At 29.8% G+C, this 144179-nt stretch overlaps 13 protein-coding genes, 3 long non-coding RNA genes and 1 pseudogene across 25 annotated transcripts in view; 9 read left to right on the plus strand and 8 right to left on the minus strand.

The window, feature by feature from the left end:
- The first annotated feature begins 12530 nt into the window (after positions 1-12530).
- On the plus strand, positions 12531-16346 carry LOC112760613 (auxin response factor 18-like). Of its 2 annotated transcripts, XM_025808131.3 has the most exons (5): positions 12531-13429; positions 13540-13575; positions 13705-14848; positions 15028-15944; positions 16029-16346. In XM_025808131.3, the coding sequence occupies exons 3-5, from the start codon at positions 13724-13726 to the stop codon at positions 16096-16098; spliced, it is 2112 nt and encodes a 703-aa protein (XP_025663916.1). In that variant the 5' UTR covers positions 12531-13429; positions 13540-13575; positions 13705-13723; the 3' UTR covers positions 16099-16346. The 2 variants fall into 2 exon arrangements, with proteins under 2 accessions (XP_025663916.1, XP_072063671.1); XM_072207570.1 differs by lacking the exons at positions 12531-13429; positions 13540-13575 and having other exon boundaries at positions 13582-14848.
- Positions 16347-24294: 7948 nt separating this feature from the next.
- On the minus strand, positions 24295-25514 carry LOC112760639 (uncharacterized). The gene is made up of 4 exons (XM_025808133.3): positions 25239-25514; positions 24994-25105; positions 24862-24900; positions 24295-24753 (listed from the first exon to the last, which is right to left on the minus strand). The coding sequence occupies exons 1-4, from the start codon at positions 25370-25372 to the stop codon at positions 24664-24666; spliced, it is 375 nt and encodes a 124-aa protein (XP_025663918.1). The 5' UTR covers positions 25373-25514; the 3' UTR covers positions 24295-24663.
- A 4565-nt stretch (positions 25515-30079) lies between these two features.
- LOC112730146 (protein S40-4-like) lies at positions 30080-30503 on the minus strand. Its single transcript, XM_025780250.1, has 2 exons — positions 30498-30503; positions 30080-30400 (listed from the first exon to the last, which is right to left on the minus strand). The coding sequence occupies exons 1-2, from the start codon at positions 30501-30503 to the stop codon at positions 30080-30082; spliced, it is 327 nt and encodes a 108-aa protein (XP_025636035.1).
- A 14381-nt stretch (positions 30504-44884) lies between these two features.
- LOC112730151 (putative protein TIC 214 N-terminal part) lies at positions 44885-45605 on the plus strand (annotated as a pseudogene).
- A 5947-nt stretch (positions 45606-51552) lies between these two features.
- Positions 51553-53435, plus strand: LOC112760786 (uncharacterized). The gene is made up of 3 exons (XM_025808145.2): positions 51553-51850; positions 51975-52011; positions 52560-53435. The coding sequence occupies exon 3, from the start codon at positions 52561-52563 to the stop codon at positions 53047-53049; it is 489 nt and encodes a 162-aa protein (XP_025663930.1). The 5' UTR covers positions 51553-51850; positions 51975-52011; position 52560; the 3' UTR covers positions 53050-53435.
- A 4365-nt stretch (positions 53436-57800) lies between these two features.
- LOC112760707 (uncharacterized) lies at positions 57801-78979 on the plus strand. 3 transcript variants are annotated; one of them, XM_025808139.3, is made up of 8 exons: positions 57801-57922; positions 58113-58278; positions 58355-58417; positions 58529-58668; positions 59195-59232; positions 59315-59360; positions 60181-60345; positions 60649-61488. In XM_025808139.3, exons 2-8 carry the CDS (start codon positions 58187-58189, stop codon positions 60810-60812), a joined length of 708 nt encoding a protein of 235 aa, XP_025663924.1. In that variant the 5' UTR covers positions 57801-57922; positions 58113-58186; the 3' UTR covers positions 60813-61488. The 3 variants fall into 3 exon arrangements, with proteins under 3 accessions (XP_025663924.1, XP_025663925.1, XP_025663923.1); XM_025808140.3 differs by lacking the exons at positions 57801-57922; positions 60649-61488 and adding an exon at positions 78760-78979 and having other exon boundaries at positions 58047-58278; XM_025808138.3 differs by lacking the exon at positions 57801-57922 and having other exon boundaries at positions 58047-58278.
- On the minus strand, positions 60748-62667 carry LOC112760681 (F-box/kelch-repeat protein At3g23880-like). The gene is made up of 2 exons (XM_025808136.3): positions 62473-62667; positions 60748-62340 (listed from the first exon to the last, which is right to left on the minus strand). The coding sequence occupies exon 2, from the start codon at positions 62325-62327 to the stop codon at positions 61041-61043; it is 1287 nt and encodes a 428-aa protein (XP_025663921.1). The 5' UTR covers positions 62328-62340; positions 62473-62667; the 3' UTR covers positions 60748-61040.
- Positions 64395-64989, minus strand: LOC140176428 (uncharacterized). The gene is made up of 2 exons (XR_011867957.1): positions 64717-64989; positions 64395-64632 (listed from the first exon to the last, which is right to left on the minus strand). It is a non-coding gene; the product is annotated as an uncharacterized lncRNA (long non-coding RNA).
- LOC112760770 (uncharacterized) lies at positions 72574-74201 on the plus strand. The gene is made up of 2 exons (XM_025808144.3): positions 72574-72782; positions 73352-74201. Exons 1-2 carry the CDS (start codon positions 72643-72645, stop codon positions 73863-73865), a joined length of 654 nt encoding a protein of 217 aa, XP_025663929.2. The 5' UTR covers positions 72574-72642; the 3' UTR covers positions 73866-74201.
- LOC112760802 (thymidine kinase a-like) lies at positions 73351-76775 on the plus strand. Of its 4 annotated transcripts, none has more exons than XM_029293934.2 (5): positions 73351-73885; positions 75400-75715; positions 75841-75938; positions 76104-76198; positions 76316-76775. In XM_029293934.2, the coding sequence occupies exons 3-5, from the start codon at positions 75903-75905 to the stop codon at positions 76563-76565; spliced, it is 381 nt and encodes a 126-aa protein (XP_029149767.1). In that variant the 5' UTR covers positions 73351-73885; positions 75400-75715; positions 75841-75902; the 3' UTR covers positions 76566-76775. The 4 variants fall into 4 exon arrangements, with proteins under 4 accessions (XP_029149767.1, XP_072063695.1, XP_072063692.1 ...); XM_072207594.1 differs by having other exon boundaries at positions 75400-75555; XM_072207591.1 differs by having other exon boundaries at positions 73385-74421; positions 75400-75938.
- LOC112760818 (uncharacterized) lies at positions 77464-78281 on the minus strand. Its single transcript, XR_003181243.3, has 2 exons — positions 78142-78281; positions 77464-77758 (listed from the first exon to the last, which is right to left on the minus strand). It is a non-coding gene; the product is annotated as an uncharacterized lncRNA (long non-coding RNA).
- A 2897-nt stretch (positions 78980-81876) lies between the features above and the next one.
- LOC112760655 (F-box/kelch-repeat protein At3g23880-like) lies at positions 81877-83756 on the minus strand. Of its 2 annotated transcripts, XM_025808135.3 has the most exons (3): positions 83573-83749; positions 82693-83440; positions 81877-82579 (listed from the first exon to the last, which is right to left on the minus strand). In XM_025808135.3, exons 2-3 carry the CDS (start codon positions 83425-83427, stop codon positions 82568-82570), a joined length of 747 nt encoding a protein of 248 aa, XP_025663920.1. In that variant the 5' UTR covers positions 83428-83440; positions 83573-83749; the 3' UTR covers positions 81877-82567. The 2 variants fall into 2 exon arrangements, with proteins under 2 accessions (XP_025663920.1, XP_025663919.1); XM_025808134.3 differs by having other exon boundaries at positions 81877-83440; positions 83573-83756.
- Positions 83757-111710: 27954 nt separating this feature from the next.
- LOC112760829 (uncharacterized) lies at positions 111711-113773 on the plus strand. Of its 2 annotated transcripts, none has more exons than XR_011867962.1 (2): positions 111711-112019; positions 113411-113773. It is a non-coding gene; the product is annotated as an uncharacterized lncRNA (long non-coding RNA). The 2 variants fall into 2 exon arrangements; XR_003181254.3 differs by having other exon boundaries at positions 111718-112019; positions 113320-113773.
- Positions 113774-122338: 8565 nt separating this feature from the next.
- LOC112760840 (V-type proton ATPase subunit G-like) lies at positions 122339-124790 on the plus strand. The gene is made up of 4 exons (XM_025808147.3): positions 122339-122705; positions 123770-123858; positions 124183-124283; positions 124382-124790. The coding sequence occupies exons 2-4, from the start codon at positions 123771-123773 to the stop codon at positions 124523-124525; spliced, it is 333 nt and encodes a 110-aa protein (XP_025663932.1). The 5' UTR covers positions 122339-122705; position 123770; the 3' UTR covers positions 124526-124790.
- Positions 124791-130030: 5240 nt separating this feature from the next.
- Positions 130031-133235, plus strand: LOC112760856 (serine/threonine-protein kinase-like protein CCR1). Its single transcript, XM_025808148.2, has one exon. It carries the CDS (start codon positions 130536-130538, stop codon positions 132945-132947), a length of 2412 nt encoding a protein of 803 aa, XP_025663933.2. The 5' UTR covers positions 130031-130535; the 3' UTR covers positions 132948-133235.
- A 626-nt stretch (positions 133236-133861) lies between these two features.
- On the minus strand, positions 133862-137096 carry LOC112760872 (putative serine/threonine-protein kinase). The gene is made up of 6 exons (XM_072210879.1): positions 136877-137096; positions 136634-136770; positions 136276-136542; positions 134940-135118; positions 134704-134851; positions 133862-134555 (listed from the first exon to the last, which is right to left on the minus strand). Exons 1-6 carry the CDS (start codon positions 137070-137072, stop codon positions 134199-134201), a joined length of 1284 nt encoding a protein of 427 aa, XP_072066980.1. The 5' UTR covers positions 137073-137096; the 3' UTR covers positions 133862-134198.
- Positions 137097-140827: 3731 nt separating this feature from the next.
- Positions 140828-144179, minus strand: part of LOC112760889 (uncharacterized) — a 3834-nt gene continuing 482 nt past the window's right edge. Inside the window, exons 1-5 of one of the 2 annotated variants that reach the window (XM_072207620.1) lie at positions 143381-144179; positions 143121-143165; positions 141756-141998; positions 141517-141681; positions 140828-141440 (exon numbers count right to left, since the gene is read on the minus strand). The exon at positions 143381-144179 is cut by the window's right edge and continues 482 nt beyond it. In XM_072207620.1, coding sequence (XP_072063721.1) covers positions 141336-141440; positions 141517-141681; positions 141756-141848 — 363 coding nt within the window. In that variant the 5' untranslated portion in view covers positions 141849-141998; positions 143121-143165; positions 143381-144179 and the 3' untranslated portion in view covers positions 140828-141335. Of the gene's footprint in view, positions 141441-141516; positions 141682-141755; positions 142146-143120; positions 143166-143380 lie in introns of both variants that reach the window. The other variant, XM_029293942.2, reaches the window with a different exon arrangement.

The following is a 144179-nucleotide window of genomic DNA, read 5'->3' on the forward strand; positions in this document are numbered from 1 at the left end:
GATCAGTTACATGAGTGTAGATTGAAAATAGGTGAAATTAGATGTATTATGTATGGGTTTAATTTGTTAGCATTTCTTGGTGGGATTATAATTGCAAGCTTGTTAAGAGCAACTGTATAGAATTTCGATAGTTAAATTTTGTTATTTTCTAGAGTTGAGTTGTGAACAATACTTTTGATAATGAATGAAATAAGAATTATCGTGGTGAATTTGTAAAATAAGATTTATTGTGGTAAATTTGTAAAGTTTTGGTTTCTAAAGCGGGACAGATCGACCCGTGTCCATTCCCTAATGGAACATGGATTGAAACCCAAAAATGACGTAGTTTTATGTTTCTAAAGTGGGACAGATCGACCCATGTCCATTCTTAATGGAACATGGATTCAAACCCAAAAACGACGTAATTTTATGTTTCTAAAGCGGGACATATGGATCCTTATCCATTTTTTAATGTCCAATGTGAAACTTAACAGAGTGTTAACTTCTACATCAACAACGTTAATTGACATGTAGACAATTTTCATCTGCTTTAGTCAGGGAAGATAAAAAAAAGACCGCGACGTTTTATAAAAGTATGAGACAGAAATCGATTTGTTATTTTTTTAGATAAAAATCGCAATGTCCATAAAAAAAACAAGAATTGAATTAGGTGTTTACTCATAAAAAAAACTTCACAGATATCATCCATATCCAAATAATTTCTTGAATTTTGAATGCATCAATTTTGTTTAAACGATGAGTTTTTCTTATGTTGATTGCTTTTAAATTCAATAGTAATTTTTATTATGGGGATGGAACAAGTTATTCCATTATACTATATATTTATGGCCATTTATTCCGAGACACGCATTTAAAGTATGTTGTGAAGATGTTTGTTTTGTTCAGTGGGATTTTAGGGCATGTGATATATAGTACTGCCTTAATTGGTCTGACTCCTCTCACCGTATATATACAGTTAGTTATACGCAGGATATATACACGTACACTGAAAAAGAAAATAGACGCTTCTGTTCCGTATTGTTGTTGCCTTGGGCCCCTCTTCCACAGACCCTGTGATGCCTACCTCTACTACCCTAACTATCATTTTTTAATATCTAAATAAATATTTATCAGATATTAAATAATAAAATTTCACAATAAAAATATGGAATTTAAATATTAGATTAAGAATTATATTAAAATGTAATAATACTATTAATAGTACCAATATAAAATTTGAAAAAGAATAAAATTATGAAATAACACATCACATAGGCTCTCTAACTCTAGACTCTGCCTACCTAATTAACTTTGATGAATTTCATCCCCCTTGGCGGTGCGGCGCTGCTTGCATTTGATTGATACTTTTAGTTACTTCTTCTTCTTCAAGAGTCGACCATAAATGGAAAGAAAAATGTTGAGTAATAATCATGTATAAGCTCTTCCAATGTATTAGTATATAAAATATATTATGTGTATATTAAAATTAATTATTAAAATTAATTATTAATATAATTATATATTAAAATATAAATATATAATTAAAATAAACTAATAAATTATATATATTTTTATATATAAATACTAACTAGTAATTAATTCTAATGTATAAATAATATTTTTGTTAGTATATATATACTAATATGATATTTTGAAATTAATTACTATGAAATTTTGAATCCAACTAGCATTATAATAATCTAATTATAAAGCATTAATGCTAATAAAAATTATAAATATTATATTTGTATATTAAAATTAACTATTAAAATTAGTTATTATTATATATTATTTATATATAAATACTTATTATTTAATTTATTTTTAATGTATATTTTATAATTTAATATATATTTTATACTAGTGATTAATTTTAATTTACACGTAATATAACCATAAAAATTATATTATAGTGAACAAACCTAACTTAAACTATATTATTTAAAATTCAATAGACATAAAATTATTAGTTAAAACAAAACGAAAAAAGTGATAAATATATATTGATATACTACAATAGTGTACTACGAATCAACTTTATGCAGTAAAAGTTTGCTGTTCAAACAGAACAAAAAACGAGAGTAAATAAAAGTGTATATTATTAATGATTGATTTTAGTTTTCTCAAACTATTACTAGTATTGCTGTATATGTATCAATATCTAGCCAACTCATTCAGGTTAAATGTATGTTCTAATAATGCCGTTGTTATTAACTACATCTGGCATTATTATTCCATATATATATGATTTGACTATTTATGTTTCAAGAAAGCAAATTAAAGGGTCAATACAAATCGGAAATGGGGGACAAAAACACAGTTGAGCTTGAATGTTTTTGTACCGTGCATGAAATGTAACCTCATGGGTCTATTAAATGAAAAAGATCAGACAAATGTCATTTAAACCTTAGAAGATAAATATGTATTTGACACCAACAAGATTTAATTTAGGAAAAGTACAGGGTATTAATATATTATTTGTGAATTTACTGTTAATTATAATTAATTATTATATTTTAAATATATGTATAAAAAAATATATTTAAAAAATATATATAAAAGATATTTTTATTAGACACAGCTATAAAAAATATTTTTTTATTAGACACATTTACAAAGATACTTTCATTAAATACAGTCATAAACAAGAGTTAGCAAAAATTGACATAAATACTATTAGTAACGTAACAGGATTATTATTTAATTTATTAGCGAATAAGGACAATTTGTGTATGTAAGTATGTTATAATAAAATGTTACACTAAAATCAAAAGATGATGTTTAAAATGATATATAGAGTTTGTTTTGGTGAATTTTTACGAAAAGATTTTTTTTGAATTATTTTTTTAAGAGATTTTATGGAAAAGTAAAAGTAATTTTATGTTTTGATATCTCATGCAAAAATATCTTTTTATTTATCAATTATATTTGGATATAACAATATAAAAGTATTTTTTTGTTTATTTATTACATAAAAACATCTTTTTTTAAAGAAAAAAAGATCTTTTAAAAAAAGATGAAAATTACAGCTTTTCAAAAAAGATACTTTTTTATTTTTTTACTGTTTTTACTTTTACTACTAAAAATTTGCTAAACACGTTAAAAAAATAAAAAAGATCTTTTTTCATTAAAAAAAGATCTTTTTTATCAAAATAATGACACCTAAACAAGCACATAGTAGACATAAAATAAGATGAATTGAATTAAAAGAAAACTGATTTGAATAAATAATTAAGAGAATATGTATATGTGGTTATGTTGGTTTATATATTAATATAATCATATTAGATGTATACTAAAATCAATTATCAATTATTAATATAAAAATATATATTAAAAATAAACTATATATATATAATATTTGATTTTAATAATAACAAATTTTAGCATGTAAATTGATATTAATATTAGGTTGTGTCGAAATTGAAAAGTCAAAGTCATAGTCATAAATCAAAATCCGAGATTGATAGAAATTGGAAATGTGTGAAGTGGGACACAACATTCCAACGCGTGGAAGATTGTTTTGTCACTCACTCACTCTCACTCCCCAAAACATATCCCATCCAACAATAAAAATACAATTACATACATAACACACGAAAGCAACACAATAATTATTATGATATGAAGAAAAAAAGAAAAATGTGAATGAAACGTAGCATCTCTGCGTCCACACACTGCCTCCCTTTGTTGTCTTGTAGTTGTCAAAATTAACTCAACCTTGTCACACTCGCATTTGCCATTTCTTCCATCATCTTAATTATAATCTTTAATTTATATATATAAATATTAAATTGTCTTCTATTATGTATAATTTTTTAACTATTTAATACAAAAATAAAAAATAAGGTTCATTATTATTTCTCTCACTTTTTAAATAAATTATATATTAATATTTTAGACATCATAGAACTTTTCATATATTAATTATATTAACACTAATGCCTTGTTAAGTGTTATCAATTATTGGTGTAAGGATAGATATGGTATGAGTTGAATCCAAAATTCTAGTTTCTAATATGAGAGACGCTAGGTAACTAATAATTTTTTTGAATAATATAAATAATCACTAATCAAATATAACAATACATTACACTACTAAATTATCTACCTAAATTTTAATATTAGAATAACCATCCACACACCTAGTGAAATGAATATCCGATATATTCATTATCCACACTGTTTAGTATTTTCATTGTCTATTTATATTTTTGCTTCTAATATAAATTATAATTTGTTCATTACAAATTCCTATTTAATTTTAAGAGTCTTATATATTTAGGACACACTTATTATATAAAGAAGTATTAAAAGAAAAAATTTCACAAAAATTCAAGGTTTTGATATTTTAAAAATTTTATAAGTTAGTTATTATTCATATCTCTCCTTCATAAATTGTTAGCTAAATTCCTAATTTTAATATGCTCCTAATACTCACTACTAATATTTTTAATTATATCATATATATTAACCATTGAGAGATATAACTAAATACGAATACTCAAAGAATTCAGCTAAAATTGCTATAAGAGTATTGGCCAAGAGAATAAAAATAAAATAAGATCGTGCTAGGAGCCAATACTTTTAGGGTAGAAAAAAGAAAGAAAATTAGTTAGTATTAGTTCAAATTGAAACAAAATTAAAGAAAAATATTAGCTCCCTAAAATTTTTAATACTAAAAAAAATTATTGTATTTAACTTAACGTTCATAATTTTATATATAATACATCTATAATTATACTACATTTAAAATTTACCTATTTATTTTAGTAATAATTAAAAAAACAAATTTAAAAGTCAACTATTTTAATTTATATTAGCTAACACTTTTAATTAGCAGTCTAATATCTTTAGCTCAGCAAATTAACACCATATAGTACTTTTAATCAATATTTTTAATATTATTGACTACTGTTTATTGAAAATAATAAATTGTATTCATCCTGCAACATGATTCATTAGAGAATACAAAGTAAAAAATTGAAATTTCTCTAGGCTGATTTTTAATTTATTGTCTTCCAATTTTTTAAAGTGTTTATCTCAAGATATGTTTTAATGTTTTATCATGACAAATTGTGTGGAGAATTAAAGGTGACCGAATTTTAATATCCATCTCGACGAGGCCATTAATTAATAGTAGATAGGTTATAGGAAGGCAGTTCATAAGTAACAGTTTATTGTTTATTATTTGTTGTAATGTTAGGAAAAAGTCAAATCCATGTTTCATCAATTAAGATACAAACATTGCTTCTCTCCAACTTGTCTCATGACACCAAATTTGAGTGTCTCGACATTAAAATAAATTAAACATGCCTAATTATTTTTAATAATTTAAACATCTCTTGCAATTTAAGTTCATTATTATATATGATCTTTAAATATATAAATAATATATCTACTCTACTTTAATAGCTAGCAATAGTAGCTCTAAATTTCATTTATCCTAAAAATTTTAACTAATAAAAAATATATAAATAATTATATTTTTAACATATTTTTATTTATTTAAAAATCTTTTTTAGATTTGTATAAATTTTGTATAACTACTTTTTTTCTATTTTATTTGTTTTATGTGATATTATGTATGTCATTATATTATTTATATAAAAAAATTAACCGATAATATATATATATATATATATATATATATATATATATATATATATATATATATATATATATAATCTCTAATAAAATTAAATATATTAGCTTAGTCTATAGAAGAATCACACATATAATCATAATCACAATTAGGACACATAAATCAAAGGTGAGGAAATGATTTAGAGAGATATGAACATATATATATTGACTCAATTAGCTAATTAATCACTCAATTTTATGGATATGGAAGGCTTGGATGTGCTATTTCTAGATGTGGAGTTATGATGTATAAGATAAAAATGTGGGACAGATTTTCCTGAGCCAAAGGTATAACAACCCGGATAATGTGAGTTCTATGGAAATGAAATTTTGCTTCACAAATCGCATGGTCCGATTTGCAGGTAATGGAATTTGAAATCTAAAACACACCACTCGGACCTCCCGTTTTATTTGTTCTGGCTAAATTTGTTGAGCAAAATGCAACTTGGATCGTCCGTTTTCAGGAACACAATTCGCAGAGTCTGAATTCTAGTTCCTCTGATCTCACAACGAAGTGAAGCATCTCTCCTCTCTATATGCGAGTTTAACACCTTCTTTCCTTCCATATTTAAAATAAAAAACGCATAAATATCAGTGTAAGAAAATTTAAATAAAAATGAGAAAAAAAATATGAATGAGAGTTTGGGGTGATTGGGACAGATGCATTGTAGAACTACAAAGACAAATTCATTGCAAAGAAGGTGAGAGAGAGAGAGAAATAGAGAGGGGACAGAGATTCACTTCAACGTCCACCTCTTATGCGCTCATGCCTCTAAAATTCAATTTCAGATATTAATTATAATATTAGGAAATGAATGAACATTATTAATCAATGAAGCATGCATCCACATCACATGCACATACATACATGACAACTTCCCTTTGCGGTTTCCCCCTCAATTTATGAATCACTGCTTTTAATTGCTTTCATATCAACATATGTTTGCATTGCTGTCCTCTTTAATTCCTCATCTCGTTCCTTCACATCAACAACACACAAATTATAGATACAACTCAACAACATATGACTTCTTATTAATTTCTTCTAAAAAACTCTTTGTGCTTAGCTTTTAACTTAATTAGCTGTAATAATCTATAAGAGAGAATCACTAAAAAAAATAACTATTATGATGGAAGAGCCTAAAGTCTTATAATATAGTTGTTTAAGTATTTGTACGTCTAGTTTAACTTTGCGATGTTTCACTTGATTTTTTATGGGCTAAAACTTTTCGCTAATCTGAATTCTCTACAAAAAAAAATTTAATTTTAAGAAAGTTATTCTGATAAAGACGTTTAAACATTTTTTTATAAAGATATTTTTAAATAATTAAAATTTAATACATATAATTGATTGAATTATGTTATTTTTATTAAAATTAAATAAACCAAAACATTTGACTGAAAAATTGGTAAATTATACTTTGAACCTGTTTGAACTAATATTTTTTTAATAAAAAATAATTTCAATATTCTTCTTCTTATTATTATTATATAAAAATTTTGAGAATCCTAAATTCTAACCGTTTTATTTTCTTCGTTATAGAGTTAAGATTGAAGGTTTTCAAAATTAAAACGTATATATATAACAAGAATGTTTTAGTTATTTTCTATAATAGAATTATGTAGTCATTTTCTACAAAAAAAATATTAATTTAGATCGGTTCAAGATTTGGTTTATCGATTTTTCGACAAAGTCAATTTGTCTGATCTAATTTTGAAAAAAATAACACAATTTAATCGATTATATGTATTCAATTTTAATTACTAAAAAATATTTTTAGAAAAAGACGCTTTAAGCATCTTTATCAAAGTGACTCCCTTTTATTTTTGACTGGCCAACTCTAAACAAAAAGTACTAATATAATAAATCACAAGGCCTTAACACAAAAAAACTAAAGCTGTTAAAATGGGTTAAATTCATCGGTTAGTTTATTTACCCATTTTTTTTTATTGAAAAGTGATATTTTTGTCAAAATATTTTTTAAAAAAATAAAATAAAAGGATAAACAGACCAACTTGTTTAACCTATTGAGTTGGCCATAAATAGTTCAAAAAATTATGATCCATAAATAAGACAGATTTAAACGGACTAACCTGTTTAACCCATATATTTAAATGAGTCGAATCTAAATAAGTCAAGTTGACCTGTTTGTCAATACTAAAAAAAAATAATCACCACTATAATAATAAAAATATCTAACATCTTATTATAAGACTTTTTTTTTTCTTTAGATGATATCCTCTTCATAAGAAATTATTTTTCAAATTTTGGTCCAAAATAGATTCATACCATTAACTTGATTATTATTAATTTATTATTATGAGAATCAAGTTCGTTCTATTTAACCTTGCCTTATTACTCTTTCATGCTCAATTAAGTATACTAATTTAATAATTTCGTTCAGTTATCTGTCCAAAGCAATATTTAAATTCTTTTATCTGGTCATTTGAAATAATTAATTATTTTATTGAGACAAATTTAAAAGTTGTATTAGAGTTTGAATAATGATCCTTACATACGTAATCTAATTAATCAAAAGAACACCTCACATGTTGAGTTGAAATCCTAATAAAACCAAGTATGATAAGATCGGATAATTATTGCAGACACTGTTCCTTCAATATATATAGTCATCATGGCATGGCTCTTCACCAAGAACAAGATTGAATAAGAAAAACAAAAACAAACATAGAGCCACGACAACCATAATAATGATATATTGATGTATTAATAGCTATACCAGTTGTGCGGATATAGACCCAGACCAAGGCAATAACTTAATTAGTAGAAGAAAACTGGTATATATATAATAACAGAGAAAGAGAAATTAAAGAAGGAAAACTAGGGGCAACAACTTTATCGAATTCTGGCCAGTATATAATCAGTAAAGAAGAGTGAACTATTAGATAAAATTTTACACTAATCTCACATCATTAAAAATTTTATTGATAGCTATAAATTTCAAAAGTTGCTGGCTCCTAGCATTCCTCATTAAAAAAATAAGATAATTTAGAGAGTATATATACTTAAATAGATTTCTAAAAAATTTACGTCAAATATTTTTGTGTTAAAAAAATGGTATTACATTAAGATTTTTAAATTTTACAAAAATAATTTAATTTTATTATTAACGACGATGAAATCAAAATGTTAGTAATAAGATAAAAATTCAAGTGCAGTTGACTTTATGTAAAGTTGATAGTTGAGAACCGTTAGATTAAAATTTAGTCAAATCAGGCAAACTATCTAATAACTCTCAGTTATCAACTTCACGTGAAGTCGACTGCACCTGAGTTTCTACCTGGTGATAATCTGTAAGTGATAACTAACGGGGTAATCACTAATAATCAAATAGAAACTAATATCTAACTATGTACTTAACTGAATGATATCTCGCTCCAATATAATTATTGGGGAGAGGGGAAGAAAATTAAGAAGAAACTATTTTGAAATTTGTTTGATTTGGATGCATGGGTAGCAAGAAGACACATCCTCAAAGAAGATGGAAGAATTAAAATAGAAGATGAGACAAGTGATGAAGGGTGTATTTAAGTGTTGGTGGGATGGTTGCAATGCTTGCCATATAGTAGTAATACATTGAGGGTACAAATTTGCACACAAAACGGGTCATGCAAAGGTTCCAATTCAATATGGGATCGACAACTGCCTAAATTTGACGTCTGCCTCCATGTGTTTTCAATGTTACATCTTCAATTCAATGATGCCAACATCCATCTAAACCTATCTAGGTAAATCGTCTAGTTTCCATGACATCACCTTATTAACTAACTAATCCCGGGATATACATGCTTATATATACTTAACTTACACATAATTATTTAATTAACCTATTCATTATTTGTAAATTTGCAATTAAATGGGAACGAGGATCTTTCATGTATCTAGCTTTACCAAAAACTTATGTTTTTTTTATAAATATTATTCTTGATGACACAAATATCATGTTAGAGCTTCTATATAATCAAGATGTCTAGATTTTAGTCTTTGTTGTCTCCCAATTTATTTTATCATAATTTTTAATTTTTTTTAAAAATAAATAATTTGATGTAAAAACATTGTTGGTGTTCTTTCTATATATCTCTCTCTTTCCGGGATCCCCACCACCACTCATATTTCATTTATCAATTAGGGCAGTGCATGGCTGGGCCTTACTAAGCTAATGGTGTATGTCTTTATTTTGTTTTTTATTTTTGGTGGTTATAAGGTCTCTTTCTTGCTTATAATTATATCATCTTATGCTTCTTATTTTTATGTTTCATTTTAGCGCCGAGTCTTAGCTAGGCTTGCGTGGGCTAAGATTTTTCTTAGCTTCTCTCCGGGAATAACAAATTATTTCTCTCAATAAGAGAAATAAATCTGAAGCTTATAAAATAAATTAGAATACCTCTTATCACTGCTCTTAAAAATTTATTTATATTTTTACCAAAAAAATAATTATTTATAAAAAAACACATTAATAATTATTTTTAATATGCATATTTAGTTTTTATGTAATAGTTTTTTTTTATAAGTTTATGTATATTTTTTTAATATCTTATATTAAAATTCTTTTTTTAAAAGTTTAACAAAAATTGAATTTTAATTTTTTTAATTATAAAAAATTTAATATTATATTATAAAATTATTATTTCTAAAAATTTAAGTTGACATAATGAGTTACATGATGAATATATCTTCAACAATAGGTAAAAATATATATAATAAAATTAAGAAAATAATGAATTCAAGTCATAATGATAAATGCTATATGTGGAATGGTTAAATTTGGCCTACCCATAATAATTAATAACACACCACTTTTAATTTCGTTGTTGTAGCAATGACCTCAAAATTAGGGGAAAAAGTTTAGTGCCGCTCCATTTGGCAACAGTCTAGTGCTTGTTTTTAACTTCAATAGGTATGATTGGACCGTGCTATGCACCCATTAATAGATATTATCCAGCCTATAGTATAGCTTAAATGATTATATTTGCAAGATGATTCGTTTTATTTATTTGTTATTTTTTTCCTATTTAATTGAAAGCCAATGGCTTAATGGCTTTGCACATATCTCTCATAGGCTCATAGATTAACCTATATATGTAATATAATAATTGACATTTTTATTAATCGTCTTGAGGTTATTGTGATAATATTTTGAGAGAAAAAAAATTACCTAATTCTTCTTGGACGTATTCTTTAAAGAAAAAGTCTACTGGTCAATCATTTTTGTGTTTTCTAACCAACACTTAATCATCAAAATAAAAGTGAGTAATTTTTTATAATTAAATATAATTTTATACCATTAAAAATATTATTAATAGCTAATTAATAATTACAAAACACTAAAATTACTGGCCTCCTAACATTCTTCTTTTTTAAAAGTATTAGTTCAATAATTTCTTGATATTAATTGAACCATATAATAATGTATCTCACTATACATAATCTGGAAAACAAAATGAAGTAGCTACCGATATGCATTTAAGAGAAATAGCTTAAAATTCTATCTCAATGTTGGGACTTGGGAGGTCTAATAAGCGTCCAATATTAGAAATATTTTAATGCACTCAAAATTCTAATAAGCGTCCAAAATTCTACCACTCAAAATATAAATTTCTTAGTTTTTAATGCACTAAAATATATTGAACAAAAATCAAAATTCTCATTTTTTCTCTCTCTTATCTAATATATTTAATCAAAGAACTCTTAATTACTTCCTTAAAGAAAAAGTCAATATTTATAATACTAGAACAAAATATTTTTAAGAAATATTTATACATATTTAAAAATTGGTATATTGATCATTTCTCTTACTATTATCATTGTTTCTTTTTAATAACACGTTAATTAGGAAACAAAAATACTTTAATATAATACGAAAAATCAGCTATAATATATATATATATATATATATATATATATATATATTGTTTCATATAATTTAATGCATATTTTTATATTTAAATATATATATATATATATTATTATATTGATAACAGATTAATAATTAGTTTTTTTTATACAAGTAATGTAATATGTTAGATATCAATAAATTTGTATATTAACGAGACCATAACACAAAACTTTGACTCACTATCTACACGGAAAGCGTGGACCCATTACCAACAACCGAAACATCATTTATATGTGATGTGTGGAAAAAAATTAATAATAATAATAATAAGGAAATGTTTGACAAAATATATCAATATTCAATATATAAATTATTTTACCTTGTTATATGGAGTATACAATTTTTATTTAATATTATTTGAAAATTATTTGCTTTATTATTATAATAATAAATTATTGCTGAAGAAAAATGAACTTTGTCATAAACTTGTTGGATCCAAACTAGTTTAGTTAATTAGTTTATCCCAAAAAATATATATTAAAATATCAAAATTTCTTTTATTCTAAAAAAAGAAAATATATTAACACATATATGAATTTTGTGAGGAATAGTAAATGTTAGCGTAAACCTCGTACCTAAAAATATTAAAAGGCGAGAGAATCTGATAGTTTGAGAACCTAGGAATCTTGAAACTTGAAAGTACTTACCAGATTTACCCAACACTGTTGTGAGAGTTACTGTTACTGTACATAGGTAATTTGAATTGCGTGGAGAATCATAAGCCATGTTTGTGGAAACATTTTCGGTCCTCCCCTCAAATGGAAAAATATTCATAAATCAAAATAAGAAGGATTAATTACAACATTATTATAATATTATTAAGATTTGATTATAAAAGTATTAAAATATTACTATTTATTAATAATTTACTTATATTAATATTTATATCAAAATACTACTTGTGGTATACTAATGTTTAAGACTGAGCTAAAATTTTTAATAATACAGATTTTGAAACTATAAAATGGGTTGCTTAGTAATCCTAGCTGGTACAGAGATGAATTATTATTATCTAAAATGTAATGTAATACAAAAATGTGAAAAGATTAGAAATTGAATTAAGTTTAAGATGAAATGAAATATTGGTAACAAAAAAAACATAGACAGAGAAAAGAAAAGGCCCCCTCTGCTGTCTCCTCTGCTGCGTTAAGAAGTGTGGGTCTCTCACTTTGGCCTTTTTATCATCTCTCTCTCTCTCTCTCTCTCTCTCTCTCTCTCTCTCTCTGCTTCCAACCATCCATGTCTGCCATACACTTCGTCATCACCTTCTTCCATCCCTTTCAATCCTTCAACACCAACTACTCTCTTTTCTAAACACACAATAAATAACAATTCTGTCTTCTTTTTTTTATTATTTTTTTCTTAATTCTCTTTTTCTCTTTTCTTCTCTTCCTTTTCTTCTGGGGTGAGCTTTTTTGTGCTTAAATTTTGGAGCTTTGAAGAGATCTTGTTGGGGAGATTCTTCTGCAATTCAGTTACAGATTCTTTTGTTGCTTCTCTTATATTCTCTTTCCTCTTCACTGTCTACCTCACAGACAGGACACACTATGTTTTTCCCTGGATCTTGAGCTTCTTTCTTTTTTACGCTTTTGGCAATGTTTCAATTGTAAACTTAAACACTGCCTCTTCCAATTTCAACTCTTCCTTCAAAATTCTCCTTTTCAAGCATCCTCCACAGAGAAAAGAAGAAAAAAATTGTGTGTCTCAAGTGCTGTTTCTCTTCCATGGACTTTCACATGGCTCTCGTTCTTCCATGAAAGCTACCCTTTTCGGCTCCCCCAATTGTTTCAAAGTTGTGGATAGACAAAAGAAGTCTGGTTTAATTGACAGCAAAATAGGGAAGGAAGCTTCTGGAGTCTGAATTCTTCGGTCAGCAAAATTGGATGGTATTCATAGTTTGCATCCACTTTCTGAGGTTTTCCTGATTTTGTAATTGGCACTGATTTTTATTTTACTTTATTTATTAATTTATTTTTTGCTTTTCTTCTGGTTTCAGCTTTGCTGTGAACTGTGATCCTATATGCTTTTTCAGGTAATTAATTTTTCTCTTCTTCTTTTTTTCATTAAAAAAATTGGCTACACCCGATAATTGCTTGTCATGAATATTGAATAGTGTGGGTGAATTAAGGAAAATTGATGAAAGTGTGAGGATTTGATGCAGTGAAAAAGCTAATCTGAGGATGATAACGTTTATGGAGTCAAAGGAGAAAACAAGAGAAGCAGTGGAGAAGTGTCTGGACCCTCAGCTATGGCATGCGTGTGCAGGTGGCATGGTGCAGATGCCACAGGTGAACACAAAGGTCTATTACTTCCCTCAGGGCCATGCTGAGCATGCATGTGGTCCTGTGAACTTTAGGACCTGCCCCAAAGTGGTTCCACCTATGGTTCCATGCAGGGTTGCTGCTGTGAAGTACATGGCTGATCCTGAGACTGATGAGGTCTATGCCAAGCTTAGGCTTCTTCCTCTCAGTGGCAATGATGCTGATTATGGAAATGATGCTGGTGTTGTTGGAGGAGGTGGAATCCATGAACCTGAGGCTCAGGATAAGCCTGCTTCATTTGCAAAGACCTTGACTCAATCTGATGCCAACAATGGTGGGGGGTTTTCGGTTCCTAGGTATTGTGCCGAGACCATTTTCCCGCGGCTGGACTACTCGGCCGACCCTCCGGTACAGAGCATACTTGCAAAAGATGTTCACGGCGAGACGTGGAAGTTTAGGCACATTTATAGGGGCACGCCGAGGCGGCACCTCCTAACTACCGGTTGGAGTACTTTTGTGAATCACAAGAAGCTTGTGGCTGGGGACTCAATTGTGTTTTTGAGGGCGGACAATGGGGAACTGTGTGTTGGGATTCGGAGAGCAAAGAAGGGTCTAGGAGGTGGGCCTGAGGCTTCTTCAGGTTGGAATCCAGCCGGTGGAAATTGTCCAATGCCTTATGGTGGATTTCCAGGGTTTCTGAAGGAGGATGATATGAGGCTCTTGAGAAATGGATTGGACACTGGCACAAGAATGATGGGGAAGGGAAAAGTGCGGCCTGAAGCAGTCATTGAAGCTGCTACTCTTGCTGCCAACAAGCAACCTTTTGAGGTCGTTTACTACCCTCGCGCGAGTACGCCCGAGTTCTGTGTGAAGGCCTCACTGGTTGAAGCTGCACTGCAGATTAGGTGGTGCTCTGGAATAAGGTTCAAGATGGCCTTTGAAACCGAGGACTCGTCGCGAATTAGCTGGTTTATGGGTACCATATCTTCAGTTCAGGTTGCTGATCCCCTTGGATGGCCTAACTCACCTTGGAGGCTTCTTCAGGTAACAAACATATTAAACTAGAACAGAACATTACATAGTTCTGAAATATGCTGAATTTGGTAGAAACTATAAATATATATTTGCACATTGCGCTCAATAATGTTAAGAAGCAATTCAACCATACAATGCATGATTCCTAATCAATGAAGTTTGTAACTCTCTTAAGAATATGTTGATAGGTTACATGGGACGAACCAGATTTACTTCAAAATGTGAGAAGAGTGAGTCCATGGCTTGTTGAATTGGTATCAAGCATGCCTGCCCTTCATCTTTCACCTTTCTCACCGCCGCGGAAGAAATTAAGATTGCCCCAACACCCGGATTTTCCCCTTGATGGCCAAATTCATGTGCCAACATTTTCCAGCAACCTTCTAGGTCCGAGTAACCCCTATGGTTGTCTACCCGAAACTACTCCTGCTGGCATGCAGGGAGCCAGGCATGCTCATTATGGTATATCCTTATCAGATCTCCACCTCAGTAAACTGCAGTCAGGTCTATATTCGGCTGGTTTCCCGTCTCTTGATCACGCTGCTACACCAATCAGGGTCCCCAATAACTTACTATTGCAAAAACCCAGCACCAGTGAAAGTGTCTCTTGCTTGTTATCTATGGCGAGTTCTGTGCAATCCTCAAAGAAACCAGATGAAGGGAAGACACCACAGCTTGTGCTTTTTGGCCAAAAGATTCTCACAGAGCAGCAGCTCTCTCTCAGCAGCTCTGGTGATGCTGTCTCCCCTGTTCTTACCGGAAATAGTTCATCCGATGGAAATGCTGATAAACTCAATAATTTTTCTGATGGTTCTGGTTCTGCTCTGCATCAGCAAGGTATACCAGAACGCTCCTCTTGTGAGAGGTTCCCGTGGTATAGGGATCACCGTCAAGAAACCGAGGCCGGTTTGGAGACCGGTCACTGCAAAGTTTTTATGGAATCGGAAGATGTAGGTCGGACATTGGACCTCTCGTTGCTTGCTTCGTACGATGAACTGCACAGAAAGCTAGCAGACATGTTTGGCATCGAAAAATCCGAGATGCTAAGTCATGTGCTCTACCGAGACATAAATGGTGCAGTCAAACACCTTGGAGATGAACCATTCAGGTAAGACCCCCTTGAAATGCAAAATTGAAATCCAACTTAAGGCTTGACATGTTTATCTCATTGTCCTTTATGTTATTGTTGCAGTGATTTCTCAAGAACAACAAAGAGATTGACTATTCTAATGGATTCCAGCAGTGACAATGTAGGAGTGTAGTTGAAGAAAAAATAAAACCAATTCTTTTTTACCCTTTTCAATTGTATAGTTGGTTTATCAAATCCTCTATATTCCCATTTATGACCCCTTTTACCCCTTCCTTAAGAATTGGAAGGAAGGATCTGATTTTTGAATATCATACTCTCCAAGATAATTCTTTCTCGATCTATGATCTATCTTGGAGACATATTTTGTATTTTGGATTTTGAGATTTTATTGCAGTGATCATAACTCTTGATCCTTTATTCCTTCTTGCTTCTCAATTTTGACTTGGCACATCTTTGTTGTTCTAAATTTTGTTGAAAGGGTAGAGAACCTGATATAAATAGATTGGTCTGTATTATTGTATTGTGTATCAATTGCAAACACTTAAATTGAAAAAAGAGAAAGTGACTCTGTTGTTGTTCTGCAATTAACCTCAAGATATTTTTACATTTTTGTCTTGTTGCTGCCATCACATACATATAAAACAGTTTCATGTTGCATTAAATTTGGCCCTTAGCCCCAAAATGTATGTAAACATAATAACTCTTGTCAACAGAATAATCAATTGGGGGGTCTTTCTGTTCTGGTTTGGTTGGTGGAAAATTGGTGCATGGTTTTGTTAGGAACTTCACTTTCAAGTCAAATTCAAATATTAATGAGTGGCAATATGGTAGGTTTAATAATATGTATTTATTTTGCTCCTTGTTAAAAATGCAAAAACTAGAAGCAAGGTCTTTCAACCTTCTTATGCATTTATTAATTAATTGCATATTAAACGATATAGTAGCTTAGCACATAAGTAAACCCAAGAAAAATGAGGTGAACAAATGTGAACAAGTTTCAGTTCATGAGACACACAGAGATTAATAATCTTCCCAAAATAATAATGTTAGCTTGGTTGACCCGGAAAATTAAAGCACAAATTGAAGGAAAATATTTAGTTAGTTGAAGGGGCCGGGTGTGTAATCACGGGTTAGAGAAACATATGTACATAGGTAGAGTTGACTTAATGAGAAGTTTTATCACAGGGATCATGATCCATCATTCTCATCAACTAATCACTTGCCACATGGAAAATAATCAATCACAGATAATTAAATTAAACGTGCATGCCTCCACCCAAGTTTCCTAACATTAACATCTAAATTGAGATTTTTGTTGGAATACAAACCTAACACCATTTAAATTTATTTGAAAAACTATGCTTACAACTGTCATTCTATGGGGTAAAATTATCATAATTATTCAAACAATTTCTTTCTCTATTTTTTAAATCATGGTATTGTCCTCTCTTTTTCATCTAAAGAATCACTCATGGAAATTTGAGTTAGGAACGTTAAACGTTGCGTTTGTTTATAGAGATAGGACACTAAGACAAAAATACTGAAACACAAAATTGTATTTAGCAGATGAGACATGGACAGAGATAATATTTCTAGAGACATTGATTTAATATATTATGTGTCTATCCTGACAGGAAGGACACGGAGACACTAACAAGGGACACAACTTATTTTTTATTTTTTCTTTTATTATTCTTATTAATTTTTTATAATTATATTTTTTATTGTTATATTTTTCATCTCAAATTTTTTAAATAAAAAAATAAAAATAAATTAAATTTTTATAATTTGTTCTAATTTATCACTAAATAGAATAAAAAAACACAAAATTTTATGTCTCTGCATCAGTATCTTATTCTTTCTTGTTTTCATTGTTTTGTTCTTAGAAACAAACACAATAAACATCTTTTTACCAAATTAGTAATACTTTACAAATAGATTATTAGCTAATATTACTGATAATTTGTAACCAACAATAATAGATACAAATCTAGAAGAAAATTCAACGAAACACAGGTCCCATGGTGATGCCGCAAAGTATGGATGGATTATATAATTAATAGTTTTAATGAAAGAAATAAGAAAAGGAAAAAAAGCACATATGATAGCAAAGCATGGGTGGTGATATCGGGATTGTAAAAGGCAGAGGGAGTTGTCAAACACAAAGTCAATAATAGGTTAGATTCCGAGCGTGACAAGCATAAAATAATGCTATTTGGTAACTAATATAAGAAACAGAAAGATTATTAATTAATTATATGGACTAACAAGAAGAAGCAGAAGAGAAGGGAGACACATTATTCCAGTTTGACTCACTACACAATGACACAAGACACAACAAAACAAATGAAATAAGATAAGATAATATTTAACAAGGCACACGTGAGAACGTGGGGCCATGCATGGTAAAGTAAAGGTAAAGTTAAAGACTTGTTTGGTAATACCTAATAATAATAAAAAATAAAAAAAGTGGGTTGCTTCACGTGCGGCTGACATCATCGACGGTGCCCTTACGCATGTGTTGCGGCGGGTTGGCTGCCGGGCTGTTTTCTTCTCTCACTACATTCAAATTCATAACATCATTACAAAATAATTTATAAAAATTAATTAATCAGTTAATATTTATAAAATTTAAAAAATTACAATTTAAAATAAATAAATTAATTCTCTAGCATTATTTATATTAGAAAATATACTTTACATGAGGGTTTTTTTGAGTGACGTTAATTAACAAAAATTAATCTAAAAGAGTTAATATTAAAAAATAAGGAGTTCCATTACCACATCTCTAATGCAACTTATTATTAATAGAAGTTAATGCACATTTTACTTTTTCAATGCGTAAAAGAGTTTATTCTAGCAATTCTGTTATCTTATCAATAATATTTCTACTAATTTCTGCTAATTTTTATTTATAATTGTATTTAATAGAAGTATCATTATAGATGTATCTAATAAAAATATTTTTTTTATGAATATGTTTAATAAAAATATTTTTATAAATATATTTTTTAGATATATTTCTTTATATATGTGTTTAAAATATAATAATTAATTATTGTTGACAATAAATTAGTAGATAATATATTGATATACTTTTCCTTATTCTAGTTATACATTATTAAAATTTATTGCTTGCACGTGATTTTTTTTTCATTTATGCGTATAGAAGGAAAGTAATGAATGACTAGTTGTGTGCGTTTTTTTTTATTTTATTATATATAAATTTAGATAAAAGCATCAAAACCCAGTTTGTACATTTTTCTAAATTTTAGTTGGAGCTTAGCTAGAAGCATACATGAGTAGAAGTGGGGATGTTTGGACATGTCCAACCTTGTTTGTCATCGTATTTATTCATCATCACATGTCACCCAAAAAAGAAAAGAAAATTCCATGGAACCAAGCTAAGCTAGCTAGGTTGAAGCTTCCATGTTCAAAGCATTAAGTGTATACAATACAACTCTAGGAAACTGAGAAGACAGAATCCGAAACACAAGGATCCCTACAAAACAAATAGATCTTGAGTTGGATCATGTGACACAGCTTATGAAGAAACCGTATCATCAACGACATCTCTTCGTTAATTGCCTCAATAATTATTATATGAATGTGCCTACAACATCACACACTCATACATATAGAGAAAAAAAAAAGGAAAAAGAAATGACTGCATATAAATTATATATACTTTGATATCGAAGTGAAGATATTTAGAATAAATTATTAGTGTATGAAAAGTGATTTGTGTAGAAGAAGAATAGAGATCGATGGATGGAGGAAATTAAACAAGAGGAAAGGTGACAATAAGAGTTTCCTCTTCAGTATTAATAGTATTTCTTCATTCATTCAGGTTGGACTAGTCTTGTTTTCAGGACCCACCATTTTGCCACCAAATATGGCATGCTTTTCTATCCATGCATGATATTAAACAAACATAAATAACTCACACTCTATCTCCATGGCCTGGTTATAACCTGAACTTAACATGGCTTTACGATCTCGTCAAGGAAACGTCAATTTCCAAATGAAATAAATAAGAATATTAAGAAGATAAAAGTAAAAAAAGAAAAAAAAGGAAATATTAAAAGGAAGTAATTAAGTGGGCCCGCCCTAGTTGTTTTGAATTTGATGGATCCAAGTATATATGTGCCTCATTTGCATTCAATGTACAGTTGCTTCCATTCTGTCCTCTCCTTCATGTGTATGGCTACTATTATCTTTACCATCTTAACATTGTTGTTGACACTTACACATACCTCTTTGATTTCTTGTAGGCATTCTAACTTTTTATTGATATGGGAGAGGAGGAGAAGTGGACATAAATTGATTAAATCAAATAATTAATAAAAATCATTTATATTCAATATTTTTTTTATAAAATTAAAAAAAGTTGAGTTTTTATGATAGTTGTTACGGACCGAATCCTCAGATCCCGCACTCAGAACGACCTCCGACTCGGATACTTGGAGTTGGCACCACTCTTTCTTTTTAAAAGGCTTAAACTGGCCTCTACATCTTTTAACCACTATTTAAATTCAAATATTTCGTTTATCTTAGCTAAATAAGATAAGACGATGAGATAACTTCCATCAAGCTAAATATAGGAGAGCCAAAGCCCCTTCAAGTACGTCATTCATTCCACACACTTTATACCTTTTAGATCCATACTGACTTAAATATCGGAGTGTCTTTACAGGTACTACCCCTCATTGCTCCAATCAGACGATTTGACAACTGTCTCGACCTGCAAGTTCCCGATCCATCTCACAATCCGTATCAGAGACTTTCAAAACATTGACACCGTCTGTAGAAACTGAAACATTGTGACGGCATGACTGATAATCCCAAAAAAAATTCCCAAGCCACCACCATAACTCACACACACGAAGCCTAACTCCTGAATACCGGGAGACCATCCTTCCCACCCATGGAAAGATAACAGGCATTGTACATCGCCAACCAATCCCGTCCCAGCAACAACTAAAAGAAGACAACCGCCCACCCTACAAAACCTGGGCCCCCGACGGCTAGGGAGAAAAAGTAGTCCAAATAATTCAAGAACTATGCCTCCGGGTGCAAGACCTCGAAGGTCGGGTTACGACCAAGGAATGGTATCACGCGGAACACGGAAGCCATGCGACTTCCAGAACCCGATCTCATCGTGAAACCAGAAACAACAGGTCACCCGAATAACGACACAGCAAGAGACACGACTGCAGCATTTTCTGGGACCCGAAACGCCGACGTGAAGAAGACGACCACGGCTCCACCGGAAAACCAAGCGAGCAAGAAGCGAACATGTCGTAGTGGGAGCCACCCCTTTCACCGAAAGAATTCTAAGAGCCAAGCTTCCAAAGGGCTTTGACAAGAATAAAACCTAAAATACAACGGGACCAAAAATTTTCAGGAACACCTAACGGCCTTTGAGGCCAGGATGAACTTGGAAGGAGCTACCAACGCGGTCCAGTGCATGGCTTTTCCAGTAACCCTGGCCGTCCTCGCAATCAAATGGTTCAACGTCCTCTCAAATGGCTCCAGAACCAGCTTTCATGATATCTCCACAGTGACCGACGACATGGCTACATACTTCGTCCATGAAGGATGTTGTGGCCACCACGTAGGAGGGAAACGCTGGCCCAAAAAATCGTCCGATCAGGCTACTTCTGGCCTTCCATCATAAAGGACTCCCTATAATTAGTCAAAAGTTGCGACAAGTGCCAAATCCATTTCGATTTTTACCAAGCCGCCCCACAAAAGCTCAGCACCATAATGGCAGATCGGCTCTTCGGAACATGGGAATTGACCTCGTCGGCCCTTTTCCACAGCTCCCAGGCAACTCTGACACCTCGTCATTGTAATCTTAAACAACAGAACCCAAGTCGCGGGACACACCACGGTAGAGGAAAATGCGAAATCAGTAGATTGAGAAAATGCGAAGCAATGTGAAGAAAGAAAACTAGGGAAAATAAAAGAAAATAAAAAACTGTTACAGAAGCAAAAGACCAAAAACACCCCAAAGAAGATAAAAAGGTGAAAGGCAAAAGCAGAAAAACAACCCAAACATCCCTTCACATTAAGTGTCATTATGACACCTGGGAAAGCGTAACTGACGAAACCTCTCCCGATAAAAACGACGAGCGCATGTCAAAGCGACCAAAACCACGAAACGGTTATCCACCCCCAACAGATGACGCACCCTACTCCCAACCACGGGATGGCCCAAAATTTTCCGAGTTCCGAAACTCGACTCAAAAAACCAAACATAAATTACAAGCCTCTCTAAACACAGCAATGGAAAGTGACGACATCAAACTCACTAAACTCGCCTACGGACCTAATTTTCGGGTTTCATATCAGAACGGCCTCCAGACCAGCCACACAAACTCGGGCTCTCTTCCAGCAGTCCAAATAAAATTACAAACTGTCTCAACTCGCAAGTTTTTTATTCATGTCACAATCTATACCGGAAACTTTGAGTACAATAGTACATATCAGTCTGTTGACTTTGTTCTTCAAACAATATATAATAATGGAAGAGTTTTAAGTGTACTGAAAACACTAGTATTCTAGTTGTTTTAACCGTTGATCTGAATTATAAAAAATATATATAATATATATATTAATTAAAATCAACGGTTAAAACAATTGGAACACCAATATTTTCGATACACTTGAAATTTTTTCTATAATAATACATCACTCGTTTTTCCGTAAGAGAATGGAGAAAAAGGAAAATTTTATAGTTTTAAGGACTATACCAAATAGACCACACACTTATGTTGAGTTGTTCCATCTTTTGCCATGAAGGTCACTGGTAAGCACTATTGTCACCCTTTATGATACAAAATGAAAATTGAATTTAAGTATAATATATTAAAAGAATTTCAAGTATACTAAGTACATTGGTATTTTTATAATTTTAACTGTTAAATTTAATTATAAAAAATATATAATATATATTAATTAAAATCAACATTAAAATATTGAAATATCAGTATTTTAATACATTTAAAAACTTTTCTAATATATTATTAGCTGTTTTATAAACGGACATATTTGAACAACACAATTATCAATTTTCTGCTGATTAACCACTACCACTCGTTGGATATATTTTAGATATTGAATTATCTGGTGCCACCCTTGTGTCTATATGTCATGATGGATAAGATATACTTCATCATATATGCAGCCTATTATTCAATTAAAATAATGTTCATCATGTGTGTTCACAAGATGCATGTATAAACATGTTACTTCCACTATCTTACACAAATTGTCAATAACGATTTCATTGAATCTTTTTATTCTAACAAGTGTGTTTAAAGGTATTTGTTTGTATAAAGTTTTTGAAAAGAAACTTTAACAAGTAGCTTTATAAATTTAAAAGAGAGATGATGGGTTAGTTTTTCTAATTTTCTTTTCTTCCTTTTACTTTTTTAATTTTAAAGTGGGGCCCATGGAAGCAAGAGGCACAGGAGGAAGAAGTCATTATCTGGGAAAACCGTGTGAGAAGGTTATACAAGTTTTTAGCCAAAGTAAAAGGGCTTGAAGGGGTCATCCAAACACGACATAGATTCTGATGACGTGTCTCCATCACAGCCTCGTGCGGGTGGGTCCCATTTCCAATCACTCACAAGCTACACTTGATAGAGACTTTACCACTATAACTCTATTCCACTTGTGTTCCATTTTTCTTCTTTTTTCAAGGGAACCCCAACAATCACTCAGCCTATTGGGCTTTTTTTAATCAATTCTTGAAGGTTTTATTGGGGACATGAATCTCTGGAAACTTAAGATATCTACAGAAAAAAAAAAATGTTGTCTAATACATTATTTGAAAGATTATTTGCTATGTCTAGGATTGGGGCTGTCCAATCCACTTGACAAAAAAAAAAAGATTATTTGCTGAATTACACAAGATAATGAGAGTTCTGTTTTTTTTTTCAACTTGTGGCAGTGTCAAACAAGGACCTAATAAGTGGCCCATTAGATTGACAACTGGATGCCTAATTATTGATTTGGAATCAATGTAAGGCCCTACATGATGTCCAGAAATAAAAGGCCCCTACACCATGTCCTTTTAGAGAGAAGAAGAAGTCCCTACACTTAACAAAATCGAAGATACCCCCTCCCCTCCCCCCGGAAAAAATAAATAGTACATCATATATCCCAGATGGTTGGTTTATACATAAAATTGAGATTCTCTCCATGGTAAATTTCACTTAACAAAATCAATTGTGAATTTGCACCATTGGTTGAACATTCTTGTGATACATATGTTAATAATACTTAATAGTAAAATATCACTTTATTTTCTCTTATTCAGAAATACTAAAAGGTTAATCATTTCTGCTCATAAGTCGACTAACACATCAAATTTTTAACATTCTATCAATTTCGAAACACATGCATTACATCATTTGTGTCAATTTTCTTGTTATGCTTTCGCTCGTTTCCTAACACATATGAGGCATACAAAATGTTGCTATTTCTTCTCTGAGGTAAATAAAACAATGTAAAACTATAAGGCATAATCCAGAGGAGAATGACCTGATGATAACAAAGTGTGAAGATTAGTATATGGTTCATGTATATTTTTCATTTGGTGGATTCTTGTTTGGTGACTCTGAGGTGAAAACGTTAGACCAGAAATCCTCTATAAGTCTATATAGCAGTGGTTGAAAATAAACAACTTGAGGTGAGGAGAAGTTGATAATAAGAAGTCTACTTGACATCATGAATGCTTTCTTGAATTGCACTTGAGCTTTTGGTCTTCAACCTCACGTTTCAATGTTTCCAGCCTTTCAAGCAAGATTGCATTCTCCTGATAGGTTGAATGTCAATGTTAGAGCACTCAAGTACAACAAACTTGATATCACAACAACAACTAAGCCTTATAATGAAACTTGATTCATACTTTCTAAAGGCATACCTTTTGCAGGATCTTGAATTTATTATTAGTACCCTTAATCTGCCACATACACAAGTAGAGAATGATTACAAAGAGATGCATAGATGGTTGAAAATGTTAATGTGGAATGAAGTGAAGAGGAAGATAGCATACCCCTTGAAGCTCCTGCAAACACTTGCTTTCCCTATCTACAGCCTGGTCATACCTTAGCCTCCACTCCGCAGATTCGTCCATTGCTTCCCTGTTAGCAATGTCAAACTGTCGCCTGCAAACATCATCAATTGGCAACAAAAACAAGGGGATATTATGATCACAAACTTGCTTTGTCAAACTAGAACCACAAATTACAATCAAAGTGGCAGGAATCTTAAATTATGAGAAAAGGATTGGAAGGTAACCTTAGGAGCTCAGAGTCATCAGAGGAGATGCTGTAGTGAATGGCCCAAAGCCTGAAATAGACAGCAACGCCCATTAACATTAGAAAACCCAAGCTTGCTATGATTCTCCTTCTCTTCATTCTTACCACAACCATATCACACACTCTTTCTTGTGAAAAAGAGTGCAGAGAGTGAGTGAGTGAGTGAGAGAGAGAGAGAGGGTTTCTTATTGATTTCACATTTTGAGGTCCCAACTCCTCCTAACAAGAACCAACCTTGTCAGACACACCACACCACTCACTCACCTACATTTTCTTTCATTTTCTATTGGGCCTTATTGGGCCCATTCTAGGAAGCCCAATCAAATCACGCCTCCTAACCAAAAACTCACTGTCCAAAAAAAACCTAACTACAAACTTAACTAACCAAAGAGATGGAGGTAAGTAAGGTTGCGTTTGTTTTTAAGAATAAAACAGAATAAGATATTGAGAATAGGATAAGATAAGACACTGATGGATAGAGACACAACATTTTGTGTTCTTGTATTCTGTTGGTGATAAACTAGAACAAATTATAAAAATTTAATTTATTCTCATTTTTTTTATTAAAAAATTTGATATGAAAAATATAACAATAAAAAATATAATTATGAAAAATTAACAAGAATAATGAAAGAAAAAAAATAAGTTGTATCTCTTGGTAGTGTCCTTGTCAGGATGGACACAAAATACACTAATTCAATGTCTTTTGAGACATTGTCTCTATTCATATCTCCTCTGCCAAACATAATTTTATATCTCAGTGTCCTGTTTCTATAAACAAACGTAGCCTAATAGATAATAATAATAATAATAATAATAATAATAATAATAATAATAATAATAATAATAATAATAATAAATATGAAGTACGTAAAGTCAAAATGTAGCGCCAAGTAATTAATGTTATATATGTAGAGCATAGCATAGGGAGATGCCCAGGTTTAGCTCCTTAATTTGCCATTTACTAATGAATGTTACTATCATCATGTATATATATATATATATATATATATACTTACTTTTTGTTCACGAATCTTATCCAAAACTAGATATTCAAATAGAAAACCAAAATATACCAACACTAAGAATTTTCTGTTGGTTAATAATACAAAAGATATATTCTGTGCCCACCCAAAAAGAAAAATAATGGCTAAATAAAAGGTATATTCTCTTATTCTGTCCAACGAGCCATGCATGAACAGGGAAAGTTGTAATTAGGGATAATGCCGAAAACTAGAGGATATAATTGATGTGATCTAACTCTCAACATGAATTAATTAATTATTAATTATAATACCGAATGGAAACGAAGACGAGGTGAACAATCATTGCATGAATATAAGTTTGGGAGAACCCATTCTAGGCAACACGTTACACACACTTAGCTTGACCGAAATTAGATTTTATTAATTAATTAGCTTCCTTTTCCATAGCTTTAATTTGCTTATGCCTAATTCTTGGTCCATTGTTGTCAACGTGGATAATCATGCTATACATAGATAGACGATAGTTTAAATACATTTCTATTAACAATGTTTTCTATGTTGTTTGTTTGCATGGGAGTTCAAACAAGACTCTCAAATGCCAGCTTTTAGTGCAAAGGATCGTTCATTTTCAAAGCAGCAAAGAAACATTATAGTAAAATCACATTATATTATTGTGTTACTAAATTAAAACAAACAAGTTAAACCCTCTGATAATTACACAAACTAACAAAGTTTACTACTGTTCAACTATAGTAATTGATAACTCAAGACAAAAAAAATCATTAAGCAGAATGATATATATTTTAGGAGACTAGCTACTTATATAAAATTAGTAATTAAAAATATAAAATAATTTAGCCATTAATACATTTTTGTGTCTAATCACTTATATTTAATTCACTCGACCAAAGTTGGTGGACCAAGGAGTAGCTAATTAATTAAGGGGAATGTTAGAGGAATAATGATTATTTTAAATAATATGAATAACCATCAATCAAATAAAAATACACTTCACTTTAATTTAATACTACTAATTTAAATTTACTTTTTTAATCTTATTAATTCATATTATTCACACATTATTTAAAAATGTTGTTGATTACCTACACGTATCCATTAATTAATTAAGCCATATCAACGTATCCATAAGAAACACGCATATGACATATCTATCAAATCAAGCGACTGCGCCTCTTGTTTGGTTTGTAGTGGTGGTCTAGGAATTTGGAATAATCCTCTATAAGATGATTATTTATTTATTTATTTATTTGATGATTATTTATTATTTAAGAAGAATATTTACATTACATTTTATATTTTTTGTATTTTTAATTAAAATTAAAATTATTTTTCATTATTTAATTCCTTCTCAATAAAGTTTTTTTTTTAAGTTTCATTTCTTATTTTATAAATACATATTTATTTAGTAAATTAATGTAATCTTATTAACTTTTAAATATTCCTCTAACAAATTTGAAATAAATAAGTGATAAAAATAATAAATTAAGTAAATAAATAGAAAATTATTATTGTAGTAGTCTAAAAAGTAATTTATAATTTATTTTTACCTTTTATAATTCTAGTAAATTTTGAATTATTTTTGGATAAAAATAAAAGAATACTTATTTAAAAACAGAAAAGAATAATATTATGGATAATAATGTTCAATTGCGATTCCTTTAAATGCTGCTAAATAATCTTTCCTCACTTGTCTAATTTCCATTCGCCCATTCGGTACAGTACAGAACTTTCTAGTCCTTCGTCTTTAATTTTTCAACATTGTCCTCTTTTATTTACTTCCAGTCCTGCATCATTATCCTTCAGCATTAACTTAAGTACTAGAATATATTAATAGTTTGCATATATGTTACGAAAATTTTCAAGTATACTAGTATATTAGTGTTTCAGCCATTTTTAGCAGTTGATTTTAGTTATAAAATATATATAATATATATAATTAAGATTAATTATATACTAATATACTAACTTTTTTTAATAATTTAAAAATTTTAACTAACTGTTGGTGCTTTTTTACGTATCACCTAATTTAATAGAATAAGAATAAATTTGTTGGTAATTAAAATTTTATCTAAGAATTTGTTATTATCTATAAATTGTAGTATATATAAAATGAAATTGCGAACATCCATATTTATTTAAGTGTATTAAAAGATAATCATTAGAAGACCAACTCAAGTAAGAATAAATTAATCGATTATAAGTTTTTTTTATTATCTTTTTTTGGTTTCAACAACATCGCACTACCTTGTTTAATTTTTAATTTTTTTTCCTTTTGCACTAATATGTAACATAAAAATTTAATTATTTGTTAAGATATGGTGATATGATGGTACGTTTAGCTAGGAAAGCGATTGAAACATATATTTATATAGTTTCCCAATAAAATATCGACGATTGATATATCGTTATATGGTGGAGTCTAACCCAACTAATACTAATAGTCTGACCCTCTTAATTTATGAAAGGTTTTATAGTTACGCGGTCCAAATTAAATCTCACGTCGACATTTCCAATACAATTCATTATAGTATGAGACTTGCGGGTTAAAAAAAAAAAAGATCTATTAGTATATCACCATCCCGAATAAATTTCATTTCTCTTTCAATTCGACTGAATTATAAAATAATATAATAAATATTGTTGCTACATGGAAATTGAGTTTAGTGTATGTTTTTGGTCTTATCCTTTTATCTGAATGTATGACTCCTCATTTTGAAGGGAATTTTCTTTAATTTTAGATAAAAGACATTCACTACAATAATGTATTATTATTCAAGCTAAGTTATCGAGTTTCATCTAGGACTTTGAAAAAGGGCGTGCAAGTGTCAGTAACTTGGCAATAATGTGAATGTGAATGTGACCGATGAAAATATGAGAGAAATTAGAGGAAATAACGTGAGTGGTTTTTTATGTGATTATGTAAGGTACTTTATTAGCAAAGAGAAAAATAAGATAGAATAAAGTAAGTGGTGTCCTTTATGGGTATGGGAAAAAGTTGAGTATAGTGTTATTGATATGTAGATGAATAATGTTACTCAAAAGTCAGTGATGTTTGTTGTAGCTAAGCAATACCTTTCTCACCAAACTGGTACATACAATTTTAATTCAAAAACTCACACACAGCCGTAGATTTCAGATTTCAGATTTCACACCCACCGATCTGCCTCCACCATTCTTTATTTAATTTCCTCTTATATTATTTCCATTATTCAACCAACCTATCCTAACTCATCATAAACCACCATTACATATGCCTTGTCCTCTTCTTGCTTTTAATTGCTTTCTCGTCTTCCATTTTAATCATTAAATAAGTGACTGCATCGTACACAAATTTATCTCTTTTCAATTCAATTTTTTCATAATGATAATACAATAATAAGCACATAATTAAAGTTGCATTATTAAAATAGTGGATTACAAGCAAGAGGGTCCTTAAAAACTGTAAGACGTACACCCAAATGAATTAAGGAGAAGGGATTATTCTCCTTAATTAATCGTAATCAATACTTAACATTACAATGCAAGCCAACAATAGAAAATTCCCCATACAATTAACAATAATGACACACATGGATCCATCTTTGTAGAACATGATGGAACAAGAAGTATAGTTAATTAATTAGCTGGCCGATAACAGAGGCTAATTAAGTAATAATTAAATGAAACTAATAATAATATAACCTTATCCAAAATTTTCCCCCAAAATACAAAATTCTGGAATCGGATCTATCCAAGTCTCTTCTATACTCTGATCTCTGATTAATTAGAAGAAGAAGATGTAATTAATGAGACTATAATAATGATTAGAAGTTAATTAATCTTCAAAGCCAACTTTCTTCCAAATAGCATTCCTGACACTACGCAAGTCTCTACCTTTGAGGGTCCTTCCAATGCCTTCATGAACAGACAGAGAGGCCCCTCTTGTCTTTGCCAGATACTCGTGTGGGGGAACCCTAACTCCTCCTCCTTCTCCGTTATAATCATCGTCCTCATCATCATCTTCATAATCATCATCATCATCGCTCTCCCATTTCCTATGATCCTTGTATTCCTGCTTTAGAATCTTTGACCAGTCAGGTATGTTCACCGGCAACGAGGTAGCTGCAGCTACATCATGATCATAAGTTGGCTGCAGCTACATCGTCTCAGGAGTTCATAAGAGCTGGAGCATGTGGAGCTACATGACGAGAAAAAAATCTGCTAATAATTTAGGAGGGGTATATTTTTCATACAATCATGACTTTGATATGGCTAAAGTTCGCTCTATAGAAGTAGAATTACAAGAGAATAAAGCAACAATTTTCTTATTACAAGCCCAGGTGACATATTTTATTAATCATTGTATGGGTGAAAAAGTGCCACATGACTTTTCTACAGCTACAAATAATGAGGTAAATATTATATTTTGTTCTTTTTTCCTGAATCTTTCATTGTGAATGATTTAATAAAACGATGATTTAGTTATTGTTGGTCATTATCCTTATTTGTTCGTATGGTTTATGCCTATTAATGTTATACTTAAATTATATAATGGTCTTTGTTTTTATTCTAATGTATTTTTATTTATTTTTAATTCTAGGTTGCAGACTCACCAATGGAGACAAGGGCCACCTTCTACTATTTCGTGACTTGATTATAGAATTTTATGATTGAATTGACCCAAGACTTTTGTTATCAAAGTGACTATTTATTTTAGACTTTTAGCATAGTTAAATAATAGAAGCAAAACTCTTTTCTAATTCAATTTTAGGATTGCGTTATTTGAATTTACTTTGATATGTAAATATAGTTTTTAATAAACACTGGTGGTATTTGATTTATGATTATGTAAGACTTATTAAATATATATTATATTTTGAAATACAATGTTCATATTATTTTGGTACCTTTTTCTATTTTATTTTGAGTTGTAGATTTTAATATTGTAGTGGTAATTTTTTTATTAGGATTGAAGGATTAAAAAGTAGTTTATATACTTAATAAAAAAAAATATGTTGCAGGTATCGCGGCAGTTTAAAACCGTCACAAAAATCATTTTCGATTTAATTTTTACGGCGGTTCAAAACTGCCGCAAAAGTTCAACGTTAATTTCAAATTGAAAGTTTGCGGCGGTTACCAAACCGCTGCCATACACCTGTTCTGCCTGACTCGAGAACACAGTGGCGGTTTCAAACCGCCGCTAGTTGCCGAGTGACTCTCGCGACGATTATTCTAGTGGTTCTTCAAAATCGCCGTTGCTGCTGTGCCGACAGTTGACCTGGTCACGCTTTGTTCACCGCCGGAAACAAAAAATAGCGGCAATTATAACCGCTGCCACACTCTCAAATAACCGCCGCCGCTTTAAATAAAACTATTAGTCAACAATAAATTTTTAAATAAAACTTAAATTTTAAATTAATTTTTAGTGTACTCAATTAAAAAATACCTAAAAAAATATCTTTCTGCTAATAATTAAACACTTACCTTCAAGTGCTTTAAAAGGAAAATTATTTTAAGATAATAGTATATTTTACTGTCTCTTTGTACAAATAAAGTAATGTCTATCTTTTATATTATTATTGTTTTATTCTCAAACCTCAATTCTTAATTTGGATTATGTTTGATCATTGTTTTCTTTCTTTCTTATTAGAGACAGGAAGGACAACAATACGTGGTGTGGGTGAATAAATGGATTTGGCATAGCCAGTAGTCCACCAAATAACACGTAGGCAAATCAGTAATCCACCCTTACTTATTTAAACTTGTTCAACGATTTCATCTCTTAAGAGTTTGAGAGAAAATTGAATAAACTAAAGAACGGATAAGGGCAAAGTTATCCAATTATGAAAACACACATACACGTGGACCAATGTGGGTGTTCCTCTGTTCGACCATAGAAAGTAGTAATAGAAGTAGAGATTCTTAAATGCTGTTAGTTTGAGCTTTGAGCAAAGACATAAGACAAAATACCTCTGCTTGCATTTATGTATGATTATTGTTATTAAATATGATGTCTTCTCATATTCAGTACTACTATATCTATTGTCAAAAATTCATTTGAAATTCATTTCTTAATATAATGGGTTAGCTTAGCTAGATGCAATTTATTTTTTAATTTTGCTAACATGGATTCTAAGACAATATTTCAAGAATATTAAACAAGTATTTTATTAAAAATTATTAATTTTTTTATATTTAAATTTATTAAATATATAAAAACTTAAAAAATTATTATATTTTTAAAATATAACTTTAATATATAGCTAATTTTTTATTTATTTTTATGTCTAATCCCTTACTATATAACTATCACATATTATGTAATAACTGGTCTACTATAATGTTGATTAAATTGAATTTTTGTTACAAGTAATGATTAAGGATCGATAAAGATGATTTTAATTTCTTGATAAATATTTTTTTAAAAGAAACTAAAAATAGTTTTTTCGTTTTTATTTTAATGTCATCAAATTATTTTTTTAAAATTTAAACTCATAAAAAGAGATATATAAATTAACTCTCTAATACATTCTTTTATGTAAATAGATCTTTTAATTTGTCTTATGCTAAAATTTCTTTTGGAGTAAATAAAAATTGAAACTCTAAATCTTTTAAAAATAAATATTTTAATATTATATCATAAAATTATTTTTTTAAAATTAAACTAATAAAAAACATATATATATATATATATATATATATATATATATATATATATTTCACCATACTGAAATGCAACATCTTCTTCTATAATAATCTTTTTTAGTACGTACCTACTATCACTTAATAATAATACAGACTAACAAGTAACTAAAAAAATGCTGAAATAATGGAGATAAATTATTTTTATGCAAAAGTTTACATGTATGAACGTGAATCGGATCGAATCGAGCATTAAAATTATCAGATTGGATCGGATTTAATATCTATAATTTTTAAATTTGGATTTGATCCGATCAAATTCGCACATTTGTAAATCGGATATTGGTTATATTCGCAAAACACAAAAATATTTTTAAAAGTTTATTTTTTTAAAAAAATATCAATAAATTTCATTTTTTCTATTATTTTTAAATATGTTTACTTTTAAAATAATATTAAATATTCTTTTCTTAAATAATAAATTAAAATAACACAATATAAATGATAATTAATAATTAAAATAAAAATATAAAAAATATTTATTTTTTTATTTTTTTATTTTTGCAAATATGCGAATCTCAACATAAAATTCGCAATTCGATTCTATTAGTATGCGAATTAAATCCGGTCTGATTCAAGAACCTTGTGGATGGAATATATATCTATAGTTTTTGAATTAGATTCAAATAAATAATGTAAATATGATCGAATCCGATGTATAAAACACCCCTAGCACACTATAAAGGACAAAAGCTTATAGGTATTCATTATTTTCTACGGAGAGAAAAAAAAAAGGAAAAGGAAAACTAGAACTATAGATTTGAAGGACATCCAATAATAATGTTGCGTTTCAGATTTGGATAATGCAAGTTATTATTGAGGGGTTAACCAGGACAAGCTGTGGGTTCCACCAATAACACTTCAATGATCATCAAATTAAAACGTTCCACATCTTTGACACGTCACCAAAGACTTTTGCAGCTTACATGAACTTGACCAATTATGCTATTGACATTACCTTGATATTAGTGTGAAATAAACCTCCAAAAGTTAGGTATTCAGAGAAAATAATGACCGGTTACTAGATACTATCAGTATAGTAATCAAAATAATATCTCAAGAGAAATATTTTGATACGGAATTAATATTGGTAAATTTCAAATACACGGGATAAGAGGATATTTTTTTTTGCCATCGTATAGAAAATTATTTTTGACATCATGTATAAAATTTACATTATATCTCGTGAAGTGCAAGAAGAAAGTGCATTATATTAATAGTGTCTTATCGTTAAATGTGTCTAAATCTATTCTCTTATCTAATCTCATTTTTTCTTTAATTTCTATATATAAAAATTTCACACTTCTTCTCACAATATATATTCACTGTTTTTATTTATTTTTCTCTATCTAAAATATAAATTTTCATTTTTCTCTCTACTCTTTTATCTTTATAGCTCATAGATAAAAAAAACCTCCATAATTACCACTTTTAATTGTTACACAGTAGCCGATGAAATTCAAAATAGAAGAAAAAGAAAAATCTAAGAAGAATAGTGGGGATGAAGACGAGATTTAGAGCATTTGAAAGGTGATTTGGATTTTAAAACACTTGTGTACAAGATTTATGAATTTTTCTTTTTATATATTTTTTATTTGATTTTTTTTGTTTTTATTTTATGTTGTTGCTAGCAAATAATAACTAGATCTTTTTACTCTTATTTGTTGATAAGATTTTTTTAATTTTTTTTGTGTGTAAAATGTTAAAAATTTTAGTTTATAATTATGTTATGAATTTTTTTTATTTAATAAATATATTTAAATGTTTTTTATATTTTTTGTTACTATTTGTTTCTTTAGGAGGAAATTATCAAGCAATTTTGATGGAAAATTAAAATAAAGGCAAAGAGGTTGATGGATTAGTTGAAAATGGAGAAGAGGTAGAATGATGAAGGGCACAATAATAAGGTATATATCATATGTTGGACTTCGTTCACCGCCACCGGTTGTTTCTTCCCTAACTACTTATCCCATTAAATTAATACTTGAAAAAAATAATAATAAATTATAAATAAGAGCCTAATAATGTATGATCATATCATTTCCATCTTTCTCGATATATACGGAGACACGAATCCAGAAATATTATTATGGGACAATAATATATATAATATTAAAAAATTATGTAAAAAATTATATAATATAAAATATATTAGAAAAATATATCAATAAAAAATATATTTTAAAGTGCAAATTAAAAAATATGTGTATATGTTTTATTAATGAAGTAGTCGATTCTTGGCATTATAAAATTCATCGGTAATAGAATTTGTGTCAAATTTTTTAGCAATTTTTTTAAATATAATTAAAAGACAATTAACAAAAAATTTATTTTTTGTTTTATTTCGGAGTCATTCTTCACAATATTCATAACTAAAAAAGATCTTTCAATTGTAGTAGTTGAAACAGAGAGAATTAATACCAAATGATAAAAAAGACGATTACAAGAAAAAAATATACTTTGTGGGATTTAAAAAATTTTAATTATTAGTAATAATATCTTTTTCATATTTTTTAATGTTGTTACTTATTTTTTAGATATTAAAAATCATTAATATTTAGGTTGGACTAAATTATTATTTATAGGATAAAGTATACTTTTTGTTCCTAAAGTTTGACAAAAAAGTTTCAAAAATACTCCTAAGTTTTATTTTGTTTTAATTTTGTCCCAAAAATTTTCAATTTGCATCAAATATATCTTCGACGGCTAAATTTTTAAAAAATTTAAGACCAATCTAATAATAATTCATGAAAATTATGTTTGATTTGCTTGAGTTGAGGGGTTATTTTTATGAAATTGTTGTTGAATCGGTCTTAAATTTTTTAAAAAATTAGCCGTTAGAGAGATATTTTTGATGCAAATCAAAAATTTTTGGGACAAAATAAAAACAAAATAAAACTTAGAGATATTTTTAAAATTTTTGTTAAACTTCAGGAACAAAAAATAGACTTTACCCTTATTTATATTAGACTAAATATTAAATAAAATTTTTAAATAATTAAATCATACTTAATAATTTACTATTATTAATTTTAAAAAAAAAAAGTTGGAGCCGAGGTCTCCACTCGCCCCCACCTGGATATATATCGAGAAATCAAACATGTAAAACATGTGTTTCAAAAGTAAGGCCTTATATACATGCATAGTTAATTATTACAGCGGGTGCAAGAAAATAAGCTTCTAGATAACCAATGTCACTTTACGAACTAGCTAGTATTAAATATAATATTATGGTTTCTAATAATTATGATACAAAATAATTATATTTAAGTTTTAAGGTAAGATTCACTCGCCAAAATATAACTTACGAACATTATTTCTATTTTTATTTATCTATCTATTAGTTATAAACAATGAGTGAAAGTAGAGGAAAGCAAATCATTCCTTCTCAATAGTTAAAAAGAAGAAGAGAGACGAGCCTGATATGATTACAAATTTTGTAAAATATTAGTAGCTAGAAACTATTTGCAAAAGAGGAAGAATAGAAGTGAATAAATTAGATAAAAGGCATGCATGCGCACATGCATATCTCCTAGCAACATATCGAATTAGGCAAGAATAAAAGGATATTGATCATATATCATAGATTTTTGTCTCTCCAAAGAAGAAGATTACTACCACACAAACCCCTTCTTAGATTTTGTTGTTTAGTTCGGAAAGAGGAGGAACAATTTGTTGATGCAGGACCATGCGTCTCACTCGGAAGTTGCCAAATTAAACAATAATGCATTGCACCTAGACTCAATCTCACCACCAATACTAATTAATTAGTTCCATTGTTTCAAGAAACATGAGAGTTTTGTGCTATAAATTTCATTGAGTTCAATGTATTGTTGCACAAACTATATATAAATATGTGGAAAGTTTGTAAGTATATGGTATACTGGTATTTAGTGTTTTTTAATTATTGATTTTAATTATATATTATATATTATATTTTTTATAAATTACTGAATTACAGAATATATTTAAAAAAATTTTAAAATATATACTTAAATTAGTTGAGTTATGAATGTACTTGAAATTTTAAATTCACAGAAAGAGTATTATTGTGGTAGGAAAGGAAAAGTATGAGGAGTTAATGGAATATTTGTACAATGTGTATAATGAAGGTTTATGGAGTATTAGAGATATAGCCATTAGTGTTACCTTTTTCCATCAGCTGAAATTTTTTGGATGAATGGTATCATGACATGGTATTAGAGCCTTAGATCCGAAAGGTTAAGAGTTCAATTCTTGGTGAACCTCAAAATTAGTTTAAATTTTTGGGAAGATATTTATTATCCCTAGTACTCGGATGGTTATTCTAGATAATATAGGAGATGCTCATTTTGTAATTTAATAACTCATTATACACATTGTACAAATAGACTATTGTCTCCCTAGTGGGATCTGGTACGAAAAAAGAGAAAAAATATTTTAAAACAATTGGAATCTTGTAAAATTTAATTATCCATTCAGATATTGTAGCATTATTATTTTGCATTTGAGTATAAAATACGTAAGTCGTATATATCATTTTGTTTTATCTAAGATAGCAACAAGAAAAACTCCAAGAAATGGTTGTTGCCATTATTTCTCTTTTGTCTATTGTCATTTCTATATAATAAAATAATAATAATCTTATTTAACAATTTCTCTTAGAAAAATACTCACCGACAAAAATGTCAACTTCGTAATTATTCTTTTATATACAAGTTAAGTTGAATATTTTGAGAGAGAATTAAGGAAAAGAGGGGGTGGGGATATGTGAACTATTTTCACAATCGACAAAAATGAGGGAGAACAGTTACGTTGAGAATTCGGATTTATTTTTTTCAACTCGTAGTTTGTACAGATGATTTTGTATTTGTTTTCCTTAAGATTTTGGGTTCGAGTTTTGTATGTGAGGGAAAGGATAGAAGCTAGAAAATATTAAAGGAATAGTTTTTATTAAACAAATAAAGAAATCAACACTTTTAATTTAATAGGTGCATTATTAGTGACTTTAAAAAGAAGAAGTTAATATATAGTGGTACTAACTAGACACTCAATAATAAGTAACACCTACAATATACTAATAAGTTTAATTAAGTTTTAGAATAACAAATGCATTTAATTATTAGCTTTGAAGCTAAGTTTGACGGAGAAATTCATTGTATGATGTGCATGAATGGCTTAAGAGATTTTTGGAACAGAACCAGGCTAGATAACCCTTAAGCAAAACAAGCTAGACCAAACTTCTGTCAACCTCTCTTTTTGTTTTTCAGGTGCAACATGTTTTAGTGATCACTAGGGTCAGTAGTGTCAATATAACCAGAGTTTTCCGTTTAAAATAATTATAATTTACACATAACTCTCTACTTCATGTTCAAAATTAAACGAGGATGCAGTTCACATAGAAAAGTAGTGACTCAATTGCAAACCATGTCAGATCAATGAAAATACGGTGTAAACTTAATGTAGGAAAATACGTGTAAGAACAGTATTCAGGAAATTAAAAAAATTTAGCTCAAATAGAAACTACCTATTTAAAACCTCTTAAGGGAGAATTCTATGGGATAATTAATAAGTATCAATTAATAACTAATGATTATAACCTGTTTTGACTTCTTTGTTTTTGGTCTTAACCTGTTTTGAGTTTTGACAGCATAAAATAATTAATACTATGTACAGTAAAAAATTGATATTATTAAAGAATAAAATTAAAATTTATTTCTATGTATCGTTTTTGTCCTCAACGTTTTAGTCTTATTTACGTCCCTAACGTTTAAAAATCGTCTCAATTTTGTCCCGCCGTTAATTTTATTAACGGATCCCTAACGGCAGGACAACATTGAGTCAATTTAAAAACGTTAGGGACGTAAATAGGACGATTGAAGCGTTAGGGACAATTTTGATATTTACCCCAAAAGTTGGGGACAAAAACAATACTTTACTCAATACTATATATAGCCTTTAGTGGTACAAAAATAATTATAATAATTAATTATTGCAATATCAATTCACCACTTAATTTCATATTTATGACAATTAGAATTATAAATTTATGTTTAATTTTTTATATAATTATAATTAAGATATTTTTCTAAATTAGTATAATTATACATTATTCATTAAATGCTAATAGTAATATAATTCTAATAAAGATATTTTTTAAAAAATAAATTTAGAAAAAAAATAGTACTTTTATTTAAAAAAAATGAATTCATGAGGAATTGATACCGTATTTTCATTAGTTGGGAAAAAAAATCTAATTTTACTATATTAAGTAGATTATTTTATATAATTATAATAAAAATATTTTTTTAAATTAATATAATCAGATATTATTCATTAAATGTTAATTATAATATAATTATAATAAAGATATTTTTTTAAAATTAAATTTAGAAGAGAGAATAGTGCTTTCTAAAAATAAAGATATTTTTTAAATTAGTATAGTTATGCATTATTACTTAAATGCTAATTATAATAAAGATATTTTTTTAAAATAAACTTAAAAAAGAAAATCGTACATTCATTTTGGCAAAAAAATGGATTCATGAGAAATTGACACCTCACTTTTATTAGTTTGGAGAAAATCCAATTTTAATATATTAAGTAGATATATAAAATTTTTATAATAATACACAGGTAACTGAAATAGTTTATATACGGATTTTTCAAGTTATTATTATTATTATTATTATTATTATTATTATTATTATTATTATTATTATTATTATTGGATAATGAATAAGAATTAGAATTATATCAATATTTTTAAAATTAATATAATTAAAATGACTAAAAATATTTAAAATCAATAATGTGCATTATTAATATCATAAGATTTGATCATTTTATGATTAGAATCAAATATTCTTATCATGATTACCACCACCGGTGCCATTATTATTATTATTATTATTATTATTATTATTATTATTATTATTATTATTATTATTATTATTATTATTATTATTATTATTATTATTATTATTATTATTATTTTTAATTGATAATTGATAAGTATTTTAATAATGCATTAAATATTGATTTGATATAATTATAATGAAGATATGTTCCTAAATCAGTATAATTATATACTATTCATTAAATATTAATTATAATATAATTATAATAAATATATTTTTTATAAAATAATTTAGAATAGAGAAAAGTGTATTTATTTTGGAGAGAAAACGGAGTCACGAGAAATCGACATCTCACCTTTATTAATTGGAGAAAAATCAAATTTTAGTATATTAAATAGATTAGTATATGTATCTATGTACAAAAAAATTTATAAAAGTACAAAAAGTATTTATATTTTTAAATATTTTAAGAAAAAATACACGAAATAATTACTATCCTAAAAAAATTATAAATTACTATCAAAATCAAAATTTAACTTGAGAATAGTGAATAATCATTATTTTACGTTCTTTTGAAGTGAAATAATTATTCATTGATTTCAATACACAATTTAAAATAAAAATTAAAATATTTATATTAGGAATATATTTTTTCAAAGATTTTTCTATAAATAACATTGATAGTTGAATTTGTAGACATTTTTATGTAATTCATGAGCAAAACTTTTAAACTTATTTTTAACTTTTGAAAGTGCCACATATAATTGGTCGTCTAAAAACTGGTTTGGATAAGTACAATTCAATATGAGATAAAGTTTGTCCATGAAACTTATTAATTGTCATAACAAATAATACTATTATGGAAACTATCTTTGTTGAAATCTAACTCGGACGGTTTCATTTGTTGGTACTATATTCATTATTGAAATCAAAGCAACATGACCCGTTAAAACTTCACATCCTAATGATTTCTAAACTTCCTAACTTATAACCTTTTACCTTTAGAAAAACTATTGAATTGGTCAATATTCTTAAGTAAAATCACCAGAATACCAACCTTGAGCATTAATTTATGTGGAGATAAATCAGAATAATTTACGTTATTCAATAATTTAAGACTATAGAGATTTAGTTGACTCTCCATATTCCCTTCATTCATACAAAATGAATTCGAATTAAGATATATTTTTTCTCCTCTAGAATAATAGTCATTAAATGGTTGTTGACATCTTTAATAATGTCCAATGTAAGAGCCAGTATAGTTCTAGTTTTAAAAAAATATTTTGAATTCATGTTTTTTAAAATATTTGGATAAAAAAAATGAACCAACTCATAAAATGTCTAGTTCAAAAAGGAATAACAATATCTTCCGAAAAACATATCCCATGTAACTTGGCCTGAGAGTTGTGGTTGAGGTGCATTAAAAGACGGCAAATTGCGTAGTAATGGCCAGGAGATGTCAGATTCTATTTCAACTCATCATGGCTGGAGGCTCTTAGTGTTAGAGAAGAAAAGAAGGTTAAGGTTACATGTTCTTAACAACTATTTGATATATTTAGAAGGTGAGAAATGAAAAAGTCTTCAATGGAAAGAATATGAATCTAAATGCAATAGAATGAGAGATATAGCGTTAGTGTAGAATGTGGATGAAGGGCCAAGCCATGTGTGCAACAGAATGAGACACGGATAATACATGAGAGACCTGAACTGAGAGTCTTCCATATTGATTCGGAGTCATATTGATGCTTGATTGAGTATTGATTAGTTATGTTATTTGGTCATTTTGTGGGTTGTTGTTTTTCTTTGCTTGTCTTATATGCTCTTATATACGTTGGTTCGAACTTTATCCCATTGTGGGATCTTACTGGAACTATCAAAAAACGAAAATCTCAGATTCACCATCTATATTGTCACCTATTAGACCATTACCAATTTTCAATAACCACCCATCAAATTATTTTTCCTCATCTTAATCTAAAGTAGTTGTCCCTATAGAGAGTTTATATTTTTTGTTAATTTGAGCACCAGACCAAACTTCCAAAAGTAAGACGAATTTACAATTGAATGAATAGTATCTTGTCTCGACCCTTATGGAATGACAGGAAGAATTTGTCTAAAGACTCCACCTAGTACAACCACTTTTTTTTCAAAGGACAAATTTTTGTTATATGTTAGAGAAAATCTCATAATATCACTCAAGCATTTATCAAGTACTTCGTAGCAATACCTACTAACCATTGGAGCCTCATCCCAAATTATAAGTTTAGTTTTCAGCAACAACATTATTTGAGAAAAACCAGGTTTAATGTTGCATGTAGAATCCTCAGTTATATTCAGTGGTATTTTAAAATTTTAGTACGAACTCATTGAATACAATTATTAATTTATTGATATATGCAAACATCCCCAAATTGCAATTTGTAGGTTGCAATAAAATCCCTCCATCCAAAAAAAACTTAAACTTAATTTGCCTACCAAAACTATTAAAATACTTAAAGTAGAATCTTCTATCAGAAGAAGAATCGGGACCAATTATAATACAAAAATGCTAAATATAAACATACATGCTATGACACCTACTTAATTGAATGACTTAATATGAACAACTTCGTATATTTAATTAGGTCACACTTATAAAAACCACAAAAATTATCACAAAATAGATATAATAAAATGTGTGAGATTTAGATAAATTAAATTAATTTATTGATATATTTATTTAGTTATAATTGATTTGATTTAATGAGTTAAAGTAAATATATCAGAAAACACTTTTAGAAGCATGTCACGTTAGCTCCATCATTAAGTGAAAAAATTTGAATTTTATATAATAGATTATGAAAACGTGTACTAATATATGCCAACAAAGTATTATCCAGATCACCTTATAATTTTGAAAGGGAATTTTTTCTCCTGTTTAATTCAAAGGTGTTAGGCGTATTTTTCTATTGTATAAGTAGTAAAAATAAATTAAGAATATAACATGTTTTGTTTGCGTTAGTGACCAACAACTTAATTTAACCAATTTGATTTAATCTAGTGGTTTGTTTATTATGTTGAAAATTTTTTAATCCTTTAATTTTAAGATCATCTATGTTAAAATTATTAAAAAAGAGAGTTAAAAATATAAAAGCGTATCTAAATTCGTGATCACCATCTTAATTTATTGTTTGTGATTCTAATGTGTGATTTTTTGATATTTTTCAACCAAAATCTATCAAATTCTTATTTTAGACTGAATAGTAATTTTTTTTATAAAGTTCATAATCCTAATGTACGCTTTTTTAATCTTCTTCGACCAAATTCTATTAAATCCTTATTTTAGACTGAATATTATTTTTTTGATAAGACAAGGATTGCATAGTAATTTTGGTGTATTGAAAAACTAAAACCCTAGAGTTATATTTATACTAGGTTATTGGTTTCATTAAGACCATCTCCAATAGAAAACTCATCTCAATTTTTATTTATGGTCCACCTATCATAAAAAGTAACTCTACATTAGTTTTTACATCATAAATTGTGATCCCACTTAATTAATTAATTAAAATTATTAAAATTAATATAGTTATTATTTTTTTCAATAATATTATTTAAAATTATAAATTCAAAAATAATTCACTATTAAAAAATATTAATAATCAAGAAAGAAATTTATAACATCTAATTTTACAATAGTTACTTTCATAAACAAGTAATAAGACCTCTCTTATTACTTTTTCATAATAAGAATTTAAAATGAAAAAAGTCGTCTTATTCAAAACCCCAATCATGAAATCCCTTCTCGCCCACTTCACACCTCGAAACACACCATTCTTATAGAGAGAGAGAGAGGCGCTTTCACATCTTCTTAAACCGAAATGAAATGGATGGGGAGAGAGAAGGTTCCTTTTTTTAGTTTTAGGGTACTCCGGGAACAGATCCAGTGGAGACGGAATGGGGCCTGTAGCTCAGAGGATTAGAGCACGTGGCTACGAACCACGGTGTTGGGCTTCGAATCCCTCCTCGCCCACAACCGGCCAAAAAGGTAAGGACCCTTACCTCTGGGGGTAAGAAAATCATGATCGGACTAGCGGATCCAAAGCTATGGAACTTGGATGTGGGTATTTTAATTTGTCGAAATGGAATGGCCTTACCTTACTATTTTCTTAAAAAATAAACAAAATTTTCGTAAATGGTGGATATTTCTAAATAAAAAATTTATGTCCTAAGCTTTAACTTTTAATTCGCATATTTTTATCCTTCGTAATTCTTCCTCAGCCAGACTTGTGCGAAATAGCAGAACAAGTAAAGTATTTGTAGCATAGCAAAACTGCCTTCCTCGTCATTAATATGTTTGCTCGCGGTAATTGTAGCCTCTCGGGAGAATTGATGACTACATCAAAGATTCACTTGCTATTGCTAATACTAGTACATCGGAGAATTCTGAATTTGTTAGTTTAAATAGCCCTGGACTGTGGAACAAGGGAGTATCCCGAACCTACACCGAGGTATTGACGACGATTCTCAAATATCGCAGAACCGAATGGGATACGATGAGATAGAATGCAATAGAGACAAACAAAAGACAGGAGAAATGGGTTACCTACTTTTAACGGTCAAAGCGAACCCAACCCTTTCATTTTGAATTCAAGAATTCGGAATGAACCAAACCTCCCCAAGTAGGATTCGAACCTACGACTAGTCAATTAACAGCCGACCACTCTACCATTGAGCTAATAAGGAACAACGGAAAATTTGATCTCATAGAGTTCAATTCCCGTTCTCAACTCATGACCAATATGAGCTTGAAGTTTCCTTCGTAACTCATGGAACTTCTTCGCAATGGCTCCATTCATATGCCTTATTTGAAAGGAAACCTCAAAGTGGCTCTATTTCATTATATTCCACCCGTATCAAAATTTTACTCATTTTAGATCCCTCTCTTTGGTGTCAGTGAGATAAGAGATGTCATTTCTAGTCTATCTCTTTCTATTTTTATATAGAAATTTGGAAGGTTGAAAAATCATTATATAAATATATGGATTGAAAATTAGATAATAATCCAGAGATTGCAATAGATAATAAAAATAGAAGATAATAAAAAATAGAGATTTGCGATGATTTTTCAATCTTTTATACTGGATTATCTAGTATACTTATGCATAAAGATAATGAATCCGGTCGTTGTGGTCGAACTCTATTATGAGTTTCTGAGCACATTCTCCATAGGGCTCTCTTATCTCTTCCTTCTTCGAGCTCAGATTATGCAAGAAGGGACTGAGAAGAAACTATCAGCAACAGGTGGGTTTATTACGGGACAACTCATCAGTTCATATAGATCTATTATGCACCTTTGCATCTAGCATTGGGTAGACCTCATATAATAACTGTTATACCTCTACGCTATCTTTTATTTCATTTCTTCGGCAATAATAAAAAAAACTTTTTGAATTATGGGGAGAAGAAAAAGAATTCAATACTTAAATTTAGCATTCAAAGAATATTCTTTACTAATCTTATTTTTCAGTTATTTAACCTCCTTGTCTTACCAAGTTCCATATTAGTCAGATTAGTAAACATCTATATGTTTGGATGCAACAATAAATTGTTTTCAACAAGTGGTTTTGGAGGTTGGTTAATTGATCACATTTTTTTTATAAAATGGATTGAATTTGTCTGGATACAATAAAATAATGTTATTAAATCTAATGTACGCATTCGCTCTAAAAAGTCCATTTTATCAGAATTTTAAACTTCTATGGCTTAACTCTTTAGTGTTTTTTTATTTCTTACGTGTTTATACTATTTAGGCCGAACACCCTTACCCTTTGTTTTTAAAAAGAAACGTTCAAAAAGTAAAGAAAACGGTGAAATTGAAAAAAACAATTTTGATGTTGAAAGAATTTAAAAAACAACAAGAAGTTACTTTCATAAACAATAACGACATAATAATATTGACTAATTTTAAAAGTTATATCACAAACGAATAAAACATACTACATCACAATGGTTAATTTTATAATGTGGTTAACATTTTAAATCTTTTAAATAAAAATAAGCAATCCAACCAAAAATTATTTTGTAAAGTGTAAAAATATTAATTTATTTTTTTATATAAATAAAAATAATTAATTATAATTTAATATAATAATATATTATTTTGTAAGGTGTAACAACATGAAGAGCAGGCCTTTAAATTTGTGCAATTAAAGAAAAGATTGAATTGAATTGTGTAACACCTTAACTTCTAGCACGTCATGATCGTATTAAGAATAAGGCGTTACGACTCTATTATCCTTTTATTAGCTATTTAATGTTGACCTTCTACACGTTAACTGGTCGATAATTTTTAAGAAAAACGAAATTTCTTTTAGTTTGGTATATACTTCAAACTCAACTATGTCAGATAAACATATACTCACATAATTAATATTAATACATAATAATAGTTCATACAAGACTTAAATACAAACCTACCCCTCTGTAAAAATACAACACTTTACAACATCAAGGGTGAGGGGAAATAAACTCAAAAGCAACTAGCCAAACAAGCCTTCTATTCGTCCGTAGCTTTTCAATTAGTCATCCTGTCTATACCTCTGAAAGGGTTCTTTTAAAAACTTTGGGGTGAGAACAAAGCCACACATTCTCAGTAGGGAACGTGAACGCCACAATAAACAGAGTAAATACAAATAGCTACTTCATATCATAAAAACAATTTCACTTAAATCAGTTTTAAATTCCTTTCTTTAAATCACGTTACTTAAACAAAATCCTAATCACATTAACAATTCCTTATCCATAAACAACATTCCTAAATATATTATTAAGACCACAATATAAGTAAAATATCCATCAAGCTAGCACACAAGTAAATCACCAAAACAACAGCACAATCACAAATAAACAAAATAAAGCAAACACAATCAAATGTAAATGCGCAAACAAGATGATGCATGCCTGTTCCTAGCACAGGCCATGAGCTCATGCGTCGGTTGCTACCCGCAACCCAACGTTACTCGGAGTGAACCCCGAATATGGTTCCTTTACTGTGTCAGTTAGACACCTTAACATCACGGTTACCCGTGTCAATTAGGCCTCATTATAATAACATTCTAATGTGTATCGCAGTAAAAAACAGTGCTATCAGTTAGGCGAACATTCCCGCATTAGCAATCTCAAGCTATCAATTAGGCGGGCACTTTCGCATTAGCAGTTTGGCACAGGACCCGTTTAACATACAATTCTCATTTATTTATTTCATTCATTACTTTCCTTTTCTTTCTCTCTAAGTATCGTTTCCATTATTCCTCCACTTAGCTAAGCATACCTCCGCATCACCAAGAAGCTAAAAGTACCTCCGCATTACTGTGAAACTAGGCGTACCTCCGCATCACCTTTTAACTTTAAATGTATCTTAGGGATAACTTACACACCTTTGTTTAACTAAGTTCATACATTCTGCCAAATTCGGACATATCCTTTGGGTCTAAGCCAAGTTTTACCACGTTTAGATTAGAATTGAATTAGATAGCTAACTTAATAAAATTTGCTGCTACACTAAAGAGAATTCAGAAAAAATACAACAAGCAGTCCTGTTTTTGATAAATCTGTAATAAATTCAATTTTAATCCATTACTTCTAAATTTTGGTGAGGATATACTTAAAACTAATAAGTTTTAGTACAAATAAATTCTAAATCCATAGCACCTCGTTTGGTTAATTAAAAGTCAGTTGGAAGTGTTGCCCTGTTACTTTAAATTAGTTCTTCATTTTCTGTGAACAACCCAACTTTCAAGGGACATAACTAACTCTACAAAATAGTAATGGATATGAAATTTGTACTCACTTAAAATAGACTGATAGATCTTTAAAATACGTTTAAAAGCAACTCAAAATTTCAAAAAAATCAAAAGTTATAGGGTCTGAAAGTTGGTAATGTAGAACCAGAAAACCAAAAAATTTTACAGCAACCACTAAACTTCAAAAATTCATATCTTCCAAACCACTTGGTCAAATTCCCTAAAATTTTTTGGAGTAATATGGACTTATTAAAATTTGATAAAACAAATGAGTTGGTTCGAAAATAATGTCTTGATTACTCCCAGTTTTTATTTTAAATTGCTGCCCAAACTGTTTAGTAATTTCTGCAGCAAGACTTCTTAATTTTCACTAAACAAATTTAGTCCTCTAGGTTATGTGGTTATACAACATATAACAAACAGGGTGGCTATGCATCGTTTAAGGTGCTGGCACGTGCCGAATTTATTTAATTTCAGTTGTCTTTGGTATTTGCAGTTAAACATCCGTACCCTTTCAACGATCAACTTGTTATATATATCCGTCATATAGGTCCAGGGGTTTGTATAGGGCAAGCATGGCAAGAGGGAACAAGGATAGAGCAAGTGCCGAGAAAATTATGCAGCGAAATTTTAATGGTGAAGGATTACAGATCATTGTGAGATCATTGAATGAATTATTTGTTATACAGTTTGTGTATTTGCCAAGTGATAGTAACGTGCAAATGTCTCAAAGGCATGCATGAAGGAAATATGATTGCATTGCATCTAATGTTTTCTGTTTTAGTTAGAGATGGAATAGAGTGTATAGCTTGTCAAGAGAATAGCATGCTGTTAGAGGTTACTTTATTGAGAAGTGACTGCCAGTGTTTCGATCATAGCTTTGTAGACATTGATTATTCTGGTTGAAAAATGAATACTAGTAGTTGTATTAGTCGTTTATTTCAAATTCAAAATGTAATGATTTTATTAGGAGTGTACTTACCTATTCACTTTAACTAATATTTTTGTCTGTAATAACATTACCGAAATATACATTTTTAAAAATTACAATCTACTTTGTTCTGACAGTATAGATTATGCATGGCACAAAAGATTTATAAAATCAAACTACTTTTATAAAAAATATCGTAGATTGACAAAAGTCTCTGACTAAAAAGACCAAGGTTTCTATAGATAAAAATTCAAATAATAAGATTTTTAGTTATTATTTTTATATGAAAATGTCTAATTTTTTATTAACAATTAATTTTAATATTCGTTATCTAAAATTTGAAACAATTTAACGTGTATACTTTTATATTTAATTAGGTGTTAAGTCTGTTGCACAAATTGAAATAATTAATTTTATATTTGTTATTTAAAAATAATATTTTTTCTCTCTATGTATATAAAAATATAATTAAATATTAGCATAAAAAATTTATATTGATAGTTATAAAATTAATTCAAAATTAATTTTTTTAAAACAATTGAATTTTTATTCTAATTTTTAATTATAACATTAGTATTATCTTCAAATTATATATAATAAATATTTGAAAGAAGAGAAATAAAAATATAGATTAGAAAGATAAGTGGTGAATATTTAAAACTAAAAAAATGTATATAATAATAATAATAATAAATTTTTATTTGAATTATATTATTTTGTTAATTTTGTTTTCTGTAGAACAGAAAGGTAGAAAAAATAGAGAATGAAAGAAAAGAGATAGAAAGATAAAGATGAAGAATGACAGTGATAGTTTGTTAGTTTTGGAAGAAATAATTTTATTTTAATTGTAATAAAAAAATATCGGATTACATATTTTGATTTGTCAAAATTACTAATATAAAATATAAATTATATATAGAGTAAAAATGGTAGAGAAAAATAGAAAAATAGAGAGAGGTGGATAAGAGAATTTAGGAAGGGAGTTTATTGATTTTGGAAAAAAATATTTTCGCTCAATTTTAATAAGAGAGTGTCATGTGAGATATTTGATTATTAAATTAAATAGTAATATATGATACATAATATAGGTATATTTCAGTTTTAATATTTTAATTTAAATTTTAATATAATTAAAGAATGTCATGTTGCATATTTTGATTGTCAAATTAGTAATTAGTCATTGATATTAATAATGATATATAAAATAGATAGAGTGGTTGAAGGAATAAGAGATATAAAGAAAGGAAGAGGGAGGAGGGGAGAACTCTTTAATTTTGGAGGGAAAGATTTGATTTCAATTGCAATGAGAGAGTGACATGTGGCACGTTTTGGTTGTAAAATTAGTATGAAAAAGGGGAGAACTCTTTAATTTTGAAAGGAAAGATTTAATTTCAACTGCAATAAGAGAGTGACATGTGACACATTTTTGTTGTAAAATTAATTTGGAGGAGGCAAGAATTTCTTAATTTTGAAGAAAAAAATTTAATTCTAATTACAATGAGGAAGTAACATGTGACACATTTTGTTTGTAAAATTAAAAATATATAATAGATCCATATCAGCATGCAATAAACAAAATTACTGTAGTTACAATTTATAAACCACAGTCTGAATTACACGCTTCTTCTTCACATGAAAAATAGTACAAAAATTTTTAACTGTGAGACATAAATTTCTTAACTTTAACATAAAAAATTTTCAAGGTTTTTGGACTTGATGTTACAGTTTTTTTAATGTTTTTTATTCTTTTTCAATCTTCTTCGTATATAATTTTTATGTTTTTATTGTAAATTAAAAGATAAAATAAAAAGTTGCATAATTACTTCTTTTTTATTTATTTTTTTCTTTGTTTGATATTTTTTATTTATTTATTTTATTCTTTTTAAAAGGTGAAATAAAAAAATTTATGAGTGTGAAACAAAAAGATTATGATACGAAGAAGAAGGTAGGAGAGAAAGAAAAAGAGTTTGAAAAAAATACGAAACAAAAAAATATTATTGAAATTTCTTTTGGAACACATAAATTTTTTAATTTTTACAGTAAAATTTTATTAACCGTGACACATCAAATAAAATGCTTCTTCTTCTTTCTTTTTTTCGTTACTCTTTTTTTTGTCATGTATTTTCTTTTTTTGTTCTCTTTTTGTTTTCTAAAAAAAAGAAAAAATAATAAAAAGAAAAAAGAAGAAGAAAAAAGAAGAGAAGAAAGAGAAAGATACTATGATAATGATAATGAAGGAATATGAGGAAAAAGAAGAAGAACACAAAAAAAGTGCGCCTAAGTAAATTTGATTTAGTTTAACTTAGTTAAAAAAAAAAACTTAATTATTTAACATTTCTTTTTCAATCCCAAATGAATACTTATACTCTAACTCTCCAAGAAATAATAGATCGACCAAGTAACACCTGTTATGTTAGATAAGAGTTATTTAAACTAATTAATTTAAATATATTTTGATAAGTTTTATAAGAATAAAATTTAATTCTTTTGTAGTTGTAATAGGATTTTTAATTAAAAAATTTAAAAATTTTCATACTAGAACTTAATGAGTTATAATGAGTTAAAATAATTGTGAAAATATTTTTAGTTTAGATATCTATGAGTTATGTTATTTTTAATTGTTTTACATTTTTATTGAAAAATAAAAAAATATATTAAAAAATATATAACGAAAAATTTGAAAGATATTTTATTTTTGCTGTTATAATGTGTTACTAAAATGTCTAAATATAATAATTATTTTAGTGCATGAATTAATTTTATTTCGGACCGAGAAAAGCATTATACGTTTTTTCTATATATATATTTTTTCTAGTTTAACAGCCTACAAAGTACAAATAATTACTAACTAGCTAATGGTATAAAGTAACAGAGTTTAGGTATATAAAAAAAAGTAGTATAAAGTTTATACTTAATTAGCACATAGACCGAAAAATTTGTTAACTCCTATAATAATACTACTTTTTTTTGTGTCAAATATAATAATACTACTTAATTAAACAAAAGAATGATAGGGTTCACGATAAATCTGAGTTTATTATGTTTTTTTTTTGGGGACTACCGGAGTTTATTTTGTTTAATATTTTTGTGTTGCATCCATTCTTTATTAGTAGAAATTATAAATATTGAAAAATAATAGTACACAAATATAACTTTATATTATACGATTTAACATAAAAAGTGAAAAACATTGTCCCAGATAGAATATATTGGACCTTTATGTAATATATTGGGCTTTTATTTCGTTTCTTCCAATAAGATTAGACTTAAACTTAAACACTCTTAAGGATTACACTCAAATTTGAAATCGCAGAGACTCACGCGAAATTCTTCTCCATCCCTGTTTCTTCGTAAGTTTCTCTTCTTCTCTTCGTTTTTAGTGCTCTGAATTTGGATTTTCTTCGCGATTTACGTTCTCCTTCAAATCATTATCACATTATTTACTAACGATTACACTCAAATTTGAAATCGCAGAGACTCGCGCGAAATTCTTCTCCATCTCTGTTTCTTCGTAAGTTTCTCTTCTTCTCTTCGTTTTTAGTGCTCTGAATTTGGATTTTCTTCGCAATTTAGGTTCTCCTTCAAATCATTATCACATTATTTACAATTGCAACAGCTCAATCCTGAATGCTAATTCGTTTTTTTCTATTGTTAGTGCTCTGAATTTGGATTTTCTTCGCGATTTATGTTCTCCTTCAAATCATTATCACATTATTTACAATTGCAACAGCTCAATCCTGAATTCTGATTCGTTTTTTTCTATTGTGTAGTTCTAGTTTTGGAAAATTCGGTTTCACGTTCTATGCTAGGGTTTCACACTAGTTACAGTTCAGTATTATGTGTGCCTTGTTTTTAAGGAAAGAAAGATTATTAGATGAATTTTGAATTTTCTAATGTTTTTGGTTCATATTCATAAAGTTGGATCTAGATTTAGAACGAAAATATCTTTTATGTGTGAATTTTGGGTTGAATGTTTGCTGATTTTGAAGAGGGTTAACTTATGCTTGTCAAGTGAGGATTCTTGTTAACTTTGCTGATTTAATTCTCGTTTTGTTCTAGGATGGCTGATGACGATGTCCTAGGTCTGGGAAATAAGGCTGGGAGCGGCACCAAAAGGAAGTCTCCCGGTGACTCCTCAGAAGAAGAAAAGGAGAAGGAGGACAAGGGATTCCAAGTAGAATCTCCAGATAACAATAACAAAAGAGCAAGGACAGAAGAAGAGGAGCAGAATGTTGAAGAATTAGGTTGCAACCCTGATGTTGCAAACCAAATGATGAACCATTCTCGCTTCTTTTTGTTACTCAAAATGACTCCTCTTGAGGCCAGGGATTACTCCCTCATGAATGAAGCAAGGAATCTGATTGGTCAACTTCAGTTTCTTGCTATGAATCTCAATGAATATCCTGATTTTCTGACGCAATTCAGGGAATTGCGGGGGAGGATTCCTTGTGTGACACTCTTTCACGGATTCGAAGTGATTGATAGCTGTGCAATCAATGACGGTACTACTGCAGAGCATGTTGCTGCCTTGGGAGCTCCAGACAATTGAGGCCAATGCTTTTGTGCAGAGTATGTCCAATGATAGTGATATATAGAAATAAGTGAAAATTAGGAGTTTATGCATATGTGAGATTGATGTTGTTTGGTGTTATGTAATAATAGTTTGTCATCATCATCTTGGTGATATGATAAGCTAAGTAGAAATTTATGTACTGAACCTTTATCACTCTGTGTTACTCATGTAGGCTGTGCATTATAATAGAAATTTCTGTACTGAACCTTTATCACTCTATTGTATCACAGTTGTGCTTCACAGCTTCATAGTCTATTCCATGAATATCAGTTGTGATTATGTAATGTCAGTGTGCTGGTGTGAGGCAATACATTGCAACTAGATTTTTGGTTCAATAATGTCACCTTCATTTTCAGGAAAAAGACTCTCTCCTTTATGGAAATACTTATATTCAGCAACTTAAAATTGTATTCCAAATTGATCTTTACTAAGTATGAGAGTGTACATCTTTGGGAGATTTTTGCAGACTTGTATCAATCGCTTGGCAGATAGCAGGTTCGCGATATGAGGATTCCAAGCTTGTAAAGAGAAGTGCATCACACTTTTTCTCCAATTCCAACAAAGACGATGTGATGCTTGAAGAGGAGAACGAATGCATTCTGTTCCCCATTACTCCATGCTGTTCTTGGAGAGGAGCAAAATGGAAATGAATTATAATATACAGTCCCCATGAAAAGGCCTATGGACTTTTTTCTTTTTCCTAGTATCATGTAAACATAAATCAGAGTGATTAAAAAATGTCTTTCCCTATTTAGCTCCTCAACTATGATACCAAAAATTTTCTAATTTGACATAACTTGAATTTAGAATCCCTTAAGTTGAATTAGGAACTGTTTCTTTCTCTGCTTTTTAATAGCTTCTGCTTGCAAAACTCTTCTGCTATTTACTTGAATGTATATTTTTTGGTTGAAAAGAAAAGAAAACAAAGAAATTCTAAGAGAGAGAGAGTGTTTGTCCTTCCATATTTAGCCCCTCTTAATCTTTAAAAGCTAAGGTTATCAATTTTGAACATTTGTGTCATAGGACCGATGCCACTTTCCTGGATAAATTCCTACAGAAAGGTAAACTCACAATTCCTTTTTGCTCTTTGCTCTTGTAAAATTTATTTGAAGGCTCTGGTTGATTCCTCTGCTACTTTTAAAGGCTATATTTTCTTGCACTGATGGGAACGCCTATGGACGACCCGTTGGTAAGTTTACTACTTTTTGGCTGAGAAATGCATGGATGCCTTTGCTCAGTTACTGATTCAAGTGACATATGGCGATGAACTTACTTACCATTTCTTTTTCTTATATATCTCTAGTTTGCAGTGTTCCGACTATGTATATCACTTTTATCTCGAATCACTTGCAGCAGCAAGTAGGCTAAACAAAAGATAGAAAAAAGTAACATTATAGTTTTTTTAATTGATTTATACCTCGAGTCTTTGTATATTCACACAATATTGTAATTGATGAGATGAACACTCGCTTTTAATTGATTTCTTAATGTTTTGAGCATAGAACTATAGTTGGAGATTGAAGGTTTCAAATGTTAGTCTGATCTTTGAGGAATGTATTTGAGTTGATCGACCTTTTTTTATTATTTTGTTCTTTGGGGGTGCCCTTATGGGTTGTGGGTGCATCATGGTTACAATGTTATACTTGATTGTCCTTACTATTAACATCTTTTTCTGAATTTCACAACAACCCAGGTGGATCAATTTTGGCCCCATTTGCTGACTCTTTCGCTCCTTTGTATTTTGCACCGAGAGACATTAAGGAAGTTATGCCAACTGAGCAGCCTTGTGATTTAGCATATGAATTTGGGGATGGACTTTTTGATGTGAAAGAACTCCCACAAGGCTTTCCAAAACCTGGTAAGCACCATTTGTTTCTTTCATACAATGTGTTTATGACTGTACGTTCATATTGCATCTTCATACCATTAACTGAATTCTAAACTTGCCATATTTTTACTCTAAACATCTCTATGATAGATTTCAGCATGGTCTACTACTGTATCATTGTTTTCTTGGTGACCCTTTTACCACTTCATAGGTTTCTTATTCTGTTATGTGATTATACAACATATAACAAATAGGGTGGCTAAGTAGAAATTTCTGTACTGAACCTTTATCACTGTGTTACTCATGTAGGCTGTGCATTATAATAGAATGGCAGAATTAGCTTTCTCAGCACAAAGAATAGAAATATTAGCTTTGCTTTCTTCCAAAATGCATTAAAAAACTAATATAGCATTTCATGATAAATACATATTCTAACTAAAGCAAACGAATATCGATATTTATAAGGAACCTAATTAAATGTTCATCCTTAAGACACTAACATAACTAGACTTTTCCCTTCTAGAAAGCTCATAGACTTTCAATGAGGAAATAAAGATTTGTTCATTATAATTGATGTGCAGATTTTGTCAAAATCTCTTTTTAGTTTTTAATGTTAGGATGGATTTAGGAGTATCTTTGTTAGGATGGATTTAGGAGTCAAAGTCCTTCACATGGCTTGGTTGAGGGTATGCAATTCTTGTGCTCTACCATTAATGGAACAGCAACTGGCATATGCCTATGATATACTCTCAAGTAATCTTTGCTTATTTGTTTAACGGTTGAATTAAAAGCAAATGGGGATCAACTGAATATGTGTCCATAAACAGAACGAAAAATTAAAAGAAAATAAGAAACATGTAAATATTTGAAGTCTTTCCATAATGTTTGGAGCATAGAACTATAGTTGAAGATTGAAGAGGTGAATCAATTTTGGCTCCATTTTGTGATTTAGCATATGAATTTCCAAAACCCGGTAAGCGCCATTTGTTTTGTTAATCTTAGTATTATGCCTGCACGCTCATTGTGAGATCATTGAAGAAATTCATTCAGTTGAATGGATGATTTGTTTAACAGTTTGTGTCTGAAAGGCATGCGTGAGGGAAATATTATTATATCCCATGTTTGCTGTTTTAGTTGGAGAAAGAACAGAGTGTATAGCTTGTTAAATGAATAGCATGCTCTGTTAGAGGCTTGTTACTTTATTCAGAAGTGACTGCCTCAGTGTTTTTATCATAGCAATGTATTTAGTATTTACATTATTTATTCGAAATTCAATCATATATATTACCATTTTGTTAGAAATGTACTTAAATATTCACATCAGCATGCAATAAACAGAAATCCTCTAGTTACAACTATTTATCATCATGATATAAGCATGTGTGCATTAGAATTAACGAGTGCGCTTTACAAATTGGTAACAATAATATTATTAGTGTGATACGTGATTCACATGAATGTGCCACAGATTCGTGATTCATGATATAACATGTTTAGTTTGTGTTAGAGACCAACAATGTGTTAGGTCATTGTTTCTATGACCCTACTTAATTTTGTACGGTATCCCTTTAACTCGTGCATTTATTAGAGTTTCAGCCTTGCAATATGCAAATAATTAGTTGAATAATTCACGGCTTTAACTAATATCACTTTGCAGAAAATATTATGAGCCATTCTTAAAAAAAATATATAAAAAAAGGGAAAAAGAAGAAAATATATGTAAGATATTGTGTTGACTTCTACATTCAATTATTCTATGGAATGCGAATTTTGATTATACTATGTTCATATTCCATTTAATAAGAAAAAATTGCATGACAAATACTACTCTTCTAGCTTTCTCTCTGTCTCAAAATAAGTGTATGATTTCAAGAATAACGTTGGTTTCACGCGAGAAAGGTGAGGGAAATGAACAATAGAGAGTAGAAAGATAAAAGCAGTGCAGTTATAGATAAATGTCGTGTCAAGTAGTATCATTCTCTAAGGTTCAGTAAGTTCAAAAGCAATAAATTACAGAAGATAATAAAGGCTTTATCTGACAGCTGGATCCTTTTCTCACTTTAATTTCAGGCTTACACCTTCACCTGATACTCATACTTATATTTCTACCTTCAAAAATGATGTAGAAGTACATAGATATTAACTTAACAAGTGTCTAGACGTAGCTGTTGTAAAATAATGAGAAATCCTTAAACTCTTGCAAATTTTCAACAGCTTCCAACTTTGGACAAGGATGTATGTTTTACTTGAACAAAAAATGAGGTGGTCATGTAAACCCACGTGACAATTTAAGATTAAGAAAAAATAAAGATTTGTTCATTATAATTGATGTGGAGATTTTGTCATAATCTATTTGTTCATTCTATTCTAATTGATGTAGAGATTTTATCATGATCTCTTACTAATGTTGATTATAAAAGGAGTATCTTTGTTATGATGGATTTAGGAGTCAAAGTCCTTCAAAAGCAGAAAAAGAGAACTATTTGTTGAGGAAGCAAAGGGCCCACACACAAGACTTGAGGTTATGCAATTCATTTGCTCTGCCATTAATGGAACAGCAACTGGCATATGCCTACTATATACTCTCAAATAATCTTTACTTGTATGTTTAACCGTTGAATTAAAAACAAATGGGGTCCAAATGTGGGGCACTTACATGATTTTGGTCCCTTTGCAAAATCCATGGCCTAAAACCCACATTTATGTGTTCCTTGGATGCAATATAAAATCTAATTCTTCTCTCTTTTTCTCTCAATCTCCACTTCCTGCCGACACTTGTTATATTTACCATTAACTGTTTTTGACATGAGATTAATTATCATGAACTACTACTCTTTTCATCCAATCAGATATTTCTGTTTGTGGCAATATATAATTAGAAATTTATGACACTTATGTTGCATATATATCATGTAAGTGAAATTTGGAACAACAAACGTATAAATCTTCAAATGCGCTTGTAACATATCGATGTCATTCATTTCATCAGTAATTAGTTACATTACATATGAAGTTTCAAATGTTAGTCTTCCTTTAAATATGTTGATGACATTGTGGTTTAATGAAGGATCTTTGAGGGATGCATTTGAGTTGATCGACCTCTTTTTATTATTTTGTTCTTTGGGGGTGGCCCTTATGGCCATGGGTTGTGGGTGCATCACTTGATTGTCCTTACTATTAACATCTTTTTCTGAATTTCACAACCACCCAGGTGGATCAATTTTGGCACCGTTTGCCGACTCTTTCGCTCCTTTGTATTTTGCACTGAGAGACGTTAAGGAAGTTATGCCAACTGAGCAGCCTTGTGATTTAGCATATGAATTTGGGGATGGGCTTTTCGATGTGAAAGAATTCCCACAAGGATCATTTGTGATTATGTAATGTCGGTGTGCTGCTGTGAGGGAATACATTGCAACTAGATTTTTGGTTCAATAATGTCACCTTCATTTTCAGGAAAAAGATTGAAGATATTCCTGAGGAAAGACGTCATCGGCTGCTGCTTCTGTTAAAACCTAGGTATGTTCCTCTCTCCTTTATGGAAATACTTATATTCAGTAACTTAAATTTGTATTCCAAATTGATCTTTACTAAGTATGAGAATGTATATCTTTGGGAGATTTTTTGCAGACTTGTATCAATCGCTTGGCAGATAGCAGGTTCGCGATATGAGGATTCCAAGCTTGTAAAGAAAAGTGCATCGCAGTTGTTCGCCAACTCCAACAAAGATGATGTTATGCTTGAATATTATAACTGCCGAACAACCGGAGGTTAGTCAGGTGAATCGGTTCATTGTTATTGTAGGTACTGGTCATACATTAATATAATGAATGCATTCTGTTCCCCATCACTCCATGCTTTTCTTGGAGAGGAGCGAAATGGAAATGAATTAAAAAATACAGTCCCCATGAAAAGGCCTATGGACTTTTTTCTTTTTCCTAGTTTCATGTAAACATAAATCAGAGTGATTAAAAAATGTCTTTCCCTATTTAGCTCCTCAACTATGATACCAAAAATTTTCTAATTTGAATAATTATTTTAGAATCCCTTAAGTTGAATTAGGAACTGTTTCTTTCTCTGCGATTTCATCCTGCACTTTTTAATAGCTTCTGCTTGCAAAATTCTTCTACTATTGTGCTTGAATGTATCTTTTTTGGTTGAAAAGAAAAGAAAAGAAAAAAGAAATTCTCTGTATGTGTGAAAGAGAGAGAGAGTGTGTGTGTATAATTCTCCTTCCATATTTAGCCCGTCTTAATCTTTAAAAGCTAAGGTTGATTTTGAACATTTGTGTCATAGGACCGATGCCACTTTCCTGGATAAATTCCTACAGAAAGGTAAACTCACAATTCCTTTTTGCTCTTTGCTCTTGTAAAATTTATTTGAAGGCTCTGGTTGATTCCTCTGCTACTTTTAAAGGCTATATTTTCTTGCACTGATGGGAAGGCCTATGGACGTCTCATTGGTAAGTTTATTACTTTTTGGCTGAGAAATGCATGGATGCCTTTGCTCAGTTACTGATTCAAGTGACATATGGCGATGAACTTACGTACCATTTCTTTTTCTTATATATCTCTAGTTTGCAGTGTTCCAACTGTGTATATCACTTTTATCTCAAATCACTTGCAGCAGCAAGTAGGCTAAACAAAAGAAAGAAAAAAAAGTAACATTATAGTATTTTTAATTGATTTATACCTTGAATCTTTGTATATTCATGCAATATTGTAATTGATGAGATGAACATTCAATTTTACTTGTCAATTTTCTCTGCTAGAGAGGAAGTAAAAAAGAAATGGTGACAAGTGACAACTTTTATGAGGAACTTTTATGATTGATTTGGTGTGTTTGATTGTTCATATTGATCAAATAAAATAGCTATTATTAGAACAGATCAACAGAATATGTGCCCATACACACAGAAGGAAAAATTAAAAGAAAATAAGAAACATCTAAATTTTCTAATTACAATATTTGAAATCTCTCCATAATGATGTCAACCTTGTATAGTATCACTCTTCACTTTTTTAGATTGTGATTTCTTAATGTCGAGCATAGAACTATAGTTGGAGATTGAAGAGGTTTCAAATGTTAGTCTTCCTTTAAATATGCTGATGTCATTGTGGTTTAATGAAGGATCTTTGAGGAATGCATTCGAGTTGATCAACCTTTTTTCATTATTTTGTTCTTTGGGGTGCCCTTATGGGTTGTGGGTGCATCATGGTTACAAGGTTATACTTGATTGTCCTTGCTATTAACATCTTTTTCTGAATTTCACAACCACCCAGGTGGATCAATTTTGGCCCCATTTGCTGACTCTTTCGCTCCTTTGTATTTTGCACTGAGAGACATTAAGGAAGTTATGCCAACTGAGCAGCCTTGTGATTTAGCATATGAATTTGGGGATGGGCTTTTCGATGTGAAAGAATTCCCACAAGGCTTTCCAAAACCTGGTAAGCACCATTTGTTTCTTTCATACAATTTGTTTATGACTGTCCGTTCATATTGCATCTTCATACTATTATCATACCATTACCTGAATTCTAAACTCGCCATAATTTTACTCTAAACTTCTCTAGATTTCAGCATGGTCTACTACTATGTCATTGTTTTCTTGGTGACCCTTTTACCACTTCATATGTTTCTTATTCTGTTAAGTGATTATACAACAAATAACAAACAGGGTGGCTATGCATTGCTTAAGGTGCTGCCACGTGCCGACTTTATTTAATTTCGGTTGTCTCTGGTATTTGCAGTTAAACATCCTTACCCTTTCAACGATCAACTTGTTATATATATCCGTCTTATAGGTCCAGGGGTTTGTATAGGTCAAGCATGGCAAGAAGGAACAAAGATAGAGCAAGTGCCACGAAAATTATGCAGCGAAATTTTAATGGTGAAGGATTATAGATCATTGTGAGATCATTGAATACAGCATTTCATGATAAATACATATCTAACTAAAGCAAACGAATCTATTCATAAGGAACCTAATTAAAAAACATTAAACATAAAGACAGTTAGACAGAGTCTATAAAACACAAAAAAACAAGGCACTACATAATGATAATAAAGTTATGGATTCAAGAGATAGTGTAGGAAATCCTTCACCAAAAAGGTACCCAAAATGCAAACCATCTTTAAGTGATTATAGGCTTGGCTTAATTAACCGCATTTCAGATGAGCAACTTGGAAGACCAAAGTGGAACGGTGAAACTAAGCTTTCATGATAGAGTTCAAAGATCCTTCCAGATGAGTGCTGAGTTAAAGGACAAAGTTTGGGCATGCCATCACTGGAGCTGTCAATATTAGGAATATCTATGCTGCCATCATTTAAATTACATAAAACAAACTTGCCACTCGGAGCAATAGCAAGAAGAACATCTTTCAACATGTATATAGGCTGTAGGCTTAAAGGACGACGACCGAGTAGCGGGTGGTGGGGGATTATGGCCAATTTAGTCCAAGACTGAGGAACTCCATACTCCTTCATCAACCAGACAGTCCAATGAGTTTTCTTAGTCTCATAACAAACAGCAAGACAATCCCTCAAGATACCCAATTGGGGAGTCACCCTGTGATCATCATCTGAATCCCTGTTGGGAAGGGAAAACTGATTAAAAGTCTCTTTGACCAAGTCAAGGGAAAGAACCCACACAAAACTAAGATAGCGGTGAAAAAGCCAATTCAGAGTGCCAGTGCCACTTACAAAAAGCCCTACACGATCCACCAGATAACCCCTGTAATTGCAACGGGGGAAATCCTGGATTGTTCTCCAGGTAGATTTTGGGCCGAATGTAAACATGCGTGATTTCTTATCCAGAATCGCGAAAAGCTTATACTTGTCATTCACATGATCATAACCGAATCCGCAAGTGGAGAGGAGACCTCCAATTTCAAGCGGCTGAGAGGTGAATCCAGTGCAGGGGTTCCACAGCATGGCACGATGGCTTATTACGAATCCATCCTGGCGCTCTTCATCGTGCAAGCACAGCAATCCATTGCAAGAGCCAATGATGAGGCGGAAGCGTCGTCCCTCATAGGGAACTACTTTAGTGGGTTCATGGGGAGCGTTCTCCATCACAGATCGTACGGAGAACACTCCGATTATGGGGTATCTGTAGGTTTGGCTATAATAGGCCATGAGTGGGTGGCTCAAGCCTGGATCCACCGCCATTGAACGCCGAAGGTGGTCCTTGGCAAATTGGGAACTGGAAATTAGGGTTCTCCATGAACTGCAGACGCTGTTCCTTAATGGAACGAGAGACCTCGCCGGTATCCTCAGCAGGATTTCCGCTATGAGCTCGTCCAGAAGGATAGGCGGTGGTTTTGTCGTGGTACAGCGGAGCAGTTCCGGCCACCCCCCGGTGGTTGTGACAACCTTCCCCTTCTTCGGAACAGCATCATCATCAACAGGAATGGGACCCCTCCTCATACGTACGAGGAAACTACACAATATAGGAGGAATAAGAAATCAAAAACAATATAATTACTAAAATTCAAATCTCATCTGTATTGCCATTTAATTTACAAAAGAAAACATACATGGAGATTCTATAAGAAGTAAAACAGAGGTTTACCTAAAGGAAGACGGCGCCGGCGATGGTGAGAGGAAGTGAATGATCTGCGCTTGAGTTGGAGCTCCAGATCTATCCAATGTTCAACAAGAGGGTTTCGAATTCTCGGCATCAGGAATTGATTCTTAATCTAATCTGTCTGGGCCCACAGCCAATTCAAATCTCAGCAGTTAACTAGTTTATCTTGCGTTTGTTTCCGGAACAACATAAAACAAGATAAGATACATAAAAAATAGAGACATAATATTTTATGTATTTATATTTTATTTAATAATAAATTATAATAAATTATACAAATTTAATTTATTTTTATTTTTTTATTTAAAAATTTTGAGATGAAAAATATAATAATAAAAAATATAATTATAAAAAATTAATAAGTTATATCTTTTATTAGTGTTTCTATGTCTTTTCTGTCAGAATGAATACTAAATTTACTAATTCAGTATTTTGGGATACAATATCTCTCTATATCTTCTATGTCAAACACTATCTTGTGTCTGTATATCTTTGTCTTAATGTCTTGTCTCTGTAAACAAATACATTCTTATATACTCATTTTAAATCTAATATATTCAAATTCGATTTAATTTAAAATTACCAATCTCGTTATATATTTAAATATTTTTATCAACTAAGTCTAATTAAATTAATTTAAATTTAATAAAAATTACTCACATATATGTATGTTAATTACTTTTTTATAAAAAATAATATTATAATATTTTTACAATAACATAAAAAATATTTTATTTTAACACCAAAAATGCTTAATTTTTTATATTAATTTTTTTTTAGGTCTTTTTCATACATAATTTGTGTGTCTTAATTTAAACACAATCATTACTAAATATTTAACCACTTTCCAGAACAACGATTATTTTAGAATAAAAAATTCTACCTGGCATAATTATGAATAAATAATTAATCATTAATTAGTCATTAAAAAATAATTATTAATTAGATATTTTTGTTAATATTTAACTTCTTTTTTTATATTAATTAGTGTATGTATCTATGCATGAAAAAATTCATAAAAATACAAAAAATATTATATGCGAGATAGGTAAACTTATTTTCTAGAAATATGCGAGATCTCAGGTGCGAGGGATTCGATAGTGTTATTAGTAAGCAGAGATCCCGACTACTGAGTTGGTGATAGTAGTGCCAAGAGAGGAAGATGGTAGAAAGGGTAATTTAGTAATTATTGAAAATATATTGAATGAATGGAGTAATAATAAATCAGTTCAAATTCAAATCCCAATGAAAACGGAAGGCATTAATGGAGTAAAAATCGCTAAACTGAAGGGATGTTGTGATCAGGTCAACGATATGTAATCAGAAAGAGCGGTCAGTTAGGGGTACGGTGATGGGCTGAACAAAGGATGCTGTTATAGAAAAAAATATGTCCAAAAACGGTTTAATGGTTGGACCAAAAATAAGGAGGGATACACCTGTGTGGAAGGAAAGAATATGGGCTGTTCATTTGTCAACGAAGGTCCAGTCCAGGCTGAGCAAAAATAAAGGAGGGATACACCTGTGTGGTTGTGATTAGGGGTGGAAATAGGCCAGACGGCCTGCCAGGAGCTTGCAGCCTGACCTGTGTTTGATCTGACTTAGCCTGGCCTGATAGAAAATAGGTCCAGGCTCAAGCTATTAAAAAAGTCTATATTCTTTAAAAGGCCAGGTCTAGACTTTTGAAATAGTCTGTTAGGCCTGTCAGGCCGGTTTGAGCCTGCAAATATATATAGAGAGTTTTATTATTCTAGTAAAAATGCTATTAGAATGATTTAAACTTGAGTCTTCTATTTTATAATAATACCTTTATTCACTTAGCTATTTGTCTTTTTAATTATATATGTATATTTTGTATCAATATTATTCATAAATTTATTATTTTATATTTTATAATTTTAAAAATTAAATTATATCTTAAATTTAATTATTATTAAAAAAATAGACCTATTGACAGAACTTTAGGCTAGGTCAAATTTAACAACAGGTCAAACTCAGTACTTATTAAAAAGTCTATACCAAATTACATGTCAAATTAAGCCTGTTAAGAATAAAACCTGGTCTGACTTGGCCTATTTTCACCCCTAGTTGTGACAACCTTCTCCTTCCTCGGAACAGCATCATCATTATCCCTCCTCATATCCTTCTCTGCAACAAAGCAGGAATAAGAAATAAAAAACAATTTAATTACTCTCAGCGGTATTGCCATTTTAATTACGAAATAAAACATACATTGAGAGGCTCAACTACAGGAAGATGGCGCCGCCGAATGATCTGTGCTGGCGTTGGAGCTCTAGACCTATCCAAGTTTTTCGATGGTCACTAGGACACAACTGGCATAAACAAGTGTGTATGTTGTGGATGAGAAGGCAGGGAATGTTAATATTTATCAACAAATATTATACTCTACTATTACTATATCAATTCATCACATAATCTTATTACTAAAATGTGATGTCACTTGGATATGTTCCTAGCTAAATTATTTAGTTAGATCATTTCTGCGCAGAATTAAGTAAGCACAATAATTTTATTCAGAAAAATATTAAATGGTTAATAGTTTTGTGACATGACATAATATAGTTTCCGAGATAAATTTGAATTCTTTCAACCATGAGGGGACCAAGTAATTAAGTAAGTCATGATGATTGAACCACGTGACGAAGCTAAGAGTTAGTATACTACAGTTTTACTTGAAAAGAAATACATGCCTGATTTCACTAAATTTGTTTAATTTGGTAATATTGCTTATAATAAATTACATCAATTATAACATTATATTTAAATTTTGGGTATGTCTACCAAAATTTAAGCTATAATTTTAATTATAGTGCTCACTTCTTCACTTGTTTTTTTTTTTGGAATAAATATCAATCATTTAAGGATAACAGATAAATTTTTACTCTCTCTGTATATATATTTTTATTAAAAGTTTAATATGCTAATATGCTATACGTTCTTAAAAGACAACAATATAATTAGGAAAAGAGATAGACTTTTAATTAAGATATGAGATGATATAAATCCTTTTCTATTATTAATATTCAAACTCAGAATGAATATTTTTTTTGGGTGTCTAACCTCCGAATGTATGTTTGGTTTATATTCTTATTTTGAGTTTTTTTTTTTTTTTTTAAGATTGAGTACAGTAAAAATGACAATAAGATAGAGGTAAATATAAAAAACTAGACTTTTATTATTTCACAGTTTTTTTTCCAAAAAAAAATTAAAAGCAAAAATACTAAACATATAATAAAGAAAAACTGAAAATACAAACTAAATTAAAAATGGAAAATTGTAATGAGTTCACGGGAATATGATGAAAAGGAAGAAGTACTAGAGAAATTTCCTTCTCCAATCTGCATCTCCATCATATATAATCATAACTCATCTTCTGAGCAAGGCGGGTGAATCAAAAGGAGAAGTAAACCAAAAACTTAATTATATATGGTTTTAATTTGTGGCTCCAATTGATCTGCCTCTAAATATGAGGCCACATATATTATAATTAGTAGCATATCGCATTATAGAATTTAATTGTCCCCACCTATGACTACTGTTATGTTGCACTTCACCCCCAAGGTCCAAGGTCCACCTCAAAAATCATTCACTCGTTCATACATTTTTATATAATAGAGTAAACTATTATTTCTATCCACAAATATTTTAAACGTTGATAAATTTATTCACACAAAAAATAAAATTATAATTATATCTATGAAAGATAGATTTCATAACAAAAAATTATTCAAATGTTAAAAAATCATTTTAAAACTTTAAATTATTCTTTTTCTAACTCTAATTTCAATCATCTTTTTCTAAATCTCATCCCTTCTTTTATTTTTTTTAGAAATTTCACCACCTCCTTCACCAATACTACCACCATCTCTATCGTCATCAACCGTCAGCCTCACCATTCTCTTTTTCCACAATCATAAACAACAACGACAATGATGATTTTTTGTTAATTTCTTGCAATTTTTGCTTCCTGCAACTGCTCCTCTGTTCTACGCCTTGTGTTCTTTTCCTTTATTAGCTCTGATGTGAGACGACACACCTCTTTGCAACTTATTTCAATCTTCAATTCCTTGAAATCAGCTTCTGCCCCAATTCGAAAGGCGTTAACCTTCACAAACTGGGCAATGGAGGAGTTGCCGGCGCACGAAGCTGGTTCTGGTCACTGTAAAAGAGTAAGTGTTGGCGCAGGAGACTGTCGAAATTGAATCGATCATCCCACAGTGAAGTAACTGTTTTTCTATCTTAAAAACTCTCTTTTATTCTCCTCCTAGGTCCAAATAGTGCTCCCTTCTTCAGTTTCATCTTTTCAAAAGAAGATACCTGGTCTTTTTCTTCTTCCTCTGAATAGTGCTCTCTTCTTCTTCCTCCTCCTCGTCCTCCACATCTGCAAATCTAATATGCGGAATCAGAACCAAAAAGAATAAGGACAGTGTGGACAGCAGTGGCACAACTTAGTTAGATTGGAGTCCCTCTCGCAATGCTTCTCTTCGCTTCCATAACTCTTCTTTTTTTAAAAAAAAAAAAGAAAATCTGAATATTTTTGTAGTTTAATTATTTGTAGTTGTTGTTGTTTATGGTTGTGACAATAGAAAAGGAAGAAGACGAGGCTGACGGTGACAGAGATAATGGTGTTGGTGAAAAATGTGGTAAAATTGATAAAAAGAATAAAGAGAGAATTGAAATTTTGGAAAAGGGTATTTGGGATTAGGGTTAAGAAAAGAGTAATTTGAGATTTTTAGGTTATTTTTTAACGTTTGGATAATTTTATCATATAAAATCCATCTTTTATGAATACAATTATAATTTTTTTTTTGGATAAATTTATCAACATATAAAACTTTTGTGTGTAAAAACAGTAATTTACTCTTATATAATATATGGTTGTATTGGATAAGAGTATGATAATATATATTTTTAATGTCATGACCTCAAATTCAAATTTTAGATATAATTTTTTAGTAATTTAATTAACTTGTGCCATAAAAACACATATGTTAAAATTATTATTAGTAAAAATTTAAAATTTATTCTTTTAATAAATATAAAATAAATGAATTAAAAAGTTAAATTTTTGTATTTTCAATAACAAAAAGGTTATACTACGTGTACATTAAAATTAGCCACAAAAATCAATCATCACTAGTATAAAATATATACTGGAATATAAATACACATTAAAAATAAATTAAACCACACATACATTATACATACAAAATACACTGATAGCTGATTTTAGTGTATAAATAACATTTCTCACAACAAAAATATTAAATATACACTAAAATTAATCATTAATATATTTGTATATAAATATATATAATTTATTTTATTTTTAATGCATATTTATATTAATAACTAATTTTAATATATATTTAATATAATTGTTCCAATAAAAACTTAAATATGTTATAGTCTTGACATATAATTTAAGATACAAATGAACTAAATCCATAATGTTTTAATACCTACTGGAATGAAGTTTATCTATAAACAAAAACAAAATGTTGTTCCACCAAAAATGAGTCATTTATTGAATCAACCACCGCAAAATGGTTTTGATGAGTGACACATGCATGGCTTAAATTTCATTGAAGAATCAATACCTTCCAATCTTACACCACTTTATTTATTGTGTGGTTAATTACCACTCTATTTCATTCTGTGGTTCCTCGTAGCTCACTTATTTATTACGGTCCTTTAAGATCGTGACACGTCACTGATATTATTTGGTACCACTTCCATATCTTCTTGCTGTTAGAGTTGCAAGTGTGAGTTAGTCCCACATCAAAGAAAGCATGGAAGAGTGAGAAGTTTATAAGATGAGAGACCCATTAACTTGACACCTTAAGGTTTTGAGTTGGATGTAGTGTCTTCTCATCTTATGTTCTCTCACTTGATTCCTCCTCGAAGTCTCCCCGGTTGTCGAGAGCTCCCCACGGTTGGCCCAACATGTGGTATCAGAGCCGATGGTTAATCGGTCTGGTGGTTTTAAGGAGTATTCAAGGTGAAGCATCGAAAGTCTTTCCGGAAAAGGTGGTCCGGGCGGCGTGTCCCGCGGTGTTTTGCGGCGGTGTGATGGACGAATACTCGTGGTGGTGGAGGAGCTAGAGGGGAGTTGGTGCTTGATGTGGAGGCTCACACTTGAGGGGGAGATTGTTAGAGTTGCAAGTGTGAGTTAGTCCCACATCAAAGAAAGCATGGAAGAGTGAGAAGTTTATAAGATGAGAGACCCATTAACTTGACACCTTAAGGTTTTGAGTTGGATGTAGTGTCTTCTCATCATTCTCATTTTCTTGGTTTCAAATTCTAAAACCTTTAATTTGATTTTGTAGAAAGACGTAGTTTTGGACAATACCTTACCATCTACGTTTTTTGACATTTTTGTTATTTTCCTTCAACATTACCATAAATAGATTTAACTTTGCTATGTTTCAAAAATGTTTGAAAAGTCACAAAAAAAAAGGGTTAAAGTAATTTAACTTTTTTTTTTGTATTTTAACTATTACTTATTTTATTTTCTATTTTTAATAACTATTAGAATAATTAAATAATATTAAATGTAATGAATATATAATAATATATAATAACAGCTACATAAATTGAAAGGTATGTTTTGACTTAAAAAAAAATAAAGGTCTGCACGATCTGCTTTTATTACATTATTAGAATGAAAAAAATAATAATAACAAGCTATCTTATTGCAACTTTTAATATTAAAAGTAAAATATAAAAAAAATGGTATTCTAGTTTGAATTATAACTAGTTAATCAATGGTTTCATTTTTTAATTAATTAATTTATTTTTTGGTACGTACATGAACCAAAATTGAATTATAACTAGTTAATCGAGGAAATTGAATGGTTCCACGTGGAGAAGTGCCCTATGATCCATTCAGCTCAACCAGATATTTTTCCCACTTTCAACCAAAACCAACCACTTCTAATATTCAATCTAAGGATAATTTCGGTATTCACTGCAATTTGAACATGTGAAATATTTGACGGTGCGAAAACAAAAGCGGTATTAAAAGAAATAAATAATCAAAATATATTTTTGGAACAAAAATTATTTTTAATATAAAAATAAAGTTAGTATTTTAATTAAATATTAATATTTAAGATATAATATTGTATTATAGATATACGTAAAATATGTATTGACCAGAATATTAAAACGATTAATTGATTCTCTTGGTAATTATTATTTATTTGATTAATGATATATTATTTATCTTTACTAAAATTCTTTTGATTCTTATTCCTTTATATAAGTCGAAGCATCTCCATTCTTTTGATTCTTATTCTTTTTTTTATACATATATACATGTTTATTTAAGTATCTATTTATTTTTGTAGTAGATTTTTTTTTTAGTTTTAGTAATAAATTTATTTGTATTTTTTTTGTATAGATCAAGAGGTCTAATTTTTTATGGGTCAATATCCAATCATGAAGGTATATATATATATATATATATATATATATATATATATATATATATATATATATATATACTAATGAGTAATAGCTCAAATTGCATAGTCTTTCCATACTCAATTAAGAGATTGTGTGTTCGAGTCTCTTATATATATATATATATATATATATATATATATATATATTATATATATATATATATATATATATAGAAAGGTTTATTTGAGCACTAATTTCTATTTGTAAAAGTGATTGTCAAGATGGAATTGAAACTGATTGGTTCAGACAGTTTTCAATTAGTCTTTGCTTTGGGATGACTATTAATAAGAGTTAAAGACAAACTTTATCTTTAGTTAGTATTTATCTTCAACGAGCAATTTTTTTCATGGGCAGTTATATGTTGTGATATTTAGAGTGACAATAAGATCAAAATTGAAGATATTATTGTCTAATAAAGATGATAATATTGGAATTCAGTCTAATGTTGTTATAAAAAATATTTAAATATAATTTTAATATATTATAATAGAAATTTATTTGACATAATTCTATTTGTAATGATTGTCAGATAATTGATGATTGTCAGACAAACTTTATCTTTAGTTAGTATTTATCTTCAACGAGCAATTTTTTTCATGGGCAGTTATATGTTGTGATATTTAGAGTGACAATAAGATCAAAATTGAAGATATTATTGTCTAATAAAGATGATAACTATTGGAACTTCACGTCTAATGTTGTGTATAAAAAGTATTTAAATATAATTTGGTAAGTGGATTATTTAACAGAATTCTTTGTTTAATATTTTTTTCCATATCCTATAGATTCTACTTTTCCCTAATTCTTATTGTCTTTTGCGTTTGGAGTTCGTTTTGTTCCATATACCCTAAATTCTATATTTGGCTATCGTTCAAAAGAAGCGTCGTGGATCTATTGGCTGAGTGTACTTTGTTGATATGCAGGTCTAACATTGCTGACAATGGATTTGGATTAGGGTTTGAATTAGAGTGTTGTTGATGATGATCACCACCTTATTAGAGGGAAACAAAATATATATTTAAAAAGTTCTACTATTATTGTTTTAGTTCAGTTGTATTTGTTTGATGTCTATTTTAAAACATAAAATTTTTTATACTAATGTAAAAAGTAATAATACAAGAAAATAAAAAAATGAACTTATGTCGTGAATAAAATTTTTTTATCCGTGCGTTGCATGGGTCTTCTGCTAGTAATAAAAAAAAAAGAAAGAATAAAAAGATGCAGAAAAAGGGAGAGAACAAGAAAAAGATACTATGGTGATGATAATGAAGAAAGATGAGAAGAAGAAAGAAGAACGCAAAAAAAGAAATACGCATAAATAAATTTGACTTGATTTAACTTAGTTAAAAAACCTTAGATATCTAGCATTTTTTTTTTTTCGATATCAAATGAATACATATATTTCAAGAGATAATAGATTGACTAAGTAATACCTGTTATGTTAGGTATGAGTTATTTAAACTAATTAATTTAAATATATTTTGATAAGTTTTATAAAAATAAAATTTAATTCTTTTGTAGATGTAATAGGATTTTTAATTGAAAAATTTAAAAATTTTCATACTAGAACTTAATAAGTTATATGTGAGTTAAAATAATTGTGAAAATATTTTTAGTTTTGATATCTATGAGTTATGTTATTTTTAATTGTTTTATCTTTTTTTATTGAAAAATTAAAAATTAATATATTCAAAAATATATAACGAAAAATTTGAAAGATATTTTATTTTTGCTGTTATAATGTGTTAACAAAATGTCTAAATATATTAATTATTTTAGTACATGAATTAGTTCAAATGAACTTTATTTCGGACCGAGGGAAGGATTATACGTTTTTATTATTCGTCTTTTAATTTAGATTGCCTTCTTAACTTTATTATACATTAAATTATCATGAAATACAACGAATTTTACTGTATCTTGAAAAAAAAAAAAGGTGGTTATAGAATATAAATAACATGTCTTTGTATAAAACATAACATAGTGAGAATAAGAGTGTTGATAAAAATAAATGGACAATTCGGAACGGTTATCATTCATCCCAAATTCTCAATTTCCAAAATTCAAATCCAAAATACGTAACCACACGTTTAAAAATAGCAATTTTTTTTTATTTTTAAGTACTTATTTACAAATATCTTTATTATTATTTTTTAATCTTTAATATCTTATTATTTTACTCTCATAATACGATATAGATTAGTCTTTAAAATGATTATTGAAACTATTATTCTTACAATTTTTTTGTTGTTGTTTAAAAAACACTTGTTAGTGTTTTTTTTTTCTATATATATTTTTTCTAGTTTAACAGCCTACAAAGTATAAATAATTACTAGCTAGCTAGTGGTATAAAGTAATAAAGTTTAGGTTTCTAAAAGTTTAACACTATAAAAAAAAGGTGGTATAAACTATAAAGCTTAAACTTAATTTAGCACATAGGCCGAAAAATTTGTTAACTCCTATAGTAATATTACTTAATTAAACAAAAGAATGATAGGGTTCACGGTAAACCTGAGTTTATTATGTTTAATATTTTTGTGTTGCATCCATTCTTTATTAGTAGAAATTATAAATATTGTATTAATAGTGCGTAAATATAACTTTATATTATATGATTTAACATAAAAAGTGAAAAGCATTCTCTCATATAGGATTGATTGGGCCTTTATGGACTTTTATCTCGTTTCATCTAATAGGATTACACTTAAATTTAAACACACGCGCATATATAATTTACACTTAAGATTACACTCAAATTTGAATTTGCACACAATCGCGCGAAATTCTTCTCGATCCTTGTTTCTTTCGTAAGTTTCTCTTCTTCCATCTTCGCAAATTCAATTAAACCGTAATTTTTACTTTTCTTCATTGCTCTCACTGTTCTACAAGTATAATCACGCAAATCCATCAGCGGAGAAAAAGAAAATTCAATTTATCGTTGCTATTTAGTTTCTTCTCTTCTGTGATATATCTTTTGAGTAAATGATGTTTGCAATTCGATCAATCATTACGTTTTTAGTGCTCTGGATTTGGATTTTCTTTGTGATTTACGTTCTCCTTCAAATCATTATCACATTATTTACAATTGCAACAGCTGAATCCTAAATTCTAATTCGTTTTTTTTTTTCTATTGTGTAGTTCTAGTTTTGGAAAATTCGGTTTCACGTTCTAGGCTAGGGTTTCACACTAGTTAAAGTTCAGTATTATGTGTGCCTTGTTTTTAAGGAAAGAAAGATTATTAGATGAATTTTTAATTTTCTAATGTTTTTGGTTCATATTTATAAAGTTGGATCTAGATTTAGAACGAAAATATCTTTTATGTGTAAATTTTGGGTTGGATGTTTGTTGATTTTGAAGAGTTCTGGTTTTGTTCTAGGATGGCTCACAGCGATGACGATGTCCTAGGTCTGGGAAATAAGGCTCTGAGCGGCACCAAAAGGAAGTCTCCTGATGACTCCTCAGAAGAAGAAAAGGAGAAGGAGGACAAGGGATTCCAAGTGGAATCTCCAGATAACAATAACAAAAGACCAAGGACAGAAGAGGAGAATGTCCTTGAAGAGGAGGAGCAGAATCAACTTGGAGAATTGGGATGCAGTCCTGATGTTGCAAACCAAATGATGAACCATTCTCGCTTCCTTTTGTTACTCAAAAGGTATCCTCTTGAGGCCAGGGATTACTCCCTCATGACTGAAACAAGGAATCTGATTGGTCAAGTTCAGTTTCTTGCTATGAATGTATCGGAATATCCTGATTTTTCGAGGCAATTCCCTGAAGCGGGGAGGATTCCTTGTGTGACACTTTTTCACGGATTCCAAGTACTTGCTTGGTGTCCAATGGATGAGGGTACTACTGCAGAGAATGTTGCTGCCCTGGGAGCTCCAGACAATTGAGGCCAATGCTTTTGTGCAGAGTATGTCCAATGATAGTGATATATAGAAATAAGTGAAAATTAGGAGTTTATGCATATGTGAGATTGATGTTCATCCTTAAGACACTAACATAACTAGACTTTTCCCTTCTAGAAAGTTCATAGACTTTCAATGAGGAAATAAAGATTTGTTCATTATAATTGATGTGCAGATTTTGTCAAAATCTCTTTTTAGTTTTTAATGTTAGGATGGATTTAGGAGTCAAAGTCCTTCACATGGCTTGGTTGAGAGTATGCAATTCTTGTGCTCTACCATTAATGGAACAGCAACTGGCATATGCCTATGATATACTCTAAAGTAATCTTTGCTTATTTGTTTAACGGTTGAATTAAAAACAAATGGGGATCAACTGAATATGTGTCCATAAACAGAAGGAAAAATTAAAAGAAAACAAGAAACATGTAAATATTTGAAGTCTTTCCATAACGTTTGGAGCATAGAACTATAGTTGAAGATTGAAGAGGTGAATCAATTTTGGCTCCATTTTGTGATTTAGCATATGAATTTCCAAAACCCGGTAAGCGCCATTTGTTTTGTTAATCTTAGTATTATGCCTGCACGCTCATTGTGAGATCATTGAAGAAATTCATTCAGTTGAATGGATGATTTGTTTAACAGTTTGTGTCTGAAAGGCATGCGTGAGGGAAATATTATTACATCCCATGTTTGCTGTTTTAGGTGGAGAAAGAACAGAGTGTATAGCTTGTTAAATGAATAGCATGCTCTGTTAGAGGCTTGTTACTTTATTCAGAAGTGACTGCCTCAATGTTTTCATCATAGCAATGTATTTAGTATTTACATTATTTATTCGAAATTCAATCATATATATTACCATTTTGTTAGAAATGTACTTAAATATTCACATCAGCATGCAATAAACAGAAATCCTCTAGTTACAACTATTTATCATCATGATATAAGCATGTGTGCATTAGAATTAACGAGTGCGCTTTACAAATTGGTAACAATAATATTATTAGTGTGATACGTGATTCACATGAATGTGCCACAGATTCGTGATTCATGATATAACATGTTTAGTTTGTGTTAGAGACCAACAATGTGTTAGGTCATTGTTTCTATGACCCTACTTAATTTTGTACGGTATCCCTTTAACTCGTGCATTTATTAGAGCTTCAGCCTTGCAATATGCAAATAATTAGTTGAATAATTCACGGCTTTAACTAATATATATCATGTAAGTGAAATTTGGAACAACAAACGTATAAATCTTCAAATGCGCTTGTAACATATCAATGTCATTCATTTCATCAGTAATTAGTTACATTACATATGAAGTTTCAAATGTTAGTCTTCCTTTAAATATGTTAATGACATTGTGGTTTAATGAAGGATATTTGAGGAATGCATTTGAGTTGATCGACCTCTTTTTATTATTTTGTTCTTTGGGGGTGGCCCTTATGGCCATGGGTTGTGGGTGCATCATGGTTACAAGGTTACACTTGATTGTGCTTACTATTTCACAACCACCCAGGTGGATCAATTTTGGCACCGTTTGCCGCTCCTTTGTATTTTGCACTGAGAGACTTTAAGGAAGTTATGCCAACTGAGCAGCCTTGTGATTTAGCATACGAATTTGGGGATGGGCTTTTCGATGTGAAAGAATTCCCACAAGGCTTTCCAAAAACTGGTCAGCACCATTTGTTTCTTTCATACAATGTGTTTATGAAGTGGGAATTCTGTTACCCCCGCCTCTGAAGTGGTATCAATGGCTATCACAATGAAACTTTGGTGTTTTGGTGGGGAATCCCTTCCTTTTCAGTTACTGCTGACTATACATGCTTCACCACGTAATTTCTTTCTCTTGGAACGAATAATAAAATAAAGAGTAGTACTCTTTAAACTGAAAAACTGTGATCTGATAGTGATTTGTAGAATCTTCTGCTGGGGGCTAATTCCTCTTTATGTTGTGAAGAAACTTGGCTATGTTAAAATCAAGCAAGGATACAAGATATGCCATTGACTCGGTTGTGACACATGAATGAAAAATATGGTCATGATGCTTATCGAAAGGTAGTCTCGATATTTCATTATGTTACGGTTGACTATTGCTTATTTGAATTTGTGGTGCTATAGTTGCATAGTTGATATAGTAATTTAGTTCTCTTATAGAGGAGTAAAGCGATACCCTTAGCTAGATGTAATGTTGGCTGAATGTTAGTAGTATTTTGGATGCAGTTGGATGTGATTGGTATAGATGAGTTCTGCTGCAAGGCTGCTGATGAAGATGGTAAAATTGTGATTGTTGCTGGCCTGGATGGTGATTACTTGAGGTACTTTATGCAGATATGCTAATCGTTGTTGTGTTCAATACATTTGTTTTACTGCGCTGGAAATGTTACCAATCTGGATGCTTTTCAAACTTTTTTTCTGCTATCTATGTTCTTTAGGAAAAGCTTTGGTTCTGTGCTTCACATAATACCGCTTGCTGATACTGAATTATGCTGCAAGCGTGCTTTCTTCACTCTCAGGAAGACACAAGAGACACAAACTGAACTGATTGCTGGTTCTGATGTCTACATGCCAGTGTGCCGATATCACTATATTAACAGTGAAGTTGTCACTGAAACTTCAAAGAATGTGTTGGAATCTGTCAAACGCAACAATGATTCACTTCTTGATGTAGCCACAAGGTTTTAGTGTGGAGATACTTAAAACTTTCCCTAAAATGATTTTTGGAGCATATTGTCTACTGCTATTGGTTAATTCAACAAGTTATCTTGGAATTTTGGTTGTCATAGGGTCTATGTAGTTGTATATAGATATAGTTATAAATATACTGGTATTCATAGTGGTTTTTAATTATTGTTGTGTTATCATATTTCAATGAAAGAAGTATTGCTTATCCTATGACATGAAATTTTGGTATTTAGACGTTTTTTCTTTTTGGACGTTAACCTTTTGTAAAAGCATCTGTTTACTTTAGCCAAAATTGTCAACATACAATTCTATTTTGTAAATTACGTAGCATCTGTCATTTTATTTTGCAAATTACCTTTCATATTCTTCGTTTTCAAACTGGAGGTTCTTCCCGATGAGAATTCGATACTAAATAACTATAAGGTGTAAATGGTCCATGACTAGAGCTAGAGCAAAAAGAGTAAGACTAAAAAGCAGCTTTTTTGCAAGACTAAACTAGCCACGGAGGAAAAGACCAAGAGTAATCAGATTGAATGTGAATTGCGAAAATGGACCACCCTTCTTTAGCTTTAAGAGTAGCCAAATGCAGCATGAATAAGTGACTTGGAGACCTAAGATGAAGCCAAATTTAAGTGATTCAAAATGATAACAGAAATGGTTGGAATTACTGTCCTTTTTCTTGTGATTTTTGTGTAGTTTCCAATAACTTCAATTTCAAGAGCATTTTGATTTTCTATTCAGATTTGCATATATAAGGGCCTAGACCATTATGATAGATAATGGTACTCTTTTAAGAAACTGTGCTGGCAGGATGTTTTTCTTAGTTGGATTATTCTTAGTAGTGATAGATAAAAGTCATTAGCACCAATATCGAATGTACGTATTTATCCAAAAAGAGTTTTCTGAAAATGATCACTTTTCAAATATATGCAACTGCAGCTATTATCATGTACATCCTTGCATTCTTCCCAACATTTCAATAACAATTGCATTTAACGATTTTCATTCTTACCAGAAAATAAGTGCGATGCAACTATGGCTCAGTCAACAGATGACAACTAAATAGTAGTTAAACTCTTGAAGAAAAACATTACAATAGTTTTTACAGGATAGCAGCGCATCATATACAGAAGAGGATTTGAAGATAAGTCCAGTCCATCAACATGATGCTGACTGAACACTGCTATACGAACCTGCAGACAGACAGGCAGAAAGCATAACTAATGACCCAAATTTCAAAACAAGACAAAACAATGATGATGAAAAGAGAGCATAAAGGAGAGACATCGCCATTCTTATAATAGTTAGTCCTTGCATGTCAAAGTCTATTTATCTTTCCAACATTAGCTTTGCAAATCATGCGTAAGCTAGTTTAAATTTGTATCTAATTGGTAAAATAAAGAAGCATACTTTTCAGCAGCTGACATTCAAAATTATCATGGATGAATAAATATATAGTGCACTAACACAAAACATCAATTAGAAGGGTCACATAGTAAAGCAAAAGATAGCATGACATGAAGGTGAGAGACAATTGACTTGCAATGATGAAAGTGTTGGCAGATTTAGTAGTTACCTTAGCGGATCGGAAAACTGTCACAGAACTAGGATTTAGTTCCCCAGCAATTAATTCGAGTATAGTCGATTTGCCAATACCATTTGGTCCAACCACTGTAAAAACAAAGGATACAATTTATATTTTATAACATGAGACAAACAATGTGGCAGTCCTTTACTAGTTTCAACAACATTATCTCACACACAGCCGTAGGGCACATGTATTCAAGACAAGTTTGAAGAAAAGATGCAACCAGGCTGGCATATCTACCATGCATTGGCATCATAAAAGTCACTACAATCATCAATATGTAATAGGTAGGACTTCAAGATCGGTGAAAGAAAAGAGAGAGTTCAAAGAGAAGCAATAGTGGTTTGAATTGTGTATTGTACGTCCTTAATGAGCTAAGCACAGATTTCAGCATTACCTGAATTCTAAACTTGCCATAATTTTACTCTAAACTTCTCTATGATAGATTTCAGCATGGTCTACTACTGTGTCATTGTTTTCTTGGTGACTCTTTTACCACTTCATAGATTATACAACATATAACAAACAGGGTGGCTATGCATCGTTTAAGGTGCTGGCACGTGCCAAATTTATTTAATTTCAGTTGTCTCTGGTATTTATTTGCAGTTAAACATCCGTACCCTTTCAACGATCAACTTGTTATATATATCCGTCATATAGGTCCAGGGGTTTGTATAGGTCAAGCATGGCAAGAGGGAACAAAGATAGAGCAAGTGCCACGAAAATTATGCAGCGAAATTTTAATGGTGAAGGATTATAGATCATTGTGAGATCATTGAATGAATTATTTGTTATACAGCTTGCATCCAATGTTTGCTGTTTTAGTTAGAGATGGAACAGAGTGTATAGCTTGTTAAGAGAATTGCATGGTGTCAGAGGTTACTTTATTGACAAGTGACTGCCACAGTGTATTTATATCCTTATTCAGACTCAAGGTAGTTTGTACTTTATAGACATTGATTATTCTGGTTGAAAAATGAATACAAGTAGTTACATTAGTTGTTTATTTGAAATTCAAAATGTCAGAAAATAATTTATGAATGGAACTAAAAATGGTGTTATGCAAGATTATTGTAACATGGTGTGTTATCCTGGAATGTGGATCTGTCAAAAACAGTTTCTGAAAAACGCAAGTTGCGTTTTATTGATAAACAAAGATGAAACCAATGCATGGATGGGACGTGTCTGCTGCAAACTGAAAAACGCAAGTTGCGTTTTATTCTAGGACAGAAATTAAACCAATGCATGGCAAAGGGTTTGGTCAAGCTGCACTCCACAATCGCAAGTTGCGATTGTCACTGACCCTTATTGCATGTTTGACGCGTGTCTGATGAATGGGTTTGGAGAGGGTTTTAAAAAGGCAAAATACAAACGCAGATAGAGAAAGGGAGAGTCTAACAAAGAGAGATGAAGCTGCGGTGGAGGAGCATGAGATGAGAGTGTTGCCTATGGGAGGAAGAAGAAGAAATAGTAGGCTGGGTTTAAGTTTATGAAAAAAAAAAATGGTTCGTAATTTTACGTTACCTGAAGAACACATTATTGAGTATTTGGATCATCCTCAATGGGTAATATAATTTTTTTTGAATTTTATGATAAATAAATATATTTATTTTTAATTTATTTTTTTTATTTGAACAGTGTTATTGTTATTATTACTGTTAGTTAGTAACAACATTATTATTATTATTATTATTGTTATTATTATTATTGGTGCTAAAAAATTTTGATATTGGAACAAAAGGAATGATATACTTTAACATGGTAATTTTTGGTGTTTTTTAAAATTGTGAGAGTACACAAATCGGACCCTCCGATTTGTGTTTAAAAGTTGAAAAAATCCAGAGTACACAAATCGGACCATGCGAGTTGTTTGATTTTAAAATTTTGCTTAAGAAATCGCATGGTCCGACTTGTGGTTTGACAAATATAAATTTTGGAAGCTAGAAAACGGACCTCCGAATTGTTTGTTGTTTTCAATTTTTTTATTAATAGAGAACTCGCATGGTCCGAATTCTGTTTCATTGACACCACATGAATGTGAAATTTCTGGATTTCCCACATTTGAGTTCAACACCACTTTTTTATCCATATTCAAATTAAAAAACCTATTATTATTATTACTGTTAATTAGTTGCATTATTATTATTATTATTATTATTATTATTATTATTATTATTTACTGGTAGTTATTATTATTATTATTATTATTATTATTATTATTATTATTAGTTAGTTGCATTATTATTATTATTATGATTATTATTATTATTATTATTATTTACTGGTAGTTATTATTATTATTATTATTATTATTATTATTATTATTATTATTATAACCGTAGTGTAGAAGTAGAATTATTATTATTGTTATTATTATTATTATTATTATTATTATTTCAATGAATATTATTTTTTTTGTAGGCGATCAGAAATTTGTTGCCTAGAAAACTTGATCCGCCGGATACTTTTAATGAGAGAGCTGCAGAGGCACTAGCATTAACTGGGTTTCAACACGTTTCGCGAATTGGTGAAATGAGAGGTCATTCTGCACTCTTAAGTGCCTTGGTGGAACGATGGAGGCCTGAAACCCATACGTTCCACCTTCCAGTGGGTGAAGTGACGGTGACGCTGGAAGACGTGATACATATACTTGGCCTCCAGGTTAACGGAGAACCCGTCACGGGTAGATCGGATAGCAGTTACCAGTTTTTGGTGGATAACTGCCTCGCTTGTTTTGGTAGGCAACCGGGTCCGGACGATCACGTGTTGGGCAAGGTAAATCTCCATTGGGTCCGGCGGTGTCGAGACAGTGAACCGTGTGACTCGTTCGTGTGTGTTCGGTATAACTTCACCGTTATAATACACTCGTATATTTGCAATACCTTCCATAATCTCACTTTTTTTACCCTTCTAATACCCAAAAAATCTCACAATTATGGGATGCATGAATGAATGAAAGGTGAAAGGGAGCACAAATGAGGGATTTAGGAGTGAGGTACGAGTTAGAGATAGCTGAGTTAGCAATTTATATGCAAGGCTCTTCATTAAAATATTATTTTAAATATAAAACGCAGCCTGCGTTTTATGGACTTCAAAAAAAAAATTTTCGGCCCAAATAAAACGCAACATGCGATTTATTCTGTCCAAATTTTTTTTTAATGCCAATCTGACAAACGCAACATGCGTTTGTTCTGACTCCATGCAAAAAACGCAACATGCGTTTTTTCCTTAGCTTCAAAAACAAAAAACACTAATTGTAGAAAATAAAAAACGCAACTTGCGTTTGTTCTATGGCCCATAATAGTGTAAAAACTGGTCAAACACCCATTTCAATGCACATCACCAAACCTTTTTCCATATCAAAATTAATCAGCCTCAAAATGTAATGATTTTGTTAGGAGTGTACTTACATATTCACCTTTATTCACATCAGCATGCAATAAACAGAAAGTATTTAAACCTGTTTTCATTCTAAATGTCTCTCAAAACACTTCAGAGCACAGCATACACACGAACTAAAATTCTTAATAAAAAATGGTCATATGAACAGGGTTTTGTTTTCACCAGCTTAGGAAGGCCAAGATTGGCTCGTTCTTATATTCTAATTAATGATAACGAAAAGGTTTATTTGATAAACTAATCTCTATAGTTGACATATTTCCATGTTAAATACGGTGTTACGTAGCAGTTGCACCTGAACCTTTGCAGATGTTGCACTCGCAATTTTGTCAAATCGAACCGATACAAAACATAAATTATATAGCATTTCATGATAAATACATATTCTAACTAAAGCAAACGAAGATCGATATTCATAAGGAACCTAATTAAACATGAAGACAGTTAGACAGAGCCTATAAAAATAAAACACAAAAAAACAAGGCACTACATTAATGATAATAAAGTTATGGATTCAAGAGATAGTGTAGGAAATCCTTCTCCAAAAAAGTACCCAAAATGCAAACCGTCTTTAAGTGATTATAGGCTCGGCTTAATTAACCGCATTTCAGATGAGCAACTTGGAAGACCAAAGTGAAACGGTGAAACTAAGCTTTCATGATAGAGTTGAAAGATCCTTCCAGATGAGTGCTGAGTTAAAGGACAAAGTTTGGGCATGCCATCACTGGAGTTGTCAATATTAGGAATATCTATGCTGCCATCATTTAAATTACATAAAACAAACTTGCCACTCGGAGCAAACGCAAGAAGAACATCTTTCAACATGTATATAGGCCGTAGGCTTGAAGGACTACGACCGAGTAGCGGGTGGTGGGGGATTATGGCCAATTTAGTCCAAGACTGAGGAACTCCATACTCCTTCATCAACCAGACAGTCGAATGAGTTTTCTTAGTCTCATAACAAACAGCAAGACAATCCCTCAAGATACCCAATTGGGGAGCCACCCGGTTATCATCATCTGAATCCCTGCTGGGAAGGGAAAACTGATTATAAGTCTCTTTGACCAAGTCAAGGGAAAGAACCCACACAAAACTAACATAGCGGTGAAAAAGCCAATTAAGAGTGCCAGTGCCACTTACAAAAAGCCCTACACGATCCACCAGATAACCCCTGTAATTGCAGTCACGAAAATTACGGGGGAAATCCTGGATTGTTCTCCAGGTAGATTTTGGGCCGAATGTAAACATGCGTGATTTCTTATCCAGAGTCGCGAAAAGCTTATACTTGTCATTCACATGATCATAACCAAATCCACAAATGGAGAAGATACCTCCATGTTCAAGCGGCGGAGAAGTGAATCCAGTGCAGGGGTTCCATAGCATGGCACGATGGCGCATTAATCCATCCTCACACTCTTCATCGTGCAAGCACAACAATCCATTGCAAGAGCCAATGATGAGGCGGTAGCGTCGTCCCTCATAGGGAACTACTTTAGTGGGTTCATGGGGAGGCTTCTCCATCACAGATCGTACGGAGAACACTCCGATTATGGGGTATGAGTAGGTTTGGCTATAATAGGCCATGAGTGGGTGGGTCAAGGCTGGATCCACCGCCATTGAACGCCGAAGGTGGTCCTTGGCAAATTGGGAACTGGAAATTAGGGTTCTCCATGAACTGCAGACGCTGTTCCTTAATGGAATGAGAGACCTCGCCGGTATCCTCAGCAGGATTTCCGCTATGAGCTCGTCCAGAAGGATAGGCGGTGGTTTTGTCGTGGTACAGCGGAGCAGTTCCGGCCACCCCCCGGTGGTTGTGACAACCTTCCCCTTCTTCGGAACAGCATCATCATCAACAGGAATGGGACCCCTCCTCATACGTACGAGGAAACTACACAATATAGGAGGAATAAGAAATCAAAAACAATATAATTACTAAAATTCAAATCTCATCTGTATTGCCATTTAATTTACAAAAGAAAACATACATGGAGATTCTATAAGAAGAAAAACAGAGGTTTACCTAAAGGAAGACGGCGCCGGCGATGGTGAGAGGAAGCCAATGATCTGCGCTTGAGTTGGAGCTCCAGATCTATCCAATGTTCAACAAGAGGGTTTCGAAATCTCAGCAGTTAACTAGTTATCTTGCGTTTGTTTCTAGAACAACATAAAACAAGATAAGATACTAATAATAAGAGTCGGGACATAAAAGATAGAGACATAATATTTTATGTATTTATATTTTATTTAATGATAAATTAAAATAAATTATAAAAATTTATTTTTTTTATTTTTTTATTTAAAAAATTTGAAACGAAAAATATAATTATAAAAAATTAATAAATTATCTTTTTTGTTAGTATTTTTATGTTTTTTTTTGTCAGAATAAATATAAAATATACTAATTTATTATTTTTGGATACAATGTGTCTCTATATCCTTATCTTAATGTCCTATATCTATAAACAAATGCATCATTATTTACTTATTTTAAATCTAACATATTCAAATTCGATTTAGTTTAAAATTACCAATCTCATTATATATTTAAATATTTTTATCAACTAAGTCTAATTAAATTGATTTAAATTTAATAAAAATTACTCACATATATGTATGTTAATCACTTTTTTTTATAAAAAAATAATACTAAAATTTTTTTACAATAACATAAAAATTATTTTATTTTAACACCAAAAATGCTTAATTTTTTATATTTATTTTTTTATTTTTTTCATACATAATTTGTGTATCTTAATTCAAACACAGTCATTACTAAATATCTAAACACTTTTCAGAACGATTTTTTGAGAATAAAAAATTCTACCTGGCATAATTGTGAGTAAACAATTAATCATTAATTAGTTATTAAAAAATTATTATTAATTAGATATTTTTTGTTAATATTTAACTTCTTTTTTTATATTAATTAGTGTTTGTATCTATGTACAAAAAAATTTATAAAAGTACAAAAAATATTTATATTTTTAAATATTTTAAGAAAAAATACACGAAATAATTACTATCCTAACAAAATTATAAATTACTATCAAAATCAAAATTTAACTTGAGAATAGTGAATAATCATCATTTTACATTCTTTCGAAGTGAAATAATTATTCATTGATTTCAATACATAATTTAAAATAAAATTAAAATATTTACATTAGGAATATATCTTTTCAAAGATTTTTCTATAAATAACATTGATAGTTGAATTTGTAAACATTTTTATGTAATTCATGAGCAAAATTTTTAAACTTATTTTTAACTTTTGAAAGTGTCACATATAATTAGTCATGTCTAAAAACTGATTTAAATAAGTACAATTCAACATGAGATAAAATTTGTTCATAAAACTTATTAATTGTCATAATAAATAATACTATTATGGAACTGTCTTTGTTAAAATCTAAACATTCTTTTATTTTTATTTTAATCTAAATCAGGGTATTGTACCGTATCCTCGGTAATAGCGCCTAATTTTATGCTAAACGAGCTTTTTTAAGAACCAAATAGGTAATTATATATTTTGTATTTTATTACTTGATTGTCTTTTAATTTATTCGTTATCCATAAATAAATGATATCTTGTATTATATTTACAAAATATTAGTTATTAAATTTATTATTCTTGAATCATTACCATGAATCTTAATATGTATGAAATAACTAGTGTTAAACCCGTGCGATGCACGGGTTTATATTTAAATTTGATAAGTTAAATTAAAAATAATATTTTATAACTATATATTTTTTAAAATTTAGTATAACACTATCATCGTAGTTATATAATAAACGTTAAATATGTTGTTTTATCTTTATTCAAAGTAAAATATAAATAGAAAAGTTTGAAGTTTATAATATTCTTAAACCATAAGGAGGGAAACATGAAAAAAATAAGAACATATATAACTGTAATAATAGCATGTTAATTTTACACTAAATTTTGTATAAAAAGCTAATAAAAATTTATCGATCGATAACCTAGTATCTTACTAACTTCATTAGAAAAGCAATTGGCATAGGATGTTGTGCTCCTTGTTACACATTTCATTTCAAATCTGAAAAAAGAGTTATAGATAAATTAGTAATATCTATAGTAAATATTTGTACAAAAGTATAAATCATAACATGCTATTAAAATAAAATAATATTATTCTTACCTAAATATTATTAAAAACCTCTTTGAACACGACATTTGTTGTTGATGACTTTGGATTGCCGTCTTCATCTAGAATTAAAACCCTGAGGCCACTGCGACTCTTAACTCTTGACAAAGCAACATAAAGTTGTCCATGGGTAAACACTGATTTTGACAAATAAAGCCCTACATGTGATAATGATTGACCCTGACTCTTGTTAATGGTCATTGCAAAGCATACTGTCAATGGAAATTGTCTCCGTTGGAACTTAAATGGCAATCCTGAATCTGAAGGGATCAAGTTCATTCTTGGAATGTACACTTTATCTCCAATATTTCTACCGGTCACTACTGTCGCTCCAATTACATTGCTGCCAAGTTCGTTAACTATTAATCTTGTCCCGTTGCATAAACCTGAAGTCTGGTCTATGTTTCGCAGTAGCATTACAGCGACTCCTGGCTTCAAAGTCAACTTGTGATTGGGTAGTCCCAAACATTTGATGTCATTTAGGAACTCTGGTGTGAACCACTCTTGTTGTACATCTTCATTCTCATCAGCTTGACATGTTGTGTCAGAGCTCAAATACTCCTTTTCCATCCCTGGAAAGATTGTCAAGACAAAATCGTTTACCTTCTCGACACTCTCAAGCGTGGGTGCAAGAATTGCCCTACTCTGAAAATACCTGTAATCTGACATGTTTTGCAACAAATTTGGATATGCAAAGTCTACCAAATGAGAGAGAGGGTCATCAGTAGTTGTAATCAATAGATCATTTGGAATTTCAACTTCTGATTCATCACCAACAACAGAGCCAATATTTCCATTTCCAACATCAAGTATCCAATTAGCAAATCTCTTCATTTCACCTTCATCTTGATCCGAAGAAGACATTAGAAGCCTCATATTCGTATGCAGTTTCAGAACCTTACAAAATGACCACAGATGGGATGAGTTAATAGCGGATGCCAATATATCGTGTCTACTTCCTTTCGGAATCACTGGAAGTATCTGTCTGAAATCACCTCCTAGAACAACAACCTTACCACCAAATGGTTGATGTATCTTATGTTGATCGGTAACTGACATAAGATCCCTGAGCGTCCGATCAAGTGCTTCAAAGCACATTTTATTGAGCATTGGAGCTTCATCCCAAATTATTAAGCTACTTTGGATGAGCAGCTCAGCCTTCAAACTGCCATGCTTGATGTTGCAAGTAGATTCATCAGTAATTGTAATGGGTATTGAAAATCTAGAATGAGCCGTTCTGCCACCAGGTAGGAGTAAAGAAGCAATTCCACTGGATGCGACATTTAAAACAATTTTTCCTCTAGACCGAATAGCAGAAGAAAGTCCATTCCAAATAAATGTCTTACCACACCCACCATGCCCATAAACGAAGTAAAAACCACCAGAGTCTGTAACAACAGCATTGAGTATCTCATCAAATACTAACCTTTGCTCATGAGTCATCTTTTGTTCTGTATATAAGTTTGTATGAGTCAACTCATTTGTGTCATATGCTAACTCCTCCTCTATTAGCTTATTCTGAAAAAGGCGAACATGAGACATCTCAAGATATGGCATTGATTGATAGTCTCTTAAAGATCTCGCATTGCTGTTGAGTATCTTCTCAATCTCAATAAGGCAGAGGTTTTTCAATTCGTCATCAGTCATGCTTAGTCCTAGAAAAAGCACATAGTGGTTTTATGAAATATTTAATAAATAATTCTAAAATAAAATTATTAATATTCTTAATAAAAATAAAGATAATAAGAGAATACAATCTTGATATATAAAAAAAGACATAGTAAAATACCTTGGTTTTTCAAAGCTTTTCTCCTCTCATATAGTATTCCATTAGCCAATAATGTCCAAGTTGCATTCCAAACACGCTCTGGGTTGCTAATGCTATTAAATATCAGTAGCATCGCAAATAATTTTCTCAATTGATGACCAGATGCAAGTTCAGCTACCTCAGTAAACAGAGAAATTTATAAATGTGACAAATCAAAAAAATTTAAATTTAAAAATCAAAATGGTTAAGAAGTCACTTAATTAGGAATTAGTATTAGAATTTTAAATTTCAAACTTTTAAATAGAGTTTCCTAATTAGCTAGTTTATTTAAAAAAATTTAAATAAACTTTCTTAATTAAACGTTTGTTGTTTATTAAGAATATAGAAATTTGTTAATTTACAAATAATTTTTATTCGTTTTGTCATAAATAGTATCAATCCTATTATTTATCGATAAAAATAATAAAATTAAATATAATCTAAAAATTAATAACCTTATAAATATCGTAAATTTAGAAAAAAATATTTAAAAAGAGAGAAAAAGATGAAAGTACTTCTATTGTGGAGAAATAATCTAAAAGATAATAATAAAAATTTATAAATATGGCAAGTAAAAAAATTTAAATTTAAATATTGAAATGGTTAAGAACTTACTTAATTAGAAATTAGTATTAGAAATTCAAATTTAAAATTTTTAAATAGAATTTTTTAATTAGCTAATATAAATTTTAAATTTTTAAATAAAATTTTCTAATCAAACGTCCGTTGTCTATTAGGAATATAGAAATTTGTTAATTTAAAAATAATTTTTTTTAGTTTCATCATAAACAGTATTAACTTTATTATACGTTTTCTAAAATTTAAACAGTATTACATTTTTTTAAATAGTATAAATAATTTCACGTCTTAATAAGACTGATAATTCTATTTACTTTATTATACTCCTTTGTAATTAGCATAATAACTTATAAATTATATAAATTCTTAAAAAATATTGTCAAATTGCTTACGTAAAAATTCAAAAAAAAAGTATATTTGAATTTAAATTTAAAATTCTAAACATAATACTTTAATTAAAAATTATAATTAGATTTTTTTTAAAAAATAAATACACATTAAAAATTAATAACTAACTTAATTGTATCAACAATAATTCAAAGAAAAAATTTATAACTTTATGACATTAAATATTAAATTAGATATTATCAGAATATCAACGGTGAAAATCAAATTAAAAATAAAACCACAAGTAATAACCAAATAACTTCAATTTATATTTAAAAAAATTCTAAATTCCAAACATAAAAATAGAAAAGAACCAAAAGAAAAATAACAACTCAAGAAAAGATAATGTTTCCACCAAAACAAACATATGCTTGACATTATTCTATAAGATATACTCTAAAAGGGATTCCAAAACATGTGCATCCAAATTCTCAAGTTTCTTTCTCAATCTTGATCTTCTTGGAAGTTGAGGTATCACCTTCTACCTTCGATTCTTCCGACTCCGAGCATAATCGCTTAGTTGGTGTAATAGCATTTTCCAACAATTCGGATTCATCATTGGCAGCAACTTCATTGGAGAATTCAAGCAACAAATTCTGTACAAAATACCACGTTAAATTAAAGACTTCTTTCTAACCTTTGATTTTATAATTAATTATTAATTATAAAAAAATTAATTTCTAATTTTGAGAGAACAAATAAAAAAAAATTATTTTTTGAACAAATACATTAGCACCTTTTACTTTCTCCCCTTCAATGATTGAGGATGTTTTTGAAATTGGAAGCAAACCACCGGTGTAGTCAACATCCTAAAATTATAATTAATTATTAATTATAAATTAGATACTACTAATGACCAAGGAAGCAAAAAATAAATTAATTTTTAATAGAAAATACACTTATAATTATACTCACAATTTGAATAGGGTGAGCCTCTTTGAATTTATTTATGAGGTCCACATTATCAGTCATCTTCTTAACTTTATAAGAAGGTGAAAAATGTGGATTATCAGATATTTGAACTTCAACGATGAAGAGAAAGGTCTTATCAATTAGGTTGAGCAAAAGTGTAGGTGTATCCGATAGATCTCCTTTCTGCAGGGTATTACATAATATATTAATAATAAATAATATAAAAATTACCAATAAAAATATCTTCACTAATATTTTTAGAAATAAATATTGGTTAGATCTTACCAATAGGAGTGGATCAAGTATCTCTACACAGCTCTTTCCCAAAACTTGTTTTGCCTCCTTGTCAAAGACTACAAAACATGCACAGTCAGAATCATCAATGACACCAAGCTTTATTCGATATCTGCTTAAAAAAAAATAACATAAAAAAAAGTTAAATATAGACTTATTCAATATCTAATCCAATGTGCATATACTTTAATTTAAAAAAATAAATAAATAACCTTGGAGTTATGGACAAAAGGAGACGGCCACAACTTGAACATTTGAAAGTTTTTGTAAAAGCATATGTGGACCTGTTGCATTCACATTGGCCGTACCACCAGTCTGGAGTATCCATAATATGACTTATAGTAGCCAAGACAATACAAATAGAATTCTGAAAAAAAAAATAATGATTTAAATTCCCTAAATTTGGTGAATTTTTTAAATAAATAAGATGAATAAATAAAAATAATCTATGTACAACGGATTTCAATTATTTTTTTCTCCATTTTTTTTAAAAAAAAATTACCGTTTCGAATTCTTTTAACGGCTCGATGGTTTTGCCTTGATAAATTTTTAAGAATGCAGCCTCATTTGGAATTTCGCCGATGTTACCTCTAGATTCTTCAAATCTTACAAAGCTTGATAAATAAAGTTAAAAAAAAAATTATGTTAGATAACACACACATAGTATGGAACTAAAGAATTAAAAAGAAAATACCCACCTATTTTTAAATTGGATGACAGTTGTATCTTCAAGATTGAAGAACATCTTTGTGCCATACATGGAATTTTGTAAAACAATCTTTTCTGAAAAATTTATCTTAATACAAAATGAGTAAAAATTCACATAAACAATAAGTAAAAGCTCACATATAAAAATATATTGTTAAAAAAATATGGATAAATATTACCGTTAAATAACTTCACTCTAACAAACTGTAAGACGACAACAGCTCCATCCTTATTGCCAGATCCCAGAAAAGCATTTAATTCATGTGCATAGTTGCCAAAAAGTGCACACTCCATTATTTTTCTATATCAAATAGAATGTTTAATGTTAAAAAAGTAACTACCAATAAAATAATATCAAATTATATATATTTTATATTTTTAAAATTTAAAATTTAATAATAAAATTAAAATATCAAATACAATTTAAAAAATTAATAATTAATTAATTATTTTAAATTTGTAACAAATAAACCGCGGAAAGAATGCTTTTTATTATTTTTTTTTAAATTTGAATCTTTTTTTTAAATCAATCCGAAGTGATTTTTTTTAAAAAAATTTAAATTTAAATAATTAGACGTTTAAAAACGGTGGCTTTGAATCTAAAACATTTTAACTAAGCTTAATGTTAGTTAAGATACATTTGTTACTTATTAATATTAATAAAAATATTTATAATAAAATAAGTTAAAATAATAATTTAAAAAGATGAGATTAGCAAAATTTGTATATTTATAAAAATAAATAGATAATTACCCATTATCAATCTCTAATTCGATAACAGTATATTTGGTAGATTTGCCATCCTTTTCAAGAGTCTTCTCATTCCCAATTCCAGCAAGATATCCAACAACATCTGAAATGATTTAAAATAAAAAAAATTATTGTCAATAAATTTGTTAAAAAAAAACGCAGAATAAATTATCAATAAAATAAATAATTATACTTTTTCTAAAATAATAAACTTACCAACTAAATAGGTGCAATCATACCCAGGAGCATTGAGAGTGTCAAAACTCACAAACTTAAATCCATATCGTGGGATACTCGACGATTCTGAAAGTCTGTGCACATCAGTACGTTGGTTTAAATTAACCACGTATTCATGATGTGTAGTCTTGAAGTAACCCTTATTGAGTCCAACACCAAAATATCTTATTTGGTAAGATATTCCTTCCTCCAGCAAATTCACGAATCGAGACACAAAAGCCTTCTTAACTGAGGCGTGTATTTTTCCTCCCTAGAATTAATGAACAAAAAAACGATTAGATGGGAATAAACAAATAAATTTAAAATATAAATAATATAAATTTTAAATAAAATAGAAAAAACATTAGTAGAAAACTCACGTCTTCATCGAGCCAAACCATCTCAATTGAGTATGGCAATGGAGAATTTCCGTAACTTGGCAGTGTCCATAACCGTATCACTCGTATACGTACACACAAATTGTCGATTGTAGGATTGATGTCAGCAATTTTGTGAATACCAGCCATTAGAATAAATAGAGAGATTTTAGATATATGTAAAGAAAGGGATTGATGTACTTTAAATTGTGGTGCTTTACATCTCTCGTAACTTATACTTTTATAGTTGCATCATAACTAATATTTTTTAAATTTGGTTGACTTTAATTTAAAATTTAAAAAATAACAAACTAAATAAAACAACCAAAACTTAAATTTTAAAAATAACAACTTAAACAAATTATAATTTAAAAATTCTAACATAACGTAAATTTTTATAATAATATAATAATATAATAATTTTTATAATAATATAATAATATAATAATATTAGTACGTAACAATCGAAGAATAATTAACGTAAATTTTTTTAAAACTCTAAATTTCTTTAAAAAATTTATGTAGCTGCAATTTAAAAAAAATTAAAATTTTAAAAAATAATGCTAAAAAGAATTAACAGATATTTAAAAAATAGTGTTATAATATAAAAAAGAACAACATAAGTAAAATCTAAATAAAATTAAAAAAATAACAATTTAAATAAAATAATTTGAAATTTAAAAAATAACAACCTAACTAAAACAACCCAAACAAATAAAATAATTTAAAATTTAAAAAATAACAACCTATGTAAAACAACCCAAACTTAAAATTTGAAAATAACAACTTAAGCAAATAATAATTTATAATTTTTAAATATAAATCTAAAAATTTCTAGTCACGACACGTAAGCAAATAAACTCCCAGACTTAACGTATGAGCGCCACATCAGCAAATTGGCTCCCTATTTGTATTACTACTAGTGTTAAACCCGTGCGATGCACGGGCTTATATTTAAATTTGATAAATTAAATTAAAAATAATATTTTATAATCATATATTTTTTAAATTTAGTATAACACTATCATCATCGTTATATAATAAACGTGTTAAATATGTTATTTTATCTTTATTCAAAGTAAAATATAAATAGAAGAGTTCGAAGTTTATAATATTCTTGAACCATAAGGAGGGAGATAAAAAAAAAAGAACATATATAACTATAATAATAGCATGTTAATTTTACCCTAAATTTTATATCAAAAAGCTAATAAAAATTTATCAACAACCTAATATCTTACTAACTTCATTAGAAAATCATTGGATGTTGTGCTCCTTGTTACACATTTCATTTCAAATTTGAAAAAAGAGTTATAGATAAATTAGTTATATCTATAGTAAAGATTTGTACAAAAGTGTAAATCATAACATGCTATTAAAATGAAAATAATATTATTCTTACCTAAATATTATTAAAAACCTCTTTAAACACGACATTTGTTGTTGATGACTTTGGATTGCCGTCTTCGTTTAGAATTAAAACCCTGAGACCACTGCGACTCTTAACTCTTGACAAAGCAACATAAAGTTGTCCATAGATGAACATTGATTTTGGCAAATAAAGCCGTACATGTGATAATGATTGATCCTGGCTCATGTTAATGGTCATTGCAAAGCATACTGTTAATGAAAATTGTCTCCGTTGGAACTTAAATGGCAATCCTGAATCTGAAGGGATCAAGTTCATTCTTGGAATGTACACTTTATCTCCAATATTTCTACCGCTCACTACCGTCGCTCCAATTACGTTGCTGCCAAGTTTGTTAACTATTAATCTTGTCCCGTTGCATAAACCTGAAGTCTGGTCTATGTTTCGCAGTAGCATTACAGCGACTCCTGGCTTCAAAGTCAACTTGTGATTGAGTAGTCCCGAACATTTGATGTCATTTAGAAACTCTGATGTGAACCACTCTTGTTTTACATCTTCATTCTCATCAGCTTGACATGTTGTGTCAGAGCTCAAATACTCCTTTTCCATCCCTGAAAAGATTGTCAAGACAAAATCGTTTACCTTCTCGACACTCTTAAGTGTGGGTGCAAGAATTGCTCTACTCTGAAAATATATGTAATCTGACATGTTTTGCAACAAATTTGGATATGCAAAGTCTACCAAATGAGAGAGAGGATCATCAGTAGTTGTAATCAATAGATCATCTGAAATTTTAACTTCTGATTCATCACCAACAACAGAGATAATATTTCCATTTCCAACATCAAGTATCTAATTAGCAAATATCTTCATTTCACCTTCATCTTGATCCAAAGAAGACATTAGAAGCCTCATATTCGTATGCAGTTTCAGAACCTTACAAAATGACCAAAACTGGGATGAGTTAATAGCGGATGCTAATATATCGTGTCTACTTCCTTTCGGAATCACCGGAAGTATCTGTCTGAAATCACTTCCTAGAACAACAATCTTACCACCAAATGGTTTATGTGTCTTATGTTGATCGGTAACTGACATAAGATTCCTGAGCGTCCGATCAAGTGCTTCAAAACGGCAGCTGTACCTTTCCTCGCATACAACATATTGAGAACTCAAAATTGGATCCTGTTTTGGACTTCTCTGATCTCTCCTCATACCATATCATGGCGTCGCAATGCCGACAAAAAATTCTGGGTCATCAATATCTATCACATCTAATAATCACCAAGATAATAAATTGTTTTAGTTATATCTGCAACAAATAATTTATATAAAAATATACCTTTCTTTCACCATGTTAAGTATAAAAATAATATTTATAAAAGATTACCAAAAAATGCAATTTATAGATTAAAAAGATGAGATCATATAATACAATTTCATTGTGCCAACCTCAAGATTTAAGTTTTACAATAAATCAATGTTCAAATACAAAAATTATAATATATAACCATATCTTAGTTTGAATTTTAAAACTTGAACACTAAACGATAATTTTTTGTTTATAAAAAGCATAACAATAGTAAATAATAAAGTGCTGATATTGCTACCTCTTAAATTACCTGTATTCTCAGCAACATCGAATATGGCTGGGTATTAAATTTGCACAGAATCATCTAAAATAGTCGTATTTTCAATAATATTCTCAACTTCTTGAAAACTTTTTGAAAGATTTGTAGTCAATTCCTTCAAAAATGTTTCTCTTTGTATCAGGTGTCTTTTTTTCAGTTATGCACACTTCTTCTAATTCTTTTTTTAGTATCTAAATTTGAATTAAATGTACTTGCTCCTGTAATCATTAGAGATAATACATCAAGTATTTTATATTATAAAAAAAGAAAAATGAATATATGTTAAATGTTTGAATCAGCTGAATTATGAATATATATTATGAAGGTAGTATTAAAGATAAAAAAAGTAAAATTTTAGCTTTGTGATAATTACAATCTATCATGTTTATCTTACCATGTCTCTTTTGAAGTAGCATAGTCTTCCTGTTCAGTCTTACATCCCTTTGCAATCTAATTCGATTTGTGTACTCCAATGAATCTATAATAATTATTTAGCATATACCAATGATTATTTTTAATAGACCAATTAAAAAGTTAAATGTTTGGTCTTTAAATAATAAAAACATATTAACATAGTAACTGGTAGATATTATTTGATGTTTGTTGAAGATATTGTTGACTTGTCTGATGACATGAACTATCATATGCTTCATGTGTGATATCCGAATTACTAATATCACTAATATTGGAACATTATTTTTTTTATCTAGAGAGTGTAGATTAGTAATTGGAGACCTTGATCAATGTGGTGTTGGGTTATTACCAATAAGATAACTCGAGATATTAGTTTTGAACATATTTTCTGTTAAAGTTTATAATTGAATAAATAGTAGGAAAATCAAAATATATAAAGTGCATGTACATTCCCATAAGCAAGTTCTAAAAAAAATCATCCAAAAATAAATCTGTATTAATGCTATTTGTAATGTTCGACAACACCGATTGAAAATGCACACCATTAGAACTATCACTCGAATTTCCTGTAATTTTTCATAAACAAATTTAGTAACATATTACGAAGACAATGTAAATTAATAATTTATTACTTGTCAATAGCTAAATAATATATAGAAAATATTGTATTTTATGGGCTTTCATTCGGCCAAAATACTCATGACATGTTAGTTATTTTGTATACCCAATAAAAACTAAATATATAGAACTGACATACTTAAAAATACCAAATAAAAAAAATATATTATTCTAATCTAAAAACAAAAATGATAAAATAATTAATTTATTTTTTTATATGAAATCTACCTTGAATTGTGCTTTGCTTTGTATTTTCTTTGTCTTTTAATATCAATCTTCTCTTCAATATAATCTTACTTCTCTTTGGACTTCTTGTATCTTTCAATATATACCTAAAAATATCAAATAAATAAATTTTTTAACTAATTAAAAATATATATACATTATACATAATACATTTTTATTATCAAATTTTTTATATTATTAAAAAAAATAAAGCAGTACACATATGACAGCGTCTGTTTTTGGTATACATGTCCATCAAAATATAGACACAGAAATACATGTATGTTGTTTGTTTACTAAGACAAAAATATGAAAGACATAGTCGTACACAAACACCCATTAAAAACATGTATTTTGTGTCTCTCTAAAATGCGAAAACACTAATTTTTAACTTGAGACACTAATTTTTTTACAATTTTTTCTCATGTCTAACTTACCAAATAGAATATGAAATTAATGCCTTCTTATGTCTATGTAAAATTGCACAGATTTTATTTTCGATGGCTGCTTTAATTTCTTTTTTATTCTCGTTTATTTAGTTACGTAAACATATTTTACAAAAAATAATATATATTTTTTTATAAAAGTATCTTTTTTCAAATAAATATAACTTTAATCTCACGATCAATAAATTCAACTTATAGTTAAAGAGATTGAAAATGAACAACTTATAAGTAAAAGGAGAGAAAAAGATAAAAGTACCTCTATTGTTATAATCTAAAAAATAACAATGTAAACGAAGTAAATAGAAAAAAATTATAAATGTGACAAATAAAAAAAATTTAAATTTAAAAATCAAAACGGCTAAGAAGCCACTTAATTAGGAATTAGTATTAGAGTTTTAAATTTCAAATTTTTAAATAGAATTTTTTAATTAGCTAGTGTAAATTTAAAATTTTTAAATAAATTTTTTTTAATTAAACGTTTGTTATTCATTAAGAATATAGGAATTTGTTAATTTAAAAATAATTTTTATTAGTTTCGTCATAAATAGTATCAATCCTATTATTTATCGATAAAAATAAATAAAATTAAATACAATCTAAAAATTAATAACCTTATAAATTACGTAAATTTAGAAAAAATACTTAAAAAGAGAAAAAAAGATGAAAGTATTTCTACTGTGGAGAGACAATCTAGAAAGATAATAATAACAATTTATAAATGTGGCAAGTAAAACAATTTATAGCTAGTATAAATTTTAAATTTTTAAATAAAATTTTCTAATCAAACATCCGTTATCCATTAGGAATATAGAAATTTGTTAATTTAAAAATAATTTTTTTAGTTTCATCATAAACAATATTAACTTTATTATACTTTTTCTAAAATTTAAACAGTATTACATTTTTTTTAAATAGTATAAATAATTTCACATTTTAATAAGATTGATAATTCTATTTATTTTATTATAATTCTTTGTAATTAATATAGTAACTTATAAATTATATAAATTTTTAAAAAATATTCTCAAACCCAATTGCTTACGTAAAAATTCAAAAAAAAAAGTATATTTGAATTTAAATTTAAAATTATAAACATAATACTTTAATTAAAAATTATAATTAGATTTTTTTAAATAAATACACATTAAAAATTAATAACTAACTTAATTGTATCAACAATAATTCAAAGAAAAAATTTATAACTTTATGACATTAAATATTAAATTAAAAATTATCAGAATATTAACGGTGAGAATCAAATTAAAAATAAAATCACAAGTAATAACTAAATAACTTCTATTTATATTTAAAAAAATTCTAAATTCCAAACATAAAAATCGAAAAGAACCAAAAAAAATAATAACTCAATAAAAGACAATGTTTCACCAAAACAAACATATGTTTGGCATTATTCTATTAGATAGACTCTAAAAGAGATTCCAAAACATGTGCATCCAAATTCTCAAGTTTCTTTCTCAATCTTGATCTTCTTGCAAGTTGAGGTATCTCCTTCCACCTTCGAATCTTCCGACTCCGAGGATAGTCACTTAGTTGGTGTAATAACACTTTCCAACAATTCAGATTCATCATTGGCCGCAACTTCAATGGAGAATTCAAGCAACAAATTCTGTACAAAAAACCACGTTAAATTAAAGACTTCTTTCTAACCTTTGATTTTATCTCACTAATATTTTTGAATAAAATTAAGATCTAATTTTGAGAGAACAAACAAAAAAAATATTTTTTGAACAAATACCTTAGTACCTTCTACTTTTTCCCCTTCAATGATTGAGGATGTCTTTGAAATTAGAAACAAAGCACCGGTGTAGTCAACATCCTAAAATTATAATTAATTATTATTTATAAATTAGATACTACTAATGACCAAGAAAGCAAAAAATAAATTAATTTTTAATAGAAGTACACTTATATATACTCACAATTTGAATAGGGTGAGTCTCTTTGAATTTATTTATGAGATCCACATTATTAGTCATCTTCTTAACTTTATAAGAAGGTGAAAAATATGAAATATCATATATTTGAACTTCAATGATGAAGAGAAAGATCTTATCAATTAGGTTGAGTAAAAGTGTAGGTGTATCTGATAGATCTCCTTTCTACAGGATATTACGTAATATATTAATAATAAATAATATAAAAAGTACCAATAAAAATATCTTCACTAATGCTTTTAGAAATAAATATTGGTTAGATCTTACCAATAGGAGTGGATCAAGTATCTCTACACAGCTCTCTTCCAAAACTTGTTTTGCCTCATTGTCAAAGACTACATAACATGCACAGTCAGAATCATCAATGACACCAAGCTTTATTCGATACCTGCTTAAAAAAGAAAATAACATAAGAAAAAGTTAAATATAGACTTATTTAATATCTAATCCAATGTACATAGACTTTAATTTAAATAAATAAATAAATAACCTTGGCGTCATGAATAAAAGGATATTAGTAGAAAACTCGCGTCTTCATTGAGTCAAACCATCTCAATTGAGTATGGCAATGGAGAATTTTCGTAACTTGATAGTGTCCATAACCATATCACTCGTATACGTACACACAAATTGTAGATTGTAGGATTGATGTTAGCAATTTTGTGAATATCAGCCATTGGAATAAGTAGGAAGATTTTGGATATATGTAAAGAAAGGGATTGATGTACTTTAAATTGTGGTGTTTTACATCTCTCATAACTTATCCTTTTATAGTTGTATCATAACTAAATTTTTTAAAATTTGGTTGACTTTAATTTAAAATTTAAAAAACAACAAACTAAGTTAAACAACCCAAATTTAAAATTTAAAAATAACAACTTAAATAAATAATAATTTAAAAATTCTAAACTAACGTAAATATTTATTTATTGTAATATTAGTATGTAACAACTGAAGAATAATTAACGTAAATTTTTTTAAAACTCTAAATTTCTTTAAAAGAATTTATATAGCTACAATTTAAAAAAAATCAATAAAATTTTAAAAAATTATGCTAAAAAGAATTAACAGATTTTTAAAAAATAGTGTTAAAATATAAAAAAGAACAATCTAAATAAAAATTAAAAAATAACAACTTAAATAAAATAATTTAAAATTTAAAAAATAACAACATAAGTAAAATAATCCAAACAAATAAAATAATTTAAAATTTTAAAAATAACAACCTAAGTAAAACAACCCAAACTTAAAATTTGAAAATAACAACCTGAGTAAATAATAATTTATAATTTATAAATATAAATCTAAAAATTTATAGTAACAACACGTAAGCAAATAAACTCCCAAACTCAACATATGAGCGCCACGTCAGCAAATGAGCTCCCCATTTGTATTACTATAAAGATAAAGATTCACCAATCAAAATTTCTACAACATTTATCAAGTGACTTACAATGTAAAATACAACTACCTTACATAGTTACGTAGTTACATCTCATACTTGATATGGATAAAGCTAGCTAACACCCTATTCCTATATTTAATACAAGGGAAATCGTTATGTATGTCCTAACATGAAATGTATGAAAAACATTATCACTTTTTTCCTTTTTTTCATTACTATTATTTCTCTTATCTTAGTTATCATATTCTTGAAAAAACAAAATAGTACATTAAACTAACAAAAAATATATTTTCTTGAATTAAGTTAGATTAGTTTAGTGATTAATTTATAAGTCTGTTTAAATAAATATTAAGTATTTAAATTTCGTTTTCTGCATACACTACAATAAAACCTAATTCCAGCGACCATTTGGAGGAAGCGGTCAAATAGAACTGTCGTCGCTGCAATCCCTACTTTCACATACCAGTGATAAAACGTAATCGCCTCTGAAACACAAATTCAGCGGCGGCCATCACGTTCGCTCCACGGCGGTTTATGAAATTCGCGCCATTACTTATTCAGACCGCCTAATTTCTCTTTCGTTCGCACTTCTCGCTAGTTTTACTATCCACTACTATCTGCTATTACCCCAATTTTTCATTCTTCCCAAACCTAGCGTGCCTAGAACCCCAAGTGCAATGAAAAGAAAACAAAAATCTACAACGAATCATTGCTTAGCAAAACTATACGCATTTATTTCTGTCCCTAGTAAGCTAATTATGTTTTTTTTCTTTTCTGATTCAATTTTATGCTTCTTCTAGTTAAAAATCATTGATAACCCATTATCTTATTCTCTAGTTGTTTCTCCTTATTGTTCATCACTCTGAACGCACGAATTTCTCTCCGGGAAGCGCAAATTTCTTCAATTTAAGGTTATTCTGTCTCTTTCTTTATTAGGATTTTCTTCCCTCTCTATTTTTTTTACGCACAGTTTTTAATAGATAATTTAATGTGTAATTTTAGAAAGTGTTATATATAATATGATCACATAAGCTTTTGATTGAAAAATGTTGATTAATTATGTAGTTTCTCATACATTAAGATAGAGTGATGTCAGATATGGAAATATAATATTTTGTTGCAAGAATAACCCAAAAAATAATGAATTAAAATTGTGTAAGTGCAACAAAGCAAGTAACATGAGCATATACCTTTTGTGTTTATTGTGGAGTTTAAGACACAAGTGAGGGGACACTAACAACAGAATGGGAAAGAATAAGGTTAGAAATTGGGTAGCAGAGGAGAGACAGAGTGAAGTGAAAAAAAGGTAAGAGTTACAAGTTCTGTTTTTGCGGCAATAATACAATTAAAATTTTCAACAAAATGATCAGATTATTCCTTCCCAGTTTGAGATAATGATTTGGAGACTTTGAAAAATTGAAAATTGACACACCAGACTACACAGAAATTAAAGTATAACTATACTTTAGTTTGATAATATAGGCCTATTGATTATTCCAAAAGCTCTTATAGCTCGCAAATTCTCTGAATACTATAACCATATATGGTGGATTTCGTCGGGAAGCTTCTAGCATAGAAGGTGTAGTGTTTTAACAACATGATCATAAAAAATTTTATATTGTTTACAAACTTACTTTTTCTCTTTCCAACTTTGATAATTTAGCTTTTGTAATTTAAGCTCGTCCTGAAAAGACTTGTTCAATTTCTTATCATCTGAAATTAAAAGAAAGAACATGATAGTTAGCAATTATTTAGTTTACACTCCCAAAATGTGCCAAAATCTAATAAATACTGAAGTGCTGAATATAGACCATGGTATTTTAGTTGAATGTTTGCGAATTTATTGTGTTCTTACTCCAATTCCAACTTCAATTTTTGTATCTTACGTGTATGTAGAACAGCTGCTGTGGGACTATTTTTTTTCCTTCCTCAAATCCGCAACCTCCTAGAAGTCATTCATATAATGTCGCACAAAATAAATAAGCTTGTGATTACATTAGTTTTGAATGGTGATCTTATTCTGATGCTTTTTTGTTCGTATCAGGAGTTCACAAGAGCTGGAGCATGTGGAGCTACATGACGAGAAAGAAATCTGCTAATAGTTTAGGAGGGGTACCTTCTTCATGCAATCATGACTTTGATATGGCTAAAGTTCGCTCTATGGAAGTAGAATTATAAAAGAATAAAGCAATAATTTTCTTATTACAAGTCCAGGTGACATATTTCATTAATCATTGTATGGGTGGAAAAGTATCACATGACTTTCCTACAACTACAAATAATGGGATAAATATTATACTTTGTTGTTTTTTCCTGAATCTTTCATTGTGAATGATTTAGTAAAACAATGATTTAGTTATTGTTGGTCATTATCCTTATTTGTTCGTATGGTTTATGCCTATTAATGTTAGACTTAAATTATATAATAGTCTTTGTTTTTATTCTAACGTATTTTTATTTATTTTTAATCCTAGGTTGCAAACTCACCAATGGAGACAAGGCCACCTTCTACTATTCCGTGACTTGATTATAGAGTTTTACGATTTAATTGACTGAGACTTTTGTTATCAAAGTGACTGTTTATTTTAGGCTTTTAGTATAGTTAAATAATAGAAGTGAAACTCTTTTCTAATTCAATTTTATGATTGCGTTATTTGAATTTATTTTAATATGTAAATATAGTTGTTAAACACTAGTTGTGTTTGATTTATGATTATGTAAGACTTATTAAATATATATTATATTTTGAAATACAATGTTCATATTAACATACAGATTAAATCTACAATTTAATTATTAAATATTTATTTATTTATTTATTTATTTTCACAAATATACAGATTTCAACACAAAATCTACAATTTAATTTTATTAACATACAAATTAAATCTGATCCAATCTAAGAATCTTATCGATCAAATTTATATATATAATTTTTGAATCAAATTCAAATAAATACCGTAGATATAATAGGATCCGATGTATAAAACACCCCTAGCACACGATAAAGGACAAAAGCTTATAGGTATTCATTATTTTCTACGGAGAGAAAAAAAAAAGGAAAAGGAAAACTAGAACTATAGATTTGAAGGACATCCAATAATGTTGCGTTTCACATTTGGATAATGCAAGTTATTATTGAGGGGTTAACCAGGACATGCTGTGGGTTCCACCAATAACACTTCAATGATGATCAAATTAAAACGTTCCACATCTTTGACACGTCACCAAAGACTTTGCAGCTTACATGAACTTGACCAATTATGCTATTGACATTACCTTGATATTAGTGTGAAACCTCCAAAAGTTAGGTATTCAGAGAAAATAATGACCCGTTACTAGATACTATCAGTATAGTAATCAAAATAATATCTCAAGAGAAATATTTTGATACGGAATTAATATTAGTATATTTCAAATACATGGGATAAGACGATATTTTACCATCGTATAGAAAATTATTTTTGACATCATGTAAAAAATTTATATTATATCTCGTGAAGTGCAAGAAGAAAGTGCATTATATTAATAGTGTCTTATCGTTAAATGTGTCTAAATCTATTCTCTTATCTAATGTCATTTTTTTCTTTAATTTCTATATATAAAAATTTCACACTTCTTCTCACAATATATATTCACTGTTTTTATTTATTTTTTCTCCATCTAAAATCTAAATTTTCATTTTTCTCTCTATTCTTTTATCTTTATAGCTCATAGATAAAAAAAAAACTCCACAATTACCACTTTTAATTGTTACACAGTAGCAGATGAAATCCAAAATAGAAGAAAAAGAAAAATCTAAGAAGAATAGTGGGGATGAAGACGAGATTTAGAGCATTTGAAAGGTGATTTGGATTTTAAAACACTTGTGTACAAGATTTATGAATTTTTCTTTTTATATATTTTTTTTGTTTTTTATTTTATGTTGTTGCTAACAAATAATAACTAGATCTTTTTACTCTTATTTGTTGATAAGATTTTTTTAATTTTTTTTGTGTGTGTAAAATGTAAAAAATTTTAGTTTATAATTATGTTATGAATTATTTTTATTTAATAAATATATTTAAATGTTTTTTATATTTTTTGTTATTATTTGTTTCTTTAGGAGGAAATTATCAAGCAATTTTGATGGAAAATTAAAATAAAGGCAAAGAGGTTGATAGATTAATTAGTTGAAAATGGAGAAGAAGTAGAATGATGAAGGGCACAATAATAAGGCATATATCATATGTTGGACTTCGTTCACCGCCACCGGTTGTTTCTTCGCTAACTACTTTATCCCATTACATTAATTAATACTTGAAAAAAAAATAATAAATTATAAATAAGAGCCTAATAATGTATGATCATATCATTTCCATCTTCACCGATTTATATCGAGAAATCAAACATGAAAACATGTGTTTCAAAAGTATGAGCCTATATATATGCTTAGGTAATTAATTGTTACAGCCGGGTGCAAGAATAAGCTTCTAGATAACCAATGTCACTTTACGAACTAGCTAGTATTAAATATAATATTATGGTTTCTAATAATTATGATACAAAATAATGATGTTTAGGTGGAAATTCAGGTGCAGTCGACTTTACGTGAAGTTGATAATTGTGAGTTTTTAGATGATTTAACTGATTTAACTAAATTTTCATCTAATGACTATAAGCTATTAACTTCACGTGAAATTGACTGTAACTGAGTTTTCACCTGATATTTAAGTTTTAAGCTAAGATTCACTCGCCAAAATATAACTTACGAACATTATTTCTATTTTTATTTATCTATCTATTAGTTATAAACAATGAGTGGAAGTAGAGGAAAGCAAATCATTCCTTCTCAATGGTTAAAAAGAAGAAGAGAGAAGAGCGTGATATGATTGACGATGAAGATATAGTTATAAATTTTGTAAAATATTAGTAGCTAGAAACTATTTGCAAAGAGGTAGAATAGAAGTGAATAAATTAGATAAAAGGCATGCATGCGTACATGCATATATATCTCCTAGCAACATATCGAATTAGGTAAGAATAAAAGGATATTGATCATATATCATAGATTTTTGTCTCTCCAAAGAAGATTACTACCACACAAACCCCTTCTTAGATTTTGTTGTTTAGTTCGGAAAGAGGAGGAACAATTTGTCTGATGCAGGACCATGCGTCTCACTCGGAAGTTGCCAAATTAAACAATAATGCATTGCACCTAGACTCAATCTCACCACTAGGGGTGCACAGATCCGGTCCGGTCCGAAGGCCCGGCCCGGTCCCGAACACTTTAGGAACTAATTTGGAGTGATTTCATCGGGTTTAGGGTCGGGTACAGGTCTCAAAAATAGACCCTGTCATTATTTTGGGTTGGGTCCGGGTCATAGTTCGGGTCACTCGAAATCGGTCCGGTGGCCCGGTTATCATACACAATTAATATTTTGTGTTATTAGTGATGGATCATGACTATTCTTACGTGGAATTTAAGTATTATAAACCTTAATATTTCGTGTTATTAGTCATTATAAGACTATAAGTTAATGTTTTATGTTTAGAATGCATAAGATTTTAGACTAATACATAAGATTGTATTATTTGTATTGATTTAAATATTTGGTATTATTAGACAATATTAGTATTGATTGTGGTTATACTTTAATATTGATTGTGGTTATGCTTTAATTTTGAAGAATGGTTGGTTCTTGTTATATTTTTCTAAGTGAATTTTACCATGTTAACTAATGGTTGGAGCCTTGAAAATTTGGATATTTTTACATGCTAGTTTACAAGAAGGTATCAACGTAATGTAATGTTAACGGCCCAGTTTTCACCCGGTATAATTATGGCCCGAAAGTGTATTGATTTCATCGAGTTTAGAGCCAGATTCGGGTCTAATAAATAGACCCGGTATATATTTCGAGTCAGATCTGAGTTATATCAAATCCGACTTCACCCGGGCCATGTACACCCCTACTCACCACCAATACTTAATTAGCTCCATTGTTTCAAGAAACATGAGAGTTTTGTGCTATAAATTTCATTGAGTTCAATGTATTGTTGCACAAACTATATATAAATATGCAAAAAGTTTGTAAGTATATCAGTATACTGATTTTTAATTGTTGATTTTAATTATATATTATATATATTTTTTGTAATTAAGATCAATTTAATATATTTAAATTTTTTTAAATATGTACTTAAATTAGTTGAATTATGAATGTACTTGAAATTTTAAATTGAGAGAGAGAGCGCATTAGTGTGGTACGAAAAAAGAGAAAAAATATTTTAAAACAATTGGAATCTTGTAAAATTTAATTATCCATTCAGATATTGTAACATTATTATTTTGCATTTGAGTATAAAATACGTAAGTCGTATATATCATTTTGTTTTATCTAAGATAGCAACAAGAAAAACTCCAAGAAATGGTTGTTGCCATTATTTCTCTTTTGTCTATTGTCATTTCTATATAATAAAATAATAATAATCTTATTTAACAATTTCTCTTAAAAAAATACTCACCGACAAAAATGTCAACTTCGTAATTATTCTTTTATATACAAGTTAAGTTGAATATTTTGAGAGAATTGAGGAAGAGGGGGGGGGGATATGTGAACTATTTTCACAATCGACAAAAATGAGGGAGAACAGTTATGTTGAATATTCGGATTTATTTTTTCAACTCGTAGTTTGTACAGATGATTTTGTATTTGTTTTCCTTAAGATTTGGGGTTCGAGTTTTGTATGTGAGGGAAAGGATAGCAGCTAGAAAATATTAAAGGAATAGTTTTTATTAAACAAATAAAGAAAAGAAAAGTATATGGAACCAAAAAAGTTATCAGTCAAAAACTAAACAAAATTACATTAATTTATATTAATAATTAATTAATTTTAAATTTTTTAAATTTAAAATTTAAAAAATTTAAAATAAGTAAACCTAATTAAACTTATAAAAACCTTCATTTTCTCCTTCACATTAACCTATCCACCTCTAACAATCATATGCACAGATCTCTCTCTCAATGCAATAAGAGCGTTTTCTCTTACGCCGGCTAGTCCAATCAACATTCTAAATGTCATTGACGATCAAAACCTCTTTGCCGTCAACTATGATGATCGTCTGCTTTAAATCACAGCATCTCCAAGGCCAGCAATTGGTTGAAGGCCAAAGATATCAATAATCTCCAATCCTCTAACCCTTCCGTCCTCCAAACTCTCCGTTTCGTCGCAACTCCTCATCCTCGAACTCTCTAGCGAAGCCGCCTCTGCCATCCACAGCATTCTCACCCTCGAACCCGTCAACCATCCCTATTGCAATTCGGTCCCCAAGTCCATGGTTCGCACAGGTTGATCGCATGTCTCCAGCTCGTCGTTCTCGTGTGACCAGGGGAGAAGTATCACCGCGAGCTCCATAGATCCTTGATGTTGGCGTTGCCCGAAGAACCGGGCTGCAGACCCTTAGGGTGCTCCGCTTGCAGCGACCCGAGTTCTCCTGATCCGGTTCACCTTTGCTGGCAGCCCCATCGCTCCTTGTTGCTGTCTCCCAAAAAGGTCTTGGCCCAGAACGGTTACAATTATTGTTGGCCCAAGTTTGCTTTATGCCTTGGTTTATTGTTTCACCCCCTTATTGCTCCCCTTTGAAGCCCACAGTTCAACGTCTCAATCACCCAAGACTGCCAAGAGCATAATCTTATAAAAAAAATATTCATTTAATATGGAAAAAAACATCCTAATACTTAATAAAAGAAACATCTAGTTATATTTTAGCAAAAATATTTAAATATCTATAAAATTTAAAAAATTTATGAAATTTTTAAAAAAATAGAGACATTCACATTTCTAATACAAAAAAATTCGAAAAATATATAAAAGAACATCCATTTAGTATGAAAAGAAATATTCTAATACTTAGCAAAGGAAACATCCATATATATTAACCCATAAAAATTTTGAATTCACCCAAAGATATTTGGCTGATTTTTGGCTAATACCCTTTTGGTTCCTAGCATTGCTCACAAAGAAATCAACACTTTTAATTTAATAGGTCCATTATTAGTGACCTTAAAAAGAAGAAGTTAATATATAGTGGTACTAACTAGACACTCAATAATATACCTACAATATACTAATAAGTTTAATTAAGTTTTAGAATAACAAATGCATTTAATTATTAGCTTTGAAGCTAAGTTTGACGGAGAAATTCATTGTATGATGTGCATGAATGGCTTAAGAGATTTTTGGAACAGAACCAGGCTAGATAACCCTTAAGCAAAACAAGCTAGACCAAACTTCTGTCAACCTCTCTTTTTGTTTTTCAGGTGCAACATGGTTTACTGACCACTACGGTTAGTAGTGTCAATATAACGAGAGTTTTCCGTTTAAAATAATTACAATTTACACATAACTTTCTAGTTCATGTTCAAAATTAAACTAGGATGCAGTTCACATAGAAAAGTAGTGACTCAATTGCAAACCATGTCAGATCAATGAAAATACGGTGTAAACTTAATGTAGGAAAATACGTGTAAGAATAGTATCCAGGAAATTAAAAAAATTTAGCTCAAATAGAAACTACCTATTTAAAACCTCTTAAGGGAGAATTCTATGGGATAATTAATAAGTATCAATTAATAACTAATGATTATGGTGTATTATTTGAGTTTGTTCAAGATGTCGAAGGCAGTTGCTGAAAAGTTGATATCGCTACAAAGAAAGTTCCTGTGGTGTAAGGAAGATGGTCGGAATGGTATGACTCTGGTAAGATGGGAAGTGGTACAAGCTCCTAAGAAGTTAGGTGATTTGGGTGTGGAGGACGCTGTGATTCAGAACACTGCGCTATTATTTAAGCGGTGGTGGCGTTTTGCTAAGGAAGAGTACCCGCTGTGGAAAAAGGTAGTGTGTTCATGCCATAATCTGAACTCGAATGAACTGCTCTCAACTCAAGTACTACCTACTAGAGGAGGTCAATGGAAGGATATTTGCCAAGTCAATTTTACGAATCAACATCTTAGAGATAAGATGGTTACAGGCTTGTCAATGGAGGTGGGTGATGGACAAAGGACTCGATTTTGGGAGGATGTGTGGCTTCTTGGTGGAGCTCTAAAGGATCGGTTCCCGAGGCTCTTTTCTGTTTCAAACCAGAAGGGATCTGTCATTGGGGTTTGTGGGTTTTGGGATGGGTTAGAGTGGATCTGGAATTTCCAATAGAGGCGTGAGCTCTTCCAATGGGAATTGGAACTTCTGAACCAGATGCATGAGGTTCTGAGACCAATGAAGCTAGAACAAAACAGAGAGGATAAAGTGGTGTGGAAATATGATAGGCAAGGTATTTTTTAACTAACTCGTTTGTGCATGTATGGCAGGAGGAAGTGTTACCAGAGGAGATAACCAGTTTCAGCTTTACTAGGAGTATTTGGAGAGGTTTGGTTCCACCAAGAGTGGAGCTATTTGCTTGGTTTGTACTGCTAGACCGAGTGAATACGAAGGAAAGGCTAAGCCAGTTTGGCATCACTACTCAGGAAGATATTGTTTGTGTATTATGTAATAATGACGTGGAACATATACATCACTTGTTTTTAGGTTGTACTTTTGCGTGGCAGATGTGGAATGCTTGGATATCAGCTTTTGGCCGGCTCTGGTCTTTTTCGGGTTCGCTAAAAGAGCACTTTTTGAGCTGGACAGAGGAACCGAGGAGTAAGGAGAATCAGCGGCAGAGGTTGAGGTGCTTCTACGCGATCATTTGGAACATCTGACTGGAAAGAAATAGGAGGATATTCCAGCATATCAGCAAAGGCGTTGACGAAATTATCAACATGACCTCCTTAGCGCTAATGAGTGGAGCTGTGTGGATCCTTTTTGTTGTTGATGGCAATGCTGGAGATGACGTGAGGATCGATTTCGGGTGGTTGTTTTCAGTTGTTTTAGTATTTAGCTCTTATTTTGTTTTGTTGGATGATCCTGTTTGTTCCACCCTATTGTGTTGAGCTTTGCTTTCAAAAAAAAAAAATAATAACTAATGATTATAACCTATTTTGACTTCTTTATTTTTTGTCTTAACCTGTTTTAAGTTTTGACAGCAAAATAAATTTATCCAAACACAAATTAAATGAGAACTATTGTTTTTGTAAGATGGATTGGATTAACCCAATTTTAAATATCACAATATACATACATTATACACTCACTCACATAACACTAAAGAATTTTTTTCAATACTTGGTGCATTTACTAAAGTTTCAACCCGAATACAGCATATTAAGAGACACATGGGTAACTATTTGAGCTAAGCCTCAGAACTGTCTTTTTCAAGTCACCAAAATTCACTAAGTTTTTAATTTTTGTATTGAACATTCCTTTTTGCTTTTTGGACATGAACGTACGTTTGTTATTTATAGGCTGTAGTATTTTAGGCTAGTTTATAGGCCCACTGCAAGATACAATTTTAGTCCATATAAAATGGGCTTATCCGTGAAAAAATATTAAGGTTTCTAAATTGAGACTGTTACGGTTTAAACCCATCACTTGGACAAAAAAAAAAAAAAAAACCGTCACTTGGACAAGGAAAGTGATAACGTGGTATTAGTTTTGCTAGGTATATATTCACTTAGTAAAAGTATAATTAGACAATGAAAATATTAAATAATGTGAATAATGAATCAAGTTAGGTTGGTTTAGTAGCTAGCTTACTAATCCGCTTAAGCAAGTGTTGGGGGTTCGAATCCTGCCTTGTGCATGCAGCAATCTATTAGCCAGCGGTAAACCCTTAAATGGAGCTCAGTACCGCGACGGATTAGTCCTTGACCTGCCGAGTTGGGAAATTTTGGATGTTTAATTCATTAGGTGTACGGATGGTTATTCTAATATTAAGATTTAGATGTGTAATTTGTAATGTAATGTGTTTTACCTGAATTGGACAAATTTTATGGTCCATTGTTCATGTTGTTAAAAAAAGTCATTGGTTACCTAATATAACCCATTAACTTATTATATTAGCCAGGTACAATTTGGTAAAATTTTTATTGTTAAAAATAATTTATAAAAATTAATGTAGTGTTGGTGTGATTCGGTAATTTTTTTTATAGAGATGCTTGCCTTTTGGATTGCACATACATTTCACTTCATGTTTGATAAATAAATAAAAAATTATGTACTTATATTTTTAGTTTTGAACAATTTAAAGTTCGTTTTTGAATGCACGCATATTTCAAAGGTAAAAAATTTAAAACCAAGTTTTATATTGAATTCATTGTAATTGTTAAAGACAATTTTGTTAAATACAAAATTTATAATTTGTATTTATTGAAAGTTATTTTTATTTTAATTTATGAAATATAGTTACGCAAACTTTTGAGCAACCAAAACTTTACTTAATTGAACCTTAGTATTTCATCTTGAAGATTTTCAAATTCTCTTAGTGTGAGACCTTAACAGAAGGTTCATCATACATACAAGTGAGCAAACCTAAGATAAATTAGGGTGTAATATAACTAAATTACTTAACAATCAAGTATGGTGAAGTTGGAGAATATAATGTATGCCCAAAATGAATGAGAATGAATGAATGTTAATTAATGTATTTGGTAGTCTCATAAACACATGTGATGCAATGCAACAGATGGAATCTGGTCATCATATTTCTAGGAAACATCTAGAATGTGTCGCATTTAATTTCCATTTTGAAGATGATGGGTGGAGGAGAGAAAATGAAGGAATTGTACGTATGTGTGTATGGTTGACCTTTCCAACAAACAATAATTGAATTGGCCTACGATTTTCATGGGCCACCAACAATTAATGTGAATTCGCACACCTTAATTACCTCACCGTATTGGGAACCTTCCTAAGAATATGTCTCCAATATGCTTACCGCGTGACACGTGTCCATTTCATATATAGGTATATATATATTGAGACAGCAGAAGTTGCTTGGAACATAACAATAACAATAAGAATAGGGATCGCATAACCGAGTTTGTTTCCTTAATGAATTAGTAAGGAAGTAGTTGAAAAAGAAACATATATATAAGAAAAAGTCTCTCTTCTTTCTAAGCTAAGCATAGGAGGAGGAGAGAAAGTAATGGCAAAGGGAATCAGAAACCTAAGTTGTTGGATGGAGGTTGCTCCGGCACCGGTGATCTTCCCAACCAAGCCATCCAATTCGCCCAGATTGGAGACAATTGCTGAAGAAGAAGCTGCTGAGGGTTATGACCGTCATCAAAACAAGGTATATAAATGAATTCAAGTAGCAATCCAATAATAACTCTCTCATCTCTTCTTCCATTAATTCTGTAAATATTATCTAGTTTTTCTCTTTCTTTGTAATCCATCATTCGGCACAACATAGTTGCTGTTGCTGATTATTTATGAAATGAAACTGCAGTTTTTCCTGTGGTTTTAACAAAATTCAATCTTCATCTCTATTTATTTATCGATAATATTAATTAAGATCCGGTAGTATGCAGTTAAAAAAAAAAACAGAGACACAAATGAAACAATTTTGATGTAGACTGGAATCGCGTGAACATAGTAACTGTCGGTGGCAATTTTGTGTGTTGTCGTCTCTGGATATATTCTTCAATTGTTTAATGGGGTTCACACTCGAGATGGTACCAAATCTGTCTTCGAATCTCTACTGATTTTTGTTGATTCTTTTACTCTAATTTCTCGCGTCCGTACTAGCTTTAGGCTTTAATATACTTTATTCAACATGTGGAAAGACGAGACTATCCTTTCTACTTTCTAGATAGGCACTGTAAAAGCGACACAACACTTAGGTTCGATCAATGACACAACACTTAGGTACACACTGCAATGCACTATCATCTTAAGCAACCATCATATATTATGTATGTAAATCGTGTATTTTTAGTCTCTTTTAATTCTCACCATACATTTCATGTGGACTCTTCTTATTTAGACATCAACACATTCAAGATTAAACTAATTCACACATGCATCATGCACGTCCGATCTAATTATAAAGAAAAAGTATGGAGGCATAATATATAGTTACAAAAAAAGTACTCATAGTATTAATTATTATACATTTAAAAGTAGAATAACTTGCACTCTCTTAAGTATTGTTTAACTCTAAAAGCAAAAGAACAAAAGCTGGATGTTAAAATGTGATTCTTACCCGAAACTTTAGGATGAGTAGTGTTGAACATAAAACAAAATAAAGATTATTCTATTATAAATCATATAGGTGCATTATCATGAGGTACCTCTACCTTATCACAAGAAACACGTTTTGGCATATTAGCAATGGAAATGTTAAGTGCATCTAGACATTAAAATTTGTGATCCTGCATCTTCTTGGTGGGTGTTATTGATGTAATGTCTCAATTGGCCATTATTTCCAAGAAGCTAAGTATGTCTACACTACAATCACAAGAATACAAATACTTTTCACGTGCGTTTCCCACTTAGAATACTTGACTGATAGTGCCTAATTTACTACTAATAAATTATTATTATTATTATTATTATTATTCATTATGATAACAACACCCTTATATATAAAGGGAAAAGACAAGCCTACTAACATAACAGCAAATTAAAGAGAACATACAACATCAAATTTCATCAAACACCTTCATTGGGTCTCTATTGTAGCACGCACTTCTGTCCAAGGTAGTACATATCATAAAGTGGCATGGCAAATGAAATCAAGTACTTGTTCTTGGCGTCGTGTGTTGTGGAGTTTGCGCCCTCTCCAGTGATTCCTCTGAGGAAAGTTTCACTTTTTCCTCGATTGGAAACTATTGCAGAAGAAGATGCTGAAGAATTGGATGATGATATTGATGAAGAATTGGTCCACTCTATGTAAACTTGCACAAAGAAGAATGGATGGAGTTCCACTTCCACAACAATCGACATTAGAGTTTTTGAGTTTGTCAAGTTGTGGTGTTCAAATAAAGATTTTGTTTTGATTTCCTTTTGTAATCTAATGAATAATTATTACTGTATTCTTCTCTATATTGTGTGGCTAGATCTCATTATTCCAATCTCCATGTCCCAACTCAATTTTTTTTATGGCCGATAATGTTCCGAGGATCGGAAACAACAATAATCAATTAATCATATATGGAAAATAATTGGAAATAAATTTCCTAAAACTTGAAGGAAACTTTCTCTTGAAATTGAATAATATTAATTACACACAATAGTTTTTTTATTTTTTATTTTTTGGATAAACTCTATATTTTTCATTTCCGTAATTAATAAAAAAAATTCGAACCATCCCGAAAGAAAATAGGAGAAAAAAATAAAAATAATAAATTTTTTTACATGTTGTTTGAATGAAAAGAAAATAAATAAAAAAATAAAAAATATTTTTGAATAAAAAATTAAAAAAAAATTATAATAGAATATAATTATCTTATTATCCTTATATATATTATATATAAATTATAATTTATTAATATATTTAAATTATTTTTTAATAAAAAAAATCTAAATTATTTTTTAAAATTTTAAATGTCATAAACTAAAAAATATATCTTTATTTTTTAAATAAATATAAATAAATAATTGTGTAAAAGAATAATAAAAAGGACTGAAATTTTAACATTTGTTATTAAAAGGATAAATCTGAAATTTTAATATTGTTTGGACTTTTCTTCTCAATTTTTTTCGCAGAAAATGAAAAGAAAAAATTTACATCGACCTCATGCCTATTTTTTTGTTTTCCACTCATTTTTTTTTATTTAAACAATAAAAAATGGGTTTTTTCATCCATTTTCTTCTTTTTCATTTTTCTTTCTTCCAAAATCTTCTATTCTAAACAGTGTGTAAGAGAACCCACCCGAAAACAAGGTGAATAAATATCAGTCTCAATTAAGAGTGGAGTGAGTACCCGTAAATAATAATAAAACAAAAAAAATAAAAATAAATGAGTAAAACTTATGATTGTATTTTTTTATTGTTTACTGTACAAACAGTCAATATATATATATATATATATATATATATATATATATATATATATATATATTACAATAGCAAAGATTATTAAATCTTGCCAATTTTTCTAAAATAATTTATATTCTAACAGAACAATGATTCACCAAACTAACCAATTCTAGAAGATATGGAGAGAATAGAAAAAAATAAAAATAAAAGAGTGAGTAAAGCATCATTTGATTTGTTGGACTTTATCGTTGCTATTGGGCTGGTTGGAGATGCTTTTTTTTTTTTTTCAGTTTCATAGTTGTTTATATTCTGATAAATAGGAATGTCATCCCTAGCAAAATTAGACTAATTAATCAAGGATATTATGCTCTTAAAACCTTGTTTTTTTTTCTGCTTTTTTTTTGGACTAAGACCTGGACCAACAAAACCCAGGCCCCAACAGAACTCCTAAGCTGCCACAACAATCCTCATTGGGCTGAAAGCAAAAGAATAAAACAAGCCTCATCCATTCACCAAGAAAATACACAAGGCCTCATCCTTTAGAAAATAAACCTGCAAAATGCTTTTTCGTATCTTTAGCCTGTAGGCTATGAGACTCTATAGGCCGATGCCATCATCATATTCTCTCATTTTTATGAATTTATGACTTTTTTTAACATGGGTAAGCCCTACAAGCAGAACCCAAACCCTATAAGCCCCACCCACCCCAAACCCGGTCCCCAACCTTTTATGATTTATCTCATCCTCTTCGTCGTGTATACGATATTTTTATAAATAACCCTTCAGAGTAACTTTACAGTAGTAACAAAAACTAACTAACTAACTAATTTGTGAGTTTACTAAAATACTAAAATGTCTCGATACCAAAAAAGAAAAGGAAAAAAAAGATAAATACTAAAATGTCTCTTATTATTAACCGGGTCGGTCAATAATATTTTCTCTCCAACTTCTTCTAATAGGGAATAGTGATGTCACTAATCTACGCAGCCCCTTCGATTTCTAGCCATTAAATATTGAATAACACTATATTATTATATATTAATGGATGAAAACGAGAGACTTGAAATTGAATTGAATATACCACTATTCGATGGTTACATTAATATTGAATCTTGAAAGAGAATATAATTCAAGATTTCCCATGAATTTCTGCATGCAAATTTCCATTTCAACTTGAGAGTTACATGCATGATCACCTTGACAATAAGGAGCTTTATATAGGACTACAAATTATTCTGAACCTACATCTGAATTCTGAAGTCTTTCAATTCATCACACAAAGATTAGTAATATTAGTGAGCATGGCTAATAAGAAACTAGTAATTGTGTTTGTGTTTATAGCAACAACACTTCCCTCACCACAAGCACTACACGATGAATTTGATCAAGAAAACATGTCTCCATATTATTATGATATTCAAAAGCCTTCTGTTTCTCCTTTGCCTTCAATTGAACTTAGTGTTGACATAGAGGCTCCTAATAATGATGATGAGGATATTGATCAAAACTTATATGATTCTTCTGCTTCAGCTCCTACTCCTAGTCCTACAGGATTCAAGCCATCTGGGGATATTGAAGACAGTACACCTTACTCTGATGATAATGATGATGATGCTGCTGTTGTTTCACCACGGCCTCAAGTGTTGCCATTCAATTACACAGCTGAAGATGATGCAGGGGAAATAACCAATGAGAGTTTCCATCATGAAGGGTACCATGTTGAGAACAAAAATGTGGTAACGTGTGGGATTTTGATTGGAGCTGTTTGTTTGGTTGGATTGGGGGGATTTGTGTACAAGAAGAACATCAATCAGAAGCGTAAGCAGTATCAACATTTGTTTAATAACAAGAGAGGGGATATATGATGATGACACTTTGCAATTAATTACTTAATTTTATGAGAAAATTTTCATTACCTTTTTTGTGCTTGAATAATCAATCCATATATACCTAATGACTAATGCAATAATACAGCATATAATGGAATATTTGTAACCTTAATTACATAACCTAATTTCATCATTATATATGAATAAACCTTAGAAAACCTATATACTTTCAGTAGATTTATTGCATTCAACTTTTCATGGTAAAATGAACTATAGATTGTACTTGTTGTATAAATATAAGTAAACAATAGAATGTCTATAAATTACCATTACAATTTCCGATTAAAATTTGAGATATTGGACAATAATAACAATATCCTCACAAAATTTTAACCATAAAATCCAAACCAAGTTATATGTTATTTACAATCGTAATGTTTAAGTTATTTTATTAAAATTAATTTGAATTATAATAATTTAATAAATAAAAAAAGTAACATATTATGTATTATTTTTTTTTTTTAATCTAATGTTAAGTATATTAATTTTAAAATAGTTATTAATCAGTTTTAGTAATCTATTTTTTTCAATAAATCAGACATATATACTCAATGTGGCCATAAATAACCTAGTAATACTTTCCACCAACAAATTTTTATATGTTATTTTACCGTGAAGTAAGAATATATCAAAATCAGCTTAAAATGAACAACAAATTATTAGAGAATTATAATGCACAAAATTCTTTAATAAATAATAAGTAATTTAAAACCACTAACATTTATTTAATACACCATATGCTAATACTAAGAGTATTTTTTAAAAAGATATATTCGTAAAAATAGATATAATATTATTAGAAATATAACATAAACAAATATGTTAAATAAAAAGTTAAACCAATATGCTTACCAATACCTTTATTAAATTTTACAAATTGAAAAATAAGTATGTATTTGGTTGTTTGGTGATCACATAGATAATTGAATAATTGAGTTGTAAATTAATCTCACCGTATGCATCTTATTTTTTTCATCTCTAAATAAAGCAAGAATTAAGTGAAATAAGTAGTAATATATAATAAAAAAGATAAAATATTTTACATATGTATAGATAAGTATTACAAAATAAAATTTTATTGTGAAATATTAAAATTCCACATACTCCAAATTATGAAGATCAACCACAATGTAATGGTCACTGCTTTCTATTTTTGATCATGATATAAGCTCTTCTTTTCCAATAAAGAGTCCAATAACATCTAATTAAAAAAAATGAATTAAAAGTATTAAATTAAGGACAAATAAATGAATAATATAATAAATTACTTATAAATTAAAATTTTTTTACCAAATTATTTTATATTAAATGATAAAACTAACAATATATTAATAAAATGATATACCTTTAAAAAAGTCATAATACAATTTTAAACATTTGCATAATTTAAAACCACTAATATTTATTTAATATACCATATGCTAATACTAAGAGTATTTTCTAAAAAGATATATTCGTAAAAATAGATATAATATGATTACAAATATAACATGAAAAAATATGTTAAATAAAAGGTAACCGATATGCTTACCAATGCCTTGGTTAAATTTTGTAAATTGGAGAATAAGTATATATTCGGTTGTTTGGTGATCACGTAGATAATTGAATAATTGAGAAGTAAATTGATTTCACATTATGCACCTTATTTTTTCTTATTTCTAAACAAAAGCAAGAATTAAGAAAAATAAGTAGTAATATATAATGAAAAAGATAAAATATTTTGCATGTATAGATAATTGTTACAAAACAAAATTTTATTGTGAAATATTAAAATTTTACATACTCCAAATCATGAAGATCAACCACAATGTAATATAATGGTCACTTCTTCCTATTTTTAATCATGATATAAGTTCTTCTTTTTCAGTCGAAAGTCCAATAACATCTAATTGAAAAAAAAAATTAAAAGTATCAATGCCCCGGAAGATAGATTATTACGAGCTATACTTGAAATTCAGGTATCCTCCTCAAAGGAAACTTGTCTAAAACTACCTATAGGCGGTAGAAGTCGAGTTGTTGATGTAAGATGGATTCAAAAAAAAAGAGGTTCCAATTATAATCCAGAAACTATTAGAATATATATATTGCAGAAACGTAAAATCAAAGTAGGTGATAAAGTGGCCGGGAGACATGGAAATAAGGGTATCGTTTCCAAAATTTTGCCTAGACAGGATATGCCTTATTTGCAAAATGGAAGACCCGTTGATATGGTCTTCAACCCATTAGGAGTTCCGTCAAGAATGAATGTAGGACAGATATTTGAATGCTCACTCGGATTAGCGGGGGATATGCTAGATAGACATTATCGAATAGCACCCTTTGATGAGAGATATGAGCAAGAGGCTTCGAGAAAACTAGTATTTTCTGAATTATATGAAGCCAGTAAACAAACGTCGAATCCGTGGATATTTGAACCCGAGTATCCGGGCAAAAGCAGAATATTTGATGGAAGAACAGGGAATCCTTTTGAACAGCCTGTTATAATAGGAAAGCCTTATATCTTGAAATTAATTCATCAAGTTGATGATAAAATACACGGACGTTCTTGTGGGCATTATGCACTTGTTACGCAACAACCCCTTAGAGGAAGGGCTAAACAAGGAGGACAGCGCGTAGGTGAGATGGAGGTTTGGGCTCTCGAGGGATTTGGTGTTGCTCATATTTTGTAAGAGATGCTTACTTATAAATCTGATCATATTAAAGCTCGGCAAATAGTACTCGCGACTACGATCATTGGACGAACAATACCAAAACCCGCGAACGCTCCAGAATCCTTTCGATTACTCGTTCGAGAACTACGATCTTTAGCTATGGAATTGAATCATTTCCTTGTATCTGAGAAGAACTTCAGGATTCATAGGAAGGAAGTTTAATTGGATGGAATCATCATTTTTACTCTATGATTAAGAATAAATAAATGAATAACATAATAAATTACTTATAAATAAAACTTTTTTTTTTTACCAATTTATTTTATATTAAACAATACAACTAACAATATATTAATAAAATGATATACCTTTAAAAAAGTCGCAATACAATTTTAAATATTTGCATAAATAAACTATTAAAATTTATGTTATCGGTAAAATGATGCTATTATATAATTTTTTGGCAAGAATTAAAATAAAAAAATAATTTTGTGTAGATTAATACAAATTAACTACGTACCAAATAAAATTAAATTGGATTGTTCATTTATTTGTTTCAATATTTCAGCATGAGCAAGAAAATTGAAATCATTGTTAGGAATTTTACAATCATTGACTGTATTTATTATACGTGACTCCTTCTTAAAAGTTATTCTACACATGTGTACAATCCGAAGATAAATTTCGCTTGATTCCTCAATCACAAAATCTAAGAAGATATTGACCTTCCCCTTAATCAATTCATTCTCAAATATCTTTGCCAAATAATTATTGATTGAACAATGAATTTTATCACACTGTAAAACAAATTAAATATAAAAGAATTATTGTAAAAACTACCCAATAAAAGAGTAATTGGTAAATAAATGATATTTTCTTCTGGATATATAATCTTTTATAGTGGTAAAATAAAAATAGAAGGAATAAAATTTTGTATTTTTATATTATATTAGAAATAGAATTTGATATTTATCCTAATAAAATTAAATAACTAATTAGTTATAATTCATTTATTTAAATAAATAAAATAAAAATATTTTTAAGAATTAATCAAATCAATTAATTGATACAAATAATTAATATAATTGATTTTATTTGATTTGTTGAATTCAAAAAAATAAATTAAGAAATAATTGATTGAATTAATTAGTTGAGATAATTAATTTATTATCATTGATTAGATTTAATGAATTAAAAAAATAAATAGAAAAACATAGGAGACAATAATTTTTTTAACTAAATTAATCTGCATTTATTGTATTTAATTAGTATAAATAACAAATCATCTATATTATTATGTACCTTATAAATTAATGAATTAAAATAATTGATATAAATTATAATAAATTGTGTGATATTTAAATATCTAATCAAATTAATTAGTTGATATATATAATTAATTTACTGTAATAAATTGTATTCAATGAGTTATAAAAAATAAATTAAGAAATACGCTAAAAAGTATGTCACGTCAGCTCTATTGTTAAGTGTAAAAATATAATTTTCATATAATAGAAATATACATTCTTATATATTTATAGAAATATGATTTGGTTCCATTAACTTGCCAAATTTTTTAAATTTGTCACGTATATTCATTGTGAAATTATAATTTTTCTAAAATAAATGTATAAGAGAGAATAATGCTTTCATTTTGGAGAGATAATAAATTCATGAAGAATTGATACTTCACTTTCATTAGTTGATAATGTATTAAATATTGATTTTATATAATTATAATAAAGATATTTTCCTAAATTAGTATAATTATGTATTATTCATTAAATGCTAATTGAATTATAATTGTAATATAATTATAATAAAAATATTTTTCTAAAATAATTTTAGAAGAGAGAATAGTGCTTTTATTTTAGACAAAAAAATGAATTTATAAGGAATTGACACCTAACTTTAATTTCATTAGTTAGGAAAAAATCTAATTTTAGTATATTAAGTAGAAGTAGATTATTATTATTATTATTATTATTATTATTATTATTATTATTATTATTATTATTAAAAATATTTCCGATTGATAATTGATAAGTAATTTAATAATGCAGTAAATATTGATTTTATATATTATAATAAAGATATTTTTCTAAATTAGTATAATTATGTATTATTCATTAAATACATTTATTTTAGAAGAAAAATAGATTCATGTAAAATTGACACTTTACTTTTATTAGTTAAAAGAAAATCTAATTTTAATATATTAAGTAGAAGTAAATTTTTCTTAACATTGTACAAAAAAAATATCATTTTTAATTAATCAAACAAACAATTACAATCAATTACTAATCATCAAAATTTTACTCAAAAGCATATAACTAAAAATAAATTATCTTTATGGTATAAAAAATGAGAGACCTTTGTTAAATAAAAAATTAAAAATTTTATTTGTAATTTATATTGTATCCATTTAAATTTAAGGTAGAATGTGGGTAAAAGATAATAATAAATAAAATAATAAATTTATCAAAATTTGATTACCGTAAACTATAATAAATGTACTCGAATAATTTTATTAATAAAAAACACTAAAAATTTATTATTGACAAAAATATTTTTAAATAATTTAAAAATATGAAAAAAAATGTTAAAAAAAAATCTTATTTCTTTTGTAAATGGCAAATGACTTTTGTATTTGACAACCCGTTATCCATTTGATTCAAAATTTTATAGGAATATTTAAATAAACTATTTACAAAATACACAAAAATTGAGATAAAAATTTGATTTCCATATTTTTATTTTATTTTTTAAAAGTATTATTTTTTACAAAAAAAATCACAAAAAATATACTTAACGAAAAATCACCAAATTTTAAAAATAAAAATATTTCATATTCCTGATCATGCTTGTAAAAAATTGCTCACAATTCAATCTCTAAAGTATTTTTTTGAGAAGACATATTTAATGTTGCATACTTTTATTGCATTTTTAAATTATTTAAAAATATTTTTTAATAATAAAATTTGAGTGTATTTTTATCAATAACAAAATTATTAAAATGCATTTTTGTTAATTTATCTTTTTTAATAAATTTATTATTTTATTTATAAGTAAACAAGAACTCAAATAGTATAGTATTCTCATTCTTACTTACAGATCTCGAATTCAAAACTTATTCCTAATTAAAAAAAAAACGAAGGATCTAGACCAAGAGAATAATTATTATTTTGTTTTGGGAGACAATAATTGGGGGAAGAAAAATAACAAAAATAAATAAATATAATAAAAGTGAAGTTACTGGAATGTCCTCCTGCTCAGACGAAGTACTGAGTTAGAAGATTTAATACGCAAAAACAGAATGGGAGAAAACAAAATTTTGCAGAATTAGGAGAGGAGTAAAAGGAAGTTAAAGGAAGTATTTTTGCGTTTGATCTGATTTCACATTCCTTGTCAATCCGTGTATCTGAATCATCAATCTTGCTGATCACTCTCAAATAGGTACCTTCATATCCGATTACTTCGTTTTCGCCATATATATTTATTTTAGATCAGATCTGCGAATTTTTCTGCCATCGCTACTCTTACTCCGTGCCACGCCGTTTCTTCTCATTCTTACTCACCCTTGACTCGTTTCTCCGTAAACATATTTTCGTTTTTTTTTTTAATTTCTCTATTGCATTCTTTGGAAAATACAAATACTCAACTTGACCTCCTGAATTAGATTTAGATCTCTACGATCTTCTACTTTATATAGTGTTGATTAAGTCCAAGAGATATTATTGTTACTAACTAAAAATAGATTGTGCGCGGTTACACAGCGCAAAGTAGTGATTCATGCCGTAGCGTCGTCGCTGGTCTCAAATTTGTTGAATTATGGATCTGAGTTATCATTTTTTATAATAGCCTGCAAATTTATCATATTTATTTAATTTTCTTGGCTTAGATTATAGTTTCTGATATGGCGTGGGTGGTTTATTTTAAATATCGCTGAATTTTATTTAATTTTTTGTTTCATTGTTTTGATGCACGAGTGGTTTACTTGTTTTGTGCTAGTGTTTAATTGATTATTACAAGTGATTTTAGTTCTGATTATTTGAGATAAATTAAGCTTTCAATTCTCTTAATTTGTTTGTTTGAAATTTTAATTTCATATATTTAATTGAATTTTAATCTTAATTTCATTTTATTTGTGCTGATTTGTTTTTTATAAATTTTTTAAGGCTTAATTAATATCCATAATTATAGTACTCACCGAGTACATTTTACCCCTTTGATAAATTTATTATTTTATTTATTATTATTTTTTATCCACGTTCTATCTTAAATTTAAATGGACACAATGCAGTATGATGGTTATAATTTGCTGATTTTAATAAATAAATATAGTCTTTCTTGTTGTTTAGGTTGTCGATTTTATTTCCAAGGTACAACAGAGGGGGATTTATTTGCTTAATGCTTATCTTGTGATTTATGTTGCCAAAGGATTTACTTTGGTTACTTTCAGCTAGTTTCTTTAAAATAGTTAGTCATTTGTCTATACTTACTAATTTCTTTCATTACAGAATGGCATCAAACAGGGGTCAAGGTGGAATTCAACAATTGTTGGCTGCTGAACAAGAAGCACAAAGGATTGTAAATGCCGCTAAAAATGGTACTATACACCATTTTTTTTCAATTATTTTTTGCATTTGTTACTATTATCTCACTCTCTCTCTCTCTTAAACTAAGTAATCTATGTAAACTAGTTTTTCTTTACTTTTTATTCTTTTGTGTTAGCTTTATTCATTTTTATCAAAAAGGGTAAATTTATGGTTTTTAATGTTGGGCACGGATTAAATGGCAGAACAAGTTCTTGCTGTGCTAATTCTTCTGCACCCTCGTTCATGTTTAGATCTTTATATTATAATTTGTATGATTTATCACAACTCTGTTGTTGTCTACTAATCAATGTGTTATTCTGCTCTTCCAATGCTAGAAAAATTGACAAGGTTGAAACAAGCCAAAGAAGAGGCAGACAAGGAGGTTGCAGAATACAGAGCTCAACTGGAACGTGAGTTTCAACAAAAAGTATCAGATGTAAGTTTTCTATTATATTTGATATTATCGTTTTATCTTATTCAATTTTACGATGTTTTTTTTCTTTATCTTATGTGCATGCTTTCCATCCAATGCAGAGCACTGGAGATTCTGGTGCTAATGTGAAGAGGCTTGAACATGAAACTGAAGGGAAAATCCATCACCTGAAAACAGAAGCCGCAAGAATTTCTGATGATGTTGTAGCCATGCTTCTCAAGTACGTAACAACCGTGCAAAATTAGAATCCTTGTGATTATGTATTGTTGCTGCGGTGTCTTAAATTATGTTGATTATTATCTTGAGTTTGTTGTTTGTTCTAGATACTCTGGAGTCAGTTCCTTACAATATTCTTGTTTTGTTTGCAATACTTGGTATGGTTTGGTATCCTTTTGCGTTGTACTCAAAAGATGATTTCAAGTTGGTTAAAATAAAAAGTTCAGAATGTATGAACTTGCCAACTTTTGTTGTTGATTATAACATTGTGTAAAAGGAAGTTATGTTAGTGTATATCAAGTAAAAGTGTAAAACTAATATTTCTGTTGGAAAACAACCTTAAACCTAAGCTTGAAGCCTTGAACAGAGGAAGAAAGTCCATATTGTCAAAAGAAGTGATAGAATACTATTCACAGAGACTATTAAGATTTATTGTCAACCAGTTTTACCAATGTGAGCAGAACCCGAATGGAACAGTGTTTTACTACACCTCCTTAAAGTCTACACCTGGTACCTAACTGTATCCTTTTGCAACTAAGCGAGCTTTTTTTTTTGTCAGTAGATTGGACAATCCTCAATCCTAGGTACCCCAATGAATTGGACAATCCCCAATCTTAAGTATACAACACACTCACACACTCCTCATATATTTATCACATTTTTCCCACAAATACACCCTCTGGAGTTTGAACTCTAGACCTTAGTAGTGGGGAGGGGGTGAAGTGCCACATGAGCTAAGGCTCTTCGGCAACTAAGCGAGCTTTATACTTGTCTCCTTCATCTCCCCGGAGAAAACTTTCTTTTTGAAGGCCCATTTGCAGCCAACAATTTTCTTGTCTTTAGACAGTTTAACTAAAACCCATGTTTTATTCCCATGGAGAGACTATAAATTTCTCTTACTCACTATTTAGGATTGATCATCTTGAGCGAAAAACTAGAAATATATGAGGAATGCTAGGGGCCAGTAATTTTGGTGTTTTATAACCATCAATTGGCCATCAATAATGTTTTTAATAGTGGGAGATCACTCACTTTTATTTTGATAGTTAAGTATTAGCCAGATAACACAAAAATTGTTGGCCTCTAGACTTTTTCTAAATATATATTATCTACTATATCTTAGACCAACCTAAGATTTTAAAAATTTAGAAGACTTGTAATCGAAAGACCAATAGTATCATTTCACTAACCTTGACAAAAGCAATTATGGTTTACTTTCGTTTATCCAACTCTGGAAATCATATCGGTCTCTTGTAATATACTACGGTGAAAAAATGTTTTAATGAAAAGTGAAGGTTGTTTTAATAATAGAAAAAAATAAAAAATAAAAAACATCATCAACAAAGCATATTCTTAAAATCTTAGTTACAAATTTTTTAAATCTAATTTAATATAAAAAATCCATAAAAATGTAGTACAAGGAAAGGAAGACATTATCACATGCAGATCGTAAGTAGCTATACCCAAGGAATTAATTATTAGCTTAATTTGTCACCTTTTGTATATATCACATGCGCACCATAGATCACTTTGTTGTTCCATTTTAGCGCTCAGTCCCTTCTTCGCTTGTTGATCACAAGGAACCATTCATGCTTTAAAATTTGATTACATACATGTATGTGTAATCGCATCCAATATTTGATAAACTTAAAACATTCATATAGGTATGGTCAATATCTTTGATACTAGAAAATATTTGGATTGTGTTTTTTAGCACTGTAGCATTTATTTATATGTTATGTTGTAATAGCCTATGTAGTTAGAAAAAAATTGACTATTAGATTTTCGAAGACGATGACCTTAGATTAATTAATTTTTGAAAAAGAAAAAGTATCAATTAAGCCTTCTAAAATAGTAAATGGTGGTCATGTATGTTCTTCTGTCAATAAATAATGCAAAATAAAATAAAATTGTTCATGTATTTCGTTATTTATAGTAGTGTATGTCTTCGTTACTATCACATGAGTATAGATAAAAACAATATAGTTTTAGATAGTGAAATATTTATTATCTTTTGAGTTTTTATATATATTTTATCAACTGTTCCCTATTTATCACAAATTCTATTAAAATAAGTGAAGTTTTGTTAAAAAAATTGTTATCTACATGACTATCTTTCATAGATGGATACGTCAAAATAATTAATAATAATAATACATATAATCACCACCGTTAAGTTTAGTTGATGAATTGATAGAAGGATATCATATATCCACAGTTTGTTCTGAAAGACCAAATTAATACTTTTTTTTCTTTAAAAATTGAACTAATTAGTACAAAATCAAAATTTTTATGACGTAATTGTTACTTTACTCATTATTATTTGACACATAATCAATGTGCAAAAGTTAGTAACATAGCTCAATTCGTTAGTAGTTTTATTCTATATTATTGTTGATATTTAATCTATTTTTGTTGCCTAATTATGTATGTGCTTGTATATAACCATAACTGGCATCCACATTTGGGTATCCAATGGGAATAATTCTCTTGTCCTCCATTGCTGAATGCTGATGAGACACTATATTTTGCCCTTCACTTCATTGAGACCCTACATGTTCCACATCCACAACAAATATTTTTACACCTTTAATTTGAAGCAAATAGCGGTTCCCTTGCTTGATGAAAGACCAATAGAATAACATGCGAAAAATACCAAGGCTAAGGTAATTAAGTCCATATATATTTAGTTTCATACACCTTAAGAGAAACGACAAGGCATGTGCAACAGTGCAAACAAGACGACGACTCCTTAGACTACCTATCAATTCCATCAATCAACTTAGCAAATTGCAAATATTTATGGGCCCTCCGATCCTTTCTTTTCACCAACTCAACGATAGGTTTATAAGGTGGTGGAACAATAAAATAACCTCTTTTTTCGTGTATATTTATTTGATATTTGTTTTTATTATTATAAAACAAAGTGTGATTAATATTCCATTTTATGATATATATAAAGAAAATCCTAAATAAATAATAAAAAAATGTAAAATGAATCAAGAGAACACGAATCATTTTCTGATTGGAGTCAGATTATATCGTATGATATAACATATATATATTGATCATAAGAGTAGTTAAGGGGTGGCTTATATATTTATGTAGCATGATCTATGTATCATATATATAAATTATATGAAAAATCTATTTGTATACTAAAATTAGTCATCCGTCGCATATTTATACATATAATATATGTGTTGTTTAACTCATTTTTAATATATATTTTATATTAATAGCTGATTAATATAAATGTAGCAAAGTTGAAATATTATATATATATTGATGGGTCACATACACAGAGGTCGGTGGCTTAGTGCATGCATGGTGATTTCATTTTTGTCCATTGGCAATGGCCATTCTCAATGGAGAAGCAAATGAAAGAACGAGTGTGAAAATATGTTGGCAAAGAGAATCTGAGACACTCTCTTATAAATTAAGTAAATAAATAACATCCAGGATCATGAAGATGAATAGTATATATATATACAGTTGTGAAATAATAATAATAAGGTTACAAGTAGGCAGTAGCTATGTAGATTATTGTTGTTGTTATATGTATGGAGGTGTTGGAGATCTTTATACAATTTTGGAAGGAATTGAAGTTGTTGTATGTTTTATTGGTACATATATAGAGAAATTAAAAGAGACAAGCATACATAGAGCAGGGGGGACCCTTCATATTTGGGTTTGACTAAGATGGAACAATGGAGCATGCATGATGCATGTATGGTACAATGCACATGCATTCAGGGAACGGTGTCTGTACCCCACACCCACACCCACACCCATCGAGGAAGGAACCAACCATCCAACTCTCAATACCATTTTCTTATTTAATTTCTTCTCTCAAATATAAATAGAGAAAAGGCCAGACAGATCTGACTAGGCATCCACGTGATCCAATCAGCTGTTTAGAATTTCTAGGTCATTCCAATCACCCACACACCACACCAATCACAATCAGATCCCTATGCTACGCTCTTGTTAAATTTCTTCTTCTCGATCTACTAATGCAACATACTTAAGCAAACTGTACATATATATATATATGATCATGGATTTGGTTTGATATGAGTTTATATATCATCATAATTCTACGTTTCTATTAATTTAACAAAATTAATATATACACAGTTACTTTATATTTGATAAGGACAAATTGCAAATATTTTATGTAACGCACCGGCCATGTGATGATATTGGATGTACTTTTAGTGGAAATAGTTATAATATTTTGTTTGTTATTGATTGACAAGGTACACAATAATATTTGAGGAGGAAAAATAAATGATAATGCTGTGAAGATCTTCATGGTTAAAATAGTTAGAATGTGTCTTATTTAATATTTATTAATTATTATATTAATTAATAAGTATTAAATAAAATAAGTTCTAATTATTTTTTATTAATTTATTTTGGTTATCCAACATTTTTCAAAAATAAATAGCTAGTATGAACCCTCCAAGAATACTGAGATAATAATAATAATAAAAATATATATATAACACCTAACTAAGGTGCTGTATTATTTCTCTTGTATGTGTATATGATGTTTCTGAATACACTAATGTGTTCATAGGACAAATAAAGTACCTTCCAAAATCACATAAATAACTGAAGTAAAAGAAGGTGCGAGGATTATGTATATATGTGGTGGCTTTTCATTGCCGAATGGAAGAATGAATGAACCTACACGATGCTCTTCATGTAAACTTTCAATTTCCACGCAGCTCCGAACTTCGAAGGTGAGAAGAGAAGTAAATTAAACAAGAAGCTAGAATCTCCTTTCATTTTTCCTATGCCTTCTTTGTTATAATTATTAATACGTAGCTCCTTTACTACATTAATATCATATGTTATTGGTGTATATAAAAACTTCTTACAGCTGTCAGATGTCGTTGATTTATTTATTTATTGAACATATACAATTCTTGTTATTGTTTAATAGTTTCTGCAAATACTTTATTATTGTTATACCTAATAATTATTAGTCAAACCTAACTCAAATAATATATAGACATAGATGAGTAATTATATTATAACTACAAAGTAAAGTACTATGACTATGAGTACTATAAAACAGTAAAATATATATAATTAAATACAATAATGAATGCAATATCTTAATTCAAGTTGTAATTCCTGATACGTGGTTCATTGCCGAAAGAGAGAAAGGCATTGAAGATTTGAAGTGCACAATGAAGCAAAAAGTGGCACATAATTCACTTACATCAGAAGTCACTAAAGAATCAAAAGATGAAGAAGGTGCAATCCCCTTTTATCCTTTTAAAAAGCTGCAAAGACCCATATACACTTTATAGTCTCTACCAATAATCCCACTTGAATGACATTATAAGTAATTTAATTTATCTCATTACCAACTCTTTTAGTATTATTAATTAGATTAAACTTGGAGATCATGTGAATCTTATATCATATTTAAAAAAAAAATGAAATACAGAATTGGAAGTTGATGCATGGTGCAGTGGACAGCATAGAGAGGGCAGAGGAGAGGCTACTTTGTTTGCCGTTTACTGGTCAGGAAGGACCCCATCTTCTGCGTGTTGATAAAATCTCTTTTAGATACTTGCCCCACTTTCTACAACCTACCCATTCATTTCCTTTCTTCTTCTTCACAAAACAATATTTTAAGCCTTTCATTCACTAAACTTGTGCCATCTACCAACAAGTAAATTTTTCAACTGACTCAAGTCATTTGGTTATTGTAACTAAGCTAAGTGAATGGTAAAAACTGAAATGTTGAGGAACAAAAGATATTGATTTCTTGTGCAGTAAGTTACTTTTTCCTTAATGAGCATCAAATCATGAAGATGGGGAATCATGTTACGTGCATGTACTTTACAATTTTTACTGTTTCGAAAGAGGATCTATGTGCGCTAACAATAATACTTGGGAGACAGAATCTGAAGCGTGGACAAAAACAGGAACCAAAGCTAATAAGACACAATTATTAGCAAGAAAGGGAAGTTGACAGTAACTAAACCAGTTCGGTACATTCAGCTTGTAACGGTTATGACCTCTCTTTTGTGTTTCTGGTGCTTCTTCATTGTATACCATCATACTCAACAGAGCTCTTTTTGTGTTCGTGTCTTCCATGAATCAAACCCCATCTCAACCATGCTCCAAGTTTCAATCTTTCTCCATTTTTTGTTCTTATTCTTCATTTCTGCAACTGCCTTTGGAACCATGGGACCAATCTCTGCATCCTTCGGAAAAGACGAGCTCTTCTGCGCCATCGACGCTAGCGGCAATCAAAACATTCTATGCTTCGGAAACAACGTAACTTCACAAGCTCCATCACAATCCAATTCATCATCATCGTCTTCTTCTTCACTACCTTATTTCACCAGCGTTCCTGCCATGTCAGGGCTTTCCGGGGGCGAAGGTTTTTTCTGCGGCATTTTAGCGAATACCTCACAGGCTTTTTGCTGGGGCGCCGGAAAACCTGCAGGTGATCCCGTTCTGGTGCCGCCAGCGTACCGGAACACCGCGTACTCCCGCATTGCCGCCGGAAAGTCCCACGTCTGCGCCGTCAGAGGATCCTACTTCGCCGATCGAGCTTCCGGCAGCGTGGATTGCTGGGAAGTCGCTCAGACGCGGAACAACACGTTCTACGCCAAGCAGAGCCTTGCGTTCTACGACCAATCCGTTAGCAACCTGGAGCTGAACGACGTGGTTTCCGGCGAGGATTTCGCTTGCGGGAGCGTTAGAGACGGAGGCCTCGTCTGCTGGGGTCCAAATTCGAAGAGTCTCCAAGTTTCCAACGTTTCCGATAGCTTCTCTGTTTTGGCTTCAGGAAGAAACGCGATTTGCGGAGTTTCAAACTCTTCTGGCGAGTTGAAATGCTGGGGCGAGGCGAGTTCATATTGGGATCCTGAATCAGCGGGACGGGTTCAGGTGGTTTCTCTGTCTGCAGGTTCGAAGCATTTCTGTGGGATCAGAAAAGACAGTCATGTTGTGGAGTGTTGGGGTGCCTCAGATTCGTCTGTGGTTCCAAAAGGTTATGGCTTTTTGGCCATTGCTTCTTCGGATTACACAACTTGTGGGATCAGAGAAGATGATCTTTTGCTTGATTGTTGGGTGGTGAACGCATCAAAACCCAATTTTGACTCTCCCTTGGAGCTTTCAAGCCCTGGGCTTTGTCAAAAGGAGTCTTGCGGTGTTGGGGAGTTTGCTTTCAATGTGAGTGTTCTTAATGAGCCTGATTTGAGCAGCTTGTGTGTGAGGCAGGATTTGAGGATATGTTCACCTTGTGGCTCTAATTGCTCTCGGGGTTTGTTCTTGTCTAGTCCTTGTGGTTTGAGCAATGACAGGGTGTGCACTCCTTGTTCTCTTTGCCAGAATAGCTCTTGCTGGGGTGTTTGTGGGATCCACCCAACTTCAGGGTTGCACTTGCACCATTTGCTTCGCTGGGTGCTCATAATTGGATCTTCTGCCTTGGGAGTCCTGCTGATTTTGGTTTGTGGCTTGGTGGCGCGGGGGCGGAGGAGGAAGGGGACAAAGAAGCAATCCAACAAGTCTTGCATGGGGAAGATGGAGCAGGAGGATGATGGCGATTTGAATGGCCTTAACTCGACTCCTTCAATTGCTTCGTGTCCAGGGGTGCCTCAGGTTTTCCGGCTTTCGGAGTTGAAAGATGCTACAAATGGATTCAAAGAGTTCAATGAGCTTGGAAGGGGGAGTTATGGGTTTGTTTACAAGGCTGCTTTGGCAGACGGCAGAGTGGTTGCTGTGAAGAGGGCTAATGCAGCCACAATTATACACACCAACAACCGCGATTTTGAGATGGAGCTTGAAATCTTGTGCAAGATTAGACATTGTAATATCGTTAACCTGGTTGGTTATTGCGCGGAGATGGGGGAAAGGTTGCTTGTTTACGAGTATATGCCTCATGGAACACTTTATGATCATCTCCATGGTGGCCTTTCTCCTCTTAATTGGACCCTCAGGTTGAAGATTGCTATGCAGGCTGCCAAGGGCCTCGAGTACCTTCACAGGGAGCTTTCACCTCCCATCCCCCACAGGGATCTCAACACCTCAAACATTCTCTTGGATTCAGACTGGGGAGCTCGCATTTCGGATTTTGGACTCATCACTTCCACTGACAAGGACCTTCGTGGGGACTTGGAAACTGATGTTTATAATTTTGGGATTGTGTTGCTTGAGATTCTAAGTGGCAGGAAAGCTTGTGACCCAGATTTCAATCCTCCGGACATAGTAGAGTGGGCAGTGCCATTGATCAAACAGGGCAAGGCGGCTGCTATACTCGATCGCTGCACGCCTCTGCCCAGAAACGTTGAGCCTTTGCTTAGGCTTGCCGATATAGCTGAGCTTTCTGTCAGACACAATCCGGCAGACCGTCCACCTCTGCCGGATATAGCATCTTGGTTGGAGCAAATCGTCAAGGACGGATTAATTTTATAGAAAGTAATCAATCTTGCTCTCCATGCTCATCCTTTTCATTTCAGAAAAACATTTCTCATATCAATTCTGCAATTGTAAATTAAACTTGCCGCCCCTTATTCATTTATCATAATCTTCACAAAGTGAACATGGCATTATTGCACCATACCAAATTGTTTTACATGTATATCATGATATGGAAAATTTTCCTGTAATAGGAGCCTAAAGACACTGTCATATATGTATATCAGTGAAACTTTTCCTTTGGTCAGCCTTTTAGTGATTCAATAAATGTGCAATTTTGTTCTATCATGAAAGCATTAGTCTCTGGTTATTTAGCTATTCATATTTAGATATTCTCACTACTCTTATGCTTCTAGCACTACCATTAGTTTTGTTATGTACTTTGTAACAGGGCTGTTAAACTATGATTTTCTTATTCTTGATTTCTAGCTATTGGGCAGAGCATTACCAAAACTTCATTTGTCTTTGTCCACAAATCAAATAAAATGATTTTTTTTAAGAACAACTAAAAAAGAAAAAGATCATCTATCAATAAAAATGTTGAAATTGGAATTAGAAAACAGCCTACTATGAATAGACCCTATTGAGTATTGACCTTGACTAAAATGACTTTGTCATGTGAACAGAAACTTGGTTTAACTTAAACATTGAACACATGCCCAGATTGGTCAGACTTGGCAATTGTATTGTAGTCTCTCAGAAACCAACTGAATAATACCAAACTATGAATATGGAATATTTAATAGTCAAAGCTAATATCCTAACTCAGGTCATGGTCTCATGGATTTCCTATACCAAGTAAAAATCTATCCGTTCTCTATTTTAAAAAAAAAAGTTTAATCAAATGCATCGTAGAATTGTGTGATGTGAAAGCCATCCATGTGATCCTACTAATTAGAAAATCATCACACTATACAAAGTTATTTTATTGCAAATTGGAGAGAGGGGGAAAATAAAAAGGCCAGCAAGTCTATGCTCAAACTGCCACATTGTTTTGGTCCACCAATCGGAAGCAATTGAACAAAGAACTTGGAAGAAACCAATGGACTACTTATATTACACGATGAAACCAAAAGACACAAAAGTGTATATTGGAATAGTCTTATTATTTTGGATACAAAGAAAAAGAAAAATTCTCATTTCCTGTAAAACAATCTTACTATACATGACTAAAAAGAGAATGAACACTCGCAGAAAAAAAAAGAAGAACAAAGAAGACTCGATCAAAGAATGTTAGGGGTGACCAAACTAACGACCAACATTCATCATAGTAGTCAAAATGGAGCTTGGACTTGCAGCAAAGGTTGCTCCACTGTAACTTGATGATTCCTTTGATGAGTGCATTGCTCCTTCTTGTTTCTTGATTCTAATGTTCCTAAGATCAGCAACAAAGCCAGGTTTGGAAATGCGAATGTCATTCATGTCAGCATTGTTGTTGGTCAACATCTCCACAACCTCTAACATTATTGGCCTCAGCTTTGCTGTTTCTTGCACGCAAAGCAAACCCACCTTCAAGAATCTAATCACCTCTTCCGCCGAAAAGTTCATATTAAGCATAGGATCCACCATTCTTATTAGGTTGTTCTCTTCATATGCTTTCCATGCCTACAAATTATATACACCTTTTTCACTTTGACCAGCTAGTGAAACAAGTTAATCCCATTTGACATCATATAATATTCTTAAATATTCTCCTAAGTTTTAATTATTAAATGATGTAAAATAGAGATATTTTTAATTTATCTTTGTATACCTTTTGTACGATGAAACGATCAGTATCTTGATAGGCATCCACAACTGGTAGACCACTAACAATTTGTAAAAGCAAAACTCCAAAACTATAAACATCTGATTTTCTTGTGAATCGTCCAGAACTAGCATATTCTGGTGCAAGATAACCCCTGCATGCATAAGAAGAAAAGGAATGAAGTTAAAAGGATGTTAGATATGAAAAAGTTTTGTTGATGGTTAGTGTTACTAGTGACTTACAATGTCCCTGCTACTTTAGTACTAATATAAGACGTTTCGTCTCTTAAAAGTTTAGCTAAGCCAAAGTCAGAAATCTTAGGCATAAAATTAGTATCAAGGAGTATGTTACTGGCTTTGATGTCTCTATGGACAACGTGAGGCCTAAGGTGTTGATGGAGATAGGTAAGGCCGTGAGCACACTGGAAATGGAAAAAAAAAAAAAAAAAAAAAAAAAAAAAAAAAAAAAAAAAAAAAAAAAAAAAAAAAAAAAAAAAAAAAAAAAAAAAAAAAAAAAAAAAAAAAAAAACCTAACAAAGTAAGAAAAGAAAATAGATACAGCTAAGGCTGACTGTGCAAACTGGAGAACTTAGCCTCATATTTATAGTCTAGGCCACCCACTCCATTTGCTATCCTGAGCAATGTGGGACTAATTCAACCAAATCCTAACAATCTCCACCTTGATTGAAATAGTCACACATCTTCAGCTTCCATTGTCAACACCGACAATTCTTTGCTGCCATTGTCTATACCGACAATCATAGTTCAGAGAACTATCATACTCCACCATGAAAGTATACTCACTTGGAATTAGACCACTCCAAGCATTTCACCTTGGTACAGATCGAAACCTTGCTGAAAATTCATGGTGCAACTTCCAAATTGGCTTTTCCTGGAAGTTCTTCAGCCATCGACCTAACTCCGCCACACACCTTGCATCTCAACGCCAACCAATGCCCGTGTGCAATTGTGGACCCGATTGCCACAACTCATCCTTATCCATGGCAGTGCGGTAATACCATGAGGATCGCCTTGTGCAAACCTGATTGTATCAACATATCCTTGACTTGTATTTGCCACAAGCCAAAATTGATTCTTCCATCAAATTTCTCTATTTCAAACTTCACAGCACTTGAATATCCTGACATTGTTGCAACCGTATACTGGAATAGTATAACTCAACTGTGCACTAGGAAGGGTCCCCAGGAAAGAGAGGTGGGTCACAATGGACACACTTAAATACCAAGTCTTTCCTTAGCCAGAACCTTTCCAAACAGCACTCTCACAGTGTCACACTGTCTTCCAGCAACAACAACAACAACCAAAGATCAACCTCAAGCCACAGGGACAAAATTCTTTTCTGATGTGGAAGGTCAGACTAGGCTGCAACCACAGAGCATACTAAGAATAAATCTCACCGAACCGAAGCTCTGATACCACTTGTTGGGAATAAGACACAATTCCCCCTTGAGAAAACACCTTTGACAGAGAAATAAAATAGACACAATCACAACACAAGAATTTAACGTGGAAACTCCAATTACCGGAGAAAAAACCACGGCCGTTGTCAAATGACAACCACTTCCTTCCTTGCTTCCCACTTGAATCTCATCCTCCCTTCCTCCGAACGCAAACAGGTTTGGTAAAGACTATTGTTGTCCATGTACTCATACACCAAATATCTATGAGCTCCTTCCACGCAACACCCTCCCAGTCTAACAAGATTTTGGTGCCTGATATTTGCAAGGGAAGCCAATTCCGCCACGAATTCACTCTCTCCTCGCATCGATTCCACCTCAATCGAAACTACCTTCACGGCCACCAGACTCCCATCAGCAAGCCTTCCCTTCAAAAGTCAAAAGTCAAAACAACTCTTTGCTTAATTAAAATGTTCTTGTTCATTCAGAGTTATTATTAGTTGAAGAATATAATGTAACCTTGTACACAGTACCAAAGCCTCCTTCTCCAACCTTGTCTGAGGTTTGAAAATTGCGAGTGGCTGTTTTCAGTTGGTTATAAGTGAAGACACGAAAGGCTCCATCATCGTCCTCATCAATAACATCATTCTCACCCTCTGCATGCACTCTCTAGCTACTGTAAGTAACTTGACATATATTAAAGATGATCATAAAAAAAAATATATATATATATAAAGTCGCATTATTATGATACATAGATACCGTTGTTGTTGTTTTGTTGATTGGAAGACGCTGAGAAACAAGCAAAAAGAGAAAAAGGGTTCTTCATGTCTGAATGAACTGTTGGTTGTGGAGACGAAGAAGGAATTAAATGGGATGGAAGGATGGTGTTTAAGTGAACGAAGAGACGGCCAAATAAATTAGGCATAAATCCTCTGAGAACACATTCTTCACTCATCCATTTCTTTCTTTATTCATGCAATTGGACACTTGTGACCATTTCCTTTTAATTTGGAAGTTTCTGACGTGTTAAACTAAATATAAAAGGGTGAATACCCATGCCTTCATAATTTTTTTTAAAGACTAAGAGCTCTTACAAAAAAATATTCATTTCGATTCTTAAAAAAAATAATTAAAAATCTAATAATTATTCACTAAAAAATAACAAAATTTCTAAAAAAAATATTTTTAATTTTAATTAATTTTTAATAAATAAATCAATAATTTAAAATATTATATAAATTTATTTTGTTAATAAAAAAAATTAACAAAAAAATTATTTAGTCTCATAAAAATAAAATTTAAGAATTAAAAAAAATATTTTTATAAAGGATTTTTTTTCAATATAAAAAGATCTAGTAGTAATAGGACTACACAATGTTTTATTTAATTTATATACACACTTATTTTCAAAAAACATTCGGCCATCAACATAATTTATTATTTTTTATTATCACTTTTCACTATTAATCTAATTTTTTTTTTGTTTTAAAATTCAATAACATATTTTTTAACTCACACTTTTAAAATTAATAATTAATTAATGATAAAATATAATAAATTATATTGGTTCTCTAACAATAATCTTTTCAATTTCTTGCTAAATTTTTTCTATTATATTACACTTTGAGGAACTTCTTTAAAAGTTTAATTCCATCCTAATACATTCTTTCTTTTAATTCTTTTAGCATTAATATATTAAGAGTAAAAAGATAATACTTTGGTCCCTTAATATGTTATATTATAAGATAATGCAAATTTTCTGTTTAAAAATTTATCAAATAATAATTAAAATTAATTTTATGGAAATTTTATATGCAATTGGAGAATTTTAAATACCACAAACTATGAATCAATTTATTTTTAAAACATTCTTTCAAAAGATGGTGGTTAACTGGAGGAGTATTATTGTCGGAAGTGATATTGTAAGAAAAAAAAAATAATTACAATATATAGACCTTTTAAAAAAGAAAAAGAATATCGTATAAAAAATAAAATAAGATAATAATAATGTTGATTGTATTAATATTAATAGTGGTAGAAAAAATAATGATAATGATAAAATATGTGTAGATAACGGTGAAATTTTATTGTTAGTTATTTTGTGAAAGTTTATTAAAATGTGATAGATAAAATATATTATGGAGATTTTTTAAAAGTTCATTTAAAAAACACCCACAAATATATGTAAGTTTTATAGTGTAATCAAATTAAGTTTTTACTGGTGTATTTATGTGAAAATGATTATTGAAAAATAGTAAATAATTTAATATATTTAAATAAATTGTTATCTAATTAATAATACTTAACTATTAATTTTTATATATATAAAAATAATTGTATATGAGTTTTTATGTATCATTGTATACATATAGAAGTGAACTTTTATTAGATTTTATATATATATATATATATATATATATATATATATATATATATATATATATATATGGTACCTAATCTAATAAATATATTAAAAATATCTTTTTTAAAGATATTTATTTAGCTGTATTTTAAAAACATAATTTATGAAAAAAAAGAGTTGAAGGGAATAACAATACTTTTAGATAAAGATAATAATTTTATAATATGCTAAAATTAAATTTTACAATTCACCATTCAATAATAAAAAAAATCTTTATATAAAAATAATTATAAAATTTTTATTAGAATATTCACCATATATATTAGTATGAAAATTTGTATACAATTGTATTTATATAAAATTAATAATTAAAAATTATTAAATAATTTGTCTTATTTAACTAAATTAGTATCCAATAATTTTTAATTATTAACAAACTTCACATATGAAATCAAGTGAGTTTTTACTATATACTACAAAAGTTATAAATTTATGATGACCTTTAAGGATATAGGACATCAATTATCAATTAAAATACTTTTATTTAAAAAAATAATACTAAATAAAGAGAGAAAAAAATCAAAATTTATTTTATTTAGTATTTATTAATTAATAAATAAGATAAATTTTGATTTTTTTAACTAATTTTTTATGTTATTAAACATTTTCTTTAAAAAAAATAACCAAGACATTAAGCTTCCCTAACTAGAAATAACAAAATGTTGTCTTCTTCATGTGCCTACGCTAAACGCTATATATATATTTTTATTTTGGCAATTCATCAAAGCTGGATGTGTATGTCAATCATCAATTATTTAGGTTGTAAAGTCAACGGCCCGGCATCCGTGTCCTCTCTAAATTATCACTAGCAGCCATTAAGCATGATAGACGATTTAATTAGATAAAAATTATTCAGAGTGGTTTAGTGTGAAAGAGTTCATCAGATTCTATATATATATATATATATATATATATATATATATATATATATATATATATATATATAAAAGTTCAAGCTAAGCTGCATTATCGAATAGGTGAATGTACCAATTACGTCCTTTTCCACATGAAGAATGTGCACATTTTTAGGAAGATATTCAACATATTTTTCTTTCAGGCTTAACTACTATTGAATATGTTTTAATCGGCCATTATCCTTAACTGAGTCTATCCGAGGATATCTTAATTTGAGTAAACCCAATTTTTGTCCAATATTCTACAGTCAGATCAACTTGATTTGTTCCTTACATCACAAAAACCTATTAATATTATAAAAAGATATATTAACGTAATAGTAACTATTACATCACCAATAAAATTTAGAGAAAATACCACTCTCCTTCCCTACAAAATACTAAAATGATACTTCCCTCTCCTCTATTTATAAAATATATATTTTTCTTTTTTATAATTATTAAAAAATCTCATTTTAATCCATTTTAAATTTTTTTTGTGTTAGCTAATGTTAATTTTATTTATTTTTAAGAAAAAATAAATTATTTTTTACAAAAATATTTTTTAGTAAAAATTTTATCTTTTTTTTTATTAAATTTTGCTTAATAAAATACTTTTTAATAAATTTTTTTATTAATTAAATTATATTTTTATCAAAATATTTAAAAAAAATTATAATTAAATTATTTTTTCTAAGATATCTTTTAATAATTTTTTAATTATTAAATTATAATTTTACCAAAATTTTTGTTAACAAAGATTTTTTATTTAATGTTAAATAATATATATTGATATCGAAAAATTAATAGTAAAATATAAAAGAATTGTTAACGAAAATTTTGATAAAATTATAATTTAATAATTAAAAAAATTATTGAAAGATATCTTAGAAAAAAAATTTGATAAAAATACAATTTAATCAATAAAAAAATAATTTATTAAAGAGAATTTTGATAAGCAAAATGTAAAATAAAATTTTTGTTAAAGGATATTTTTATAAAAAATAATTTATTTTTTCTTAAAAAATAGATAAAATTAATATTAATTAACACAAAATTTAATAGGGATTAAAGAGAAAGATTTTTAAAAGTTATAAAGAAGGAGAATATATATTTTATAAATAAAAGAGAGGAAAGATTCATTTTAGTATCTCACACGGGAGAAGAATGGTATTTTCTCAAAAATTTATTATTTTTAATTAATATTTGACTAAAAAAAATATTTTTGTACTAAATTTTAAATTTTAATAATATAAAAATAAAATATTATTTCAAAGTATTGACTGAGATTAATAAAATATATTAATCCCAACATTTCTCCTAATGTAAATTATGTTTTATTAAGTATAATCATATTCAGGTTACTTGACTTACTTCTCATTTGCTCAACTATTATTGTACAACCCTCAACCTTTCATTTATGATATTTGATATATGACGTGTGACAAACCTTTGACTTGCATAATACTAACAATAACATACTCTATATATTGCAGCTGTCATTTAAATTAAATGAAAAATGAAAAAATAAAACAGAACAAAACAGACAAATAAATTCATGCTGTGTTGCTTCTAGATACCAATGGCTATGTAAGGAGCGGAATTAGGTAATAATAATTTTCTAAGTAAAGTCTATGATTAAGCTAATTAGTCAAGGCTGCTGCATGTAGCTAGGTTACTAATAAGTACCCAAAATTTCAGATTTTACATAGTAAGATATGATTATTAGAAAGTTTAAATGGAAAGTGCCTCAGTTATCAAACGAGTGCTTCTTGAGTCCCATGAGGCAATCAAACTTTGATGCATAGCATCCTCCATTATCTTCTTCGGCCGCGGATCAATCTGAAGGCATCGAGCCACTCTGGCTGAAAGTGTGGCTCTCCATCGAGGAATTGCTGATACGCTACATGTGGACGATGGGATAGCGCATAATTGCCACAAATGACAGCGGTAATGGATCTACCAACTGTCCTTTGTTGGGCAAACACCCCTGATGGTTCCACACAACCTAATATTAAAAGGTCAATTAATTTTTAAAAAGTTAAAAAAGATAACATATAAAATAAAATAAATAAGCTTCTTACATGATCATCAGTCACCATACGAAATGCATCATGTGAAGGCTCCAGTCGAGATTTCGTCAAAAGTGAGTAACAATTCCACATAAGTGGGAACCCCTGATGTACTACAGGATGAATATCTTTATAGCATACATGCATAACGGAAGGTAGATGGGAGAAAATAAATGCCTGCAAGAAAATTAGAACTGAGGGAAAATCTTAAGATAGAATAAATTATCCATGTTTGAATAATATTTATATACCTGCAAGGCGATGACGCAACCTTGAACGTTGGTGGATCCACTACGGTCTCTCTTTATTTTGAGAAGATTCGTGTGCATAGCCCTTAATGTCATCTACATTCTCAACCAATTGTAGGAATTTGGATGAGATTATGTTCGCTGATGCATCTTGCATTATCATAGATCCAATCGCCAACAATGCAGCTGCCCGACACTTCCGAAGCAATAAATGTGGGTCATTGTCAACCGGAGCACTTGCAAATTCTGATAGCCGGTTTAGATCAATAACATTTTTTTGTTTAGGGTGATCCGCCAATGGGACACCAACCAACTCTATGCATTGCGCGTCATCGTATAATTTTTTTTTATCCTTAATGAACACTGGTTTACCACCCCTCAACATAAGGACATCTTCAAGACCAAAAAATAATGTGGTGGCATTATATATATTTATTAAAGCATTAATCAATGGCATGACTACAATGACTTTAGGATAGTCACAATTGAACATAAACTCAAAACCGAAACCTGTCAACCGCTGCTACTTCACCCGTTGATGCAAATTGGTTTGGTAAAAATATACTTTTTCTCGGTTTGTTAAATTGGGAATAGCAGGAAATTAAAAGAGTAACACTTAAGATTAAACGAGCAATTGATCAAATCCTCTAACCTTAACACAACATCAAAACAGAAAAATCCCCAATCTTAAACTCACAAGGACACAAATCAGCCCAAGAATCATATATCTCGCACAAGTTCAAATTCAATATTCACTTAATCACAGACAACAATCAGCAAAACAAAGTATGAGCCCCAAAATCATCAATCAGCACCTAATTTGATCATTACTCTACATTAATTACATTTCACAGCCAGCAACATTTGAATAAATAGAAGTTAGGAAGGAAAGTTTGTTAAGATGAATTTTCTGTTTTGATTAGTTACAACAGAGAGCTATTCTCTGGATAGTTTCTTTCATTGTAATTCTTGGGAATTGGGGATATTCCCCTCCCTGATTGTGCAATAATACAATGTTATCTCAGTGATTAAGCTTTATCAGTTTATCAGAGAAAGAAATACACACTTAAGGATAGTGGACCCTCCAGGGAACTTAAGTTAAATCCTAGTGGAATTAGGCTAAAGTGCCCTCACCCTTTGTATTCTGTGTCTATTTCATTGGTAGACTTGATTCTTTAGTCTACTCTATCTCTACCTTGACACACTCTTAACATACACAAACCATTTATTTAAGTTCTTCAAACAACCTTAAAAAATCACTGCACAATTGAACCTATATTACACCATACTAAAATTCAAATTAAGTGTTCATTGTACCAAAGAACAAAAGTCTAATAATAGTAATGCATTAATATTAAAAAAACTTACAATTATATTGATTTGGGCCCGGCGCTTGATCTCGTGCTGCCATTTCTTTAGGAAAATGAAAATAACAACATATCAGCCACAAACCAAACACTAATAGCAGACATGCATTTTTGTATTATTCAATAGGAAACAAAAGGGTCACCAAAACACATACCTGCTACACATGCATACCCAACACATCATCACACAATTACATGTATACACAATCAAACTCAAATAATACCTTATTCAAAAAAAAAAAAATACATAATGACTATTACCTCATCAAAGTTCCATCATCAAAAACAAAATTCCAGCTAGTTTTTCCATCTTCTATGGGGCTAGCTATTTGGATCTAAGAGGCCAAGGTTGGGGCTGATAGTTTTTCCATCTTCTATGGGGCTAGCTATTTTGATCTAAGAGGCCAAGGTTAGGGCTGTTGTTGAAAGATGCAAATGGCATATTCTATTCTGGATTGAACTTTGGTTTGCAAGCTTGAGTGTAGGACTGATTGTGTTTGATAAAATGTAGAATCTGTTCTGGACTAGAATCAACAAATGAAGTTGCACACCATAAAAAACCGTTTTAGAATAAAATAATAAATAAATTATAAAGGACCAAAGATGAGGGTACTCCAAAAACTCTTATTAGATGCAACATAGGCAGTGGTTGATTCGATTCAATTGCCTAGGGCTGAGAAAGTGAGAGTTTAAATGTTAAACATAGGCAGTGCAAATTTTAATCAATTCAAAAAAAAAAAATACTACCGTACTATTTTACAAAATCATAACATTGCAATCAACAAATACAAATACACAATAGCTAACAAAGTATTGGTTTAATAAAATTTAAGGACAAAAAGAATTCAAATACAACAATGAAGTTTAAAAGTTCAATAGTCTACACAACTGAAAATAAAAAAAAATTTCATTAAAAGATAGCCAAGTTATACATTCTAATAATAAAGAGAACAATTCATACCATGATATATGTGCCCAAATCAATGAATCAACTCAAAGTTTAAGAGCATATAAGTCATGCTAATTACACAACTCAGCAAGAATATTAAGTAAATAAATA

This window comes from Arachis hypogaea, chromosome 2 (genome assembly GCF_003086295.3).
Source record: "Arachis hypogaea cultivar Tifrunner chromosome 2, arahy.Tifrunner.gnm2.J5K5, whole genome shotgun sequence".
Lineage (NCBI taxonomy): Eukaryota > Viridiplantae > Streptophyta > Magnoliopsida > Fabales > Fabaceae > Arachis > Arachis hypogaea.

What these genes read in the sequence shown, in the direction of transcription:
- LOC112760655 (XM_025808134.3), bottom strand. Translation starts at nt 83,427, where the DNA reads ATGAGGAGGGGTCCCATTCCTGTTGATGATGATGCTGTTCCGAAGAAG.
- LOC112760613 (XM_025808131.3), top strand. Translation starts at nt 13,724, where the DNA reads ATGATAACGTTTATGGAGTCAAAGGAGAAAACAAGAGAAGCAGTGGAG. An exon ending in CACCTTGGAGGCTTCTTCAG is followed by an intron (nt 14,849 to 15,027) that starts GTAACAAACATA and finishes ATATGTTGATAG; the next exon opens with GTTACATGGGACGAACCAGA. An exon ending in CTTGGAGATGAACCATTCAG is followed by an intron (nt 15,945 to 16,028) that starts GTAAGACCCCCT and finishes TTATTGTTGCAG; the next exon opens with TGATTTCTCAAGAACAACAA.
- LOC112760639 (XM_025808133.3), bottom strand. Translation starts at nt 25,372, where the DNA reads ATGGTTGTGGTAAGAATGAAGAGAAGGAGAATCATAGCAAGCTTGGGT. An exon ending in GATGACTCTGAGCTCCTAAG is followed by an intron (nt 25,106 to 25,238) that starts GTTACCTTCCAA and finishes TGATGTTTGCAG; the next exon opens with GCGACAGTTTGACATTGCTA. An exon ending in AATTCAAGATCCTGCAAAAG is followed by an intron (nt 24,754 to 24,861) that starts GTATGCCTTTAG and finishes TCAACCTATCAG; the next exon opens with GAGAATGCAATCTTGCTTGA.
- LOC112760856 (XM_025808148.2), top strand. Translation starts at nt 130,536, where the DNA reads ATGACCTCTCTTTTGTGTTTCTGGTGCTTCTTCATTGTATACCATCAT.
- LOC112760802 (XM_029293934.2), top strand. Translation starts at nt 75,903, where the DNA reads ATGAATGAAAAATATGGTCATGATGCTTATCGAAAG. An exon ending in GTCATGATGCTTATCGAAAG is followed by an intron (nt 75,939 to 76,103) that starts GTAGTCTCGATA and finishes TTTTGGATGCAG; the next exon opens with TTGGATGTGATTGGTATAGA. An exon ending in CTGGATGGTGATTACTTGAG is followed by an intron (nt 76,199 to 76,315) that starts GTACTTTATGCA and finishes TATGTTCTTTAG; the next exon opens with GAAAAGCTTTGGTTCTGTGC.
- LOC112760840 (XM_025808147.3), top strand. Translation starts at nt 123,771, where the DNA reads ATGGCATCAAACAGGGGTCAAGGTGGAATTCAACAATTGTTGGCTGCT. An exon ending in TGTAAATGCCGCTAAAAATG is followed by an intron (nt 123,859 to 124,182) that starts GTACTATACACC and finishes TTCCAATGCTAG; the next exon opens with AAAAATTGACAAGGTTGAAA. An exon ending in TTCAACAAAAAGTATCAGAT is followed by an intron (nt 124,284 to 124,381) that starts GTAAGTTTTCTA and finishes CATCCAATGCAG; the next exon opens with AGCACTGGAGATTCTGGTGC.
- LOC112760681 (XM_025808136.3), bottom strand. Translation starts at nt 62,327, where the DNA reads ATGAGGAGGGGTCCCATTCCTGTTGATGATGATGCTGTTCCGAAGAAG.
- LOC112760707 (XM_025808139.3), top strand. Translation starts at nt 58,187, where the DNA reads ATGCCAACTGAGCAGCCTTGTGATTTAGCATATGAATTTGGGGATGGG. An exon ending in GGATAAATTCCTACAGAAAG is followed by an intron (nt 59,233 to 59,314) that starts GTAAACTCACAA and finishes CTACTTTTAAAG; the next exon opens with GCTATATTTTCTTGCACTGA. An exon ending in GGCCTATGGACGTCTCATTG is followed by an intron (nt 59,361 to 60,180) that starts GTAAGTTTATTA and finishes ACAACCACCCAG; the next exon opens with GTGGATCAATTTTGGCCCCA.
- LOC112760770 (XM_025808144.3), top strand. Translation starts at nt 72,643, where the DNA reads ATGGACTTTTATCTCGTTTCATCTAATAGGATTACACTTAAATTTAAA. An exon ending in TCTCGATCCTTGTTTCTTTC is followed by an intron (nt 72,783 to 73,351) that starts GTAAGTTTCTCT and finishes GTTTTGTTCTAG; the next exon opens with GATGGCTCACAGCGATGACG.
- LOC112760786 (XM_025808145.2), top strand. Translation starts at nt 52,561, where the DNA reads ATGGCTGATGACGATGTCCTAGGTCTGGGAAATAAGGCTGGGAGCGGC.
- LOC112760872 (XM_072210879.1), bottom strand. Translation starts at nt 137,072, where the DNA reads ATGAGTGAAGAATGTGTTCTCAGAGGATTTATGCCTAATTTATTTGGC. An exon ending in TCAACAAAACAACAACAACG is followed by an intron (nt 136,771 to 136,876) that starts GTATCTATGTAT and finishes GAGTGCATGCAG; the next exon opens with AGGGTGAGAATGATGTTATT. An exon ending in GCTTTGGTACTGTGTACAAG is followed by an intron (nt 136,543 to 136,633) that starts GTTACATTATAT and finishes TGACTTTTGAAG; the next exon opens with GGAAGGCTTGCTGATGGGAG.